At 32.2% G+C, this 143,217-nt stretch overlaps 12 protein-coding genes and 2 non-coding genes across 21 annotated transcripts; 7 read left to right on the top strand and 7 right to left on the bottom strand.

Annotated features, from left to right (window-relative positions):
• Window positions 1-1,832: 1,832 nt before the first annotated feature.
• On the bottom strand, window positions 1,833-10,424 carry LOC129916920 (uncharacterized). Its single transcript, XM_055997132.1, has 4 exons — window positions 9,954-10,424; window positions 9,648-9,891; window positions 9,543-9,575; window positions 1,833-2,658 (listed from the first exon to the last, which is right to left on the bottom strand). Exons 2-4 carry the CDS (start codon window positions 9,869-9,871, stop codon window positions 2,220-2,222), a joined length of 696 nt encoding a protein of 231 aa, XP_055853107.1. The 5' UTR covers window positions 9,872-9,891; window positions 9,954-10,424; the 3' UTR covers window positions 1,833-2,219.
• A 2,282-nt stretch (window positions 10,425-12,706) lies between these two features.
• On the bottom strand, window positions 12,707-22,101 carry LOC129914623 (exocyst complex component 4). Its single transcript, XM_055993958.1, has 10 exons — window positions 21,988-22,101; window positions 21,374-21,711; window positions 17,294-18,044; window positions 17,100-17,224; window positions 15,015-15,266; window positions 14,554-14,955; window positions 14,071-14,494; window positions 13,786-13,956; window positions 13,321-13,527; window positions 12,707-13,264 (listed from the first exon to the last, which is right to left on the bottom strand). The coding sequence occupies exons 1-10, from the start codon at window positions 22,078-22,080 to the stop codon at window positions 13,088-13,090; spliced, it is 2,940 nt and encodes a 979-aa protein (XP_055849933.1). The 5' UTR covers window positions 22,081-22,101; the 3' UTR covers window positions 12,707-13,087.
• A 1,504-nt stretch (window positions 22,102-23,605) lies between these two features.
• Window positions 23,606-25,354, bottom strand: LOC129914855 (tubulin alpha-4A chain-like). The gene is made up of 4 exons (XM_055994274.1): window positions 25,222-25,354; window positions 24,931-25,159; window positions 24,444-24,864; window positions 23,606-24,382 (listed from the first exon to the last, which is right to left on the bottom strand). Exons 1-4 carry the CDS (start codon window positions 25,222-25,224, stop codon window positions 23,677-23,679), a joined length of 1,359 nt encoding a protein of 452 aa, XP_055850249.1. The 5' UTR covers window positions 25,225-25,354; the 3' UTR covers window positions 23,606-23,676.
• Window positions 25,355-27,360: 2,006 nt separating this feature from the next.
• LOC129914678 (glutamate dehydrogenase, mitochondrial) lies at window positions 27,361-29,621 on the top strand. The gene is made up of 5 exons (XM_055994013.1): window positions 27,361-27,805; window positions 27,863-28,455; window positions 28,515-28,785; window positions 29,123-29,256; window positions 29,327-29,621. The coding sequence occupies exons 1-5, from the start codon at window positions 27,436-27,438 to the stop codon at window positions 29,543-29,545; spliced, it is 1,587 nt and encodes a 528-aa protein (XP_055849988.1). The 5' UTR covers window positions 27,361-27,435; the 3' UTR covers window positions 29,546-29,621.
• Window positions 29,622-30,562: 941 nt separating this feature from the next.
• LOC129914482 (uncharacterized protein ZK1073.1) lies at window positions 30,563-49,288 on the bottom strand. Of its 4 annotated transcripts, none has more exons than XM_055993755.1 (10): window positions 49,088-49,288; window positions 45,551-45,654; window positions 36,654-36,704; window positions 35,939-36,002; window positions 33,986-34,103; window positions 33,712-33,922; window positions 33,575-33,646; window positions 31,946-32,058; window positions 31,712-31,874; window positions 30,563-31,645 (listed from the first exon to the last, which is right to left on the bottom strand). In XM_055993755.1, exons 2-10 carry the CDS (start codon window positions 45,638-45,640, stop codon window positions 31,406-31,408), a joined length of 1,122 nt encoding a protein of 373 aa, XP_055849730.1. In that variant the 5' UTR covers window positions 45,641-45,654; window positions 49,088-49,288; the 3' UTR covers window positions 30,563-31,405. The 4 variants fall into 4 exon arrangements, with proteins under 4 accessions (XP_055849730.1, XP_055849732.1, XP_055849731.1 ...); XM_055993757.1 differs by having other exon boundaries at window positions 30,564-31,645; window positions 45,578-45,654; window positions 49,088-49,285; XM_055993756.1 differs by lacking the exons at window positions 45,551-45,654; window positions 49,088-49,288 and adding an exon at window positions 44,132-44,437 and having other exon boundaries at window positions 30,564-31,645.
• Window positions 49,289-54,087: 4,799 nt separating this feature from the next.
• Window positions 54,088-54,161, top strand: Trnan-guu (transfer RNA asparagine (anticodon GUU)). Its single transcript has one exon. It is a non-coding gene; the product is annotated as a tRNA-Asn (tRNA).
• Window positions 54,162-54,302: 141 nt separating this feature from the next.
• Window positions 54,303-55,400, top strand: LOC129914484 (uncharacterized). Its single transcript, XM_055993762.1, has 2 exons — window positions 54,303-55,046; window positions 55,174-55,400. The coding sequence occupies exons 1-2, from the start codon at window positions 54,447-54,449 to the stop codon at window positions 55,360-55,362; spliced, it is 789 nt and encodes a 262-aa protein (XP_055849737.1). The 5' UTR covers window positions 54,303-54,446; the 3' UTR covers window positions 55,363-55,400.
• A 360-nt stretch (window positions 55,401-55,760) lies between these two features.
• Trnar-ucg (transfer RNA arginine (anticodon UCG)) lies at window positions 55,761-55,833 on the bottom strand. Its single transcript has one exon. It is a non-coding gene; the product is annotated as a tRNA-Arg (tRNA).
• A 2,697-nt stretch (window positions 55,834-58,530) lies between these two features.
• Window positions 58,531-64,734, top strand: LOC129915487 (protein jagunal). The gene is made up of 3 exons (XM_055995036.1): window positions 58,531-58,805; window positions 59,203-59,575; window positions 64,371-64,734. Exons 1-3 carry the CDS (start codon window positions 58,717-58,719, stop codon window positions 64,500-64,502), a joined length of 594 nt encoding a protein of 197 aa, XP_055851011.1. The 5' UTR covers window positions 58,531-58,716; the 3' UTR covers window positions 64,503-64,734.
• A 4,163-nt stretch (window positions 64,735-68,897) lies between these two features.
• On the bottom strand, window positions 68,898-81,451 carry LOC129916207 (katanin p60 ATPase-containing subunit A-like 1). Of its 2 annotated transcripts, none has more exons than XM_055996039.1 (4): window positions 81,154-81,451; window positions 70,428-70,666; window positions 69,301-70,356; window positions 68,898-69,233 (listed from the first exon to the last, which is right to left on the bottom strand). In XM_055996039.1, exons 1-4 carry the CDS (start codon window positions 81,264-81,266, stop codon window positions 68,908-68,910), a joined length of 1,734 nt encoding a protein of 577 aa, XP_055852014.1. In that variant the 5' UTR covers window positions 81,267-81,451; the 3' UTR covers window positions 68,898-68,907. The 2 variants fall into 2 exon arrangements, with proteins under 2 accessions (XP_055852014.1, XP_055852012.1); XM_055996037.1 differs by having other exon boundaries at window positions 69,301-70,359; window positions 81,154-81,450.
• A 3,337-nt stretch (window positions 81,452-84,788) lies between these two features.
• LOC129916101 (uncharacterized) lies at window positions 84,789-85,922 on the top strand. Of its 4 annotated transcripts, none has more exons than XM_055995884.1 (4): window positions 84,789-84,934; window positions 85,026-85,341; window positions 85,479-85,625; window positions 85,681-85,922. In XM_055995884.1, the coding sequence occupies exons 2-4, from the start codon at window positions 85,278-85,280 to the stop codon at window positions 85,824-85,826; spliced, it is 357 nt and encodes a 118-aa protein (XP_055851859.1). In that variant the 5' UTR covers window positions 84,789-84,934; window positions 85,026-85,277; the 3' UTR covers window positions 85,827-85,922. The 4 variants fall into 4 exon arrangements, 3 of the variants coding, with proteins under 3 accessions (XP_055851859.1, XP_055851860.1, XP_055851858.1); XM_055995885.1 differs by lacking the exon at window positions 84,789-84,934 and having other exon boundaries at window positions 84,979-85,172; window positions 85,263-85,341; XR_008772407.1 differs by lacking the exon at window positions 85,026-85,341.
• Window positions 85,923-87,068: 1,146 nt separating this feature from the next.
• LOC129915907 (histone acetyltransferase type B catalytic subunit) lies at window positions 87,069-92,912 on the bottom strand. Its single transcript, XM_055995610.1, has 4 exons — window positions 92,638-92,912; window positions 92,067-92,568; window positions 87,526-87,883; window positions 87,069-87,453 (listed from the first exon to the last, which is right to left on the bottom strand). Exons 1-4 carry the CDS (start codon window positions 92,726-92,728, stop codon window positions 87,166-87,168), a joined length of 1,239 nt encoding a protein of 412 aa, XP_055851585.1. The 5' UTR covers window positions 92,729-92,912; the 3' UTR covers window positions 87,069-87,165.
• Window positions 92,913-95,904: 2,992 nt separating this feature from the next.
• LOC129914613 (uncharacterized) lies at window positions 95,905-96,856 on the top strand. Its single transcript, XM_055993946.1, has 3 exons — window positions 95,905-96,102; window positions 96,166-96,575; window positions 96,636-96,856. The coding sequence occupies exons 1-3, from the start codon at window positions 95,999-96,001 to the stop codon at window positions 96,812-96,814; spliced, it is 693 nt and encodes a 230-aa protein (XP_055849921.1). The 5' UTR covers window positions 95,905-95,998; the 3' UTR covers window positions 96,815-96,856.
• Window positions 96,857-99,349: 2,493 nt separating this feature from the next.
• LOC129914342 (another transcription unit protein) lies at window positions 99,350-110,442 on the top strand. Its single transcript, XM_055993540.1, has 4 exons — window positions 99,350-99,436; window positions 99,490-99,580; window positions 99,644-100,349; window positions 109,143-110,442. Exons 1-4 carry the CDS (start codon window positions 99,412-99,414, stop codon window positions 110,418-110,420), a joined length of 2,100 nt encoding a protein of 699 aa, XP_055849515.1. The 5' UTR covers window positions 99,350-99,411; the 3' UTR covers window positions 110,421-110,442.
• Window positions 110,443-143,217: the final 32,775 nt, after the last annotated feature.

Below are 143,217 nucleotides of genomic sequence, written 5' to 3'. Positions count from 1 at the left end.
CGAAAACTGTTCGCTGTGGACTGAAAATTGTCTTCCCAAAATTCTCACCAAACCGTATTTCGTAGCGAATTGATCGATAATTTTGAGTAATGCAACAAGATTGTGAAAATAAATACTTACCTACACTGGCACTGGATTGAAAAACAAATTCATACATAGCAGCGTAATTTTTAATTTTTGTTTTTAATTATTTTTCAATTTCTTAAATAAATAAAAAAATTAAATAAAAATATAATTAAAAATTGTATTTTATTTTAAATTTTGTTTTTACGTTTATCTTTATTTTGTTAGCATCTGTTCCAAACTCAATACCTACTATCGTGCAACTTTGAAATTTTTTTGTGTAGGTTTCTACAGGGTTAAAGAAAATTGATCTACTCCTTAACAATAAAACTCAACTCTTCTGATTAATAAATTATTGTCTTAAGGAAACAGCAAACTGCGATGAGATGCCAAGCAGATGTTTGTTCGATCAATTTTATATCGCCATCATGAGGCGTGCCTAATGCAATATGTTTGCTTGATTAGAAGCTACATCTACATAAACCATTAAAAAAAAAAACTTTAGGTATACCCACGACTAATCTTCCACATTTTTCGTTCGCAAAAAAAGAACAACTCTTTCCCGGCAATCCTAATTATAGAATAAGAATAGGAAAATCTGCCGCTCGATTGCATTTTAAATGCAAAGGTGAAATAGTTTTGTTGTCAGGTTTATTTTAAGATAGGGAACATTTTACATTCCAATTGGGAGTTTGTATTTTTGATTTTGTTTACCAATTGCGTAGGTACTTCCTGAAATGTACAAAGTTTTTGCTATGAATAGGAAAAATAATAATAATATTCTGTATCTTTTGTTTAAACTTTAATTCAAAGTGTTTTGTCATAGAGACAAAATAAACTTCATCCCACTAATTTGATAAATCCTATAGATTAAAAAATAAAAGCATAATAGTTAGGTAAATGCTCGTCTAAAATGTAAATGCCAATTTAGACATTGAATTTTAAAAAGCACTATAAAGTTCAAACTCGATTTGGCAACGAGATCAATGAACATCATTGCATTCAACAATTTCTTTAAAGAGCAAAAATTTTAGTTTATTTATATTATCTAAGTACATATTACGCTAACTTTGGCGCCAAATACTGATAACGTTTTTTTTTGGAGCGGTTCAATACAATAATTTTTTATGATGGAATCGGTTACAATTTTCTTACAAAATGATAAATAAAAAAAAAATATTTAGAAACAACGGCAATACTTACAGTTATGAATGATACCTTTTTCAAAATCTATCGATAGTGGAGTAACTAAAGATCAAAAATTTGCAATATTAGGGAACCCGGCCGAACAGCTAAGATTTTGATGATCTTTTTTTTCAAACGTCGGTAATTAAAAATACTTTAAAGTCTATAGATTAAAAATTGCCGGTGTTGCCGTTTTGATTTTTTAAATTTAATTGAAGATTTTTGTGAACAAAAACAAATTTTTTTCAAAAATTTTTCTTAAATTTCATAAATTAATTGATGCCAAAAGATTGCAAAATTCCCTAAACCAATTCTTCGGACTTCTCCATCTTTGTTATGTTGGCTTTGATTAAAACCTCGAAATTTTTTCTACACGAAACCATACTTGCCCTGGAGCAAGTAAAAATCTGCGCAAACCCCGATTTGCGTAATTTTTTTGTGTCGTTAATGGCCGAATAAAAAGAAAAATTTTAGATCAATTAAAAAACAAATATGGTAATATTTTGAAATAAGACACATTCTTTTATTCAGACTGTAAACATGAGCTTTCGAAAATCTTGCATTAATTTTTTTTTGCAAAAACACAAAAATATAGGTATAATTATAAACTATATTATTATTCAAAGAAAACTTAAAAAAACAAACATTAAACACTTCTATTAAGTCAATACTTTTTTGCAAAATACATCCATACTATACAAGAAATCAATGCAATATACAATATGAAACCACTTTTGTCATTTTTATATAATTAAATATATGCTCAATTAATATTTTCAGTATGTATATTAATCGCAGAAATATTTCATTACCAGTTGATGTCCGCATGTATTTTGCTTAAAAGATTATGCTTACTTATTAAAAGTACATACATTTGAGTTAATTAATACATACAAATTGTTTGACAGAGAAAATAAGAATTAATGACGACTAAAAATAACTTAAAACTAGCCTTTTTTTGTTTTTAATTTTCATTCTATTACCACGTCATCGGTATGTCCATTACAATCAACAACTTTCGCTGGGCCTTTATCCTGTTCCTGGTTGGGCTTATCATTATCAGTATTTTTGGCCAAATAGGCCTGCACTAATTCCGAAGTAAACTGATCTACCAAGACTAAAGCTTCTTTTTCTGGCAACTCTATAAGTGATGATGTTAAAAATTGTCCAAATGCATAAAACTTGTCACTTCCCGGCAAGCGTTCAACTGGTGTAGGAAGCTTTCTTTGGTAAAGCGGTGGCGCATGTCTAGATTGATATACTTGCCGGGGTATGCGTGGAAGCCGGGGAAGTGTTGGAAGGGGTGCATTGCGTGGAGGTACTGACGAACTATTTGTAATTTTATAATTTTTCAATTGCACGAAACTGCCATAAGTTCGAGAAGGTTGTGCTGGATCTTTTCGAGCGCTTCTGTAAGATTAGATTAATAAACAAATAATTAAATATGTTTCCCTAATATTTTCTATGAACTTTTATCCTAATTCTAATGATAACATAAATATACATAGTAAGTTAGTCAAAGCGGCTTTTCTATTACTACTATGAGAATGAAATAAGCTATTGAACCAATTAAAAGGCTTGGATTAGTGTTATAAACTTGCGTGCCGAGGATTGGAAAACTAGTTCTCGAATACTAAAGTAATACCATACTCTCAACCCTAGTTATTCGAAACCCATAGGTCCAAACAAATAGTGGTCCCACTATCGCTTTATAACCAACGATATAGCAGAAACTAACATAGCAGCAAAAATGGATCCGGAAGGACAAGAACGAAGGAAAAATGAGATTCTCAAAGGAATTCAATGATCCTTACATTCTAAAGGTTCTTTATTGAATTATGGGAATTTACAAGTGATTTCTTCAAATAGTATGGGCACTTCCATTGTAAAGCACGTTACATTCACAAAAATTTCCAATACATAAATAGATTATTTTTTGTCAAAATGTAATATAAATTGATACGAAAATACTGTCCATTAATTAAGCATAACTATTACTTTCATAATTAAGTACCTAATACATTTTTCTTTATTTCAAGCATTTGCTTGGGAAAAATAAAAGTCTGTTGGTAACTCACGTTACAAAAATCGGACACGAGTTTTAAGAGCCCGACAGTATGAAGTATTTCTGTGATATTTAGAATCTTAATTTGTTTTCAATAAAGAAAACCAAACATTTTTTCAATATTTCGATGAAATATTTTAAATTATTTAGGTAACTCACATTACATTAATTTGGTAACTCATGTTACCTGCGATTTATTGTTGCAAGAATAAAAAATAAATGCATTTTCGTTAAAGTAATTTTAAAATCAGAAATTATTTCACAAAGCTTTCTTAAATGGTTATTTATTTTAGCAATGAGAAGGGGATATTATCATCGTAACTATTAGATTTATCCATGCGCGTAGGAAGGGGGGGTCCTGGGTGGGCCAGGCCCACCCTAGAAAATCAATGGCCCACCTTAGAAAAACCGACAGTTCTACGGAACTTTTAGTCTGGTATTAGCTCCCACTAACATTTTTTTTAATATCGCTTGCTGAGAATTATAGGGCTGTATGTATGTTTAATAATTTAATTAATTTTTTAATTAAATTTAATTTTTTACAAAATTAAGATTTTTGGACGTCAAATATCTTTTAAACGGTTAGATAAACGAAAGTGGTGTCCAAGGCCTTATTTGTAGAGCGTTCAATTTCCTACAAGAATATGTAAAGAAACCAGCTAAAAAGCCGATTTATAAAAACATGATTTTTTTTACTAGAAGGATAATATAAAAAATGGAAAATTGCGAAGCGAAGGACCTTTCCATTAATACAAAGATTTCATATTTGGTGAGTATATTCTAGAGATGTCTGGCAATCTATCGGAGTATAAAATCTGAATTGCGTTAAATAGTTGACAGCATGTAAAATTTTTGACACTATTGAGGTTACTAAAAAATTTTCAGCTGTTAAAAATTTTATTGGGCTCTGGCACCTGGTTAAATTTGAGTTAAATTTTTTTTGCAGATGCTTTTGTTTTTTTTTTTTTTTTATTAAAAAGGAGTATCATGGCAGAAAAAAGGCAGACAAAATTCTAAACAATAATCCATACAGCTGAAATTTTTTTTCTTAACCTCAATAGTGTCAAAATTTTACACGGTGTTAACTATTTAACGCAATTCACACACGGCCTTAGACCGTGTGTGAATCGGGTTAAATACTAAGCCTAGAATATATTTTTGACACTTTTGAGGTGAAAGGATAATTTCAGTTGTCAAAAATTTATCCTGCTCTAGGAGCCGGTTAAATTTTTATTTTCAGAGAATAAATTTTTTGCAGAATTTTCTGTGTATTTTTTTCAATAACTAATCAAAAACTGAAAATAAAGAAAGAAAATTGAAAAAAGTAGTACAACATTATGAGTGATTATTATTAGGAAAAATTTATATTTTTCAATATATTTCATTTTATTGATGATGAAAAAATTTGTTAGCTACCCATTACTGGCAACACAAAAATAAAATTCACATGACAACGCGTGTTGGAAGTTTGTAAATTGTTAATATTTTTACTTTTTTTTTTAAATCATTAATTCTTTCGATTTGCAGAAAAATAAATTGCACGACTGGGGTCGCACGTACTTGCTCTTATGCTTAAAGTAACTATAATGTTAAAGCTTTTTATTCAAGAAATTTAAAATTTGATATTTTGAAGAAATTTCATAAGTAGTATAAAAAAATTAAATCTGTTTTTATAATTAATTAAACTCCGTTGTAAATTATCTTAAAAAAAAAAAAACAAATATGCCATTTTATTTCTTGTATAAAAAGGTATTTTTAGAAAAAAATTTTCGAAAATTGTAGGAGCCGTTTTTTAAAAAAATAATTTTTTATGTATAAAAATTTTTTAACATTTTTCAAAAAAAAAGTTGGTATGCCATTTTGAAGAAATAATTAATTTACACATAAAAACTAAATTTCAAAATTTTTCATTGATTCGTTTTCAAAAAATTGATTTTTCAAAAAAAAATTTTGAAATATTTTTTAAAAATCCAAAAATGAGATTTTTGAAAATTTTCTAAATTTTTAATATTATCTTTATTTACACACGTTTGTATAAAAATTTTCATTTAAATCGGGTTAATGTTGTACGAGATATTCAGAAACGAAAAAACCGTTCTATGACAGGTACCGTTAATAACGGTACAAAAAATATTTTTTTTATTTAAAAAGTTGGCTCTTATGTGTAGTACTACACACAAAAATTTTAATCAAAATCGTTAGAGCCGTTTTTGAAAAAAATTAACTTTTCTATTTCCATTATATGGCAGGTACCGTTAGTTTTGGTCATAAAAAAAAAATTTCAATTTCCCCTCTAGGGAATCACCAAAAACTGCTAACTACCAAGTTTGAAGAAAATCACTTCACTCGTTTAGGCTCCAGCTCCAGATAGAGACAGACAGACAGACAGAATTGCCGGACCCACTTTTTTGGCATTCTCCATCATCGTAATGTCATGGAAAATTGTTATCTCGAGTTCGATTTTTTTTACGAATCCTAAACTTGCCCTATAGTACCTATATCGCAAGTAAAAATATTTATCTACGTTAAAAATGTATTCAAATTCACACAGATAAATTAAGCCAAAGATAATTTTTTATTCACCAGACATTCAAATGTCAAAAATGTATCCTCTGCAAAATATTTAACATACGGCCCTAGAGTCACATAGTCACCCGCATACAACAACTTTTATTTACAATTTTTTATTTTTATATGTACCTACACTTCTGGCTTAAGTTTCAAGAGAACCTTAAACAAAAAAAATAAAGCAAATAAAATTGAAAACTTGGTAGGGTCAGTTTTTAAATCCAATCGCTGTCATAAATTGCGACTGAATTCAACTTTTGTGTCCCTCAAAATAAAAGTGATGTAACTCCATCCAATTGCATTTCCATATAACAAGCTTTTAAAAAATGGAATACCATATTACACTATAAAGTATAAAAAGAAAAACCAGTACCTAACTATCAAAAATATATTGCGTATTTGGAGTTGATTTCTTTTTATATTAAAAGATATTAACAAAATACGATACCATTGAGCAAAAAACACACATTTTTCAAAAAAAATTAGTTACACCAATATTATTTAAAACAACACATTTACCGATCGAATATATTATTAAAAATAAACTTTTGGCAAATTTTAAGTTATTAAAAACAACAGAGAGTGGCGAATTATTTGCCAATTAAAGGAGCAAGTAAATAAAATGCACGACTGTGTCACGTAGTTGCTGTAAACTAACACTTATGTTAGTTTACAGATTTTAAGGGCTTCCTTTATATAAATTTCAAAGAAATTTTGTTGATGTTGGGGAAGAGCGGACATTCAGGGCAAAGTTTTGTTAAATAATTTTTTTTGTTATTAGACTTTTTTGAGAAAAACTAAAAATGCAGTTTTAAGCCTGCAAAGTTTAATCAAAATCGTTAGAGCCGTCTTCCAGTTATTTGGTATAACTTGAAGAATTTGTATGGGGGTACACTTTCTAATTAAGGTAGAAAAAGAACAAAAAAAAAAAAAAATTTTAAGAATTCTATAAAAATCATCTGTACCAAATTTGAAGAAAATCAGTCCACTGGTTTATGGCTATGGAAATGTGTACAGATGGACGGAAATGTGTACACGGACAGAATTCCTAGTTGGTTTTGATTAACACCTCAAATTTTTTTTCGACACGAAACCAATACTTGCCTTATATAGACCTAGTAAAAAAAAATTGCGCACTCGTGGTTATGGCTTCAGGTCGATGATAACATATGGCCCACCCTAGATAAAATCTCTAGCTACGCCCATGGATTTATCTCGTTCTCTGTGGGATCTTTTTTCCGTCACATGCATGTGAAATTCTTCTGTAGTTGACAAGCTTATGCTTTAAAAACGCTTTAAGATTATTTATACTCCTTGAATTTAATTTCTAGCCTTAAGGGAATATAACAAAGAATCTATTCTTCCAACTTTCATAATGAGTTGCCGTTTGTAAATAGTAATTTGCTATTTGAAAAAGTAAAAAAGTCTGCATAATTTGTTCAAAATTCGTGTCCACTTTTTCATGGAATTATCCGTATGAAAAACTTTTTAGCAGGTTACGTTGTAACCATATAAAATGTTTTTATTGACCTGGAGCTCACTAAAAGGTTCTTTATGAGCTCTTGCTCGTCCCACCGTTGTGGGATTTGTTCAAATAATATTTTTAATTTTGAGCAAAATGTATATTTCTTTTAAGAACTGAGCTAAATTTGCTGTGCAGATACGTGGTTCAGGCAGAAACGGGACGATATGTAGGTTCTGTAGGGCAAGTTTAGGATTCGTAAAAAAAATCGAACTGAAGATAAAGCTGGCCCTAAACGACGAACATGCTCGCCGAACTTGGTCGTGCTCGCTTTATATTCGTCGTGTAGGGGCTTGTTCACGAACGGCTCGCTGTTGGCGAAAAATTTCGATTTTCTTGTGTTCGTTGGCTTCCATGTTCGGCATGTAGGGCCATGTTCGCGAGCAAATTTCATTTTTGCTGTGAACTTCGTTGAGTGCACATGACAAAATTTGAACAAATCATGAGCGTAACGACTTGCGCTTCTTTATCACACATGATGTTTATTCTTTGGAGAATCGGAAAGAAATGATGTTCGCAGAATATGTTCGCCGTGTAGGGGCAAACGTAATCGAACAAAATGCATCATGGAAATTTTTCGTTTGCAATTTTAAGCAAACAAAATGGTTATATGGGGTATCAGCAGAAACATAATGAACAGTGGCCTGATTATGAAATACGAAGTCGATCGTTTAAGATTCAATATTTCCTTTGGACTCGCGTCGAATATCTTAATTATAGAATTCGAAAGCGAATATTTCCAATTTTCCAGCCAAATGACGGCCGATTTCATTAGATTTGGTCTGTGGAAACACGAAAAAAAATATTTTTATTTTGTGTCTTTAATTTGTAAAAAATATAACTGTTTATTATTAATTTACGATGTTAATATACATATGTTTAGAAAAATAAAAAACTGAAAGTGTATTTAATAAAATAAGTATTTCATTAAAAATACCAGCAAAAATATCTTTCGTCGGTCGAAACAAAAAATCCGTCAAGAAAACGGTGTCGTAAATCCATGGGAAGGTAAAACGTAACGGTCGAAAGCGAAAACAATAATACAAAACTTCAAATTCGCCTCCCAAATCGATCGACATCGTATTCTATAATAAGGCCACAGGTGATTTTCGTCTCCAAATTTCGAATGCAAATCGTTTCATTGAAAATATTCGAATTTCTTTGTGGTCTAATCTATCAGTTTTTGTTTCAATGATTTACTCTAACCTCAAATGTCTACCTGCAATAGTTAATTTCACTGACAGGGCTTTCCACTGATAGAAATTTTTCAAAGATAGCTATAACTGACTTGCCAAAAACCACTCCAATAATTTGTTTCAATTATGAATTTTAATGATAGCTATAACTGCCCCCTTAATCTAATTGTATTTAAACTGTAAATACGAAAATGGGTCGTGAAAAATCTTTAAGCTGGAAAATAAAAGAAACTTGTGAATTAGGTTGAAACCACCGATGAATCGGGAAAAAAAAGTAAACAAAAGTTAAAATTTAGTAAGCAGTTATCTGGGCAATATCAAAAGTATAGAAACAACTAGTGTCCGACCGAAGCTTCGGCTTCGGCCATCTGTTTCGGCCGGATTCGGCCAAAAAAACAACATTCGGCCAAAAAAACAACATTCGGCCAAACCTTCGGCTTCGGCCATTTTAGGCCGAAGTTTTGGCCGAAGCCGAAGAATCTGTTTATTATATGGAGCATCGTACTAGGCGCCGGAAAATGATCAGAACAGCATGACTTCAAAGAAATTTTTACGTGTCGCAAGGACACTTCGAAGCATGATTCGTTTGAAATCGGAGAATTTTCCGTTCCGAAGGATACCTTGCTAGGGCCGAATAATAACAAATAAACTGAAGTAACCCGGCGAATCTCACAGACAGATCTCTAGTGCCAAGTAGATCATAACATAACGCAATGAGGAAGAAAATAAATCCTTGCAGGGAAATCTGGTATAATTGAAAAGGTACTTTAACGGAAAAAACGTATTGCAGCCCGTTTTTAAAGTTGGTATTTACAAACTAACCGCGTCTGCATAGTATAGCAGTTTACAGAAAACTATTTGTTAAAAAAAAAAAATGATTCGACAGTTAACTATTCCACAAAAAAAAAGGATTCTTAATATAAAAGTAAGAGTGCTAACATACCTGTATGCAAATTCTCCTTCCCGGTCAGCATCTCTAAACCAAAAAAAAAAGAAAAGATATTCATAAGTAAAATGAGCAATTATTTTACAAGTATTTTTTTCTTACGATCCATCTGTATCTGCTTCGCTTTTCATCACATACTCACTCTCGCTGTACTTTCGCCTGCAGCGCATTGTTCGAAATGAACGTCTTATTGGAATGTGTTCCGATAGAAAAGCCAATTGTTCATATAAGGGCCATTTGGATTCGGTAAAAGCTTTTGGATTATCAATTTTAAGATTTTCCAATCTCTTCTTTTCGACATGGTATTTATTTCGAATTTGAACCATTCGATCTTTGACAATGCTTACTTTAAATAGAGATGATTTAAATCAAACATTTGTTGTCTATTAGAAGGGTCAATTGACTTACCATCGTATCCCAAACAGTGTGACAATTCCTCCCACAATTCATCATGATATGCTTTATCCTTGAAATTGGGTGCATTTCGATCGTAGAGATCAGGACGTTTTTCAAATTCTTGAATTAGATGTATATCAAAATCATCTGTCAATTCCACACGACGTGGACGTCCTCGTTTTCTTTTTATGGTCGCCAGATTGAAAAGTTTTCAATGTCACTGAAAATTCGGGTAGAGGAAGTGAAATTTATGGAATTTGTCCTTGCTTCCAAATTGTTGGAAAGTGGGTAGCTTGTGAATGGAATTAATAGTCTGATGGTGAGATTGTTTCAAATATTTGCTTTTGTTTACTTTCTAAAAAGTTATATGTTTATGGAATCATGCAAAAAGTTTAATAGTTTATTTATTTATTTCTCACAAAACGACGCTTTGTCTTTTTCTTTAAAATTTTCTGTTTGCATTTGATGTCATTTTGACAGTTGAATCTAGGATTGCCATCTTAACTCAATTTAAATTGAATCCAATTGGAAACAATTTTTTCAATCACAATGTTCTTAAAGATTTAGCTATTTCTTTTAAATATTGAAGTACAATTTTCTTAAGAAAAAAAATAAAAATGAACTTATTTCAACCCAAATAGTCACTATGTTTTGTTAGTTAAAACTTTCGTGATTGAAAACCATGGTATAAAAAGAGAAGGTATGATCATTAGAAAGAACTCAGTATCGAGAACTGTCAAAACTTATGGCTACTTAAGGTTTTGACAGCCCAGCCCATTGAAATTGTTGTTGTAAACAAATTTATCTTGGAAATTGTTGTTGCTTTTGACTTTGCCAAATGCCAAACGTCAAAACCTTACTACCCCATTTTGTAAGATGGCGGCTCTAATGATCATACCTTGTCTTTTTATACCATGATTGAAAACATACCTAATAAATTTCTAAAAAAAATTATTGGTTCGAACTGAATAAAAGTTATACATACGGCAACACTTCCTACTGATAGCTGTCACATTTGAGCAATTTAAAAAAATTGTACTAGATCAAGGTAATGCGTTCCCAGTTTGAGCAAAAATTTAAGACATGTTTCGACTAATGAGGTTATTTTCATAAAAAAAAAACCTTGAATATGAGGCGTTCAGAATAAATTATTATTATTAATAATAAATAATTATTATTAATAAATAAATTATTAGAATAATAATGGGTCAAGTCAATTTGAAATTTGTGAATTATCCAGAACTTTAAGAAACTCTTTCTCAGGAACTAAAGAAAGTTTCGAAAAAATGTTTGAGCAATAAATATGTAGCTCTATATTAGCCCTGTTCCATTGGAGGTGGTAGTACTATCATCTACTCATGCTCTTCTTCCCGAATAGATACGATTTGTGTTGAATTCGTTGAAAGTGCGTTCCATTGAAAATCGATAGTAAACTACTACTAGTACTTTGCCACCTCCCAATGGAACAGGGCTATTATTTCTTGAATTTGGTTCTTCCATTCTTTTGATAAAAAAAAAAACAAACACCTAATTTTTTAAGACCTTAAACTTATAGAGAATTGGACTTGACCAAGTTCTTTCTAGCGCTATTTGTTTATAAAAAAAACTACAAAAATTGTTTTTTTTATACAAAAAAATAAGCTTTCATTATTTCTGAATTTTGTGGTCGAAAAAACTGAGTTTGAAAAATTTCACTTTTATAGCCTGGTTATAGCCTGGTACGCAGATCGAGGTAAATTTTAGTTCCCATACAAATTATCGAAAAATTTTAGCCGAGCTAGAATGAGTCCCATACAAATTATCGATAACTTGTATGGGAATTTTATCTCGGCTAAAATTTAGCTCAAACTGTGTACCAGGCTTATACATTGGAGGTAGGAACAAGCACGCAACTTAGCGAAACACCAACTTTCAAAATTTTTTTTTAAGTTTAGAAGTTTGCCGCTTATTTGTCGTTAATTTAATGTGGCAATATCAATTTATTTCTCTGTTTTCGATAACATCTTTGATGTTTTTTTTTTATTAAAACACCAGTTTACAAAGATTCGCTTGAAAAAAGTGGCTTAGAATTAACGTCTGGCTTAGGTATACGTAAATTTGCCGCTCGGGACCCGATTTCATACGAATCGAAGAGTTTTTACTTGTCGTACTTGATTCGGAGAATGTGTTGCCAGAATATATTTGTTCTTACTTTTTTATTTTTTAGTGATTTTATCGTAAAAATTTATTTTATTATTCTCATGGGCTTTTCTGGTAAATTGCCTTCTCAAACCAAAGTAGCAGAGTTTGGCAAATGGCAAAAGTAATTCTCATTTTGATTTCAGCGCTGGTTTTGTAGTCTTATAGCGATGCATTGATAGACGAAGTCCTTTACTGCCTCGAAGTTATGGCTGTCCATGATGACGTTTTGCCCATTACGTCGGTGTTGAGTGTCCTTTTTGACAACAGCATATACTTGGTTTTGCACTCATTGAACTATAAACCTATAAACTAACAAAAGCCCTACTGATATCAAGCTGCGTTCTTCCAATTATGTCAATATCGTCATGAAAACAGACTTTTTATTTTTAAATGGATAGTCAAAATTAAACATAGTCTTTATAGCAATAGCAATATTTAATGTATTTTCTATTAATTTCGCAACTGCGTTTATATAATTTTTATAAATATACATAAATATTTTTTTATTTGTTATAATTATAACAACTTACAATACATATACTTTAATTGGAGCCAAAACACACACACAATACTTTTTTTAGGTGTTGTTTTTTTTTTTAATAATACGAATATCGTCAACAATTTCATAATATTATATAGACATACCGTGAAATATTATATGCGTTAAGCGCTTAGCGTGAGTCTTAATTTAACTACCCAAAATACATACATACATTTTCTATAGTAATCAAATAATAATTATTATATTATAATTCTTATATTTATTTGTAACAAAGCTTTAAAAAAATAGACTAACTAAAGACATACCAATTGATGACAGAAGTTTTGCTATACCACTGATAAGACTCCGGAAGGCCAGAGCTCTAGACTGATAAGCCATAAGAATACTTAACAATTTGAATGGGAATAAACTGTTATAATTGCTACAAATAGGCATGTCTCTAGTTACAAACTTAAAAAATATATTATACAACTACGCCAGTTGGCGGTTTAGCACCTAAAATGTCGGAGAGTTTTTGCTGGAAACCAGCAAGCGTGTTCGAGTCTGCAATACCACGTGCTTTGCACGACAATTGAAGGGCGTTCAAGTATTGCATTTCACTAAATTGAGCTCCTTTTTCAATTATACTGGTTAATATGTCCTGTTGAAAAATAAAATTTTATAAAAACAGTTTTTATGGTTTAAGAGTTTACATACATCTGGTTCCATGCAGAGGAGATCATAAAAGTTCTTGGCCTGATCAAGAGCTACTTCTCTGGATGCAGTAATGTTGCTCAAAGTTTGCTGTAGAGCTAGTGAGTTCCTGCACATTTGTTGAATGATAATTTGATCGATACTTTCTAAATAATTGGAAGCTTGAATAAGAATTTTTGCGGCTAAATGTGCTAGTCCTTCAAAGATATACTGAAATAAAACAAAAAAAAAAATAAATGTTATTGAAGCAAATATGGTAACTGTTACGTTAATTATATTATATATGTATATATTAAGTAAATGGTGTTGATATTTTATTTATAATTTATACAATCAAGTTTTTTGTTAACGTCATGTTTGACTGTTTTCAGATCACAACTTCAATTGTTTATCTTTAAGAAGACATTACTTAACTTACAAGTAAGTATATTAACTTACAAGTAAGTATATTAAAACAAAAAAACTTACTCTTGTTTTCCTAGGGTGCAATGTTGAACTAAAAGCCTCATCCATTTCGGTTAGAATTTTTGTAAGTTTTTGAACTTGTCTATCTGGTTCGAGAACATCATCTTTTGATGTAGCATAGTCTGGTTTGACGGTTGGCTTTGATCTCAAATAATGAAAACATTGAACACGAACCTAGAATAAAATTTCATAAATCAAAATCTAGTTCACGATTTCTGTAAACCTTATTCAAATATTCGATTTCAAAGTCTAAAAAATCGACCATTGGTATAAAGTTGAATTTCTTACTTCTAAATGGAGAACTAAAAGACAAGTATTAGCCAATTCATCAAATTCTAGTGCTAAATTAGTCAAGACTTTAATAGTGCCTTCTTTTATTGTTACTGATGAACATTCAGTTGTTGGGTTAAGACCATTCATAATAGGACGTCTTAGTTCGTTTGCAAATTCAGATACTCGACACGAAAACCATTCCATACTCTCTTGCATTATTGCGAGCTCTTTAAGAACTCCAATGTCGGAAAGAATTTCTTGTTGAGTTATACCACCTTCTCCTAGATTGCTTGTTAGCATTTCAGCCTCACGCACATTACGTTGTTGAACTTGAATAGGACTTTCCTCTTCAGATGGCTCAAATTGTCCTCGATGTAGTTTTTTAGCGTGCTTAGCACGATTACTTGAAGTCTTTAAATCAGTCCAATTAGGAAGTGTTCTATAAAAAAAATTTGAAAATTTATAGCTCAATAAAACACTTAAAAATCAAGATATTACTTTAAAAATCGACTTATGTCCTCATCTTTCAACCAGGCAACACTGTAGATTCGCTTTTCTTCTGAATCGGGTTGAACAATACTACGATAGGCAGCTTGACATGTTTCTCGATATGTCTTCAACAATGAACACACCATTTTCAAAAGATCCTCGGAGAAGCATGGCAAATCTTGAATAAGGTTTTTGGTTTCTGTTAATCTCCGTTCTACCATCACTGTAGATTGAAGCAAGGGACGAGGGATATTAAGTGATTTAACTTCTTCGGGCATCACAATTGCACGCCAAGCATCTTGATTTTTGGACAGCGATTCTATGGTTAAGTGTAAATTTTTAAAGTGACCCTTAGCAAGGAATGTTTCTTTAATGTAATTAGCAATGAAATCATGTAGGCTACAAGGTTCCCTATAAAAATAAAACAAATTTATGGTTAACAAATCAGATCGAATCTTTACATTACTCACCCAAGTTTACATTTCATATAAACTTCAATTTGTTGAATGTATCCCATAAGTGGGAGGTAAACTTTAGTGATGACAGTTTGATCTGGTTCACAGATGAGAACCTTTTCTCTTTTTTCTGCTCCATTAAAGGCTCCTAGATTCTCATCGTTCGATGTATTGGATGGATTTCTTCTGTGTCCTTTAAACGAACCAGATTGTTGGTTTTGTGCAATGTGAGATGATTTGTCAAATTTAAAGAGAATTCTTTTGTTGCTGTTAAAAAATAAAGGAAACAAAAATTAATAAGTATTAAATGTAAACAAATTTGGTAATTTTGTTTTATTGGGAGAAGACAAAGGTAGCGTTTTTTTTCTAAATTAAGGCCGTGTGTCAATTGCGTTAAAATTAGGGTTAAAATTTCACCTTGGCTAAAATTTTAGCCTGCTCTACAGCAGGATAGTTTTTAACCTTTTTTATTCACCATGCAAGTGTCAAAATTTAATCAAGGTGCACATTTTAACCCAATTTGAAGGCAACTGAAACACACGATCTAAGGTATTAAGGTACAAACTACATTTCCGTACTGACCCTCGATTACAAGTTTGCCTGGTCCACACATAGTTACGTAAATAATAAAACATAAAATATTAGTTTATCTTTGTAAACAATGATAATATTTTTATTAATTATTCAAAAAACCAAAAAGAGGAAAAAAATTCAAATTTGATCACAAATTCCACATGGTGGCATAATGGTCATATTACTGATAATTATAAGTTTCAAAGCTAGTATGATTTCAACCGTAGTAGTTAAAAGATAGAATTTTTAGATACCATCAGAAACTGGTAAGTTTTTTCCTTTAAATAGGTACATTGTTATTAATTAAATTTAATTAACTTTTCGGTACAATGCAATACAATTTTTGACTATGTGTTTTTTCTGTACCTTTGAGGTTTTTTTTTTATCAACTAATTGGCCTTAAAACCAATCTCAATTTCTAATAAATTGGACTCATTATACAGATCAACCGCTAATATTATGTAGAGATCCTTTCGTGCAATCGTTAATGTGCAACGCGTTGAAGTGCAAATAAATTATCACCTTAAAGCAGAACTAGTCTCAGTCACAATTTCGAAAATTGTTAGGTTTATTCCTAAGCAATTTTATGTCTTGCAATTAAAACTGTGAACGATCAACTGCCGTGCAGAATTCAATTGGCTTTCTTCCATAAATAGATAAAACGAAAATTTGTATTTTTGGACTTAGGCTATTTGTGCATTTAATTATTTAAAAAAAAAATCATATAAAAGGCAGAGCACCAGAGGCCCTGATTAAACATTCGAGGCCAGTCTTCATGGCTCCATGAAGAACATGAAGACATTATACCCTAATATCAAAAAGTTGCATGGCATATGGATCCGTCTCTTTCCGCTCTTGCTCGAGTTTTTTTTTTTAATGAAAAATTACCATTTGTCCTTGTACCATTGACCCTTGTAGAAGTTTATGTATTTTTCAAAATCGTATTCCGTTCGATAACGACCATGCCTTTCGTTTCATTCAAGTAACGAAATGCCAAGTCTATTAGCCCTATCATCGACGCAAATAACATAATTTTCAGATTTATTAACAGCTTCAAGGAGTTTACCATGATATATGAAAATTTTGTTTTTCACAACTCAAATACTTTTCCCAGCGAATTAAAAAAAATGATACAGACAAAAATTCCTCACCGCTTTCGAAATTCCCTATTATCCCTGAAGCCTGAACCCTGACTTTTCCTGATTTTCCAGTTTATCGGACATGATGAATCTATACCACACTGCTAACAGGCTCAGGTGGAACGTGAGGATGAGTCACACTTTTCCATGCATTCAGCTAGTGTTCATCGATTTGTAAGACTATTTAACTATTCCTTTCCTTTAACTATTCATTTCGAAATAATGAAAATTTATCTTTGGTTCATATTCAGTCGAAATTTTAAGCAAAAAAAAATATAATTTTGACTTTATTCTACGATTTTAACACCTGACGGTCATGACTTCTTGTATACCTTTTTTCTAATCAAATTAATTCATAAATATAAAAAAAAACATAATATTAACTTACCTTTGAGTTTTTCTCCTTACAAAATATGAATTCACATTAACTGCTGGTTCATTAAAGTTTGCCTGCGATGCTTCATCTGCAGATTCATTTTGAATATCCAAATAATCGGTCAAAAGCAATTGCAACTAAAATAAGTATCAATTATTAAAAAAATACTTCTTAAAAATATTTATTTAATATCTAAATATACTTACAACAGATTGTGCCTGAGCCCAAAAATCACTTAAATCATATGGGCTAGCCGATACCGAGTATTTCTGTATGACACTTAGATAGTTCTTTAAAAGTAATGCATGAGTTTTGGCAATGGCCTTGAACTGCTTGAATAAAACTTCCAACAAAGCTAATAAAGGATGTCGATCGGTGGGCACCAGATTCAAGGCAATCATTTGATTTGTTGTATTACGCACAACATCCAGCAAATGTGATTGAATTTGAACACGTATTTTCTCAATGGAATCCGGAACACGATTTAACATCCCAAAACACTCAACTGTTATGGAAATGAAATATGTCACACTGAGGTCAGCATCTATCAAATGAGTGTCATCTATAGTTTCTGATTTTTCAAAGTCAAAGCCCTGCGCCATATCGATCAAAGCCTTTCGAACGCGAGCATTCGCTTCCATTCGATCAGTGGAGCGTCTAGCGAAATTTCTTGTAAAATTGGATGCACTATTGCGAGCGGAATTTTGCCTTTGGAAATTTGTAAGCACTTCACCGGACGAATGTTTGTATAATTGTTGGACAATTTCCTCGTGCAGTTTTAGATAGAGCTGATTCTTGCGTGTAACCAAGTCATTTCGAAAGTCGGAGAGGCCTTCGACGTCCTTCAAAGGTCCGTCACAAGTAGCAGAAGCATCGCAAAGGGCTTTAGCGGCATGTAGATATTGTCTCTTGGAGGAATATGCTGTAGCTTTGTGAGGCACTTTACGAAGTTCAGTTCTAATTGAAATAAAAAATTAAATTAAAATGTTTTAAAGATATCATTTCATGCGTGGGAACCGGGCCGTTCCGGAATAATGTATTTATTTTTTAGCTTAAATTTCGCTATTTGTTAGTTTTGAAAAACATGATAAGGATAACTCATTCATTCAAATGTTTATCAAAACATTAAAAAAAAAAAAACTTTTGAAATCCTCAAACTAAATATTTTTTCAGGGGTAATATCACTTGCGAGGAAGAGTATCAATCAGTAAGGACTTCTCGTCATAGACGTTCGGACATCGGACTCGACAACAAATTGTAGGTTGTTAAAATGTTGTAAATTTGCAAGAACGTTAAAACACGTAACTGAAAAATTGTTAAAAATTTGTAAATTGTATTTGTTAAAAAGTTCAACGAACTAATAAACTTTATTATTATTATTATTATAGGTTTTTAATTCTACAAAAACATTTTTAAAAGGTTGTAAATTCAATCTTCATTTGCAAAGCAACATAAACCTGCTGAATGTCTTTGCACAAATCAGATGTATTAAGCACAGATCATTCATCACATAATGATAATAACAGATCATTGAACTGTGATTGATAAGAGCCTCAATTGAAAGTGTAAGTTTAAATAAATTGAATTAAATTATGCTTTTCGTTATAAATTCGGAAAGAATTCTTGGACTTAAGTAATTATGAATTATTGGGCAATTTTCATAAACAGTATTTATGAGAACTCTGGTGCATTTTTGTTAATTTACTGATATCAGTACCATGAGTTTTGTTCGGATAGTCAATTGCTGATTCATTCAATGTTATATGTTGGCATTTCTTTTTTTTACTAGGATCTAAGAATAAAGACTAATTCTTTTGCTCTATTTAGTCGTGTTATCTTGAATTGCTTTGAAATCTACATATATCTTACGCATATTATATCTTTGGCGCCGGGTACAAAGAATTAAGTTACAAAATTTAACTTTAACATACATTTGGAGATAGTCTTTCCCATAGAAATAAATGCATCAATGCTTATCGATTTTCATACAATACTTAAACTTCGAGGATTTTTTGTGCAGAACAATCACTTCTGACCCGGCGCCAAAGATATATGACTAATATGTGCAAAATTTACGCCACTTCTGATTCGTATATTAGTTTATTTATGCGCAATATCAACAAATATATTTTGTCTTTGCAAGATGCAAAATTAAGAAAACAAAAAAATAAAAATAAGATAAATAAGCATGCAGAAGCACTTGTTAGATTTGTAAAAAAAAGAAGTCTAGTTTAAGATCTCTTTTAATAAGTCATCTTTAGGTTCCAGACGACTATAAAGTACCATTCAAAAGGTTTTTTGTGTGATTTTGCTATAAGTGCACTCAAATATATTACAAAACTTTTATTAACATTCCTAAGCACTCTTGTAATCGGTTGATTTCTGCCATAAACTGTGAAGAGCAACCTTACGACGTTTTTCTAGAGATTGTAAGTTAGTGATCCACAACCGTTCTTTATACAGAGGCCAAACCTGGCTAGAATGTTCAAGTAAAGGATTTACAAACGTGTTATAAAATGATTTCGTAACGTAAGACCAGCTCTTTCCGAAATTTAAAGCAAAACTAGCCCTGGATACTTTATTAACATAGTGGTGATGTAAATTTAACTATCACAATTAACACCCAAATACTTAATAATAGTTGCTCTTGAAACAATTCATTCAGTGATATACTTGTACCGCGGTGGCGGACACAAACGTTTACAGGAATATGTATGCTTGGCATTTTTCAACTTGATGTTTAAAATATTTTTCTGATACCAAACCGATTTGCAAAAGTAGGTCGTCGTTTGACAAAGAAATTATTCTAAAGATTTTCATGTCATCAGCCTGCGTAAAAACTTAAGAGTGCTGAACCACTGATTCTACATCAATGGTTGTCAGAATAAAAATATTAGGGCTTAAATGACGCCCGACTTGGCAATGAAAGGGTCTGATATTAAAGATAGATCGTATAGGTACGACTTCATCCATTGAATGAAATCAGGAGGAAATTCAAAAGCATTAAGTTTAAACGATTCTATTGAGTTCAAAGTATACGATATATTATTATATTAGTGGTCGTTGTTTTGCCTTTCAGGAAGCCGTGTTGTCTGGCTGAAAACAATAGTCCTTAGTAATAGACCCGAATTTAGTAAAAACTAGATTTGAACAAAAAATAAAACATACATCTCACTTACAAATTAAAAAAGTGCTATGATTTTAAAACCGACTTAGTTATAGGTGAACTCCTTCTAAGCCAATTCTAGACGTCAGATGTATGATTTATTACTATTATTTTTTTTTTTTGTTCAAATCGAGTTTTGCTAAATTCGAGTCTGTTACTAGGGGCCAATGATTTACAATGAAAGTAAACAGGGTCGACGATAATACTTTCGAAAAATTTTGGGATGCACGATAATTGGCAATTATTCTGTAGTTGGCAATATCTCCTTTACATTCCTTTTTGTGAATAAGGATGATGAATGCATACTTCTACATTGATGTTAAAAACCTTGAATTAAGGATTTTTGAAACAGAGTGGCAATAGGTAAGGCTAAATTAAATTGGCTAAACAATTTTGTAATACAATCGCGGGCAAACCATCTAGATTCAATAATAAATAATTTTTAAGTTTATAAATCTTTTGTATCAAGTCTTCAACATTAATGTTAATTGATACAAAAGATGTTTGGTTACAATTATTCATGCAGGCGAAGTAGTTCTTATAAGATACAAAGTTGCTATCGGAAAAGGCAAGACTAAAAAAAATTGGCAAGTAAATTTTCCACTAGACTTTCTTTAGATTTAATAAATTGTCAAAAAGATTTTGGATTTGAAAGTTTTGAAAGACCCGGAACTTCATTGTTTACATGCCTATATAGAAAAAAATCCGTATCAAATCTAGATCTTAAACATTTCCTCCATCGAAGGTTTGAGTTGCGAAAAGTAAGAGGCTACCTTGAATACCATGGAGCTGATGATGACATATTTTCTGTTGTGTATAGTATTATGTTTATTTACTGAATCGTTTCAAAATCAAGCAATATGAATCAATAAATTCTTGAAAGTATTATAAGATCTTTAGGTTTCGAGCTTTAATATTTATCAACTAAATGGCGATACATCTTTAAAAAAAAGAACAAAGATCGTGTTTAGGTAGGTATCTATAGAAATTGCTAAGAAGCAATTAGGGAACAAGAAAATGTTATTTCTCTTAAAACTACTTCTAAAGAACTTATTCCTAGAAATACACGGTAGTGTTAATAAAGACATAGTAATTGTCTTATAGGTATGTAAATACTTACATTTGGTCCAACATTTCCAAAACAAATTTATGCTGAACTGCATCCGTCCATAGTTTCTTGAGTTCATCGCGACGACACTGCAAAAGTTGTTTGCACGCAATAAGGTTTTCCTTAACCGAGTGTATTTTCTCGCGGCTTGTAGTTATTTCATTTGAAACCTGACTAAAAAGAGGCAGTACCCGGGTTAAGTTTTTGTCATGTTTCGAGACAAGTTCGTTCAGACGTTGGTCTGACTTTTTGAACTCCTTTTCGATGCGTTGTTTTTCTTTTTGTCTTTCTTCGTTGGTCTCGCTGAAACCAAGCGACTTGATGACGTTAACAAGGAAACCGCAACCAGCCTAAATGGAAAAAAATTGATAAATGGGTTTTTAAGATATTTATTTATTATTTTTTATTTAATAAGGTAAGAACGCCTCTTTTCCAAAAGAAAGATGTTAATGAGGAAGATATTTTCACTTGTCAAATTCTATGATGGTTTTTGGGATTCATTTGCAGGGAATAGATTTTTTTCGATGAAATATTTAAACATGCATACAAATTATTTATATTTTTTAAAGAACAATAGTTTAAGGAAGCAATGAATGCGATTTTTTTGTAAGAAATTGATGAATTACCTCATCTTTTCCATATTTAACACCGCGCGGAGGTTTCGTTGGAGGTGGTGGCGTAGCCATCTTTGTGCAAACTGAAATGAATTGACATTTCATTTGATGGCAAATGAAATGTCAAAAAATCTTATTTCAGTGCTGCCAAGTTTATTTTATATAAGAATGGGTGAGGTTACAATAATTGTATTGTATAAAGTAAAAAAAAAAATCAAAAATCAAAACAGCAAATTTAAAAAAAAGAATACCTAATTCGTTTCGTTTTTTATATACAGGCTGATTCAGGAGGAATGGTTGGGTCGAGACAAGAAAATAATCGAATGCGAGGGGGGGCCTTTACAGCTAGAATCCTTCGGCGGGGGAGCCCCCAAACTTACATTTCAGCTTCGTTAAAGGTGTTACAGAAGTTACATTTCAGCTTATTTTTAACTTTAGTAAGGTCGTTGGGCATGGAAAAAAAAACGTTATACAAGTTTAACCCTTTATAAGAATGTACTTGTAAGGTCTATAAGAAGCTTGAACGAAGCTTTACCGAAGCTCAGATAAGAACTTTTTTTTGGTTTTTACATTTTTTGAGAATATTTCAAAAACCTGACGTGATACGGCAAAATAGATTCGGTTTCGGTTTTAGCACCCCCAGATAAGAACTTTTGTTTTTTTGATTTTAACATATTCGCACATCCAGATCAGAGAAAACGGCAAAACGGACTCGGGTTCAGCGACCCAAAAACTATATGAAAATCATAGTCGCAACACCAGGTCAGAACTTTTTTTTTGTGTGGCTGTGTAATTTATCTCGATTTGCGTGCTAGGCTTTAATCTGAAATTATACAGGGTCGATTCAGGAGGAATGTGCCAAAAAGCTAGAGTATGTAGGTTGAGTCGAGACAAGATAAAAATCGTATGGAAGGGGGATCTATTCCCCTTCGTTTGGCGGGGAGGGGCACTTTAAAAAAAGATTGACTTAATATTTAAAAAAATTATAAAAAACAACGGCAAAGCCAAGAACCTTATCTTTTATACAAATTTTAAATAAAGCCATTTTATGGCATATTTTTTGAAAAATTAATTTTCAAAATCAAAATTTTGAAAAAAAAAATTGTAAAAATAACTTTTAAACTAATTTTTTTCAAAATTTTATGTATTTAAGTACTAATTCAGTTATTAAAATTCGATGCTCTTATTTGTTTGTAAACAAAAAAAAAAACCAGATCCAAAAATATTTTGTCATTTTTGAGAAACTAACAAAAAACCAACACTACTTTTTTCTAAGAAACCTTTTTATTTTTTGGATTTTTTGATAAATCAATTTGTGAAACATTAACCATTCCTCTATTATTTTTTAAACATTCAGATTTAAATGAGCATACAACAAACACAAAGTGACGCAGTATTGGATTAACCCTGAATTGATCAACTTTTTTCATTGATATAACACCTGAAAACTCACTTCACTCAAAAATTCTAACTGTAAGGGATTAATTACTCCAAACCAGGGCCAATTTTTAAGATAGCTTAAAAAAATGAGTTTTGGTTTGGATAAACACAAAATCTACAATTTGTTTCCCAACTTTGATCGTACACATCGTAAACGCCTATTTGCTTATAGAATTAAAAACGCTAACAATTTTTGCACAACTTTAATTTATTAGGACTAAAATGCTTATTTCAACTAGAATGGTTTTTAACTTTTTAATTTTAAAAGTCTTCTTCAGAAATCACACCATCAGATACAATATCACCTTCAACTTCTTTAAAATCAGTTTCCAATGTTGCCAAGTTCTCTCTAGCTTCGACAAACTCATCCGATTCCATGCCTTCAGCCATATACCAATGTACAAATGCTTTTTTAGCAAACATCAAATCAAATTTCTGATCAAGTCTACCAAATGCTTCAGCGATAGACGTTGTTGATGCTAACATAGAAGCTCCTCGCGTTACTGCAGCTAAATCACCATTTGGTACTACAGACGGTGGTTTGTAGTTAATACCAACCTTGAAACCTGTTGGACACCAATCTACAAATCGAACTTTGTTTTTGGCCTTCACTGTTGCGATGGCACTATTGACATCTTTTGGTACTACATCTCCACGGTACAGGATACAACAAGCCATATATTTGCCTTGATTTGGATCACATATTACCATTTGGTTGTCATTTTCAAATAAATCCGACGTTAGTTCGGCTACACTTAGGCCTTCATGATTTGATTTTTCAACTGGTAAAACGGGTGCATATGAGGCCAAGGGAAAATGAATTCTAGGATATGGGACAAGATTGGTTTGAAATTCGGACATATCAACATTCAGGGCGCCATTAAATCGCAAGGAGGCGGTTATGCTGGATACAACTTGACTTATAATACGATTCAAACTGGGGTAACTTGGACGTGGGATATTTAATCTGGAAACATACCAAATTAAAACAGAAAAAGAACTTTTTAAATTCATAGCCGAGTTCATACTTGTTTTTACAGATCTCAAAAATTGCTTGATTATCAACCATAAATGCACAGTCAGTTGTATCTAAAGTGCAGTGAGTAGTTAGCACGGAATTATAAGGTTCAACTACAGCTGTGGCAATTGCGGGTGCTGGATAGACTACAAACTCAAGTTTGCATTTTTTTGAAAAGTTTTCACCGAGTCTTTCCATAAGTAACGCCGAGAATCCCGAACCAGTACCACCACCAAAAGAATGAAACAGGAAGAATCCCTGTAAACTATTTGCTTGCTCTGCCATTTTTCGTATTCTGTCAGCAATTGGCTCTATCATTTCCCTTCCAATAGTATTAAATCCGCGGGCAAAATTATTCGCTGCATCTTCTTTGCCAGTAATTAGTTGATCGGGATGAAAAAGATCCTTAAACTGACCATTACGAACCTCATCTTAAAAAAAGAAAGCTCTTGTTTACTATTTCAAGACCATTTTTCGGAACACATTAGTTTAATTACCAATTACTGTTGGTTCCATGTCAATGAAAATTGATCGTGGAACGACCTTACCACCTTGGGTTTCATTGAAGAAGGCTGTGTAACAGGCATCTGAATCACCATGTGGATGTGTTAATGATCCATCTGGAGATATATCATGCTCTAGGCAGTAAAGCTCCCATGTTGCATTTCCAATTTGAACCCCTGCCTGGCCGATATGTACAGAAATAGTTTCGCGATTTGAAAAAGACTTTAAAAAAAATAAAAAAATAAACTTAAAACTGAAATTATATAAAATTTTATCTATTTTACCATTATTAAGAATCTATCCAAAAAAATAAACTTCTAGATTTTGAATATAAACTATAAAATTTGGACGAATACGTTCGATTCAATTTTCGTAAAAATACTAATTTGTGTTTTTCATATTATTTTGTTTTATTATTGCTGTGAGCTACTGATATAAGCTAAATAAAGTATTTGAATGAAAAGTTTTTTTTTCTAACACAAAGCTATTAACAATTTTAGTGGTAAAGGTCACTTTACAAGCAGTAATAAAGAATTTACACTGGTCAACAAGGTTTTTGCCACAAGGCCCAAAATACACTTTTCTGAAGTTTTTTGGGGTGTTGCACTCGAATCCAAAATCAGAAAAATTCTTTTTGCCTCCGTTCTTGAAATATTACAGTTAGAAAATGCAAAATAAAGTTTTTTTTAAATAACGGTTTATATTTTAAAAACGGAGACTAATAGAATATTAATAATTTCGGATTCGAGTTCACTAACCCTCAGACCTTCAGAAAAAAATATATTTCGGTTCTTGTGGCAAAAATCGTGTTGGCCAGTGAGCAGTGACATAAGCTTTAAATTAAGTTAAGTTTGTTTTTGGCTTATTAACTTAAACTTAAGATATCTCGGGCAATAATAAAGATATCGGAAAGATTTAAACAGTTTTTGAAAGAAGAAAATAAGTTCAGATGCACGAAACTGCATTTTGTTAAATAACTTGATGGCAGTTACTTTCAAAAGAAAAACATAAATGAATTACTTGTAGACTTTTTCATATGAGTATAGTATAGATGAGAAGCTAAACTCGCTATATCCATAATCCTTCATTTTGAGAAACCCTCTTATTTTGATATTAATCTTGAATTTTGTAGGGATTTGACATTTGAATGATTTTTTCTGTTCAATGATGCATACTCTATAAATGTGCATCAAAATATAATTTTTCGAAAAAATGCGTTTTGCTTTAAAGTTTATTAGAAACTATATCTATTCAGCAGAAGGCAAAATAATCATATCATTACTCTTAAGAAAACAAATACATATTATGAAAGAGCAATAATATGTCTTTATCTATGTACATATCTATCTATTCCATAGAGAAAATAAATGGTTTTGATTGTTCCAAGATCGTTATTAAAAATGTATACGTTTAGAAAGAAAGATTTTCTGAAAACCAAAACAAACGAATACTTTAGCTATCTTTAGCAATTATTTTTGTTTTTGTTTACCGTGCAAAATTTTTACTGGGGTAAGTAGATACTGAGTTTCAACCAAAACACGATTATTATATAGTAATCAATCTGTTCGCAAAGAGAACTTGAAAGCTGAAAATAAACAATCTTAGTTTTCGGGGTCAGCTTATTGTTTATACATTTTTTTTAGAGTTTCTTTGATACTCTAATAACCAAAGTATGGTTGAAAGTAATGTTCCACTTTAATACTGGACTCCTAGACTCTTAAAGATTTGTATTCGTTCAATCCATGAATCCCATAACAAATCGATAAATTAAAAAAAAAAAATGTTACACATACGCCACATTGAATCACTTCTATAAAATAGTTTAAATGAAAAGTGTTACTTTTGGAACTCTATTTCGATTTTTAGATCTGAGGATTCAAATGAAAGCAATAAATTAGTATTTTAAACTCTACATTCTTTTATTATTAATTAATAATATAGGTACCTTTATAATTAAAGAAAATTAAAATTAAACTCATCACCGATACTCATAAAAACTTCAATCCCAACACACTAATTGATACAAGACTGCGGTCAGTGACGAGTTTATCTGCAATAAAAAAAAATGAAATTGCTTATGTAATGAATAGCTCATCTTTTACAAAGTTGATTTAAAATAGTGATTTTATGCAAGGATGGGACAAAGTCCACATTTTATATAAGAATTTTTATATTAAATTTGATTGGAAGCTGTAAGGTACCTACCTATTGCTGAATTTTAATAACACAATTTTAAGAACAATGTTTTAGGCTATAATTTCGGTGAAAGCGATTTTAAGTCACGCAAGTAGACATAACAATAAGCTAAGCATATTAATAAGCTCTAACTGAAAATAATTTGAATAAATTATCAAAATGCTTGGTTCTTACTGACCACTTACCTTAAAAACAAAGTAAAGATATTATTGAAAATCACTATCAGAAATGTTCTGATTTCAATGTCAATTTAGAATTTTCTTAATATATTTATAAAACAACATTATTTAACCTATACAAAAATGTTGCGCACTATTTCAATGTTGAAATCCTTGAAGCCCTGCTTAAACTTGTGTCGATTTGCTCATGTGATACCCGAACATTTAAAAGGTATCGCTGAATCAAAAAATCCCGAATTTTCTGCTATGATTCAATACTATTTCCACAATGCTGCACAAATTATGGAAAAGGATATGATTGAATACCTGGGAAAATATCCTCAGATGAAGCCAGAAGAAAAAGAAAACCGTGTTGCAGTTATTCTAAATATGATTGGAAATACAAGTTGTTGTTTGGAAATAAACTTTCCCATAACGAAGAACGACGGAAAATATGAAATTATAACTGGGTATCGAGCACATCATACTTATCACCGATTACCTTTGAAAGGAGGTTTGGTTTAAATACATGTCAATGTTAAGACAACAAACAAAAATAATATTTTGATAGGTATTAGGTACGCAATGGACGTAGATTTGGATGAAGTCAAAGCCTTGTCCTATTTGATGACATTCAAAACAGCTTGTGTCAATGTACCTTTTGGAGGTGCTAAAGGAGGTGTACGAATCGACCCAAAAACATACTCTGCTCGTGATCTCCAAAGAATTACACGACGTTACACTACAGAACTGCTCAAGCGTCATATGATCGGTCCAGGTATAGATGTACCGGCTCCAGATTATGGTACATCGGCAAGGGAAATGTCTTGGTTGGCAGATCAATACCAGAAAACATTCGGTTATATGGACATAAATGCATTAGCTATAGTAACAGGTAAACCGATTCATAATGGTGGCATTCGTGGTCGAGAGGCAGCCACAGGAAAAGGGGTATGGAAAGCAACGGATATGTTCTTGAACGATGAAGATTGGATGAAACTGGTTGGTTTAAAAACAGGATGGAAGAACAAAACAGCTATCGTACAGGGTTTTGGTAATGTTGGAAGTAATACTGCAAAGTTTGTTCATGAATCTGGATGCAAGGTAATTGGTATTAAGGAAATGGATTGTTCGTTGTTTGATCAGAAAGGAATTGATATACCGGTAAGACTAAAAAATAATCTTTTTTTCATCTTTTTTTTTCAAAAATTAAGTACACGTAGGCTTTGATTGAATATAAGAACCTTAAAAACACAATTAAAGGATTTCCGAAATCCAAAGAAACTACGAATGATCTTTTGATTGAAAAATGTGATATTTTATTTCCCTGTGCGACTCATAAAATATTAAACGCTGATAATGCTAATAAAGTTCAAGCCAAGATTATTTCTGAAGGTGCTAATGGTCCAACAACGCCTGCAGCTGATAAAATTCTTAAAGAGAAGAATGTCCTTATGATACCAGATCTCTTTTGCAATGCTGGTGGTGTGACAGGTATAACAAATGTTTTTAAATTTTTAGTTTTTTTCCCGCACTGAAAAGAACACAGTCAATGTTCTCATAAAACAGGTTGTTAGGGACGTTAGGGACTACCCAAATATTTAGTCAAAATCCGTTCTCTGATTGTTCAACTGTCAAAAAGAATCCTTCTAGTTCGGCCAATTTTATTGACTGGAAACCTATGCAAGCTCACCATTTACTCATCTACCTAAATTTCCGTTTAGAAAATGAACATAACAAAATGTCTAGTCCCTAGTAGTATTTTTCGAAAGTGCCCAATAAGTCTTAAATGCCTCTTTTTTTATTTGAATTGATTTTCTTTCCCGTTTAGCATCTTACTTTGAATACTTGAAGAATATAAATCATGTATCATTTGGAAAACTCAGCAGTAAACGCGACCAAAGGATGATTGATGAATTACTTAACTCAATAACAGAATCCCTTCAAGAAGGTGGAAAGTGTCTTGTAAATATTTTTGAAAAGACAGAATAATTTTATCGATTGGTCTTCTATAAAATATTTTTTTGGTTTTCAGAAAATGCGCCCTAATGAAGCTCTACAAGAACTACGAGATTGTAATACAGAAGCTGAAATTGTAGATTATGCTCTGCAGTTTGTTATGGAAACATCAGCTATTGGTATAATGGAGACGGCAAATAAATATGAACTTTGTAATGACTTGCGAACTGCTGCTTACATTTGGGCTATTTGGAAGATCTTTATGACAATAGAAAGTTCGGGTCTATCTATGTAAAACATTTTCTTAGGGAATATATCATCTTTTCTTTATACAAATAATTATTTTTATGTGAAATAAATAAAAACCATTCGGGCTCATACTCATTATTGTATAAATTTATTGTTTTTTTTTTAGCTCTAAAACCTATCTTCCTTCTTGGCCCTGGATTCCTCACCATGATCTGTCCGAAAAAGGATCTTTTCTCTCCAAGATGTACTTCAGGTAGTGCTTAGTTTCCAATATCAGAACCAGAAGCAGAAGTTCCCTCCTGGTAACGCCATAGTTTCCGTCTTGTTTCGAGAGACCTTTTCTTCCCCATCTTGGACTTTTGATAAAACCAGCACCAATTCTTACATTAGTTGCATATATGCCTCGATGAGGAATGTTTTCTCTATAGAGTTGGAAAGGTGAGCACAGGATCTTCACATTGGTGCAGCTTCAGTTCTTAAAAGCTTTTCTCACACTTACTTGATTATTTGAATAATTAACCCTTCCCCCCAAGCTGGTGCAAGCTTTCAGTAAATATAATACGTTGCCAAACCTAGAAAACTTTGGCGGCGTTGATTGTTCTCCAGAGGTTTTAGTCAATTTTCACATTTGCAACTATTTCAGAATCGGTCTTTACTTCTTTGAATGAAAAGCGCGGATTATACTTTAGATATGTGCTGCTCGAAGGCTCTGTAAAACATCATTCGGTATTCGACCGAATGTGGTGAACTATTTCACCGAAAAGCGAAAACCAAAAAAAAAAAAAAAAAAAAGCCGAATACTTGCGGCATCTCTACAATTAATGTCCCCGGCAATTATTTGTCGAAACTTCGCCAATTAAACTGGTATATGTAATTTTAAGTTTTGCTGGTTAAACAACGTACTTCAGACAGAAGGAAAAGCAAAAAGAAATTTTTCGTTTCCGATAAATTTCCTATTTAAATGGATTTTATCAATTACCAGTTTTACAAAAAAAAACTCAAGTAATTTTATAAGTGCACTTTTATTGAGTCACACTACAGAAATAAAATACTAAGGTTTATTTTTTTTGAAACAAAATATAACTGTATTAGGTATGTAACTATTTTAATAATGTTTGTTTTTGTATGAACTTCTTTATTAAGTTTTCATACTCTTACAACTAATTCATTATAACATTGTATAATCTATATCTAAGGTACTCTTCAAAATAAAATTTTAACAAGTGTTATAATAATAAATATTATACCGTGTATAACTAAATGAAAAACTAGGATTTAAGTAAATAACAATAATAAAGTAAATCTCCAATAGGAAACTATCACCCGTATTGCGATTGTCAACTATCAAGTGATTTTTGATAAATACTAAAATTTGGTATTTTAAAACCTTATTTATGAGAAAATTGTCCAACTTTTCAATTATTTTCAATTAAGAACGGTTTGCATCATTCTCTTTTTTTCAAAAATTTTGTTAATTTAGTAATAAGATATCAAAATTTAACTTTAATCAACTATCAATTGACAATTGTAAGCCGCAGTAGGGTGAATATTTATGCTTAATAAATTACAATGATATATATAAGGACATGCAATTTGTGCATTTCAGTTTTGCATATCTCTGTAACTCCGACTCGTAACTTTTTTCTGTATATAATAAATTAATAAACATTTGTAAAATTTTTGTATACCTGTTTTAAAATTTTGAACTCGAAAAATATAATATTATTTTTTTTAATAATCTTCAGCATTTTGTAGATTTTACAATATGAAATGAGGTACATTCATAAATCGGAGGTATTGATATTTTAATGTATGTAGTTGTTAATTTTTTGGTACAATTTTTTTCATGATTTTTTTTTTTGGCAACAATTGATGTTCAAATTATGTACATTCATTAAGATTTATCTTACTTTCTAATCGGAGGAAGATCATTATTGACAGTTACACTTAAGCGACGAATGTTTGGTTTGTCATATTCTTCCATTGAAATACCACGAGAAAGCTTACGATTGCCATTTGTGCCTTCAGTGGATCCTCCAGAGCTAGTTGAAAATGCCCTTGATCGATCCACACCAGGCATAATGACAGATGTAAGTAAACCAACTCCTTTGCAAAAAAGCAGTATTGACTGAGCCACTTTTGCAGGCTAAAAATTAATAAAATAAATTAGTCAAGTAAGAATTACATATTTGTGAAAAAAATCATATCATACCGCATCAGCAAGAACATCTCCAGCTCGTTCAATTTTCAGCATTGTTGCTTTTTCTTTTTCAACGTCACGATGTAGTTTCTCTACCATTTGTGCATATGGGCTGAGCATACCGGTAATAAGTATAAGATCAACTCTGCAGTCTCTTAAAGACAAATCCTTTCGACTTGGAAGTAAAACAAAAACAATTAGGTATGTTAAAAAAAATGAAAATACTTAATAATGATGGAAACATACTTCATAAATGCTTTAACATATTGTCCAATATTTTTGCTGTTAAGTGAACTCCTTAATCTCTTTTGATACTCAGCAACAATTTTATCCTTGTCTGGATTATCTCCAACAAATTGCTATTTTATTATAAAAGAAATGTATATTATCTAATGCAATGAAAACTCTGGTTAAAACTAAATTGAGTAAGTTAGATACAATAAATAAAAAAGACATGCGATTTATTCTATATATTCTTATTTTCTAAGATTTTATAAGTTCTACAATCTATACCTAACTGTCCCATCTTATTTAATTAAAAATAAAGGATAAAATGAACAAAATGTATCATTCAATATTTTAATAATTTTATATTATTTTTGTTATTTTTTTTTTCTTCGTTATCAAAATGTATCATGTTGGAAAAGATTTTTAAAGCATGTTTCCCTTTTAAAAATAATAATAAGAACAAAGTATTGTTTAAGATTTTTTTTTGCATTTTATTAAAAAAAACCAATGGAAATTCTCCAAAAATTTTGAAATTCTCACCGAAATCGAGTGATTTGTGACTAAAAATTAAAAGTTTAGTAAAATTATTTTCTGGGTTATATTTTTTGATCTATTTTATATTTTGAATTTTTTGTTCGAAATCACTTTATAGTCAAGACCGTGCGTCAAAACTGGTAGTTCTGAATTTAGGCACAGTTGTTTATAGATATGACCCAGTAAATACACATGTCTACATTTTCAAGAATTCCCTTTAAAAATTATGTGGAAGTGCAATTTGTGGAAGTAGCCATTTTGTTGGAAATTTTGACCTTTAAAGTGAATTCGTTCTTATTTTTACATGTTGTTTGGAATTGAATTTTACTAAAAAAGCAACTTTTTAACATCGAACGTTGATCTAACATTTTTTTTAATTTTAAATTTGTTTTAATAAATTGTCCCTCGCGCCTAAATGCGGAGGAGATAGACCTACATTCTTTATTAAAATAGGTACTTGTACTGAAGACCTCTACAAAAAACCGTTATCAATTCTTGTCTCCAAAGTTATCGTACTCGTGGCTTCGTCCACGTACACTGTAGCGTATACGTGTTCTAATTTGTATTGTTTTGTGTTCCATTTGTCTACAAACATAAAACCCGATCAAAAGCGGAGCAACAATATGAAATATTATAAAAGTAATGGAGATTATTTGAAGATGCCTTTATCTCTGTAATAAAGACTCCAGTACAAAGCTGGTGGAATTATTTTTAAATGATTTTTTTAGGTTCAATCTAAAATTACAAACAAGCAAATGAAAGAGATAGATGTATAAGTAAAGAAGTATATATCCAAATTTTGATTGTAAATTAAAATTATTTATTAAATTAAAGTAAGCAGAAAACTATCCTATGATTTAAAATTTTTTATTTTGAACTATTTACATATGAAAGTGAACTTTTTAATGAACTTTTTAAATTTAAAGCTCCGTTGAGATAAAAAAGTAATTAATATCCTTTTATTTAACTCTTATACATACGGAAAAATGCATATCGTTCTCCTTCATGGAAAACATACAATTCAAAGTTATGGTATTTATCACTCTTCCAAGACACAAAACAACGAGCAAACAAGTATATTAATTTAAAACATGTTTCATTTTAAAAACTTACGTGTCCAAATTTATGGTACATCAAAAAGCTCTCAGCAGATTGGGCAACTTCATCATTATTCCACGTAATAAACTTTAAAAAAAGGAAAGAAAAATTAATTAAGAGTAACTAATATCAAAATTCCCAAAAAAACTCACTCTTGTTTTGAAAGACTGCAAAACCGAAGCGGCACTTCCAGTGCAGTTTATTAAAATCAGACCCAATAATCGCGATGGATGGGCTAATCCAAATCGAGCCAAAATATTTGCTCCAGCACCTTCACCCAAACCAATTACATATTTTACGTGCAAGAAATCCAATACTGTTACTAGATCCTCGCCCAAAGTTTGCAATGATGGAAACTGAAATCTATACCCACAACCATATGTATGTTTTTTTTTTATACATAAGAATCATCCAATCTTAACTTACGATTCTGGTAATGTTTCAGCTCCGTCAGCATGTCCTGGTACGTCAATATGAATAAAACATGATCTTTCCTTGATTTCTGTCATACATGGACTGTTAACGAATTCCTGAAAGGAATTATCTGGAAATAGATTGACACAGGTTGTTTTGTTTGTGATTATATTAGATTAGACATATAGAAACATATATGAGATCTGTATTCGGTCCAACCTCCAAAATTTTGTCATGGTAAAATTAGATTGATAAATTGAAAGGCTGAAAGTTGTACTGGACCAAGTCACAAAAAGTGTACCCAGACATATTATAAAGATTTAAAGTAAATACCTTTCCTTTGATAACTTTAACTTTTTATGTGGCTTGTTCATTGACTTCAAAAGTTGAAACTACAATGGCCACTTTTTGCAAAATTACAAAGTGGAAATGAGTAAGTACACAAATTGTTTTTGAAACCTATGGTTTCAAACTTTTTATGTGGCTTGTTCATTGACTTCAAAAGTTGAAACTACAATGGCCACTTTTTGCAAAATTACAAAGTGGCAGGGACGTACACTCCCTTGGGGCAAGCGGGGCGGCGCCCCGGGGCCCCCGACTGACCCTAGGGCCCCTACTCGAGACATTGCAGAGAAGTAAACTGTTAGCATAAACTGAGTTTCGAAATAAATTAAAATGTATTTGAATCACTTCGGATACAAGGGGAAAAAATTATGTCATTCAGTGTAATGTATAATGCATTGGTAGCCACACAATATATATTCATTTAATAAAAAGGCTACCTCAGGGGCCCCAAAAAAATAAACTGCTTTTTTAAAAGAAAAATTATAATTTTATCTTAGGGCCCACAAAAATATTACTTGAAAAATAATTGCAACCACAAATAATACATTAGGGGCCCCAAAAAATCGCCAGGGGCCCCAAAAGCCTTTACTTCAGGGCGTCAACAAAAATTTAATTAAAAAAAATTGTTTTTTAAATTAAATTACATTTGTTGATGGATTACTAAATATTTCCTTAGGAACCCCAAAAAATATGACTTCGGGGCTCCAAAAGTATTATATGAAGGGTTCCAAAAAATAAGTTTTCAGGAACCCCGTTAGTTTAGAGGCAATCAAATATTAATTTGGGGGCCCCAAAATCTATTACTAAGGAGCCCAAAAATATTCATCAAATTTTCAGATGACATGACAAATATTATTTGAGGATCCTCAAAAGCTATTACTTCAGTGGTTCCAAACAATCAAATGGAAAATTAAATATCAATTCAGGGGCCCCAACATAAATATATCAGGGCCCAAAATAAAACTATTACGTTATTGGTGGCATTCCGAATATTACTTCAGAACAGAGGCCCCAATACCTATTAATTCTTGGCTCCAAAAATATTATATTATATTTTAGGGGCCTCAAGGCCCCAAAAATAATTTTTCACTGGCCCCGAAAGAAATAAACTATGTTTGATGATGGAAAATCAAATGTGTACATATGTATTACTTTAGAACAGAGGCCCCAAGAACTATCAATTCTAAGCTAAAAAAAATTTATTTTAGGGGTCTCTAAATATTTAATTTAGGGGACCCTAGTACAAGTATTTACTTCTTTTATGATAGAAATTTTAAGTAAGTGGGTATATCAATGTGCATTACGAACTTATTAAAACATTAAAATAAACCTAAAAATAAATAAGCCAACAAAAAAAATGTATGGCGTATACGTATTTTTTTTTTTTTTGTACCTAAGGGGCCCCAAATATCAAAGGGGCCCCAAAATTTAGTCTTGCCCCGAGGCCCCGGTGACTCAACGTACGCCACTGCAAAGTGGAAATGAGTAAGTACACAAATTGTTTTTGAAACCTATGGTTTTAAAATAAGTTTTAAAATTTTCACTTTGACATATAATTTTGAGCCACTGTTAATGTAAAAAAAAAGTTTAAGGATACTTATGAATAGTAATGGTACTTACGATTGCATCCTAGATCATGAACTGTAATAAATACTGCTCTCTTTTCTTGTTGTGTTAAATCACCCTGCAAATATTTTTATCATAAATATCAATTAATTTCTATTACTCTAATATCTAATTAATAGCGGATTGACTTGAGACCTGAGACTCCACTAATTTCGATTGATAACAATTGGGTATTAGGAATGGGATTAAAGGCCCAATTATAATAGGCATGAGCTCGCATGGGCTTAATGTCGAAATATAACGAACTGTTTCTTCATAATTTCTGACAACATGAGGAGTAGCCATCATAATAAACATGCCCACACAGCTTTCTGTCACAATTTACGTTTACGGACGACTATTTTGCATACAACGTTTTTCAACGTCTCTAAAATCCATTTTCTTCCATAAATAAAGCAAAAATTCTTTCAAAATCAGAATTTATGAATTAAGAAATTATGATAGAACAAAATTTCTTATAATAAGAAATTAAAGAAATGATGTAGGTACATATGTTAGCAAAAAAAAAAACAATATTGGGACTTAACACCAGACCTCTGGTGTAAAAGACAAATCGTTCAACGATCTGCTGACCCTACTATGGATATCTAAAGTTGGAGTTGGCTTTATATGAAAAGTAAAAAAACCATTGCTTTCATTGTTCTCGGCTCAAGTGAATCCGCTTTTTCAATTCTTGTAGTACCTATCAATCCTGGTATAAATAACTTACCTGAACTGTAACAGTTAACTCCCCACTTTTATCTGTATTTACTATATATTTCTGCAAATAGAAAATCAAAAAAGATTAAATTCAGGCTTAAAATGATAACAAACTGACAAACAAAATAAGAAACACTGCTTTGGGAATTCAAAAGCATTCAAGATTGTATGAAATGACCAAAGTTATGTGCGTTACTGCTATGAATTTTGCTAATACTAGGGGTTGGAAACAAACATAAGACAAGAGTGGTATTGATTCAAGCAAATGGGCATGAAGGAATATCTACGAGTATCTACCAAGGGATTTTTTTGTATTTAGCTTAGCAAAATCCTCTTTAATCTTATACGCTCGAACCATCATTCATTTCAAGAAGCTATAAAAGTGTTCCTTGGTCATAAAATTGTCTTTAAAAAATTGATGTAGGTAACGATCAAAGAAAATAATAGTTTATAAAAACAATTAAAGGTGATTTATTATCGTTGATGATGTCGTCCAAGGATATCTTTTTATTATAAAAATGTTTTATACATATATTTTTTATAAAAATTTTTCACTAAAAAAATAATAAATAATTGGTAGCAACATTCGGTTTAATTTTTCATAACGTGCCTGCAAATCAGACAATTTTTTGTATTTATCTATTACATAGTTTGTTATATCGAGGTCTTCAAGTGAAGAAATGAACAAGGCTTTCCATTTTATACCATTCCGATCTAGATTTATCCGAACTCCATTAAAGTTCTAATGAAATTCAGTGAATAAATGATTACGCAAGCCTTTCGATTTGAATAGATACACGTATAATATACGTTGTGTCATGTGCATCAGGGAAGGTGAACTTTGTGTATAAAATTATTTGGATTTTAAATTGATGGCAATTGGTTCATTCAAGTGAAACCAACCAGAAGTCTTATTTAATTTACTATAGATACAATGCTGCATGTTTAATAATGTTGTCAAAAATATCTAATGAGAAAATGGTAAAAAGTTTCCTTTTGCAATAAGGATGAAGGATCAAAAAGGTCTATAAAAAAAATATTGGGTGTGAAGGATTTTTTTCGCGGAAAAGAGATAAATGTTTTTTTTTATTTAAGAGTTGAGTTATCGTAAGAAATAAATTTCCTTTAACTTGGTGAAAAAGCTTCTTTTTTTTATTACAAGAACCAAGAGTCTAAAGAGTGAAAAAGTCTATAAAATCTTGAGTGAAGATACCTTAAAATCTGTGGCAAAATGATACCCCATTGAGTATTGGTAAAAATGTTTCATATATTTACTATGACAGAAACCAAGAATCTAAGCAGTCTAAACTCTGAGGTGGGTTTATTTTAAAAAACTAAGTATGTAATAGTAATGGTATCCTATTAAAATATGACCATTATGTTACATTTGAGATATAATTTGTAAAAGGGTGTTTTTTTTATTGGAAAAAAATTGATGTGTCACCCTTATGAAATATTAGGTTGGAATGTGACATTTGCAATAGAAAGCCAGAACAAAGAGATTTCATTAAATAATTTGGTGTTATTTTTCGAGGATGGAGTAAATTCTGTAATAAAAATACTTCCTTATTCCGTGACCTTTCTTTTTTAAATAAAGTTAATCTTCTTCGTTGGCTATAGGTATAGAAGATAAGATAGAATCAAAACAAGACCTATAGCCAACGAAGAAGATTAACTTTATGTAAATTCTGTAAAGCCAATGATTCTTTTATAACGCCTTAGGACTTAAGTATAAACGTTCAATTTATCATCGAAACTAAAAATAAAATTAATTTTTAAAGGTTTTGTTTTGGGTGAAGGGAAAATGGTTATTTATCATTTAAAAAAAACAGAAGTTTTCGCAGTTGCTTTTTATAAATTCGTCAAATTTGCACACAGTTATAAAACCCAAATTTTAAGCGAAGAATTTTAAACAGAACAGAAGAATTTTTGACAGACGACTTTTGCCATGTCATTTAAAAATTGCATAGGTACACATATTGAATTTAAATACTAAATATTGAATTTAAATAAAATTTAGTGCCGGTTTGTTCACAGTCGATTATCTTTTAATCATGGATTATTCCATACAAAAATCCTTGATTAAAAGATAATCGAGTGTCAACAAACCGGCCCTTAACCTAATTTAATGTTAATCATCAAAAAAAAGTTTTGAAAGTGGTACCTGATTGAAAACCAGTTATAATAGCTGTGTTTTATTTTCCTCAAGATCCAGATCAGATCATTGTTTTTATTATCTTTACAACAAAAGCAGGATTTTGTTTTGTTATTGTTTAGCAAATAAATACAATGATCTTATGTGGATCACGTGGATAATAAAACACAGCTAATGTTTCACTAGGATTTGAGTAAATTATCTATTGATACAATTAATTTGATAAAAAGGGTGTTTTTCGAGCGATTGAAATGTAGACTTGGACAGAAATTTCATTTGGAGGTATTTTAGTTTTCAACACTTAAAAAACACCCCTTTACACAAAAGCTAATTTTATTTTTGTTCCCGCCTTGCATTGTTAAGTTCTTTACGAATCATTGACTTTTTGGGACTTATAACAGAATTTACTCCCTCTTTGAAAAAAGCACCCTTTCACCTAAAATTATTTTGGTCTTTTATATCTGCATCTTCTCCATTTCCACAAACTCTTTGAATACCCTACCTATGTCGATCATCTCTTCATCATCTAAAATTCACCTTTGTTGAGTGCCGGGTACCAATACTAAACATGTAGTCCTACTGTTCAAAATGAAATTTATATGTTTTCATTGAGAACACAAGAAATTGGTTAAGCTGTTTAAAAAAAAAACAACATTTGTTTTAAAATAACGTATACATTCGTGACTTTAAAGAATATGTACGTCAAATACTCTGAGATTCAAGTAATATTAATTCTAAGATCTAAAAACATCAAATAAATTTTAATAGGTACATATTTGTTAAAATTTTAGGGCTGTATCCAAATTAAGAAAATAAAAAAAAAAAAAGAATAACAATAAGAATTTCTTGAAATCTCTTTAATACGATAGAGATAGATACGCAATAATTATATTTTAAACGAGACCTAATTAAGTCAATAGATTATGATCTTATTGTCCTCATACAATATCTAACTCCCAATGAAAACAAACATGTTTGTGGTAGATTTAATGTATCATCTTCATCACTTATTTTGATGATGATATGGTTTACTCATATCTATTCAGTACGTTCATACGTATGATCTAGTTATATCAGAACTTCATTAAAAGTTCAATAGGAAACAGGCTGCACGATATTTAGTAAACAATAAATTGTTACACAAGCCTTCCATTTGTATCGGTATAGGGTATCTACCTTATAAGGAAGGTGAACTTATTTGAAGTTAAATTGATAGCAATTGGTTCGTTCAAGTGAAACAGCTTACAATCGTAAATCTTCATTATTGTTAACTGAAGATGCAATACTAAAACATTAAACGGCAAACAACGAGTCTCTTTCGAGAAAATTAAATTTTGAAGTCGAAGGTGGCTATTAAAATTAAAAAGAACGACTCATTCCGTACGTATTATTGAGCTACCCAGAGCTATAGAGCTTTCCATCAAACAAATATATTACATCATTTTATTAGTTTATAAAAATTGAAGATAATATGGATAGTAATAAATTGTAATTAAGGTCAACATCGGTTTTTTAACTGGACATTGAATTTTTTTTTTAATTTTCACAATTTTTATTTTTTTTTGCAATTTTATTCACATTGAATCTTTCTATTACTACAGTAAGGCTGTTCTTTTTGTACAAATCACTCATGCAACATTTCAATTTACCGAAATTAAGTTCAATTCAGTTCATTCAATTGAAAGTCAAAGATTTCTTTCTTTCCACGTGATTATTTTCAATATTTTATCCTTGTTACTATTTGTTACTATTAGAATTGAATGCAAGTCACTTGTTCGTTTGTAGTAAAAATTATTCATTCAAAACCTTTACTTTTTAAAAAGATATCTACATATAAATAGCTACAATTTTTGCTCGTTAAGAGTTTTTTTTTTAACCAAGCATTTTTGTTGCAAGAATGTATTTTTATTTTTATTTACATTGAAATTTGGAGTGGATTTCCTTTCATTTCTCTTTAAGACTTTGAATAGAAGGCTAATGATCAAACTTCTTATCTCAGAAAACGGAAACATTAGGATAAGTTTTACAATGTCACACTTTTAAATAGGATTTAAAGGTCAATTAAACTTATTGAACATAAATTGAAGAACTTTTATTGGACAGTTCCCATATATCTCTAGTAAAAATGAAATCATTTTGTTCCCAAATCAACTTCTAAGGATACTTTTCGTTATGTATGTACATATTTTTTTTATTAGTACAGTGCAAGTATAATTACCTACAGATTGCATTATATAGGGAGATATATTAATAGTTCAATTGTTTAATTATGAAAAAAGTAATTTGTTTTTACTTTTTAGTTCCTATAACAAAAAAAAAAAATACAGCAAAACCTCCTTGATAATGAAATTTAAAAAAGTATTTGAATAGACTAACGTAATGGTGTTCTGGGTCATTTCCATTCAAAATGAACTTGCCATTATTATTTAGACGATATAGCTCTAAGAATAACTAGAGAATATTAACACAAGGAGGGTGGAAGTTCATGTTTTCATCATGTAAGAAGTCCGATATTTGTTCTTCACAAAAGATTGCCAACTATAAATGACTTGCAGATTTGTCGTCATTCGCATTTCATTAGAAATAAAATGAAATGCATGACTGGGTCTCAAGTACTTGCTCTTGCAGTGGGTCAAGGGTTTAATATTAAAGTTAAATATGACATTTTTCTTAAATTGTTTAAAATTTTAACCCAATTTACAGCATTTTCTAAGATTCAAAAGGTTAAAGAATAAAAAAATTATTTTTGAAAACTTCTATTTCAAGTGCAGTTATAGCCAGATACGCCATTGCCAGCCTAAAAAACAAATTTTTAACATTTTTGAGAATCCAATTTTTTTTCTTAAAATAGAATGGGTAGCTTCGAGAAAAGCCATTGGTTTCTTTCGCAAGCCACTGTAAGTGGCACGAATGAGGATTCAAAATTTATTGAACAACTATGGCTTAAAACTGTAATGTTTTATGTCTGTCCCGTAAGGTTTACCACTAAGAACATACGAAAATTATATTTTTAATTAGCGATATCTTTCTGAAGCCCTTCTAAAAGCTTATTCATGTAAATAAAACCTCAAGAATTGTGTCAGGTATTTAAAACCAATTCTAATTTAAATACAAAGCGAACCTTCCATCTGGCAAGTAGAAATAAACGCCTTCACATTTTTTAAACATCTTTTTTCTTGTAATTAACAATGCAAACAAGTGTTTTTTTTTTTTCTAATTCATATTCACACAAACACAAGAGAAAAGGAGCACTTAATTGCTTGATATTATCGATACAATAATATTGTAATATTATATCAGCTGATGAATACAAACCAAACCCTTAAGGAAAATCGGCTATCCCAATGGGTTATAATTTGATGGTAATTATATTCGACTGACCTTGAATATTTTCTTGTGCTTTAATGTTTTATATTGGAGAACAGAAATTTAAATAACTAAGCAATAAAAATGGCAAAATATTTCTACAGGTTATTATTAAAGATTTTCAATAAATAGTTCTTTGAAAAGTGGCAGAATGTTTGTACATTTAATACTGCACCAAGCGATACACGTTGAATACTTATCCTTCTGTATCAAAAAGAAAAAAGAATTGTGTTACGAAATCCTCCCACTTAGGATGCACTTGGAATTTCATCCATGTAAACAAAGATATATTAATTAAAAATGGGTTTTTAGCCAAGAAGACTTTAGTAAATTGATATAAAATAATCGATAATTTTTAATAAGCAGAAACATCTTTAAATATTCTTTAATAAATACACAATTAAATAACTCTATAGAGCTTTTAAAGAGCTATTTATGTATAATATATATAATATATAAGTGGTGGCAAAATAATTAGAAACATTCTCCTTTGTTTACAAAATTTTATTTTTTTCTTACTATAAATACAAAATATTTAACAAATTTTAAGCAAACACGAGTAATGATATAATCGTTGTAACATTTTAAGAACAAAATTTTAGAATTTACCCAACAAAAGAAAAATATTGCAAAAAATCTAAAATATAGTCCAACTTTGTGTGGAACTATAATTAGAAACACTGAGGAAAAATTTTATTAATATAAGGAATATCCAATTTTTGATTTTTAGCATTTGAATTTGTCAAACTTGGTCAATTAATTAAACGTACAATTAACAGAAAGGACTAACACTAACTAATTTCCATAAGTAGGTTTATGTGGTTGCAGTCCTCGAAAAATGCCACTTGTTCCAAAAAAATAAAATAAAACGCTCTTAACAATTCCTGACAGACCAACCCCTTATAATTTAGGAAAAGAAGGTGCAATAAAGAGGATATCCTTAATAAAACATCGATATCTTCAAATGTCACTGTTAAAAAATATTTCTAATATTTTTTAAATATATTAAGAACATATGTACATACATTTTGAAAAGAAAGATTATTATTTTTCCACCACTGTATATATTATATAAGGCATCAAGATTATACTTATACGGATGCGGTATTGTATACAATATAAATTTTTCTTCAACTGGTTTTTTTTTACAATTAGCTAGCAAAATAATTTGCAGTAGGTATTATAATAGGGTACCTACCCCTATTATGATTAAGCAAGGAACGATGTGAACTTTACGATTTTTGATGAATTTTCTAAAATATATTTCTCTTCTGTCGGAATTGAAAATAAATGTTTTTAGGTTAAATAACAAAAATTTCTTTTTAAAACTTAAGCCTACTACCTTTTTACTTTATAAGCTACTCTAATCGAAATATATATTTATTTGTTTATATAAAAATGAACCCCACAACATTACCGGCATTTTTGCCTAAATATTACAAATCCACGTACATTTATATTTTATAGATAGTACTATAAAACAGAAATAGTCTATTCAGTATAGTATTTGTACAGATGTTTGTTAAAATTGAATTTATGTGATAATGACACTTTATTAAACTATATTGTATAGAGATTCATTTAGACGTTAAAATATTTGGTTTTGATGGTTTAATAGCTCTGAGCAAAAAAAAAAAACTTCTAAGATTTTTTAGAATCCTGGAGGTCTCGAAACAATAAGTTAATTCATGATTTCTTTTAATAAGTAAAAAAAAGCATTAAAATTAAAAAATCATATAACTGCACTCTAAAATTTCAAAATTCACGAATGTGAATACAGCTACCTTCACTATTTAGTTACGTTCTAGAGTTTAGACCCAATAAGATATTCTTAGGTTTAAATATGTTCAAATCGAAATGATAAACTAAAATGCCGGCTAAATTAAATACTTTGTAAACTTTTAGCTCAGAATTATGAAAATAACATAGATTAGTAAAACTTTATTAATAATTTAAAAATAACTTACACTGACTTTATCGTTGGATATATGCTGATGGTGCGTAAGGTGATGATGCCTATCTACAGACAACATTCTTAAAAGGTTAAATTAAATCCTTGACAGACAAAACAACAACAAAAAGAACACAAATGTCAGAAGTTCACGCTAATAAGGGTATTAATTGAATTAAATACTATTATATAAGTCGAATTAGATAATACAATTAATCTGCATAAAGCAAATACAAGAAATATACGAGTGAATTCAAAATATCAAACGAAGGAGCAGTTAGGTTGTGAGCGGCTTTGATACTTTCTTTAAACTAACCGCTAAGTTATAAATAATTGACTATGATACTGGTATTTAATTTATAACGTGTATCATAGAAGAAGCATCTATGTTCAAATTGGAATTTTAAGCTTTTTCGGAGTGATGCCTTTCGAACTGCGAACCTTTCAACTGATTTTTAAACTTTTATCGATACAGTATAGAATGAAAAGCTTGAAAAAAGCTATATATGGGGAAATGTGTTAAGATACATTTAGTTGTGGTTGCAAAATGCGTTTCTTCTTCTAAACATTTTTAATAGTGTTGCCGCTGAGCAAGAAAAGATCATGACAAAAACAAAATAAATTCGTCTTATTTATTTTATTGTTTAATCTAGGTCAAAGAGAGCCTTAACTAGTTTACTCGGAACCCGTCGACTCAGGGCCAATTTATATTTTCACAGGTAGTTTTCAGGCGATTTTAATGAAAAAAAGGATTAATTCAGGGTCATTACAATACTGTGTCACTTTAGACCTCTTCCTTTGGGAGGTGGCAAAGTACTACTAGTAGTTTACTAGCTATTTTCAATGGAACGCACCTTCAACGAATTCAATACAAATCGTACCTACTCGGGAAGAAGAGCATGAGTAGATGATGGTATAAGATTAACCAGAACATCTACTATTAGTAGACTACCACCTCCAATGGAACAGGGCTTTTATTGTATCTTCACTATAATAAATAAAAATTGAAAAAAAAAAATAGTTCGGAATTGTTTTTTATTTGAAAAATTTTGATTTTAAAAAATAATTTTTAAAAAACAATTTCATAAGTTACTTTATTTGAAAACGCAATAAAAGAGAGATTTTACTTTACAATGTTTTAGAAAATGGAGACGAATAGACATCCTCCCTCCACATCCCATACGATTTATTCAATCTACACGCTCTAGAGTTTTGGTCATTCTTCCTTAATCAAACAGTGTGGTTGAAAATTGTGAATTATTTAAAAAATAACTTACGAGTTCATTGGACTCAATAGTTACCACTTAACGCATTTATACCAAGCTAAAATGGTGGAAAAAAATGGTGGATGAGTTCGACTATAGGATTTCTTGAGGTAAAACTAAAAATCAAAAAGTACGTCACACAAAAACTCTTAAAATTGGTCATCCGATACCTCGTATATTGTGTTCATTGTTCTCACCCTTTCCACAAGGCTTTCTGCTCTTCTAGCAAAGGATTTTCTTCGTTCTTGAACGGTTGACATTCTTCACAGGCCACCTAAAAAAGAAAATGAATTAAATAAATAAGAAAGTATGACATGAGAATGATGTTAAAAAAAAAAATAGGTACCCTCACTACTCTATCTCAAATAAATTTTTAGGTAAGTGTTTATAGTAAATAAACTTAATTACTGCTACATAGTATTAGTATAAGGGAAAGCAGTTAAAAAGAAAATAATAAATATTAATTGAAGGATGCATGAAATAAAGCATAGTTGCTACATATAATGAACAAACTAACGAGATTAGCCTAAGTTCAGCATTTATAATACAAAAATGTATGCAGATTGTACTTAAATCAAAAGCGATTTAATTTTTAAGTTGATTGAAATCTAGTGTTTTCATGTAGGTACATTAAATAAAAATCTAAATGAAAATATTTAAAAAAGTACGTATACGCCATAGTGTACATTTTTCCTTTTCTATGTTTATACTTGTTAAATTATATAGTGCATAAAGCTATTTAAAAATATTGTTGGCATCTTTTAAAAAATAAACAATAATGTAGATATTTACGTATGTTATCATTGGAATCATTTTTGAGAACGTTAATGTTTATTTTTTAACGTTTAAAAATAAATGTGACTAAGTTGATGAATCTCACGATTGTAAAACTCATTTATATGTGTGGTACTAAGCATCACGGCTGCTTTTTTACTGACTTCGAAAAAGGAGGAGGTATTCAATTCGTCTGTATTTTTTTTTTTTTTATGTTTGTTACCTCATAACTTTGGACCTATTTTGATTATTCTTTTTGTATTAAAAAGCTGGGGCCTGCAATGTGGTCCCATTTCAATTTATTCCAGTTATTGCCATAGAAACTATGAGAAAAACCATAAAACCCAGTTTTGATCCATGGAAGTCGGTTTTGTTTTTTTTTTTTTTTTTTTTTTGATAAAAATGATTATTTGTATTAGAGGTGTTAATTTCTGAATGAAAAAACATGTGACTTATGTGAAAAACTAATTTTTTCGACACCGAGAGTCGTCCTCGATCCCACATCAAAAGGAGCATATCCTTAAAATTTATGGCAAAGCGTAAAGAGCATAAAATAAATTGATTGAGATTTTTTCATTTCGGTCATATGGCGAGTATCGTTAGCTTTGGTCCAGAAAATGTTCGAATCACCTTTAATTACGAAGCTTGAAGCAAATCTCTATAGAGCAGCTAGAGAGCGAGACCCACATAAAAACAAACCCATAATTCTCTATCATCATATGGCATGCCTGATTGTTATCTCGAGTTCAATTTTTTTTTAAATTGTAAATTGATACATAGGGTCAATGTGGGTAAATGTAAACAATTTCATGTCTTTTTTTTCTTTTGACTTTAGATTTTAATATGTTTTCACGGAACAACTTGAATGGTATCTTCAAATGCAAATATGAAATGATTGCAGTTCTTCTTTATAAATATAAACAAATATTTCCCCAATTGTTTAAATTACTGTCAAATATGACATGTTTACAAATACCCCACCGTATTATGTTTTTTTTACAAATTCGGGGTAAATGTAAACGGTGATTTAAAATTTAGGATTTTCTCTTTATCATATGGATAACGACTTGAAAAACGTTCAAGAAGGTATTTGACAAAAACTTTTTCAAAGTCCAGTAAAATTTTTTGTTTTCTTCCTTTGATTCTTTATATAGGCACCCAATATGCATCCTGAGCAGCTCTGAACGTAATATTTTTTCTTTTTACGTCAAAGACCGATTTTGCAACATCATCCACTGAAAATGATGGTGTTGGCTACTTTAAAATGTGACTCCGTGGCACTTTAGCAATAGTAATTGACTATAAATATTTTTTTTTTATTAAAACCAATAATTTCAGCAAAAATATATGTTTTATTTACCCCCAGAATACGTTGTTTACATTTACCCATTATGAAAAATATTCTGGGGTAAATGTAAACACATGCAAATCGACATAAATGTCCTGTATTTTAAAATTTGTTTGTTTCACATAGAATCTACATTAAAATTCAAAACTAAAAAGTATTTGCAAATTATACTGACTTAATTGAATCTGCAAAAATATTTAATTTTTCTGAAAGACTAACGACTTGTTTGGCACTTTAAAAAATTATCTTTCACGGAAAATACGCTCGTCGCATGAATTCTCTGTTGACAGCAATGAGCTTGACGTATAAGTTAAAGGATACATGCGTCCGCGATTTGTACTTATGTATGCATCAAAGAGATTTAACTGAAGCTTGTTATGAGCCATGTTTTCATTTACCCCTGTTTACATTTACCCACATTGACCCTACATCGCAAGTAAAAAATTAAAGTATTAATTTAATTGTTTTTCTTTAATCAGCAATTTCATTCGATATGGAATAATGAAAACATTAAAATTTATAAACATATTTTGAATCGTTTGCCAAAATTCATTAAAAAGTATTTTACCCATTAAATACAAGGAATTTATTATTATCTAAAAATGCTTTTTCTTTTGTTTACTCAATCATTCAGTTTGTTATTATTCTCACTCATTAAACATGCTTCAATTCTCATAACCACTTCACATTCACATCGTCTCTTTAGTCTAAAATTCAATATGTATAAATAAATAAACAAAAAATTACGTGCATTATTTATAAACAAATAAACACCCAAAGTCTTTTCTTTTTATTTCTTTTAAATTCCTACTTTGTAAACAAATACAAAATTAAATTAAAACACCCCATAAATGAGACTAGGTATTCATAATTTCTAAGGAAGTTTAACATCATAATAAGCTTTTTGAACACACTAGCCAACTGACGACGATTTCTTAGCACATATTTATTGTAGGGACACCTTCTATATCATTTCTTGCGTTTTAGGTTTGAATTTGGACTTTTTAAAGTCTTGCTGTGTACCATTCACCTTTCGCCTTTTGCATAATTTGTCACTATCTAATATACAAAAAAGCATAAATATGATACGTATACAAATATAATAAAATAATCATACATTGAAGCCTATTAACGTTGCGATTCAAAATACGGAATATTAGGAGTTTTTTAAGGTTGATATTAAGAGTATTTTTGTGTGAAATGATGCGTTTTCTTTTTTAATTTACCACAAGATACAATGTTATTAAACTTATTTATTAAAAAGAATAATTTTCATTGAAAAAATAGACAGAAACAACCCAATGTTAAGATGTCATATTCGAAGGTTAAGTATTTTTGACTTATTATTTAAAAGCGGTATTATAAGACGCATTTCAAATTTAAAAATAAACATGTTTTCTATTAATGCGTTTATATTTTTTATTTTTATTTATTGTTTTATTTTTAAAGCAATAACTTTTTGATGTTTTTCAATAAAAAACACTAAAGTGGATTTTTTTTAATACCACTAATCATTTTTAGAAAAATATTTTTCTTTGGATAAAAAACAACAGAATTACATTTTTCTTTTTTTTTTATCACATACCTTTCGATTTAAAATTAAAATGCGATTAAAAATAAATTAAGAATCCGATGTTAATTGTTTTTTTGTTTTTGTATAAACTACAAGAAACAAACAAGTCCAAAAGTTCAAAAATACAATAATATTATGTTTTTGTAAATATATTTTTTAGACAACGGATATTTCGATAAGAACGAACAAGACAATTCAAAATTCAAGACGGTACTGAAACCTAAAGCTCATTGTTGTTTGGTCTTACGCTGCTATGACGTTCTACGTATTAAGCAAAGTTTAAAGCGATTTGTGAGAATTTTTTTTATCATTTCCGATATAAGAGCTACATACATAAGGGTAAGATTACTGCATTCATTAATAAAACCAATCTCGAAATTCTCATGTAAATAAGATTCTAAGAAAAACATCTTGACTATTTGAAGACTCTACTGGGTTTTTGAAATTAATTTTTTTGGATCAAAAATAACGATTCAAATGTTAATTTTTAGGCAAGGTCTATCTTTTATTGAAAACATTTTATATTAACTATAACAACTGCCATAGAACCGTTTATTTTTATAAATCATAATTTCTCCGAAACTACTAACTATTTCGGTTTCAACGAAATGTGTTAAATAAAATTACATAATTTTAAAATTAAAAAAAAATTAAATTTTGAAAAACTTGATTTTTTGATTTTTAAAAAAACTTTGCCTTTTTTTTGAAAATCAAATTTTCGAAAACGTGACATTGATTTTTTTTAAAAAGCACTAGATTTTTTTTTTGGAAACAAACATATAAAATTTTGTCTTTTCCAGTATAAGCCGTGTTTTCGAAAGAATTTTGTATAATAAATCATATTTTTTCACGAAAACGATTCAAAGCCAAGTTTAAAGATCTTTTTGTATGGATTGATGCCTAACTCATTTTTAAATGGAAGAAAAAAGGTGAAATAATTCCCAGTAAGTTTTTGTAAGTAAGTAAGTAAGTAAGTTTTTGTTGATGCACTCCTTGTTAGATTTTTGCTTACCGGATTTCTAAGTTTCACGAAAACACGACTATCGATATATTAAAAGAAAAATGTTTCGAGATGGTGCAAGGTAATCGAAAGTTATACTTAAAAAAAACTATTTTTATACAAACTATACACAAACAAGTTCGTAAGACCTAAATGTACACTTTATATTGTTATTCTATGTAGTATCGATAAATTCATTAAATAAAAATGGTGAGACTGTGCATTGTTTATTTGTGAGGCATAATGAACATAGTGACGGATTATTTTTAACTTTCAATTTCATTGAGTTTTTTTTGCTGAAGAGAAGGATTTGCATAGAGAATTAAATTCTATGCGAATATTTGAGATACAAACAAACCTCAATGTACTCAATTTCCACATTCAGCACTAAAGAGAATACTTTAAAAGCTAATTAAAAGTATTTAAATGTTTTGTTGCTATTGCATTTGCATAGCTATGAATGAAATACTATAATTAATAGCAGTTCAGAGATCAATCGTTTAGTTCTTAGAGCTTAATTTTTTTGGAATTTATCATTGCATCTTCATGATACAAAGAAAGTAGAATTGGTAAACAAATTTCGGGAGCGAAGCTGAAAATTTACGGGCCTATAATGTCAAGAAATTCAAATCGTTTTTTAAGAAATTTTGAATTTAAAAAATAAAATGAATGGAAATGTCTTTTAAAACGTGAAAAAGATTTATCGATATATATTCAGTAACATTTAAAAAAATGTGAAGTCTCATTTTTTGACCTTAAGTATATTTCTTCAAGTTAAAGTCTGTACATCAGAACAGAACAAACAAAAAACACACTTTTTTCGTAAAAAAAAACAAGGTTTGGTCTAAAAAAGCATGTGTTTTATGTCATAAGCGAAAAAATTATCTATAGGTACTCTTGAAAAATTGTTCCCAAAAAAATTCTTTATTTTACATTGAAAATTAATATTTATCGGTGAATATCTCATTAATAAAAGAATTTTAAATGAATAAAAACAATATAAATGTAGTAAAAAAGAATAGGCAGACAATTTCCAAAAAGTACCCAAACGCGACTTTAGTTATTTTGCCGTGAAAAAACGCCGAATTTGCAAATTAATTCACTTGACGAAAGCGAAATAACGCTGATTTTCCATATGTGGCCATATTGCACTTTATCAAAGTGAAATCAGACCGAATAAATGCAGGCACAGAGAAATAACCAAGCCAGGAAATGAAAACTTTTTTTTTTTAAGGAATAAGGTCCAAATTCACTAATGAACACAAAATTAAATAAGGCACTTTAATATTAAACTGACTGCACCGGATATCCCATCCAAGAGGGAGATGGTATATCATGCAACTTAAATTTTTGTGAATTAGTTTAGGTCCCACTTTATCAACACTCCACCAAATTTAAAGCCACCATTTAAAACGAGAAATTTTAAAATTTGTGATTTTCAATTTTAACGGCGACTTTTAATATAATGCTAAGTGAATAAATTGGGGCAAACAGAGCTTGATAAAAAAAAACCCTATTTACTAACTAACTTAAGCCTAGTAGGTACATACTTGGTGAAGTAAGTCGTGAAGTAAATCCATACATTTTTTTTTTTTTGGTCACCCGTGAACGTTCCTGTGAAATTTCGTGGTGAAAAAAAAAATAGGGGAAACGTGCAAAATGTACGGGAGTATCTTTTACTCACAATCTTAATTTGGAAATTAAAAACAAACAAAAATTGTATGAATTCACTTCACGACTTGCTTCACAAGTACTATGTACTAGGCTTTAGGATGACCAGCGCCAGCGCTTCTCCAGCCAGCTCTATCCTCAACGAAAGAGTTTTCATCCACCGATTCACACATTGGTGTTGAGGTCAATTGTACTTTTAAATTGAATTATACATATATAGTAGGATGTCCTGTATTTCCCAAAGTGATGTTTTCGGGACACCCCCTAGAGCGAATGTTTAGGGCCTAAATAAGGGGAATTAAGCAAAAAAAAAATTTAAGGAGGTCATTAAACCGTGCCTCTAAGGTCATACTTTCCCCATACAAATTTGTTTGGGAAATTTTTAACTCATACATAAATTTTTTTTTCTCTCGAGTTAAATCATCTATTTTTAAAATGTTTGATAATTCTGGTTGGAAAACTGGTACTTTAAAAGATCACATTCAAAATTTCCCGTTAAAAATTTTTTTATATTTTATTTCGGTTTTTGAAATTATTAGCTGTTTTCGTAGTTTTTGCTTGTACGTTTTATTTTATTCTACTTAAAGTAAGCAACCTATCACACAATTTTAAATGCAGTTTTATTGGTTTTTAAGTGTTTTCAAATATTGCATTCAAAAATGTGTGTAAAAATCAAAAATTTTATTTTTTTTTTAATTTTTATTTGAAATATTCGCCGTTTTTATACGTTTCAATTTATTTTTCTCGAACTACAAAAGACATGTTTACAATATTTTTATTGAATTTTGTTTAACAATTATCCACAGTTTAATGACCTCCAAATAATTTTTTTTGCTTAATTCCCCTTATTTAGGCCCTAAACTTTCAATCTAGGGGGTGTTTCCCCCAAAAACATTACTTTGGGAAATAACGGACACCCTAATGTATATATTTAATTTATTTTTCCGAATCCAAAAGGTTTCTGATTCTGATAAACATAAAACAATACAATTTTAGAAAAAAAAATCATCAAAATCGAAGTCGACTTAACCGACTTAAAAAAATGAAAAATGTATTCTAAAGCTGGAGCTTGCAGTGTGGCCCAATTTTAATTTCAAACAGTTTTGACATTATAATCCATGAGAAAACTGAAAATCCAAGTTTCGATCCATAGAAGTCGGTTTTTTTGTTTTTGATAAAAATGATTATATCTGCAACTAATGAGTAATAATGCGCGAACCTAGAACATTAACTTTGACACTACACCCTTATTTACAGGAAACAACTCAGGTCATTTTCGACCCCCCTCTAACTTTTATACCAAATATAACAGAAGTTTCCAAACTTATTATAGTCAAAAACAAACTCCTCAAAAAATGTCAGCTACTTAGAATGAGCAGTTTCTGAGATATAGAGCTTCAAAATCGCAAAAGCCTTAGCTGACTCACAGATCATCAAAATTTGAGATTTCCAATTTCGGATTAACCTAAAATCTTGAAACTTGGTAGAATGGTAGAGCTGGTAGTTTATACAAAGGAAAATATTTTTGATTTGAGAAATTTAGCCAATTTTCGCTGAATTTTCATCAAACATTATTGAACACTTCTGATACAATCCTATTGGTAGAATCTTATGCAAAAGAATTGATAAAAAGTCAATAAAACACCTTATAGTCTTGTTTAATTATTATTAAACAATTAAACAAGACTATAAGTTTAATTGACTTTTTATCAATTTAGTAACAGTCTTGTTGGCCGAACTTCTTTAATTTAATTATGCAAAAGAAGCATTTTTAAAAAAGACATTCTCTTATCAGAGGGTGGGTCCCCACCATTAGACATTCGAACACAATTGTCTTAAAAGTATTTGGAAATATGGAAAGCTTGATTTTTTTTTAAGGAAAAGCGCTAGAATAACCAAATAAAATAGATTTTAAATTTTACATCAATACCTTGCAAAAAGGAATGAAATCACAACAAAAACATAAATGTTAAAAAAGTCAAGTTCCCCTATATTAAAATTATACTGGCACAAAAAGTATTGTACCAAATTCTAAAGTTTGGTTTCAAATTTGTATTAATTAAATTTTCATTGTTTAGGTACCTACTTGACAATTTTTCTTTTAATTATCGATTTTTAGGGTTATTTATAGCTTATAGATAGGAGAACTTGGCTCTTTTTTTAAAAGTTTATGTTTCTGTTGTGATATTGTGAGAATTATCTTAATTTTAAAGGTTTCAACTTCGATATCATTGCAGTTCCATTAAATTCCAGATACTTTGAAATTATATACATACAAAAGTAGATTATACAAAATAACCCAAAACAATCAAATTAAAGTCTATGACAGGGCCCACCATTCGCCTCCGTGGCGCAATTGGCTAGCGCGTTCGGCTGTTAACCGAAAGGTTGGTGGTTCGAGCCCACCCGGGGGCGTAAAGTTTTTTTTTTAATTCAACCAAATCACTTTATTGTTGAGCTTTGAAACAAATCTTTTTTCTATCTCGCCTTGAGAGATAATTTTTAATGAAGGTATCTATTAGCTTTTCTGAGCTTTGTATTTTGTATACAAATAAAAACAGTTCCATCTTAACTATTATTGAAAGTAGTGCATTTGTTAGCAAGCAAACCGCTTCTTAATAATTTAGATAAACTTAATTTAATCATTGTGTTTTAAATTAATTTTATTCAAAACATTAATTGCAATCTTAAGTACGCATTATGTCTTGGTGTGGTCGCGACTTTAAACCACGAATTTTTAAGAAATACTCACCCATAATTTGCTATGAAAAATCATCATATTCGTGTGTGTCTAAAACAGATTATGACGATAAGCGACATAATGCTTTGATGGGTGAAAAAGTCCAAACACTTGTTGTTCCAAAACGATCTGCTCGAACTTGGAACCTTCAAATGGGTGATTTGTGTCGTATCACCGTCTCCGAAGGATCTCAAGTTGGAGACATGAATTTTTGGAACTCAGACAATACCAAGGAGAGATTTTACTCTGGAAAAACTAGGCAGTTCCATAGCACCCACTTAAAAGTATACGACCAGCTGTGGAGTTGTATGCCGTATTTGCGTCCAATGGCTACATTTGTGTTTGATTCACTTGCGAAGTATGGTATTGATGAAGATGGTGGTTCGCTTCATGACGTCATTGGAACTAGATGTGACGATTATACTTACAAACTGATCACAGGGAAAGAGCGTTTTGGAAGTTGTCATAGCTATTTGACGGAGGCGGTTAAAAAGATAGGTTTAACTGAAGAGGATGTACATGATGTATGGAACATTTTTATGTGTACTGGCTTTACAAAGGTACATTGAACCAATATAGATAAACTGTATTGAAAACTACTAAACTTGGTACCCCTGTAGTAAAATGCCCTCCTCTCACCTAATATTAGTAATGATTACTTTAATTTAAAAATTTCATATCTTTTAGGATACACAACAATACTTTTGCAAACCAAGTCCTGCTCAAAAAGGAGATTATATTGAATTTATTGCTGACATGAATTTGTTGGTTGCGTTAAGTGCTTGTCCACAGGGCGATGTATCGATTCCCGTTGGACAAGAAGTTCCAGATGATTTATGCCATCCGCTTTTAGTTGAAGTTTTTAGAAAATCTTAATTTTAATTAAAACTTAATAAAATAATAGATTGCTTTCACTTGTTTTGGTATTTTTTGCTTATTTCAGATAAGAAAGCAATTTTAAAATTAGTCCGGATGTCCCGCTGTTTTTTTTTTTTTTTTGAAGTGTTATAAAATTCAATTTATTTCAAATTTAGAATTTATTTAGAAATTATGATTTGTATCGAAATTTACTTTTATGGGATAAAATGTATTGATTCAAAAATGTTTAATGGCCCAGTGATAAAGTTACAGAACAGGTGTAAAAGCGTTCAATTAAGTGATAACTACACACACACAGTAACTACAAAAAAAAATATTGTAAGACTACTCCTCTTTATAGCACATAAAATAGGATTTATTCTTAATTCTAAATTCATAAAAAAAGTGTTTCTTGTCGACCGTGACAGGACTCGAACCTGCAATCTTCGGATTCGAAGTCCGACGCCTTATCCATTAGGCCACACGGTCGCATGTCCTGTATCCTTCGAAAACAGCACTTCAAATAAAAAATCTGTATGTCCTTACAAAAACAAAAATCAATACGTATCACAGATAAAAAATTCAGATATACCTACTGTAGTCAATGTTTTTTTACTCCCAATGGTACACTATGGTGTATGCGTACTTTTTTGTTTACATAAATGTTTGAGCAAATTTTCCAAATGTTTATAAGAAAATAATAAGGTATGTACTTAATAAATAAAAAAGACAAAAATATAATCTCAAACCATGCACCGCTCATGCAAAAGTTTAAAGATTCTAGCAGTCTCATCTAGACGTTTGTCGAGGGTTATGTGTGAAAAACCAAAATTAAAAGAAAAAAAAAATATATTCGTGTTTTTTGTACAACATACTGAAATGCATCTCTATTTTTTTTCATTACATTAAAGACAGCAGGAGGTTGAACTTTATTAATTTTTTTTTTTGCATGCAATTGATTTTTGCAAGCTAATATAATAATTGAATTGCATTTTTAGGCCTTTGCTTTGATTGATGGCAAGGAAAATAGTCATCTTACTTGTTAGCTGTGGTTAGTTTATGAACATAATCATAAAACAATGGAAAGAATTTTGATTTTTTTTTTTTTGTATGCAAAACCGTAAACTAGTCTTATGGGAATAAAACATATTAAGTATAATTATAGGAATTTTGTAGTGACCTCTTGACCTGGAGCCTGCATCAAAGTTTTTCATATATATCATATTAAGTATATTTAGTTTATGCAAAAATTACATTCATTTATTATAAGTAGAAACTTAATATGTTATTTGCTGTCTACACGATCTTCATTATTGTAAAGTCATACGTATGGGAAATTCTTTTTCAAACCGAAAACTTTTTGACCTAAACATTTTTGATTTAGCTATAAATTTTGTAGGTGTTAAATAAGTATACTCGTAAACAATTTTTTGTTTGATAAATAGAAAGGATTGCAAATTTGAGAATTTGATGATTTTGGGCTTAAGACTATTAAAAAAAATCATAGTTCCTGGGGCAAAATTCCACAAGAGTGAATTCCTCCTTGTACACGAAAAAACGTGCAAATTGCCTTAAGAAAAAGAGCAGAGAAAAATTCACACAGAAAAAATCACTCTTGCGGGATTGGGCTCCTGAGCTAGAGACTTTTTCTTCATCTCATTTAAAGAACTAAAGAACAGAAGAAATAGGCTTTCATAAAAAAAATACCTAGAAAATCCTACAATTTCAAATTGTTATTATAGACCGAGAGCCGGGAGCAGATTTCTGCGTGAGAGGTAACCGATTCATATGAATGTCAGAGGTAGTCTGGGTCATGGTGATGACGAATACCTTAGTCTGCCTGCATTTATTTGGGGCGTTGTCGAGAAAAAGCGCATCAAAAGTACCATTTTTCTGAAAATCGATTTAGCAGCTCGCGCTAAATTTAAGCTCCCATACAAATTATAGAAAAATTTTATCTGAGCTAAAATGGATCCCATACAAATTATCGATAACTTGTATGGGAATTTTATCTCGGCTAAAATTTAGCGCGAGCAGCGTACCAGGCTTTACCCTAAATAAATCAGTTTTCAGAAAAACTGCATTTTCGGGAGCGTGTGCCAGGGGTTTGGCACCACTCAAAATGTCTGCCATGTATGTTTTTGTTATCAGGGAGTCCACCGCTACAGGATGCGACTAATTGCAAGTGGTTTTTTTTCGATTTGCAGTTCAATGTAGTTTCCATAAGAAAAAAACAAAAAAGACCTCGAAAGATATTTATTTTACGAATTAATTTTATATGAACGAGTATCAATTTTATGATTGTAAAATGATAATAATATGTGTTTATATCTAAATCAGGTTTAAAATATATCAAAAAGAATAATAATTCCTATTTAATTTGTCTCTAAAAATGGAAGCAAATCGCAGGAAAACAACAATAAATACTACAAAAAATATAGAAACTATTTTGGTTTAATTTTCTTTCAAAATTGTTGAAAATAAAAAAAAATGCTTACCTACTATTATTTGTGAAAAAGCAAAACAAATAAAAGAATCATTTAATAATTTCTATATTTTCTATAATATTTTTTGTTGTTTTCAGGCGATTCGCTTGCACTTTTTAAATACAAATTACACAGGTATTATTATACTTTTTGATATATTTTAAACCTGATTTAGATATAAACACATATCATTTAACAATCATAACATTGATACTAGTACATATAAAATTAATTCGTAAAATAAATGTTTTTGAGGTCTTTTTTATTTTTTTCTTATGGAAATTACATTGAGCAGCAAATCGGAAAATAATCTATATAACTTTCAGGTTTTCCTCGCTATCCACCAGGTGCGGTGATGCCAAGTGTCAATAGGAATTTCCTATCTCCTCGAGTAGAAGATCATTTGTTAATTGTAGTACTAGATCTATTCATGAGTAAACTATCACCCCCTATGGAACGGGGCCAATTTAGCTCGATATGCGTTCTAGACGACTAGATCTCAACTGATATAGTTTCGCAAATTATCTCTTTTCGAATAATTTCACATTCGAAGTGTGTATAATTTCGATAACTTCGATAACATACCAAAAAAAATCATCTAAAAAATTAAAATACTACACCTCTCACCTCAATATCATCCCTGCACATTCAAAATACCAACTCGATGACAACTGAAACTGACAGCTAATTTTTGTCCCAAAAAATTTTCCCTTTTTTCCAACGACGGTGGGTGATTACCGTGGCACCTCTCCGAATCAAGTTTTTTATTTTTCTCTTTTTTTTATACCATCAAAGTGAAATGTTAATTCGATAGTTTTTCATAATATTTTTCAAATTCAGTAGAAAACATTTATTACAAAAAACAATAATACGCTTAAATTAAAAAATGGCAACGCGTGGCGGACCAATGATCACAGGAACTGATGGCACAGACTTTGAATACCGACAACGAGTTGCAGCTCCACATCAAATTAGGTTAAAAATACAATATAAATATAAAATAATAATTTGAAAAATTGCATTCAATTCCACCAACCCAAAAAACACTATTATAACACACTTAAAGACTAGGCTAACATCGAACTATTTTCATAAATCTTTGTGACTAGCAAAAGTTACTTGTAGTTACTTAGCATTTGGCCCACACAATTATCATTATCTAGTAGACACAAATTTATTCATAAAAATGCTCTGGGACGTACAACTGGCTATTTGCCAGGTCTTGTTTACATTTTTATGTACACCACATTGAAATATACTCGGAAACACTCTCGACTCGACACACGTCAATACAATGACATTGGAGTTGGTCTTGGGCTTAGTTCTTCTTCTCTTTGTTGTCCTAAAAGTAATGATATCTTTTTCGTTGCAGCTTGTTGAATAAATCCCGTCTGAAGCATTGCATCTTCTTCCATGCGTTGCTCTTCTTTGTTATGCTGGCCAAACTCATTTCGGACATTCTCGATCGATTAGATATTTTTGTTTTGGAAATTGAAGAGTTGGAGGTGCCGCCTCCGCTATGGTGGGAATATGTTTGGTGTCTGTCATTGCTGACGTCGTTCATTGGTTTGTCGGCTGCACGTAGCAACAAGATTCGAGAAATGCAAAAGTATGTTATGGCAATTGGATTGCTTGGAGTGATGCCATTGTTGTATTGTTTCCTTTATTACTTTGGCGATGTATGGGCTTACATGACGCTGGAAGAGGGAGTGGACCCTGAAGAGACGGATATCTTTTTGTGGAGGGTAAGTGTGTTTTTTTTTGTTTTAAAAATTTTTCTAATTTCATAGTTTTACTCCAGTCAAAGCGTCGGAAAAAAAGGCCTAACCTTGCGCACAGATGCACTGTCAGTTTTTATTTCATGGATCGATAGGGGTATATTTAAAAGGCTTAAACCCAATTTCTCACTACCTGATCATTCATTTTAGCAGAGTTATTCACAAAAATGCAGTTTTTGGGATATTTTGCTTCTAAGCTAATATCTTTGCTCCAGATTGTCGTAGACCAAAAAATAAACATACATTCTCTTTCTCATAATATTTTCTACCGTTGTATGTAATTTCATTGTATTTGAGTGATTAAATACAAAATGACAGCCATTTAAAGTCAAATTCTTGTTGTTAAAAAACTCGTGTGGGTGGTAGAGAGCAAATTTTTTTTTAAATTGTAGATAATTTAAGGGACTACAAAAGTATTTTATTTTGTTAGCCAATACTTGCACCGTTTACAAAATAATAAGGCAAGAGTTTGCTAAACAAAAAAAGGTCTCTGACTTAAGGGGTAATAACACCTTGTAAACCATGAAATCGAGCGTCATATTCGTCAGCGTATAAAACAAAGAAGAAATATTATTTTCTTTTTGTGTTTGTTTAGTTTAATTAAGTATATTAATAGGTAACAGAATAGGCTAATGTTAAATTTTTTAATGATGTGAAATTTTTTAAATGACGGTGTAGTTCAGGATGATAGTAAAATCCTGTGCTCTCATCGGGCGACCAACTAACTCCTACAGTTTTTAACCGATTGGGCTGAAATTTTGTGTGGAGCTTTAAAATACTATTCTCTAGTGAAGTACGTAGGATTTTTGAAATATTAATATTATGGTCTTTTTTTCAACGAATTTTGTGTTTGGAATGAAATAATTTTTTCAAACTAATGCCATTTCTTTAAAAATTAATATTTCAAAAAAATCCTACGTACTTCACTAGAGAATAGTATTTTTAAGCTCTCCACAAAATTTCAGCCCAATCGGTTAAAAACTGTAGGAGTTAGTTGGTCGCCCGATGGGAGCACAGGATTTTACTATCATCCTGAACTACACCGCCATTTAAAAAATTTCACATCATTAAAAAATTTAACATTAGATAATTCTCTTACCTATTAATATACTTAATTAAACTAAACAAACACCAAAAGAAAATAATATTTCTTCTTTGTTTTATACGCTGATGAAAATGACGCTCGATTTTGTGGTTTACAAGGTGTTATTACCCCTTAATATTACTTATTTTTTATTTGTTTCAACAAAAATAATGTGCATCAAATCGATAGAAAATATTGTAACGAACAATCAATAGCTTTATTTTTTGTCGTAGGACATTCTGAAGCCAAGTTATTCTCAAAAAACGATATTTTTGGTTGTTTTCGCACTGGTTTCGCAAGGAAAAGAATGTATGTTTATTTTTTGGTCTACGACAATCTGGAGCAAAGATATTAGCTTAGAAGTAAAATATCCCAAAAACTGCATTTTTGTGAATAACTCCGCTAAAAAGAATGATCAGGTGGTGAGAAATTGTTTTTAAGCCTTTTAAATATACCCCTATCGATCAATGAAATAAAAACTGACAGTGCCTCTGTGCTCAAGGTCAAATGACGCTTTGACTGGAGTATTTTCATTCATTCATTTTCATTATAAGAGTATAGTGACTTAGCACTATTTTATTTATACTTGATGCATTGATATTCTTTGTGAACCAAAATGCACGCGATGGATTCTATGGGTTAAGCCTTTTACAATAAACTATTCTTTTTCGACTTTGCTCATAACGCCCATTTAACTCTTTCCATTATAAACAATTGAAAACGAATTTAAAAATTTAATTTTTCATACAACTTAGTACTAAAGGCACGTCACTAAATCATTTTCTTAGCAGGGCTTTGATTTGTTTTCTAAAAGTAAGAATATATATAGTGCTCAGTAAATACTTCAAGACCTAATCATTAGTTTGATTTTGACAAAAAGTGGACATGCGCCGTTTTTCCTCTGGACCCTTCAATTAATTCGTTATTTCTGTGGTAGCTATAGTATTTCTTCTTACTTTAGAAAAATTGCTTAAGAACAGCTGGAATGCCGTATTTCTATTATTTTTTTTTTTAGAAAAAATTTAACGCAGTTTTAAAAGAATCACTTTAAGTTTTTAGTACGCCAAATTTAATCGACACCGTAAGAAAACTTCGACGGAACTGACGCAACGGATTCTATGGGTTGGGCCCTTAAGAGTCGGTTCCGAGAAAACTGCAATGCCTCGAAAATGTTAAAAGACACTCATACTTATTCCTCAGTTTGATATTACCAAAATAGTGGATCTTAAATTTCTGTCTGTTGCTTGAATGTACATTAGTGTGGTTCTTATCCAGGACATGAAGTTGGATAGTCCGCCAACCTCACAAGTCACAAGAACCTCACAGAATGAGCTGAATTTGGTTTTGTGAGGTTTTGTATCAAAAAAACTTTCGAATTTGTAATCTGCTCTGATGCCTGATTTACAATATTGCGAGACGACGAGACGAGAGCGTTGCGTTTTTTCTGAACGTTTTCGATTTAAAAAAATCGTTTGGAATTTCACAGTACTGCGATTTTTTATTCTACAAAGTTAACAAAAATAAAAAAAAAATAAACAGTATTTTTTGAGAATCGAACTCCGGACTGAGATTACGAGGCAATCACCTTTTTTAAATTTTTATCACCTAGGCTAACTCGAATTTAGAAATTAAACTGTCTAAAATACTTTAGGTAATATTAAAATTTCATTTTCGAAAAATCGTCGTCTCGTGCGTCCTTTTTCAAAATTTTCAGAATTTCAACGCAACGAGCATCGGAATATTGTATATTGTTTCATATATTTTCATTATTTGGAAATTTTTGAAATCGTCAAGGAAAATCTCGTCTCGCTCTAGTCTCGTCGTCTCGCAATATTGTGAATCAGGCATGAAGCAGGTCAACACTCACAAGTTTGACATTTGTAAGTACGAAGTTTGTGATAAATAAATCCTTACAAAATCGAGTTATTAGGTCTGTTTAATGAAGAAAAACAAAAACAGATCAGGACAGCACAAATTCATGAAAACTGCCAGAACAAAAAAAAAATCAGTCAGTTGTTGCTTAAATCTTCTCACTAATTTGCTCCACCTCAAAAGTATAGCAGAAAAACTTGAACTAAACTGTGCTGGACGACTTCATGGAACACAAAATGACAGTTTGTAGAACAGTTTAGGGCAAAGGTTTTCCTTCATGGAACACACAAACCTGTACTTTTAGGATCTTTTCTGTTCTTCATTCATTAAACAGACCTATTTTCACAAGGTTCCTGCGACTTGCGATGTTTGCCAGAATAGGGATGTTAGTGTGACTTCGGATCTTGTGAACCAAGTGCCAAGTCTGTATATCGTCACTTTAGGAAAATGCAGGCTGACCTGAAAAAATCTCACAGAATGTTTCAAAACGTATATTTAATGCTGTCCATTTCAGAAATCTTTTGTATGGAAAGAAAACACTGCACGTTTGCTCCAGAAATATTTTTTTTATGTAAATTCGGATGGCGTTAAATTAGTCTGAGTTTGGTTATTGTAGCTTTTCAGAAATCCAAAACCCCAATTGTGAAATAAAAAGATGAAAGAAACTTTAATTGATGTAGACAGTTGTGATTGTCGCTCAAAATTGCCTGTAATATTTCATCGCGTGCTATTAATTCGCAATACCCTGGGGTAGGCAATACTAAAAACACGTTTGTTATTGATGAAATCTGCAGCACGCAAACACCAGTGTGCTTCTCGAACCTCATTAGCATCTGGTTCTCATTTATTCAGCCCTATTCTGAATGAAAACTCCTGGGGTAAGGACTCCCAATTAAAAAGCTAAAGTAAATTTCGCTGCTTTTTCCTTTTTGATTGACCAGTGTTGTTTTTGAGCCAAAGACCAACTAAATCTTAAGATATCTCGGCTGATAAAAAAGATACCGAAAACATTAAAAGAGCTTTTGGAAAAATTAAACCAGTTCGTACTGTAATTAATTACCTCACATAACAACATAACCTCGTTTTTTGCTATTTTATAACGGTAATATCTCAAGAACGGAGCCCAATCAAACTTTTCTGACTTTGGATTTGAGTTCAGCACCTCAAAAACCTTCAGAAAAGTATATTTTGGTTCTTTTGGCAAAAACTTTGTTGACCAGTTTATGTTTTCAATATACATACTAATTTTTGCAGTAGGGTATAAGTATAACAGAAAAAAAAAATCAAATTGTAAAACCCAATCAATCTTTTTTATTAAATTGCAAATCAGTCGACTCCTTCTAAGTCGAACTTTCACGGAATTCTAAAATCGGTTCGGGTTAGAGGGAAATTCGAGTTAGAGGAATTTATTTAATATTTTTTCTTCAAAATTGTTCATTAAAAGTGGTGAAAAAGTTCGACTTAGAGGGAGAGTTCGGCTGTATTTGAGGTGTGAGAATGTTTGTAAAGATATTCCATATAAGAGGTATTAGTGAAAGATTTTAAATATTTGGTTGTATGCCACAATAGAAGGTGTTGTTAACAGTTGTTCTTTACTAGAATATAAACAACTTGTATGAAAAATTTACTTGAGTCAAGGAAACCTAAGCAAACAGATAACACTTTTTTCATTTAAATTCTTAAAAAAAAAAAATGCTCCGCATCTAATCAGGTGAGTTGTTTAGTATTAGATTGTTTACATTTAATTTTAGGTTTATAGTGAATATTTATGTAGTTATTTAATTAAAATAATTTTCTCTTTTTTAGGGAATGCCATATGGACTTTTGTGGTATGCTTTCTGTTTTGTTGGATTCCAAATTCATGGATTTACGTTATACTTTGCATGGAATCTCATCCAAGCTTGGAAAGCAAGGACAGCAGCCAGAAAATACCAATAAATAACCACAAAAAAAAAACATAAATCACTGTCACCAATATTCTATCACCACCACCTGATACGTCTACAAACATCATAAAACTGTTGACGCAAAAATGATGAATTCCTATCCCAACCGACAAAAAAAAAATTACGAAACTATACTCAAATGTAGAAAAAAAGTCAATAAGTATATTTTCTATTAAATGTTTTAAATGTTGAAAAAAAAAAATAATAAAAATAAAAAGAATTAATTGATCGTTAACTATATAAATGTTATTGTAAATAATATTTTTCTGAAAACAAATTAGCTTAAAAAAAAAACTAGAAGGAGTGATAGAATTCACAAAAAAAAAACATAAATAATTAAACAACAGAAGAACTCGCACACAATACACATTTAAAGACATTTTTTAATTTAATTAAATAAATGTGCTAGAAGTTATTAAATAATAACATTAACTTAATTATTTACTTAAGAATTTTTATTTATTAGTTTGTTTAATGGAAAAAAAAGGAAAAATAATTGTTTAATAAATAATAATCTCTAGCGTGTTATAGGAATTTTAACCGAAGGATTGCAAAAGTGTTTTCCTTATTTTTCTACTCACTATTATTTTTAAATAATATAAATGTGCCTACCAACTATAAATGTTGTATTTGTTCAATAACGAAATCGAAAAACAAACCAATTGCCTGTTAAATTTATTATTTTTTTTTTTTTCTTTTTCATTGATCTTTTTTGTTTACATGTTGCTGCAATGTTATCAAAAGGATTTTAAAATAAATAAAATGTGTTCTGAGTGGGTAAATTTTGTTTAATTATTTAAATTAAATATTAAGTATCTGCATTGTTAGTAGCAGTGGTAAACACAATTTGTATCTCTGGTTTTCAAGTATTTTTTGCTGGTCTGTTTTACAGCTAGAATGTTTGTGAAATTTTGAGGAGTGAGTTAAGCATAGTGATGATCACTGATCATAAATGTTCCGTATTTTGCTCAACCGTCCCGCATTTTTCATAACTGTCCCACATCATAAATTTATTCATTGCGATAGATCGCTGGCGAGCCTGTCGACCACTTTCAAATGGTGCCTTGTGAGCGCTCTCATCCCTTTGCTTCCCAGAGGTTACAGTAAGAAACCAATTTGTTCTTTTTTGTTATTTTCTCTTCCAATAATCAAAGCTTTAAAAAATAGTGTATGAGCTTTGCTCAGTTGATTCTCCAACCAACAAAAAATTGAATATATTAATATAATGAATATTTAGCTAATAGACCCGAAGACCCACAGCAAATTTTGGGAGTGGAGGTGTAAACAAAATGTACACAAGTAGGTGGGCAGTTTTATAGCTACATGCGTCCTAATATCGCATTCGAAAGTGGCAGTTTGAATTTGCAGTCTTATATGCGTTTTGGTGAGTTGAACTACGCGATTTTTTCAATTGATGTGAGCAGGCTAAACTCATATACTATAATTTCACATTCTGAATAATAAGGACTGTTTCATATACAAAATTGACACACACACACAAGTTATCCATTCTCATTAGTGTTCCATCACTCCTGAAAAAAAAGGTAAATATGGAGTATACTCTTTGAAATGGAAAACGGCTCAATAGATCATATAGGAGTTTGAATATTCAAAGCACACTAACCGGTATAGGGTCCTAACTTTAATTTACCTCATTATAGTTCCACCACCAAAAAAGTTCTGCTAGGCTTACATGTATAATTTCTTTCTTAGGTAGACTTAACGATAGTAGGTAACATTTTGATGGAAGATGGAATTTATTTTACCAAAATGTATTTTTCAAGTCTTGAATAAAGTAATTTTTTTCAAAGAGACTAGGCATCGATGAATTATGATGGATGGATATGGATATGGATGGACAGGACCAATCAATCAAAAGTTTTCTTACTTCCTCAAATTAAGCACCTCTGGCCAATCAGAAAATTCGTAACCTTTTAATTTCGGGCGCTTTCATAAATGCATGGTTGCGCAAGTCTGACGAATGCAAAGCTTTCATTATTGCAAATGTCAGGTGTTCATAAATGTAAAACGCAAATATTTGCAGCGCAAATGTGCAAATGAAAAAATTCTCATGCGCAATGAATTTAAACTTAAAGAAAGAAGGAACATGACGTAAAAGATGATACAGCTTTTCTTTGTTTCTCAATTGTGTCAAAATATTAATTGGAAATTCAAAGTTCAAGTCAAAATAACAAAAATAGCAGCGAATTTCTTGAATATAATAAATTTGTAAATATTGACAGAAATGTTTAACAAAAAGTTTTTTTTTTCTTAAAGGATGGAATAAAGATAATATATTGTTATTTTGGAGAAGAGGCTGAATTGCAACTTAAAAAATTTGATCAATAACGCAAATCAGAAAAAGTGTTCATAAATTCAAAGTAAAATACATGCGCAAATAGTTTTTCTGATATTAGTCTGATCGCAAATGACCGCATGTAAACAAAGCAACCATGCAATTATGAAAGCACCCTTCATACTTATAAGCTAATACAATAGAATCAGTAAAAAGATGGAAATTAATATCAACAAATGCCTGTTAGCCCGGGCCGCCACTGCAGAAACCCTTTAATAACAGAGCTAAAGAAAATTTCAAATCGGAAGTGAAAGATGACTATTAGTAGTCATCTTTCATCGTGCATCTTGCACGATTGGCAAGGTAAACTGCATTGTGCATCTCATCGATCTACAAGACGATATTGCTGTCAAATTAAAGGTAATAACATCTTCTTTTCAAATTCAGAGGTTTTCCATCAGGAGGCTGTTTCTCGACAAGCTACATCAACTGCATCAGCTACATTTACTACATCGACGATCCTAAAAACCAAAAGTAAAGCTCCATTTAATATTGGGAAATATTGTTTGTGGTCGGAATAATTCAAAAATACTAAAATTTTATCCGTGAGGCCCCATGGGAGATATTGAAGTCGTTGATGTAGCTGGTGTAGTTGATGTAGCTCATTGAGAAAAAGGCTCCAGGCCTTTGATTAGAGAACCGATCATAAATCCTATTGAGTCTATTCTCTATTATAATTTGCAATAATTTTCGAAAGAACCGACTCACTCAAGAAGGTAGAAGAGTCAGAAAACTGAGAAGCTCATGCGGAGAACAGTCAAGGAAGATTCAGGGCAACTTGGGATGACCTAGAATATCTTCAGAAACCACATACTAGCAGGTGAAGTTGGGTCTCTATGTTCCTCAAGGATCACGGTCTTAAAAGGTTTTAGGTCCTAAGTATGTACGTAAGTAGCTTAACATAAAATTTGAATAAAAGATGTGTAAGATGGAAACAAACGCAGATTTTGAAAATTTCAGTTAGCACCTTCATCCTCTAAGTGCTTTATATTTTGTCACAGCATTCATTTATATGACTTGTGGGCTTGTGGCCTATCATTGGCGACTCACAGAGAGAAGGCTATTATTCCAGAAAAATCATTTCAATTCCCCATCTGTGGTTATGAACAAATTTCGATAGTAGGTACTAAAGAAAAATTATGATCCCAAGTGGGCTCTAGGTCTGTCTATTGATTTAATATTTCATCGACGTTTCAGGCGTGTAACCACGCCATGTCTTTCACAAGACAGACCTAGAGCCCACTAAGGTTCATAATTTTGATTAAAAACGGTCACAAAAATAGGATAAATTGATAGTACGTATTCGCTAATTGAAAAATCAGTTCCTTTATGTATGTATGTATATAAAAGGTTTATTTCAAAAATCTATGATTGCTACCACATGCATATTATATAATGAACGGTTCTTACTTAAATTTCATATATTTTTTATAAATATTTTGTGCTTAATATATATAAATAACTAAACTTTGAATTCAAAAAACAGCAGAGAGGAATAATATAAGTGCACATATTTCTTGGAAATAAAATATAACAAAATGATTCAATTTCATACGATTGATTTTGTTTTTAAGCTCTATAGGTAAATAAAAATGCATTAGACCAGATAATATGGAAGCCAATACATTATAACTTTTTTTTTTCTTAAACTTCAAATGAGCATTTCCGATACAAATTAAATCGTATACTTTTAATTTTAAAAAATAATTGAAGCAACGATTTTGATATTTGATTAAGAGCCCCCGCACACTACAGACTTTCTATCGGTCGATAGTTTAGTCGGGTTGGGCTCCTAGTGTGCGCACAGGCAGCCAACTAAACAGTCGGGTCGCTAGGAAACATTTTAGTTTGAAGGCAATTGTGTAGCAAAACAAACTTTTTTTTCGATCAAACAAACTTTTTCATCGGCCGATACTTAATCGTTGTAGTGTGCGCACTCTCATATATTTTCATTCTGATTAAGAGACCGACTAAACTGTTGGCCGATAGAAAATTTGTAGTGTGCGGGGGCTCTAATAAATTTATAATTTTGAAACGATCTCTAACATGATCCATAGTCTTGCATCCATTTTTCAAAACGAGATACATCATCTGCAGATACAGACTTTTTAGTTCGCCTCATAGCATCCTCGAAATCTTGAAGTGTAATGGGAAGATCAACATCCTCTCTTCGTATTTGCTTGATTTCTGATGGAGTTCTTCCGATTATTCGACGACGCATCGACATCATTGCTGCATCCCGACAAACATTGCTGATGTCAGATCCTGAGTAACCTTCGAGCTGATCTCCAATGTATTTTGTATCGAGCTCTGGATATAAGTTAACGTCCTTTAAGCAGAGATCAAGCAAAGCCGACCGAGTTTCTTCTGCAAATTAATATTAAGAAAAAAGTATTTTAATACAAAATGTAGAGTTTTTTTATTTTTAAATTACCGTTGGGCAAAGAAATATAGATTCTCTTTTCGAATCTTCGTCGGAACGCTTCGTCAATATCCCAAGGATGATTTGTTGCTGCCAAAACCATTATAACCTTGTCATCTTGCATTGCCGCATTCAAACCATCCATTTGAATAAGCAATTCCGCTTTAAATCTTCGACTTGCCTCATGTTCAGTTTCACTACCACGTGAGGCGCACAATGCATCGATTTCATCAATAAAAATTGTGCTTGGTGCATAAAACCTTGCCATTTCAAATAGCAATCGTACTAGTTTTTCACTTTCTCCTCTATATTTTGAAGTCAAGGTAGAAGAAGACACATTAAAAAAAGTCGTTCCACACTCTGTGGCAACAGCCTTAGCCATCATTGTTTTTCCAGTACCTGGGGGACCAACCATTAAGACACCACGCCATGGCCGTCGAATGCCTTTAAAAAAATCAGGCATTATTATCGGAAGAACAACAGCTTCCTGTAAAATAGCTTTGGCCTCATTTAGACCAGCCACATCCACCCACTTCACGCTTGGATGCCTCTGAAGAATATCTTTTTCTAAAGCATCTACTAAATGTGGCTCAAACCCAATTGGTGAGAAGACTTTTGATATGGTTTTGGGTGATCCTTTGGGTGTGTTCTGTGATGTTGAGTTTTCGTCAAGTGATGTGGCTTCCTGATCATCAGAATTAGAATTATCTAAATCTACAGAGTTCTTCTTGACTTTATCTTTTAATTTAATCTGCGAAGTTAGTTTTCTAGCTCGAACTCTTTCGACAGACCGGCTTTTTCTTGAAGTTGTTGAAGCTTTATTGCTTCGTGAACGAAGTTTTTCAGCTGTACTTCCGAGTCCAACATTATTCGAACTACCATGATGGCTGAAATTAATTGATGGTAGAGTTGGTTGTAATTCGGGATCCCTACGACGAAGTGATGAAATCCATCTATTGTCTGTGGGATTTGGAAGAGAGCTCGCATTTTGGTTGCTAAGAGAGTTGTTGTTGTTCAGTGGTGGGGAATTATTTATTGTAAAACTTGTAGATCTTGGTTGAGGTGGAACTTCTAGAAGCAATCATTAGGACAATTAAGCATAAATTATTCAAATAAATATTACTTCAAAATTCATATACCTTGCGTAGGCAAACGGTTTTTTTGTGAACTCAATCGTATACCAGACACTGGACCGAGATTAGAAGATGAAGCCAAGCCACCCATAGTGGTTGTTGTAGCAGTTTTCTTAACAGTGCCAGTTCTTGTTGGTCGATGAGTTGTTGTTATTTTTGTGAATGTAAATGGTGGATACTGGTCAAGTATCAAAGAATCCATCATCCTGGCCATTTGTGACAGCCCAGTAGGTGTTGAGGAAGAGCTAGAAAAGTAAAAAGTTTATGTAAAATAAATATTGGGAAATTTTTATTTCTGTTTATTTTATGTGCGGGGAGAGGATCTAGCAAACAAAATAATGTAATTCTAGGCTCACAATGGAAAGTTGCAAAAGTTATAAAGTTCTTGAAATAGGATCACCGACTTTATTGAGAAAGCTCTTGATGAAAAGAAAATTTATTCGGCAGGCTTTCTAGACCTGTTTTCAAGTTTTAGGCCTTTTACAAAGTATGGCACGAAGACCTTAACACAAGTCTTGTCTAAAGGACTCTATAGTCTATACAATTCTTAGAGAATATCTAGACAACAGAATTGTCCGAGTTAGAACCGGAAACGGTTATTCAGACTTTAGGAAAACAGTAGACACAAGGTAGTGTTCTAGGTCCAAATTTGTAAGTTTTTTTATTACGTGATATACCTCAAACAGAAAACACGATTGTAGAACACGATATCGCCATAATTGCAGCAGGCAAAATTATACTACAATACTTTAACTTCACTACGATAAAGATAAATTGCTAGATAGTGCATCTGAACTTAGTTTTTCGAAGTTGAACTTGAGCATTTTTATCTTCAACTTCCGAATTTGTTTGTAATCACCCAAATCACCCACATTCGGTTTTCAACTCGGAAGTTGATCAACTTTCGGTTTTCTCAACTCCTTGAAAAGTAAAAGCTCGGCAAGTAAACTTTAGAAAAGAGAAAGAAGAAAACTTTAGGAAGAATTATTTGTGGAAAATTACGCTGAAGCAAAGTTAAACAAATTGATCCTAGAAGATTTGACAAAGATCCAAAGTGCATTTTAAAACTGCATTTCTACTTTCGTTCATAATTAATGTTGCATTTTAATTCCATACAATTTTAATTCAACAAATCAATCTTACACATTTACCGCCGATTGCTTTTATATTACTTCTAAAAAAATGTTATAAAAAGCAGACACACAATTTCAAATAAATTGACTTCCTAAGAAAATATTTTTATCAAAAATCATAATTATTCATGACAAAGAGAGAGTTGAGAATCAAATAGTGAAGAACACAATACACAAATTTTCAAATTTTGTTTCAACTCTCTAGTTGAAGTGAACCTCAAGTTCACCAACTCTAGGGTTTGCTTCAAGTCGAGCAAAAGTGATCGAAATGGCCCTAACTGTTTTATTTTTCGAAAGCTTTATGGAAGCAAAATTATTGGTTTAGAGAGTCCTTCACTTCTTTGAACATGTGTTTTCTAGTCCTGATAGCGTCTTTTGAAGATTTCAAGACCAACCCACGGATATACAAAATATACAAACATAAATATTTTGCATATTATAAAAAAAGTACGTATACGCCCCAGTAACATGAACTGCTAATTGTATTCAGAGGATAAAATGATGAGAAATATTTGAAACATATAAACCATATTTTGTTCATAATAAACCGTACACTGACTTATGACTTATTTTTAAATGAAACCTGTTTCATATTTTGTTTAAAAAGTTCAAAAATATTTTGTTTTAATCCTACATCTTATCTATTGAGATACAATAAAAATAATAAATTTAAAGTAAATTCCATATAAACCAAAACTATCAATTCCTTTTTAAAAACTCAAACGTATACATAAGTTAAATTTTCGAAAAGCCTGTTTGAAAGCCTGAACCCTGCTGCAATATGCGTACATACTAAGGTTAAACTATTAATTTATATGTACCAGGTTCTTATATTACCAATCACATAAATACATTGATGTCTACAGCAGATGGCGACAAGTTTCCAACTTCACAAATTCCATTCAAATTTTGTTTGAAAAAAAAAAATAATTTTAATATGCTAATAAAGACGAGTAGGAAAGGAATAAATTTAAATGAGTAATTATAACCATTTTCTTACATGAAATTGAATTGCTATTGTTGTAGAATTTGACTATGAACTTCATGTTGATCACTATCTATGGCTATTAAGCACGAATAAAGTTCAATAACCTATGGAAATGTGACTATGCGTCAATTATGTATAACTATCGTCACGACATCATTTATATTCAAATATACACAAAAAAAAAAACTAATGTGTAGTGTGTGTGTTGAAAATTCCTCAATCATTTTCATCGTTCCAATTAATATAAAAACTTCGTCTTAATTTCAATGCGTTTTTCTATTAAAAAATATACATACGAGTATGATAACTGCTTTTAAAAGCCTAGCAAAAAAATATAACCAGTCCCTAAAACAAACGAAAAAAAACCCTTTAAAAAAATGTGTAGGTATAATGTTACTAAAAAAAACTTGACGGGTATTGTCTTGCGGTAACGATTTCTATAGGTATACGATTTGTATAATATCTAATGGGATATTGGTAGGGGTTTATAATGGTTATAATAATAAAGTTTGAGTTTCAACATTTTGTTCGTATCTTTTACTTTGTGATTGCACTTATGTATGTTGAGATACACTTAAATTTAGTAGGAGTTAAGTCATTCACTTGTTAAATTGTTTATAGTATAACTAACGGTGTTTTCTCCAGCCACTTTTCATGGTTTCTTAGCTTCTCGTGCTAGACTGCCATTAATATTTCTGTTTATCCTAAATAAGATTCTTAAATAACCCTAATGCAAACAATGACCTTATTTCCAAAACATATTTTCATACTTAATTCAATAATAATCAACATCTTTATAAGGACAAAGAGATTATATTACACAGGTCGGAAAAAATAAAATAAAAGTCGGGGGCAAGAACTTTGTTATGTGTGAAGTTTTTGAGTTTAACTCACCAATTTTGTTCGTTATGAAGTCTCATTATTATCAATGAAATTTGTTTTTATATTATATTCGAAATTATATGTTTTTCCGCAATGTGTTGCTTTTTTTTAATCCAAATCAAAAGTCACAAATTGGAATTTGCTTAAAAAAAAAAAAAAAAAAAAAACAAACGTTGGTTATGTTAACCACTAAGAAATTTCTGCTTCGAGTACCTTTGAGGAAAAAACGAATGCAAAAAAAACATATTAAATGTTGAGGCTTTTATAGAGAAAAAAATGTTACTCATACACCACGGTGATCCTCAAATCTTTGTCAAGCTATTTCGAACTAAACACGTAAAATGGATCTTTACGGTCCTGTTTGGTCTTCTTGCATTCAAAATACAAATCCTGTTCGTTTCCTTGTATATGATTCAATATATGTAGTTGCCAAACCCGAAATGGGATTTTGTTCTGATCTAATACCAACTTTTTCTAACGATTTTCAAAAAGGAAGAATTCTTAATAATTAATCATCACTTAAAAACAATGGCCCTTAGTATAATAGACCCGAATTAAGCTAAACTCGATTTTAACAAATTGTTAATCTTCAGCCCCATCGGTTCAAAACTGTAGGAATTAGTTGGTCGCCTGATTTTGCGATCATCCTGAACTACGCTGCCATTTAAAAAATTTCACATCATTCAAAAATTTCACATTAGCCTATTCCCAACTAACATTTCAGCTTCGGTTAAGGTATTACAAAAGCTAAATTTCAGCTTCTTTTAAACTTTAGTAAGGTTGTTGGGCATGGAAATAGGAGAACGTTATACAAGTTTGACTCTCTATAAGGATCTTAAACGAAGCTCTACCGAAGCTTTGAGATTTGACAGATAGCTTCGGAACAGCTTGTATAGCTCTTTAATACATGTCTTATCGAAATTAAAAAAAAAAACAACTACAAAAACAAAAAAGAATTCTTTTTTAGCAGGTTCTAAATCATGAATTTTATCTTTTGACCTGATATTATATAACATTGCATTAGTATTTAGTATATCTATTAATAATAATTTGAAAAGAATATAATTTTTTTACCACACCCAGGAATTGAACTTCGTATCCTAGTATATTCCATTCTAGTATATTCATTAATGAAATCAAAAACTTAATCAGTTCAAATAGCAGAAATGTCAAAGAAAAAAATGTCCGAGCTAAATTATTCAATGTCAAAACCAAAAAGTGTCCGAGCTAGATTATTCAATATCAAAACCAAAAATCAAATAAAAGCTTGGTAATTTCTGTAAAGCCTCTATAAATTCACTAAGCAAGCTTATCCGAAAAACAAGCTTTCTTCGTTTAAGTTTCTTTAACAGTATTTAAGCAACTTATTAGAAGTTATAAAACAAGTCCGAGCTTCTATAAGCGATTAAATTCTGAAGCAAAGCTCAATAAAAGCTGTATACAAAGCAGAGCCTGCGAGATCTCAATTTATAGAAGCTGTTGTGCTTTGGGTTCTGTTACCTATTGATACCTATACCTATAAACAAACTAAACAAACTCCAAAAGAAAACAATGTTTCTCTTTTGTAGTATACGTTGATGAAAATGGTGAAACGATTTCGTGTATACAAAGTTTTATTACCCCTTTAGGTTATAAATTCGCTTTTGAATAAAAATGTTCGTTGAAATCGCTTGAATCGCTAACGATGAAGACACAAATCACGAAAATTAGTCTTTACAAATACCATTAATAACGGTACAAAAAATATTTTCTTTTACTTTGAAAGTACGCCCTTATTTGTCACAGTTTTCACACACAAAAAAATTAATCTAAATTATTAGAGCCGTTTTTGAGAAAGTTAGTTAGTTTTTTTCATTTTGGTTATAAAATTTCAATTTCGCCCCTAGGGAATGTTACAAAAAGCATAACTACCAAGTTGGAAAAAAAGTCGTTTACGTAGATTGAGCTGTAGTTCAAGGGACAAGCATACTGAATGACAGACATTCATAAATGTGGGGCCAACTTTTCTCGCATTCTATTTCATCTTAAATCATTTCCGATTGCTTGTTTTTTTAAACACACTGGACATTCGTTCCTGAAGGGATCCTTAGGGTACGGCCACGCAGTGTGAGCCTTAGCGAATTGGATGGCGGCATATTCCTGAGCGTCAATTTCGAGAGGGGCTTTTAAAAACTAAACTAAGTTTGTTTCTCTAGTTAAATGAAGCAAACCGTTGGCCATACAGAATTTCACCTCAGGTTTGGTCGATTTTTTTCGGCCAATAACCGTTTTTTTGGTTTTGAACTAAACATATCAAATGTTTTAAGCTTTTCTTATCAGTTTGTATTTGTAACAGTTAAGTTTCTTGGATTTCTGCATACATACAGAGTAAAGTGGCTGAGCTTATAAAAGAATATCTACAACGAAACGATGCCAAGTGCAGCAGTTTCATTAAATACCGCGATTGTAAGATTTTGTTCAAAAATGTTTTTTAAACTTATCCAAGCCTATCCAAACCTATCCTTTCCCCTATAGAAAAATTTTGACATTCAAAATGCTAAGTAAAATTTTATCTAAATAAAGCCAATTATGTATTTTGTTTTGAAAATTTCATTTAACAGAGTTTTTAAACTGGTAATGAGATGTAGTTTTATAGTAGATATGCCAATTGCTAAAAACTCGAAATAAAATCTATTAGTATCTTCTTATACGAATAACAATTCCTTTTTTAGTTCCAATTACCGGCACTCAAACATTCCTTCCAGAATCATTGATTTCAATTTCATAATGTCTAATCAATTCAATTACTTAAAAAAGCACTGATTTTTTCACTTTTACTTTGATTAAATGGTTCATAAAATTTTTCCGGCACTATTTGCATTTGAAGGAGTGCCCTTAAAATAAACATAACTTTAATATTTAATATCTATTGAACAGATACATGTTGCTAGCAACAAAGTTCATTGAACTGGTTAATGATTATAGATTTATTTTTGTTCGAAATTATAATGAATTATTAACAGAAAAACAACACGATTAGGGTTTTTCCGGCTTTAAGAAAATCAAAGCAAGGTTTTCATTTTGGACTATTTTACGCTGTTGCTAATATTGTTTATCTTTGCTAAACTTAAATAAATTAAAATTTAATATCAATTACCACTGATGCAAGTCCCATAACGAATGATATGGTGTATGTCGATATGATGGCACAATTGGAACAGCCACTTCATACTCCACATGTACATCTGATTGTCGATCTAGTCCTGGGTTAGAATTAGAAACGCTGCGTTTTCTTAAAAATGGATGATGTGGGACTACATTACCATTTGTAATCTGACTCTCATATGGGTTACAGTTTTCACTACTCATCCCTATCCAATTTTGTGCACTTGCACCAAACATTGCGTTTGTTACGTTTTGAGGGTTAGTAATCCTCATTGATTGATTTTGTTTTATTATTTTTTCACAATTTTCATTCAATGCAGAAAAACAGAAATGGACACGTCCACGTAACCCGGGGGTTGATTACAAACTGACCAAAGGTGTTATGACCACAGAGTAAATTTGTCGAAAAGTTTTTCTTCAACGAAGGGTAATGAAAACGCCATCGACTTTTCTATAATGATGGTTGTACATCAGGAAAGGAAACAATGCCATTGCTATTGAGAGCAAAAAAAAAAAATGAGGTTGCCCCCTAAGGGGTTCTTGTAAAATTGAGGGTAAGGTGGATTTGGAATTTTTCTTTTAAGCGGTGTATAGTGGTCAACGCACGCAAACGAATCGATATGTTTCCATTTTGGCTGGACGACGCCGACGACCACAACGGTTCACTATGCCAAGGGAAGGAGTTATTGTGGCTGGGTAACTCCTGTCGGTGTATTTTGCATGGTCAAAGGACAATTTGCTATCGAACAAAAATTTGTAAAAGCTTTATGGCGAAAACAGAATTAAGACGATTTTACGGAAAAAAGAAGTACCATTCCCAGGACTTATAAGACAAGACCTGATCCTGAATGCTCAGCAAAAGGCACTCCGGTCTATTTGCATAAAAATATAAGTTATACGGAGTGTTTTTGGAATGATTGGAAAAGTTCAGCAGTAAAATGCAAATCATTGAATTCAAGTTTTTAAATTAGGTACATTTAAACCCCTCTAAAAATTCAAAACTATTTCAGGATCAGGATAAAGCTTACTCTTTTTTACAGTAAATTCCTAAATTTACTTTGACTTCAAATAGACCTAGGACGATTGTAAACCAACGGTTCAACATTCTTTCCAAACATTACTTTTCAGTTTGTATAGCTTAAGAAGTAGAAATGAGTTATATGCTATTATATGCTGTTTCAAAGTAGCCGACTATAAAAATTGGTAAAAACAGGCAACAAATTGTGATTAAGGCCAAAGTGTATATATAACACTGTGGCGCGGAAACAACGGGTACCTTCTTTGAATTAACATTTTGTTGCGTGTTTTATATGGGAATTTGTCGAGGTTTGTTAAATGTAATCGGAAAGATTGTATTTACTGAAATATTATGTGCAGAAACTTAAGGAAGAAAGAAAAATTGCAAAATTGAATAGTTGTTTTTTTACTTTCAATTGCTTACTCAATTTTAATGTATATGATAGTTCATACCTAAAAAGCTTATTGCTTTGTATTATATAGTAGTATTTGTAGTACAGAAGAAATATAAAAAACAAAAAACGTTTAGTTTTATTGAAAAAAGTTTAAATTTTGGTAAATAAGCTAACATTGTTGACCGAAACTTCTTTCTGTAGTTAAAAAAGTATCGACTTGCTTTAGTGGTTAAGGTGCACAAAATTAATCAAATTGTTAAATGTTTGCAAACAAAATAACTTAAAATTTTAATGGTAAGAAAAAATAAAACCTTTTCAGGAGGTTTTAAGCATGCTGATGCTGAACTCGAACCCAAAGTCAGAAATATTTGATTGACCTCGGTTTTGTAAATGTTTCTGTCATAAATGCAAAAAAAAAACGTTATTTGACTGCTATTTGAGGTTATGCTTTAAAAGGTGTATTCAACTTTATTTCTAACGGTGTCTATAACACTGCGTTTCTTCTTCCAAAAACTATTGAAATCTTTTCTATGTCTATGTTATGTATCTTTTATAGTGTGAAATAAAATCTACCAGAGTACAATCATCAATCATCAATAAACCATTAATGTTGAGTTATAACTGTAATACCTCTATTATAAAAGTCGAGCCATTTTCCTTTGGAGTATAGTAAAAAAAAGGGTTAGATTGAAAGAAAAAGGTTTTTCCTATTTTTTTACAACAACACTAAAAAATATAAATTAAAAGCATAATACCGGGAATATTTCTGCAATTTTAACACAAATAGTGCAATGCCCTACAAGCTATAAATCAATTTTGTGGCTTTTAAATCAATTTTTGTAGAAAATTGATTCCCATCCCACCTAAATGATTATCATATTTTCATGTTTTGGCATCAAAACGCATCCGTTATCCTTTTTAATCTATTTCTTATGCAAAATTCATACTTATGTTTGTTAACCATATAGAGGTGGACTGCTCTTTTAAGTTCCTTAGCTTTGGCTTTGAAAAATCGCATAATCTTCAAATTATAAATTGTGTAACTATCATGGGGACTGAGGAAAATTCCGAAAATCAAAAAAAAAAAATTAAAAATAAAATGACATAACCTCAGAAATATTAGCCTACCAGAAAAAACAGTGTCCCGAAAACTAGGACTTTTCGATTACCTATATTTGGTTCCACAAAAAAGTTTATCGTTCCTATACTACAAGGCTGAAGAAATATTTTTCGATGTTTTATTCTTATTTGAAAGGATTTGGTTTTTCTGTTTACTTATGTCGTTTTCGATTGGCTCTCCGGAAGCGTCCGGAATCATTCAGAAGACTTCTGAATCCGTTTTATTGGCATGAAAATGACAGCCAGAACGCTTCTCAGAAGAGAAATTCTCTTCTTGATTTCAAATCAGAATCAAATCAAGAAGCACTAATACATGAATACTCACATGTCAAATATACACTCAATCATTGTTTATTATTATTTTTCATTCAAATTTTTTACGTTTTCTGAAATTAATTTGTTTATTTATTTTCAAACAAATAAATTAAGCTTTTAAAATATTTTGCAAAACGAATTCCCGATTAATTTGTTGAATATTAGGTACTATTTTCTTCACATATTAATTATTCTTCAAGTCTTATGCCATATTTGACATTTTAAATTTCACAGAAAAACAAACACAAACACAAAAAAAATAGAATTGAGTGGAAGCAATTCAAACTGTTTTATTGGATTTCAGAATGAGTGAATCCTTGAGTGATTCCAATCGAAAACGACATTATTATAAACTGACGAGAAGAAGATGAACATTTTGTTCTTTTATTGATTGCAAGTGTTTATTTAATTTTGATTAGGATGTGTAAGCATCTAGACCAAAATTAAAAGTTGTCCACGTGCACTGTGGCGTATAACGTGCTATTTTTTTATTTTGGCTTTTTTTTAAACCGCAAATGAATGAGTTGGGGAGGAGAGGACGGTTGTTCAAGCTAGAACATTTTAAAGTAAAGTAATTCATAATGTTGAATGGATTGAGACTCGAAACGACCACTCAAAAAAGTTAAAAATTATTTTTATGAAAAAATGTAACTACGCACCAGGGTTATACATATTTATATTCGTCTTGATATCGAATACAAAACTCTGGATTCCGAAAGCTTTTATTATCAGCTTGGTTTTCGGTGCCTGAAAAAACGCGAGTTTTCCAATTATTATGATTAGACTTAACTCACACTATTTCATATTCAATACTCGAACTGACGCCCTGTTTTTTTTTCGTAACCCTGAAGACCTCAATCTTGAATTAATTGATGAAATCAATAGAACTCTAGATATAAGCTGTTTAAGCAGCAGCTTTGTTTTAGAGACTCTCTCTGTTTAATTTTTTGTTAATTTGATAGAATTCAAAAATAGACCGATACAAAATATTATTTGTTGCATCGCTGAGATTGAGATCTTCAGGCTTAAAGAAAATAACATAGAATCAGTAATTATATTGAGAATGTCATATAATGTGAATTTACTCACACCCAAAACTTGCTGTGGGCTTTGATCTTTAAATAAGAGCTCAACAAGGAAATATTGTCGTTTTTTGGCGGTAGAATATTTTAGTGGCAAACAAAATAATTTTGCATACTTTTTCGTTTGACTATGCAAAGTATGTATAATATGGTAATGTTACTCACTCCCAATGCTTTATAAGCCAATTTGTATGCCTTATTCTCAATAACTATTCTATGATGGGTAATCCCAATGCACTAATTTATTTGTTTGCGTACATTCTAACATAACTTTTCTTTCCTAAGAACTTATCAGAACTTCATCATTAGTTGATGAAGAACACTTCAATTAAATGTGTAAATTGGTTTCATAGTTTTATGGAAAAAAAAATGTAGGTAAGTGGTAAAAAAAAACGAATAAAACAATAAAACCTTAACTTCATTTTTAGATTATCAATTTTTTCAATACCCGCTAAAAAGACATCACTGAAAACGGCGAAACCATTGAAATATTAATTTGAGTGCGAGCGAATCAAGTATTTGTTTACATAATGAAAAGGAAAGGTTTTTCTCACAACTGAAAGGATTAAAACCACATCCAAAATCGATTAAGTCATACTCCTTAAATAACATCAGCACATTTTTCGTTCCCTTCACTCCCATAATACCCATACCCACCCTTGAATAGTTGGTAGAAAAGATGTTGTTGAGTCCAATGTTCTTATTGTCGTATTTCCGCGAACAACTAATTTTTCCCGAGTAATTCGGCGATAAGTTTCTTCCCCGCGCATTTTAATTCCTTTTTCCTTCTTTATTTTAATTCGAATTAAATTTAATTTTATTAATTTTTCTTTTCATTACGGTTTTTGCAGAGAAAGTTCTGAAAAATTGTCACAAATATAAGATACTCCGCAACAAAAGGAAAATATTTTTTGCATCCTTAATGATGCTGTGTCTGAATGTACCAATTGCGCAGGATCTGAACTTTAGGTTCATAACACAATGTTTCTTTAAAAAATATATGAAATATGTTAAACCGATGAATAAAAGTAAGAACAAATATTGCAATGACGTCAATTTTGAGCCCGTTTATTTAACATTTAGCCAATGGTCACTGTGGTCACTGCAACTGATTTCAAGGTACTAGTTCTTGTGGTTGATTTTAATTTTATAAAACCCCTATTTAAGGTTAGCATAGATTATTGCATTGTAGTGGTTGAATTCTATTTTATTGCAAAACATGTTAGCGAGTCTATTTATAGAAGGATTCATAGTATTCATTGGACTAATCGTTATCTAATTTGCTTCAAAAATAAAATACACATCATGAATTTGGTTCTTAGGATTCAAGGCCATTTTTGCTTAAACGAGACTTAAATATTTAAGTGGAACTAAACTCCATATTTCTCTCTATTTTTTCCTCTGAGTATACTGTCATATAAGGTTTTAAATTCTTAAGTTTCGTTTGAGCAAAGGACACTCAGTGTTAATAACGCTTTTATTAATTTTATTTGATGTTCATGGTTAATTAGCGTCATTCCTTTGGGGACATTTATTTACTGTTTAGTACTTAAATAGTTGCTTTCAACTGGTCTATTAAAAATGTAGTTTAAAGTAGCTTCAAGAACTAAGCAGAAGATATGTCCCCAAAGAAAAAAGCAATTATAAAAGTTGACAAAGTTAAAGCATAAATAAAATTAAACATAAAACAGGCACAGTTAAGGCCTCGCCACCGAGCGAGCGTTTATGACACCGCATTTAGATTCTCTTACTTTTCGGTACTATAATTTTCAAGTGAAGGACGTTTGAAATGTCACCTTTGAAAGCTTAGGCTAGCCGCACACATGCGATTTTAGTCGCGCGATTATTCAGTCGCAAAAATGGATCACAAGGATTTCAATGTCTGTGAACACACATGCTTCCCGCGATTAAAAATTTGAAAATTGTGTCTACAGTCATTGAAATTCTTGTCATCTAATTTGAGACTAAGTATAATCGCGCGATCAAAATCGCATGTGTGCGCCTAGCCTTAAACCGCCCATTTTCGCTGAATTTTCATCAAATATTACAGAGTTTCAATCATCGTAAAATTTTGGAAGTTGGGACAATGATAGAACTCGTAGCTTGTACAAATGAAAAAAAATGAAAAATTTTTCACCCAGTAGCTTAATATCGTAGAATCTTGAAGCTTGGTAGAGCTGAAAAGGAAAAAATAAAAAAAATAGAGATTTTCTACTAGCCTTGTGAGTTGTAAACAAAACATCCACGTTGACACATCAACAATTTCATGAGGGTTCAACTCATATTATGGAGGTGAGTTGAAATATTTACGAATCGTAACTTTTTTACACTTTAAGGCTTTGCCACACCGAAGGGTACATGCGGTAGCGGTACGGGTACTTGTATGAAAAAAATTCCAAACTGACACATCAACGTTCAGATGTGGAATTTTTTTCATACAATTACCCGTACCGCTATCGCATGTACCCTTCGGTGTGGCCAAGCCTTTATAATTCAAAACGATTTTAGGAACGATGTTCAGCTGTCAAAAAGATACGAATCGCAACTATTTTGTATTTAAGGAACAACAAAAGTTAACAATAGTTAACTAGGTACTGTTAGAAAAAGAACGCACCTCTGTCCGGTAACTGTGGTGTATACGTAATATTTATATACATTTTTTTTAATTGTTTTTTAATGTTCAATACTACTCTATTTCTCTAATTACTCAAATTTTGTAAAACTCAAAATAAATATTTTTTTTTTATTTTTTCACTTTGAATCAAAATTAATTTATGATTTGAAATTAATTTTTTGTTTTTGAAAAAAAAAAAATATTTTTTTTCCATTTTTTCTCCTCAAAATGAACAAAATTAAATATTTTCAGCCTGGGGTGGAATCGGCTAAAGTGACTGTTGACAGTCATATTTGTGAAAATCAAATTTGATCAAATAAAATTTTCCGTCTGCGTAAGATGATCAAAAAAAGTTTTTAAAACGCTGGCATCACTTTGAATGATAAGTAGCATTGCCATCTTTATATAGCATCCAAACACTTGTTATGTCAAAAAGAATACGTTTTGAAAGTTAAATATAGAGCCTATAATGTCAAATTGCATATAAAAAAAATGCAGTTGAGGTTTTTATTTTTCGTTTTGCCGGCAAAAGTTTTTTTTTTTATAAGTTTACTGCAACTGAGTGAAAAGATGTAAGTAAACATTTTTGTGAATTTGGTATAGTTACAAAATTATAATAATTGTCATTAATAAAAACAAAACGAAAACGAAATTGATGACGGAGTTCATGGAGTAGAATCCGGACTTGGTCAAATCCTTTTCTGCTACTAGCATACATTCACGGGAATCCCAGCGAATGTTATGGGAAAGGCTTACGTTAAAATTAAACATAAATGGGCTACCCACAAAAACCAAAGCAGAGTGGAGAGTCGGTGTGTTAATAAAGGATTTGCCCTCATCCTTTATCATTTCAGATTTGGACAACTAGAAAATATAGTGCAAAAAAAAATTAATTGAAAATAAAAAGTCTATTGCGCAGACAGGTGGAGGTCCCTATACAGAACTGCCTTTAGATAGGAATAAGAAAGCTATTATTCAAGTTTGTGGGATCGAAGCAGCAATGTTATGTGTCTACTTACTTTGAGTTTGGTAATTCAAATTTAAATATTTCTTCGATTTTTCCTCAAGAGTCGGACGTTATATTTACAAAACATTAATTTTTCTAGACAATTAAAGAAAATATGAAACGCTTTTACGTGAAAATGACAACAAAATAGCTGTCACACGAAAAAATCAAAAAAGTTTGACTATCAAATTTGACAATCACCTTACGCAGACCAATCTTTTGTAAAATGACTGTCAACAATCAAAAATCATCTTAGCCGATTCCACCCCTGAATTCCATTTGCGACTAGTATAAGGTCAGAAAATATCATTGAAAGAACCTTTAAAGACCTACTATTTCCAATGAAAGAGAAAACTTTAAAAGACTGCCAGATCATTAGATTTTATATATGCTCAAAATTCAAGATAATGTAGAAATCGGTTACAGAAAATATTAAAGTTGAAATGAAACAATTTGCATACAAAAAATTACGTGATTTTTTTTTTTTCTTTTTGGGTAATTGAAAAGGTCAAAAACTTATATATTATGTAACTTTAAGCCCTTTTTTTCAAACAAGTTTTTTTAAATTGCTCTAAAACCAATAAATAAACTGCTTCACAATAAAACTATCTACAGAAGTAGGTACGTAACCATTTATGGATTTAGTGCCAACAATTTACTGTAGAATTGTACGTCAAAATGTGAATACTTTTATAAACTGGTGTCATTTCTTTAAAAATCAATGGATAAAAAACCATCTTTCATAAGCACTGAAAAACAAAAATAACTTCGATAAACTTGAATTCGTGGTATTTATCATATAGAAATTGGGTTTCCAGGTATTGTTATTGTCATTGCATTTGATTTATTGATAACAACATTCAACAAAGTTCGTTTTACATATGTTTAACCAATTTAATTGAAGCAAAGTTGATATTGTACACATTTGTGTTAAGTGGCATAGTAAACAAATCCTATCAATAAAAGCCATATCCTCTGTGATATGGATATTTTCTTATCATCACTCAAATAAAGCGTTTTATGAACATCTGACAACTGATATAACTAACTGTCTTGGTTAAGTACCTACCTTATTTACAGTTTGTATATTTAAGTCCTTTCATTGCATTGTAAGGTTGAATATGTAAATCCTTTTTAAATGTTTAGTTTGACGTCATTTAAATGATTGAATCCACGAGCGCATGTTTCTATTGCACTTTGATAAGCCAGGAGCAATCTAGAGAAGGTAATAAAAGGTTTGAAATTTATTTCAACAGTTAGTTACCGTCTTTTCGGTGGTGTACCTCTACTTAAAAAGTCAAATTTATTATTATTTAAAGAGGTCTTAAATACAAATAATGAAAAAACAAGTTGTTTTATTAGGTTTAATTTGTTTGCGTCTCGGATGTGTCGGAACACATCCGATGGAAAAAGAAATGTCTGCTAAATTCTTAAATGCATTAAAAAATGAAATTAGTGAATTGGATATGATTGGCAAATTGTTAACTCTTGAAAAAGAACTCGAAAGTGGTGAGTATAAAAACTGAAAAACAAAAACTATTTTCATCATGAATTTTCACTTTAGTTTATGATTTCGATGATGAAAATGATATGTCGGGAGAAAGAGTACCGTGTATAAATTTGGGTAATGATGGATGTCTAAACGGGTACATCGTTGGATCAGGTGGAAATAAAGGATTTCTATTAGGTGGTGCTAGTCCAGGAAAATGATTTTCATCAGTGTTAATTTTTTTTTTCAAATGCCTACCTAAATAAAAGCATGTAACTACTTCAAGTGGATAAACAAAATTATTTTCTATTTGAATATTATGTCTACAGAAACTAAATCCATGTTTTCATATACACAATACCTACAAAATCGTTAAAATATCATACTAGTCGGGTTTCCGTAAAACTTCGAAGCTCGGTCAGTAAAAAATTAATACAAAGCTGATACAAGTCAAGTTTCTAATGATCCTAATTTGGCGGAGCCTTGAGGCAAAATTCAATTTAAACAACTTATTGAAATCAGTATTCCTATTCAATGCAAAAGTCCACTTTTAATTAGACTTTTATGATTTGTCTCCTAAGGAAAACAAATTTCAGAATTAATTTTTTTTGTAAAAGGATTTGAAAATATGTATGTTAGATCTATAAAACCACTGATAGAACAACAAAATTCATTAAATTGTTGTTTTTCATTTAATAAATTGATATTGATAAGCTTTTTTTGAAAATCCGAATTCATTTTTGTTGAATCGAATTCCATATTTGGACCCCAGTGCCAGTACCTACTCTTTTGTGTCGTGAAAAAAACATTAAATGTTCAAAACGAATATTTTAAAAACTCAAGCTGATAACGATAAAAGCTAATACAAATTCAAATTAGATAGATATCATCTGAAACATTTTGCATATAGAAAAAAAATTTAAAATTATGATCCTAAGTGGGCTGTAGGTCTGTCTTGGTAATTTTAATATTTCGTCAAATTTTGATTTTTTTATCAAATGTGAAATTTAGATTTCATTATTTTGAAATTTAATTAATTGAAACGTCTTTTTCAAGGCTTCAATTTTTGAATTTTGAAATATTTGCAAAAATATAAGAAATAAAAACGAGATACCAGAAAATTTACCAAAACAAATTTTAAGAAATATCTTAAAATTTATTATTTTATATAGTATTGTAAGTATAGATTTTAATTTAGATTTTTTTAGTATTTTTAGAATAAAATTTTTAATTTAGAGTCCTGAAGAAGGGTGTAATCACGCCCGAAACGTCGACGAAATATTAAAATTACCAAGACAGACCTACAGCCCACTTAGGATCATAATTTTGATTGAAAAAAGGTCACGAAAATAGGATAAATTGAAAAAAAATTTATTATTCAATATTCTCTGCAAACTCAATTACGTTTTAAAAAAACAAACAAGATCATAACGTGTCTCAAGTTTTTTATACCAAACAAAAGGTTTATTTATTTTTTAAATAATTTTCGTACAATATTATTTATTAATTATGTACACAACTTAGACAAGAAACTTAAATAACAAAATGGCCTTGATTAAACTAAGCCTTAAGCTTTTCAACAACATGTTTATAACCATTTTCAACAATTGTGTACTCCTGATGCAGCTGGACAAGTCTCTCTTCCATTGTTGGCAATGTAGCTCGCATCCATTGCGTATCAATGTTGACTTTTTCCATTTTTTTTATATCACTCAATTGCTTGTGATAGACAGCATTCAAACGTTTCTTCACATCCAGGCGATATACTTTGTACTCATCGACATCGTATACATTGGTGTAGTATAAGCGCAATATTTCATACACTTTTCGACATTGTTTTGGGTTAATCTATATGACAAAAAAAGAAAACAAAAATATTTAAAAAAAAAAGAATACAACGAAATAAATTGCTTTAATGACCTTAAGTCTTTCTCTTGCTTCCTTAATCATGTCCTTGGAAAATCCTTTTTTAACGAGATCCTTTTTAAAGCTGTCCAATTCCAAGCACAATTGTGAATCTACGAAATTTCTCAATCTTTGGAAATCCTCCGATGGATCTTCAACTGTGATGTCAATTACACTTTTTTGGCCTTGATAGTATTTGTAGATGGTCTCAATGAACTTGGTACCAATGCGCATTTTTTGGAACGGAGGTAGAACCAACATTTGACTTATACGAGGGCGAATATTTTGAGGATATGCATAGTATTCGTAAACAGTAGTGTAGCCAGTTGCAGCATATTGAAAGACGCCATCGTGATTTTTATACTTCTCATAGCTAAATAAATTCAAGGTAAAAAAATGCAATGCAAAGAATATACAGTACCTTGCCATATTATTAGACCCAAGCGAAAAAATACATCTTTTTGGTTCATATTGTTCAATTAAAAAAATAAAAAATTGGGATGATGACCTTAAGGCTAGGCGCACACATGCGATTTTGAGTCGCAAATTAGATGACAAGAATTTTAATGACTGTAGACACAATTTTCAAATTTTTAATCGCGGGAAGCATGTGTGTTCACAGGCATTGAAATCCTTGTGATCCATTGAACGCGACTGAAAAATCGCGCGACTTAAATCACATGTGTGCGCCTAGCCTAACTGGTAGACCAGAATGATGTAGCTGTGGCTTGTGTCTTGTGTCGCTGTCAGAGTTAAAAAGTATGAAATTAGTATATTGGTGCCAGAATACGTAGCTGTGGCAAGGAAATTCGCTGTGGTACAAGTCGAGTCGACTTTTACTTCAAGCTACAAGCGCAATGACTTTTGACGTTTCTATTGGGGTTGCTCAGTTAAAATTATTTTTTTTTTCAAAGCGATTGACATTTTAGTGCGCCACATAATTCTGTTGATCTTTTCTACATTTTGAGCGATTTTATTTTATACCACCGCGTTTTTCTTTGCTACAAGCGAATTTTCATTCTGTTCAACCAGTAAAAGAATATTTAATAGGAAATTGTTTATTCCGGTGTAACTCAAAAGTCGTGTCCCGAATTGCAGTAAAACTATACGATCTTAACTTTAAAATTGAACTATACGATATTTTTCAAAGAGTACCAACAGCAACTACCTGTTGCAGTGCATGCTTCTGTTCGTAAAAGCTGTTTTTGGGGATTTAGGGCTAGTTTTACACAGTTTACGTTCTTTAACATAGAAATTTAAACTTACATTAGTCGCTAAGTGTAACTTACACGACTGTGAAACTTGCAAACATCGGATAGAATAATGTTCGATTTAAAGGGAAGCAGAAGCAGCGTTGATTCTTCCGATCGTCTCTTATTGTTTATTATCTCTGTCATTTAAGCATACAATAAATAAAAAAAACCACTCTGCACAACTGAAATCATTATTTCTAGGCACATATTTTAATGATAAAATACGATAAATAGTTCATTTTCTTTTCAACTCACAATCTGAAAATTATTAAGACTGATCTATGCTATGTTCTGTTTTCTTTCTTACTTTAACTAAGTTTTAAAAACGTTAGCACTTGTATTCTGTCCAAAAACCAAACTTTTATATCATTTGTGGCTATTAGCAATCAATATTACTGAAGAAAGAAAAAACAAACATTTAAATTTGGTATGCGTCACACGTATTACAAGGAAATTTTTTACCTTAGACTGTTAATAATGGGTATTTCGGTACCGAATTTTTGTATGATAAAATTGCGAAACGAAAAAAAGTAAAAAATGGCGCTGATCTAATTGGTCTAAAAAAAACAAAAAAAAAAATGAGTTCTTTGAAATTTGTTGTTTGCAAGTAAAAAACCGTTATTTGAAAACATTCAACTCGTTTTTTTCATTTTAAGTGGATTTTATTAGTGATGGGAACTATCGAATAAAAACTATCAAGCTATCGATACTTGTAAAATATTCATTCATTCGATAGTTTAAAATCATTCATTCGAATAGTTTTTTCGTTCGATAGTTTTTTATTCGATAGTTTTTTCATTCGAATAGTTTTTTCGTTCGATAGTTTTTTATTCGATAGTTTTTTTCATTCGAATAGTTTTTTCAAACGATAGTTTTTTCATTTGAATAGTTTTCTCAAACGATAGTTTTTTCATTTGAATAGTTTTTTTTATTCGATAGTTTTTTCATTGGAATAGTTTTTTCAAACGATAGTTTTTTCATTTGAATTTTTTTATATTCAGTTACTGTTTTCTTTCAGTCTATTAGATTATTTTTTTTATTCAGTCATAATTTTATTTCTCTACTATTTTCTTTTTTCTCTTGATTTCACAATTTAATTGTAAATGATTTTATCTGCATTTTAAGGAAGGACTGAAAAGGAAGATGAATGATGATACACATATTGTGTGATCTTCTAAATGATATCTTGAAAGTTTTTCGGGACTGAATTTATGTGTTTTATGTTGGAGTGCCCATATTTTCAAAACAAAGGCGGTAAAGAAGAAAAAGAAAGGCGACACGGTGCATGAAAAGAATAGAAGTTATCTGTCGGTCAGTGCGGTGTCATAAAAAAGTGACAAGAGAGAACAAAATAACTCTTTGACCTGGAAAGCAGAACATGTTCATTGTTTAGCCAGTGTATAGTTTATGATCCTAATTAGTGGGAAAACCCATCCTTTCAATCACTTGACGAGACATGGCGGCGGAAGAAGCAAAACATTCGCGCACGCTCAAAAAGCAGGTATATGTGTCAACAAGTGGATTTTGTAAAGGGTTGTTAATGGGTTAGACAAAAATATGATGCAACTGTATGGTTGGTTTGGATTATTGTATATACTTTTGATATTTGCAATTTTGCATGTGGACGAGCAAAAATAGAAAGTGTAAGAAAAGGAAACAAATCCTTTCCAGTGGTCATTTCTCGACTATTTTTTTTTTTCCTTTTTTTTTACTGAATATTTGATAGTATATATTCGATAGTTTATTCGATAGTTTTTATTCGATAGTTTATTCGATATTTTTTATTCGATAGTTTATTCGATAGTTTATTCGATAGTTTTTATTCGATAGTTTTTATTCGATAGTTTTTATTCGAATGAATGAATGAATGAACTATTCGATAGTTCAAATCATTCAGTTACTAACTATCGATAGTTCAAATCATTCGATAGTTCCCATCACTAGATTTTATGTATATGCTGTCGTCAAAAAAGGACACTCAACACCGACGCATTGGACAAAACGTCACCATCGACAGCCATAACTTCGAGAGCTAAAGTGCAGCGCCTGAGATGGCTAGCTAACGTTGAGCGCATGGACAACAATGCTCCGGCCCGGAAATTTTTCGACTCCTACCCAGAGGGACGGCGCAGTAGAGGAAGACCTCGTCTGAGGTGGCGCAACCAAGAAGAAGGGGACCTCAATCAACTTGGCGTGCGAAACTGGAAGCAGCGAGCTAAAAATAGAGCTGGCTGGCGAAAGTTGTTGGTTGAGACCCAAATTCACAGCGGATTGTAGCCGCCTTATGGCGCTGGTCACCCTAAGTAAGTAAATTTTACATGGGACGATTTTTCAAATTGGTTTAACGCGACAATAATTTTCTGCTCGTTTGCCATTCAAGTTATGTTTTTTTATAAAGTTCTCTTGTAGATGCATACTATTTTAAAATATTTTTTAAAATTAAAAACCCAAAATTTGAAATAGAACAATTCCTATACAAGTACGTTTTTTTCCTTAAATAAAAAGTGGACTTAGAACAAAATATGATGGGACTTAAAACAATCAAGAATACTCGGGCTCATTTTCAAAAGGCTACTTCCCTGTTTTTATAGTTCTATGTCTCATATTTAATGAGAATTTTATACTATCTGCGGAATGAAATTTTTTGACAAAAACGGTTTTCAAATTCGGAAAGAGCACCCTCAAATTAGTAAAACTGCATCATTAACTCAATTTCGGTAAAAAGTGGATTTAGAACAATTTTGCTTTACGCCGACGATATGTAATAACAATTTATTAGAAAATACCATTCTTGGATACATCACTCATTTAACTAGCGAAATGTTCACAGTCGATACGTTAAAACAAACTTAGTAAACGAATATCTGTATAGAGAAAAAGTAGCCTTTTTTCGAATACTTGATTTTCGATTGTGTTTTTTATGTAGCCAGTAAATGTTTTGACCTCAATTTTATATAAAAAATTATAGCTAATCCATTTATCTATCCAATGAGTTGACTTTTTAAATTAATTCCAGCTAAAATAGCCTTCTAGTCCACAGTGAAGTCTGGTTATTCTACGGCGATGAATTCTTAAGAAAACTTCTTTTAGAGCTTATCCCGTTTGGTACGTTATTTTTTTTATCAAAATGTATGATTTTGTAACTTTTTTTTAAGTCAATCTGTATTAACATGATAAGTAAGTAAACTAAACAATAAAAAAATGTAAGATACTTCGACAAAAGCTTTAAAGATTGAACAACATGATTTTTGTTCTCTTGTCCCTAATAATATGGCAAAGTACTATAATACAAACCACACTTACCACACAAAATAGCTCCATTGAGGATCATCGACATCGATATAGGATGCAGCATCAACAAACCAAAGTACAAAAGTCTCCAGCCTAACGAAAAATTTCAAGAAAGACGGTGTCTTGTAGTCACAATGATAGATTTCAAAGCATCGCTCATTGCCTTCACTATCTACAGTCTTGTGTTCGGATAGTTTTTCACCAAAAGGTTGAAATTTATCTGCTTTATCCAAGGTTTTTAGAAATTCATCCAAATTGACAAAGTAACAGCCTTCGGGCAGTTTGGATGCAATTGTGCCAGCAATATCGTCGGCTTTAATATCGCCATTTGATATGTCCTCGACTTTTTTGTCATATTTAATGCCAATGTATATTTGTAAAGGTCCTGCTGTGTAGAGAACCTTTACTTTGAGATTCTCGTAGCCAAAGATGCTTTCGCTTTCACCAAATATTTGATGTGCCATAAGAGGGCTGAATTTGAGGGAATCATCTTCGACGTCTTCTTTGAAGCGGACTTAATTGTTAAAATTGGTTAATTTATTTTTTGACTACGAATTAGAATTTTTGTTAAAGCAAAACCTACTTAATTTAAATTCAACAACTTCCAATGCATCGAGAACAAAATTTTGCAAATTCTGAATTTGTGTCGAGTCGACTGGTTTGTTTTCAGACATTTTATATTTTTTTGGTGAATTTAAATATTTTGGGAAGGTAGCTTTGTTTTTTTAAGAAATAATTAATAGAAATTGTAGGAAACAGAAAACAATTTTTTAATTAAAAATACACAAAATTGAATATTCTGATCTGAAACAGTTAAAAACGTAAAACAAGCAAGCAGTTTTGCCGCAAAAATTTTGGTTTGCAGTTTGCATGGAGAAATTTGACAGTGACAGTGATGTTTTTTTGTTTTTTGCTAAAAATGAGCAACTTAAGGTCGACTGCACACTGTTTGAAAAAGAATTTTTGCTGAAAATACTGGTTAAATTACTTGGAGGTATTAAACTATTTATGAGTATTTGATGTAGCATATTGGGTGTGTTTTTTTATTACAACCGGTCTTAACTGGACAAAGAAAACCCAGTCGGGGTTAAGCAATTTACTTGTTAAATGCAACAAAACATTAGGCCCTTGTTTAGCACCGAGATATCTATGGGCTTAACTTTTTGAACAGTTTTAAATCTGTGCTTCAAACATTTTTTTCATTAATTGTTTGGAATTCGTTTAAAAACGTGAAAACTGACGTATTTAACTATAGTTTTGCTAGCATACATTTTTGTATCTCTTTGTAAAACATACATGAAAAACACAAGAAAAACCCGAAAAAAAAACAATTTTTGTAGTTTTTTCAAAAAAAAAAAAAAAAAAAAAAAATTGCACTGCAAAAAATTGTGAAATTTAATTGTGTTTTCGTTTGGTAAAAAATTCAATTTAATCTAAATCTGTCAAAAAACTGTTGTTGCGACTACTTAATTGTAGTTGAACAGATCAAAAATTGTTTTTTTTTTTGACAGATTTAGATCAAAAAATAAATTGATTTTTTTACCAAACGAAAACACCATAAATTGTAAATATTAACCGTTTTTTATTATTCCACTTGATCTATATAGATCATTAATTAGCACGTATTACAACAACTACACGAGATCTTGCTTTTTATCAGGATCACTATTCGTGTTCCTGATGAAAAGCAAGATCACGATTCGTGATCCTGATGAAAAGCAAGATCTCATGTAGTTGTTGTAATACGTGCTAATTAATGATCTATATGGATCAAGTGGGATAATAAAAAACGGTTATTGAATTCGTTGAAAGTGCGTTCCATTGAAAATCGCTTGTAAACTACTAGTAGTACTTTGCCACCCCAACTAACATTTCAGCTTCGGTTAAGGTATTACAAAAGCTACATTTCAGCTTCTTTTAAACTTTAGTAAGGTTGTTGGGCATGAAAAAAGGAGAACGTTATACAAGTTTGACCCTCCATAAGAAATTTAAACGAAGCTTAACCGAAACCCTTCCGAAGCTTTGAGATTTGACAGATAGCTTCGGAAGAGCTTGTATAGCTGTTTAATACATGTCTTATCGAAATTAAAAAAAAAAAACAACTACAAAAACAAAAAAGAATTCTTTTCTAACTGGTTTTTATTTGATTTTAAATCATGAATTTTATCTTTTGATCTGAAATTATATTAGGTATATATCTTTTGTTAATAATTTTAAAAGTATATAATTTGTTTACCACACCCAGGAATCGAACTTCGTATCTGCTTGGTGGCAGTCCGCCACTCTACCCACTCGGCCATTCTAGTATATAATGAAGTCAAAAACTTCATCAGTTCAAATAGCAAAAATGTCAAAACAAAAAATGTCCGAGGTAAATTATTCAATGTCAAAACCAAAAAGTGTCCCAGCTAGATTATTCAATATCAAAACCAAAAATCAAATACAAAACTTAGTAATTTCTGTAAAGCTTCTATAAATTCATTAAACAGGCTTATCCGAAAAACAAGCTTTCTTCGTTTAAGTCTCTTTAACAGTATTTAAACAACTTATTAGAAGTTGTTAAACAAGTCCAAACTTCTATAAGCAATTAAATTCTGAAGCAAGCTCAATACAAGCTGTATACAAAGTAGAACCTGCGAGATTTCAATTTACAGAAGCTGTTGTGCTAGTTGGGACGTCCTAATGCCGACTTTTCACGAGTCGATTTTAGCCGCATGATATGTCGGTCGACTAGAATTTTTCTATGGCGAATGTCACTTTAGTAGCTTGCGACTTACGTTCACACGAGTCGAAAAGCTTCTCCGCACGGCAAAAATCGACTCGTGAAAAGTCCCCATAATGGAACAGGGCTATTGAAAAATAAATGGATTCATAGTGCCTGGCTACACGGTGATTTTTCAATCGCCTAAGCAGTGATTTTGCTGCCAAGAGGGATGAGGAATGAAGGGGGAAGATGCTCACGAATGGAACTGAATTTTCTGAGGGTATTGCTAAATTGTTCCTCTTTTTGACGTTTGTTCCTAGAAAATGTAAAAGTGGAACGTGATTGGGCACAACAGTGTGTAGCCACCTCATGTGATTTTTCAATCGATTGAAAAATCACTGTGTAGCCAGGCACATAGACATTTAAAAAAAAATCTACAGATTGGTTTAAAAACTGACGACATGTTTGGCTATAGTGTAAATGAAAAATTCATCCGACCATGTTAGGTCTATCCGTCAGAGCCGACAGTGTGAACAAAGTTCACATGTGTACACAGGGGAGGATTTGCCCGTGGTGGTAATCCAAAGGCGTTAAGAATTATGTGACGCCCCAGTAGCAGGTTTCACATTAGGCGTTTTTCAATTTTAGCAGGACAGCTCAGGACCCTGCTCAGACAGGGTCCTCAGGTGTCAAAAAAAAACCCGTTTTTCTTTTTTAGCTCAGACATATCTGAGCGCTCATTTTTTGTTTGTTTTTTTTCGATCAGATTCAGACCTTGATTAGAGCATGATCTAAGAACTGAAAAATTGATGGAGTAGATGAATTAAAAAGCTGAGCGCTTCCAATTTCATTTATTTTGTTCATGTCATGAGTGAAATGACACGAGGAATAATTTGAAATGGTTGTGATTACAATCACATATAAAAGTTATAAATCAGAATACAATTTTACCAAAACATGGCAATAACCAATATTCAAATCACTGCATTCCTCAAATTAGGTATGTATTTTTACTTGCAATTTCCAAAATTAAGCGAAAAAGGGGTGAATGCTATTGGCGCCCTTCCTTCCTTGTCATTTCAGAATGAGCCGCACCTGTTGTAATAAAAAAATGAATAATTTATTTGTCAAAATGAAAAGTCATCCTCCGTTTAGTCATTCATTGTGCATAAATTCATTTCCACAGTAAACTCAACTCAAAAAACACTACTTTTCAAATTAAAAAGAATTTTGTTTCAAGATGTCTTGTTTATTTACACATTTTGGAGAAATTAATGAACCATCTTCCCGAGCCTTTTGGGGTGATTTTGATGATGAAGCCGAAGACTCCATAGACCAAACAAAGTATAAACTTGAATTAACTTTTGTATCCCTCAAAACTAGATTTATTTTACATTATTTCAACAGGTTAGAATGGGACTCATTTTCTGCTCCAATGCCGGTAGATCTTCTAGTTCTAATGGAAGGATTTAATATTTCTGAATTCGGGGAACAAATATTTTTAAAAGATTCCCAGGAACTATGTAGAATTAAAAACAAAGGCATTTCTTTGCATAAATTCAATGATAAAAGCACAATCATTGGTTTGCTTGAAGAGAATCTTGTAAACAGTGGAGAAGTTGCAAATTTGTTGTTGCCTTTTTGCAATTTAGCAAAGAATGTTGTCACACTAACTATTCAGCCGAAAGTTGAATATAAAAGTGAGGACATTTCTAGATTTAAAGATGAAATAACAATTGTGCTTGCTGTCAAGTCTGATTTGAAAACTATTGAGAAATTGGAAGCACCTAATTTTATTGTGGGTGCTACAGCTGGAAGTAAGTTACTTGAAATCTTCCAGAGATTCGGCAAATTAATAATATTTTTTTTTGTTCAAGTCTTTTCATACAGGGATATCAAAAACTTGCCTGTAGATTCGTATATAGCTTACACAGATAAATCAGATTTGGACACATTATCTACTGCACCAATATTGAAGCTATTACGACAAATTGGTATTAAATGTCCGGAAAACTATATTCCCAAACGAAGAGACCAATCTCATTTGTACATGTAAATATTTGTGGGGTTTGTGGTGATCATTTAATAAATTGGTGGAAAAAGGTTCAATTTACTACTTTTTATTTGGTAGCGAAAAGATTAGATTGCAAAGACTTTATGTGATTGATTCAATTGTCCAACCTCAATTTGTGGTGATGGTCCACTTAATCGAATAACTTTAACTGAGGTGCAAACAAAACATGAAACTAGTTCCTAGTAACTAGGTACTCACAATTAAAAAAAATTTAATTAATTTGTATTTATGTGACCTAAGAGAAGTCATAGCCACATTAATGGATGATATATTAAAACATGTTCAGTCCAATTTTGAATACAAACTCCAGGAGAAAGGGTCCTAATCAAAGAGCTTTCAAAAAGTTTGCTCTCATTTCGCTTTATCATCATTACTAATGGACAAACACGGACGACTCAATTGGTATTGCCCTGTTCAAATGAGAACCTGAGAACTCCATCAAAAAGGCATTATCATAAAAAGTTCTAATATAACCGCGAAGTAAGAAGAAAGATAAGTTTAAAAACTCCTTACCCGAGAGTTTTCATTCAGAATTAAGCTGATAAAGTTTTGGTTAAAATCTTTTTTTTTTTGCTGGCCGTCAATACAAAACTACCTTTTCCTTTTGCTTTTGTTTAAAAAAAGAAACCAATACATAATACATAAATCAACATAATGGCCGTATGCATAAAAAATAGTAAATTCTAGCAATATGAAATTAATAAGTATAAACAAGGTTAGATATGCACAAAATGTGGACAAAAAACGTTCATACTTTACAATTTTTCAAGTAAAAGCATTTACTATTTTGTATGCATATGAGCCAATAAGTCAACATAATAGTGAAGTTAACTTTAAAATCGGAAGTTGATCCTACTTTTTTTGGCGAGTTAAGCCTAAAGCCAGAACCATAATTGGCGGATGGAGTCGGAAGCTACTGTCAATTGTTGTTGTTTTCTTTGTATTTTCCACAAGTTTTCATCCGTCGAGTGCGGTTGCGAGCGCTGTTCCCCTCCGTTTGCATCCGACGATCCGACAATTATAGTTCTGCCTTAACGACTCGCGTACACAAAATCCGTCATCGGCCGAGGTATGCTCGGGCGATGTCGGCCGAACTCGGCCGATAGAACTAAGCACAAAGAAAAAAAGTGCGTACACCACTGAAAACCAGGGCTACCTTTGCGCCTCTAAAGAGGCGTTTTTCCTCTTTTTTTCACCCAATCCACTTTCCCTCCACTTTTTCAAATTGTCAAAAAATCCCTCTTTTTGATATTTTGATTCCTCTTTTTCCTCTTTTTTAAATTATGTACGTTTGATTAAAAAGATAGGCATTTTTGTGAAAATCATGGAAAATTTGGCTCTTACACTTTCAATTATAACGACTCAATTGTAAAAAAAATATAGGTACGTTACTGTTTGATTTTCATGAGATTATTTTTGATAAATTTTGTGTTGTTCTTGAAGAAATTATGCACAAGTAATATTTGTATACGATTATTATTTTCAATTTTAATTTTAAGAAAAAATGTGTTAAAAGGTTTATAAACATATATGTTGCGGTTCGGGAAAGGCGCAAATGAGGTATTTCGTGTGACTGTCGTACTTATTCTATTTTCACATTTTTTTATTAGGGCCTCTTTTTTTTTTATCAAAATCCTCTTTTTTTGGCCTCTTTTTGAAAATCTACGAAGGTAGCCCTGCTGAAAGCTACTTCGTCCGTTGACGTACGATGACGCCCGATAACAACCGATCAACCGGCATGATCCGAACTAATTTGGATTTTTCGTCCGTTGTCGGGTTGATTTATACAGAAATATTGCTTTGCAAAAATTGGCGGTATGAACTTTCAAAAATATAAATTTCTTCAAAATATTACATTTAAACAATTATTATATGCACTTCAAGTTTCACAAAGTCAGACAACAGACCGGCAGCGCCGTCGTAGATCGGAAGCAGTGTATGCAAAGGATCGTCCGAGTAGTTCCGACCCGATGTCGGCCGATAATTCGGTTTTAGTGTACGCGAACGGTAATACCTACGCTGCTGAAGTGAAACGAAAAATTTTGAAGTCTCCAAAGTCAGCGAACATTTTTTTTAGCATTTTATAACGGTAATATCTCAAAAACGGAGGCCAATCAAATTTTTCTGACTTCAGATTCGAGTTCAGCACATCAAAAATCTCCAGAAAAGTATATCTTAGTTCTTGTGGCAAATAAAAGTTCAATTTTGTTGACCAGTGTAATTTGTATGGGATCCATTTTAGCTCAGATAAAATTTTTCGATAATTTGTATGGGAGCTAAAATTTAGCGCGAACAGCGTACCAGGTTTAAGACTTTCATGCTCATTCTTGTCCAGACAAATTCTCTAACATTGAATCCTAACATTAATGTCACGCCTCCATAAGATATTCATGTTCAGACTAGTCGACAGGACACAAATTATGTCCAATGGAAAAGACACTCACATAAAACTAGTATCGATTTTTAAAGTTATCGACCTATTTGCACATCACTATTTCGAAATTGGCATCTTGTCTGATTTGACAAGTATTTAACCATTTTTATTTATTTGTCAACATTTTTTCTTTATTAATATAAAAATGGCTGCAGATAATTCAGATAGTGGTAAAAAAATAATTTTAAATATAAATTATTTATTAATAATAAATTCTCTATAGGTTCAGATTCAAGTTCAAGTAGCAGAAGCCCATCGCCATCGCCGAAAACAGCTCGCACACCAGGAAGAATCGACGACACGCAAGCTCCAGGGTTAACACAAAACAACACATAAATAATCCAAACAAATAATTTTTTACATTTTCTGCCTTCTAGGTCACCAGACAGTCATAAGTCTGGAAGTGGTAGTGATCGTTCACGTTCCAATACACCACAAAGCAGAAAGTCTCGTTCTGGGACACCGCAAAGCAAAAAATCACGTTCCGGTACACCAAACAGTCGTCGGTCCGGATCTAGAGAAAGTCGTCATTCAAATAGTTCCAATGGTTCGGATAGTCCACCAGGATCTCCACATACACCCCAATCCGATGGCAATCGTAGCCGTCGTTCGCCCAGTCGTCATAGCAGACGTTCGGTGCGTGCCAACGCCGAGGAAGACAGCCGGTCGCAATCACCTAACCTAGAAATCGATGATAGGCGACGATCAACATCGCGTTCTCGTTCCAGGTCTAAATCTCGCAGCCGTAGTCACACACCGGAAGTTAGGACATCTCGTTCTCGATCACATTCGCCATCGGGTTCACCCAAAGCGAGATCTAGGTCTAAAACTCCAGAGACGAAAAAATCGAAGTCTCGTAGTCGTTCAGCATCGAAATCGAAATCGAGGTCTAGGTCTAGGTCAGGTACTCCACATTCAAGAAAGAGTCGCAGTGGTTCAGAGTCGGGAAGTGATGTTGGTGAGAAAGAATCGGCAAAGAAACGAAAAGTCGTTTCCAGTGACTCGGACGATGATGATGTTAAAAAAGATGCTCCGACAAAAATTAAAAAGGCTAAAATAATTGACACCGATAGTGAAGATGAGGTAAGAGTACTTGAATGCAAAATTTTGTTTAAATTTTTGTTGCTTCTACTTTTTTAATTGGAAAATCAAGAAGGTATGACAGGGTTATTAATTAAATAACACTCCCAAAGCCTCCATTGAGGTATCGATGTTTTTCAGTATACCAATAGCAAAATTGTTAAAAGCAATAGGTTTGATAAAGGGAAAATTGCCTTACATAATTTGATACGAATTATCCTTTAATCACAGAGAGTAAACCCAAGTTGCATTTTTAGAAATAGGAGACGCAATCGCAACAGTGTTGGAGAATCTCTAAGCAAATTGGTCACTTATTGATTTGAACAATAGTATCCTTAAAAGCAAGAATATTCAATATTCAGAAGGTCACTCACTAGAGCTACGCCACTCAAGGATGTCCTGTCCACCACTGCTATGAAATATGGTAGTCAAAGGACTACTAATAAAACTGGAAGCAGAAAGATTCAAAGTGACTGCATAGGGCGGCGACATTACATAGTCATATTGAACTTGTTCGGATTAAAACAAAGTCACCCAACTACACGAATCCATGAAGTTTCCTATTCAAATCACCATTTTTATAGATTCAGCATCGGAGTTTTCTAGAAGGTTTGCCAACTTGTATGATGAGCTCTTAATAGCATTAAATTATCTTAGGAAGATAGTTACATGTTATATACTTTCAAGAAAACAAGTCTTTATTCAACAAGCTAACAATTTAATTTAATTTTCATTTTCATATTGTTCTATTACATTATAGCAAAAGCTACTTGATTGATTTCAATATAAATAGTTAAAGTACAATATTGACAAGTGTTTTTCTATAATGCTAACACCTCCCCCTTTTTATTTAAAATATGTTAAAATCTTTAAACCAGGCTGGAGTACGAACGACTCTTTCACTTCGTCTAACTTCGTTTTCTGGAACTCTAGGAACTCTAGATTCAGCAATTGGACTGGAACTTGTAGTTGGTTGATTTTGTTGTTGTGAAGATTCTTCTATTATTTCATTAGGCTCAATAGGTATTGGTATAGATTCTAGTTCTTCAACGGAAGGTGGATTTACGTCATTTGACACAGATGGTATCATATTTAATTCATAAAGAATGTCATTTAAGTTGTTTGAAAACTTCTTTTTGATAGAATTGGTGTTATCAGGAGTATCAGGAGCATAGCGAGTTTTTAGCTGGTTTGCGTGTGAACGGATAAGTCTGGAACGATTTGGAAATTCTGTTAATACATTATAATTGACATTACCTATTCTTTCAATGATGGTCCCAGGAATCCAATGGTTCTTATTTCTTTTGTAGAACTTAGCATATACAAGATCGCCTGGACTATACTCTCGTTTCTTACAACCATGTTTGGAATTGAAGTATTGATTTTGTTTGTTTGGTACGGTTGATAAATAATCTTGATGTTTATGCGTCATCAGATCTAAAGCAGTTTTTATCTTCCTACCAAGAAATAGTTCTGCCGGTGATTTGTTGTTTATAACTTTGTTTGGAGTTGATCTATATGTTTGAAGAAATGTTTCCAGGTTCTCTTTACTCGTCCCTTCGTGATGAAGCTTTTTCAATTCTCTTTTTAAAGTATCAACAAAACGCTCTGCTTGTCCATTTGATTGTGGATGGTATGGAGCTGTACGCGCATGATGAATACCTCTTGATTGAAGAAACTTTTGAAATTCTGAGCTCGTAAACTGTGTTCCATTGTCAGACACAATTTGTTTACAATCTCCAAATTGGGAAAACATTTTATTGAGCTTTTGTATGATTGTTGATGATGAAATGCTTCGAACTTGGAAAATTTCAGGCCATTTAGAAAATGCATCTACTATGATAAAATAGTATTTGTCATCGCATGGACCTGCTATGTCTATGTGTATGCGTTCCATTGGTGCTAAGGGTCTTGGCCATGATGATAAAGTTGTCTTGATCGGCGATTTTGCAGCAGTTGCACAACTTTGACATTGTCGGACATATCCTGTAATTTCATCATCAATGTTGGGCCAATACACGTAACTTCTGGCGATTGATTTCATCCTTTCGATTCCTGGATGGCCACGATGAAGCTGTTTCAAAACACGTTTATGGAAACATGATGGGATTATAATTCTGTCATTGAAAAGTAGACAATCGTCTACTACTGAAAGTGCATCTCTTCGGTCGAAATATGATTTAACCTGTGCTGAAATTGATTTCTTGTCTGGCCATTTAGATCTCATGAAGTTGATGACTGTCTGGAGAACTTTATGTTTTGAGGTTGCTTTCTGAATCATTTTGTATGTTAATGGCAAGTTTTGTAATTGTTCATTCAAATTTTGTGATATTTCGTTTTCAAAAACTGTACATGCGACTACATATTCTTCATCAGGTTTTGACTGGGACTCGATAAGACGGGATAGGACATCTACACACCCAAATTCTTTTGTTGATACGTAAAGAATTTTAAAATCGTACATCATCAGTGTTAGAGCCCATCTCTGTAGTCTATTTGCGGTATAAACGGGTATACCTTTCTTACTTCCAAAAATTGCCAAAAGAGGTTTATGATCGGTATGCAAATTAAATCTGCGTCCATAAATCATTCTATGGAACTTGGTCACTGCAAAAATGAGACCTAGAGCTTCTTTTTCGATTTGACTGTACTTCTTTTCAGATGGAGTCAAGGCTCTTGCTGCATGCATTACTACTTTTTCTGTTCCATCTGGGAAAATGTGGGCAATAAATGCTCCTATGCCTTCACCTGAGGCATCAGCTGCGACTTTAATTGGCAATTCTGGGTTGTAATGGGTAAGAAGTAAGTCTGATGAAAGTATTTCCTTGAATTTGTCAAATGATTGCTGGCATGACTTGGACCATTTGAATTCTACTTCGGCTTGTAAAAGCTTATCTAAAGGCGAACGGATTTGACGCATTTCCTTGACAAACTTACCATAGTAGTTGACAGCTCCAAGGAACGATCGAAGTTGCGTTAAATTCTGCGGTGCTGGCATGTTCTGAATTTTATTGATTTTCGCTTGATCTGGTTGTAATCCATTCTTATCAATTATATGTCCAAGGTACTTGATTTTTGATGCGAAAAATGAACATTTTTGAATTTTTACTCGAAATCCATAATCAAAAAGGCGCTTCAGTACCTCGTGAAGACTTTGGAGATGTTCTTCCCAGGAGGAGCCACTTATGATTATATCATCCAAGTAAGCTGCAACACCTTTCAACCCTGCCAGTAGAGTATCCATAAGTTGCTGGAAGGCTCCTGGTGCTGACTTCACTCCGGGTGCTAAGCGATTGACATTGTACAAACCTTTGTGAGTGTTGATAGTCAGAAATTTTCGTGACTCAGTAGAAACTGGTATCTGGAAATAAGCGTCAGTTAGATCGATATGACTGAAAATATTCTTGTTGCTGAGTGTTGCGAATATGTCATCAGGAATTGGAAGTGGATACTGATGTGGTTCTAGAGCATCGTTGAGGCCTGAAGAATAATCTCCACAAATTCTGATGTTACCATTCTGTTTTCTTACTGCTACAATTGGTGCCGCCCATTCGGAAAAGTCCACTGGGGTTATGATACCAAGATCTTCCAGGCGTTTCAGTTCTTTTTCAATTAATGGTATTACAGAATATGCCACTGGTCTCTTTGCTCTGAATACAGGAATAGCTCCTGGCTTGAGGTGAAGCTGAACGTCGACCTTAACACATGCTGGTTCATCGCTGAATAAACCCTTGTATTCTTGACGAATACTTGCAATGGCTGCATCACGATTGTGTGGAGTGTGACTGATTTGGCAACATACATTGCTAAGAGGTTTATCCCAAAGATTGAAACTGTGACATAAGTCAATCCCGAATAAATTCAGGTTTATGTCAGTTACGAAAAACTTTCCCTGACTTACCTCTCCAGAACGGAGACGAATGCTGCAGGTGAAATTAGCAATTAGTTTGATGTTATGACTGGTTGCACTTTTTGCTTTTTCACTTAGACGTGACCCTGGTCTGCCTAACTTATTCCACACTGATTGACTTATGATGCTGATGTCGGACGCTGTGTCTATTTGAAGCTTAATAGGTGTGTCCTTAATGTGTTTAGCATTATGTACATCACTGATCTGAACTGTGATGAATTTTCGCTTGCTTGAATGTTCAATACAATTCACAGTTGTTTGAATTGCATTGCTCTGAAAAGATCGTTTCTTGAAAAAATGTTTTTTATTACCTTTAAAATTCTTCTTTTGCTGAACACCTTCTTGATTTGATGATGAATTTGATTTGTTGTAACAGGAGCAGTAACCCTCTTTTAGTCCTATCTTTTTGCATTGAGAACATTTGTGTTGTGAATATGTACAGTCCCGAGAGAAGTGCATAGCTCCACATTGCCAACAAGGTGTTCTTGGTGTCTTGGTTGTATCAGATCTTTGTTGGAATGACCCATTGATGAAACTTGATGAAACTGCATTGACAATTGAAGACGGCTGTGGTGTATGTTCAATCATTGCAGTATCTGTTTTGAGATTGATGTATCGATGAGCTTCAGAAATTAATTTGTCGAGTGTGATGGTTTTTGCTTTTTCTTCATCTTCAAGTGACGCTAATAATCTTGTTCGGATTTCCGAGTCTTCTGGGGCTTGTAGTCCAGTCACAAATAACAGACATTTGAATTGATCGATGGAAAGGTCACTCAATTTGAATTCTTCGCAATTTTTGTTCACCAATGATGCGTAGGTAACCAAATCGTCTGTCTTTCGTTTGATTGTTTGAAGACAGCTGAAACGAACATTGAATAGAGTACCTTTACGACCAAACATACCTTTGAGTTTTTTTATTGTCTCCTCAAAACTTATATCCTTGACTTTTTTTGGTAAAATCAAGTTGGCATATTTCTCATGAGCGATAGAGTTCACTTTTCTCATGAGAAGACGAACCTTTGCTGCATCATCAAGAGACGCCCCATCGACAATGAAAACGTCTTCGAAACGTTTGTACCAAGATTCAAAAGTCAATCCATTTGCAGGATCATAGACAAATTCTTGAATGTTGTTTGCCAATGTATCCATTGTGAATTCCTGACCTCGGCGTTCATCCTTTTCCTCGATAATTGATTGCAAAAGTTTGCTTTGTAGTTCGAGAAGTTCCAGAATCTTCGGATCAGTCGCCATTTTATTTAAGATGAATGTTGGTTTAATAATTACGAATTGAGTTCTTAAATAATCCTCGTCGCCAAATTGTTATATACTTTCAAGAAAACAAGTCTTTATTCAACAAGCTAACAATTTAATTTAATTTTCATTTTCATATTGTTCTATTACATTATAGCAAAAGCTACTTGATTGATTTCAATATAAATAGTTAAAGTACAATATTGACAAGTGTTTTTCTATAATGCTAACATTACAGATGACTGTCAAAGCAACCGAGATTGATGACCCAATTAGCGCAAAGTGCGCCGTTTTGATACCAAAACTTATGAAACCTATGAGTGATAAGAGGATTTATTTAAAAATAAAATTTAAATTGTTTCTGAAAGGAAAAACTAGTGTTTAGCCAGATCTAAATCCGCTTTGTTGCATTGAAGAACGAGATCAAGTCTTTGATCTTTAATTCTGAGATGTTATCTATGTCGTTCGTTGAAAAATTTCACTCCCCAGAGAGAGAGCGCTCTATTCCTGGAGAGGAGCAGGACATTGGCATAGGAAAAGGGGGATTTTAATTTACCTCACAGCCCTTTGAAGATATTTCTTTCCAAAAAGCTTCTTTAGATTCATTAAGTCACAAAATTATTATTTTCAAACTGACTAGGGTTTATCCTATGTGATTTGAATAGGATGAACTCCAGTTTTTCTTAGAAGCAGTTTAGACAGTGTCTATGAATTATGACAATCTATTCCACTTTTTGTGAAAAATGAGTTAGAAACTCAGTTTATCTCAATTTTTTAACCTCTTTCTTTGAGTGTGGTTGAACACTTTCAAAGCCAACTTGTTCCAGAGTTATACATTATAGAAATATTATGGTTTGCACCAAAACGAATGTATTCCATATTCTTTGAGAATCAAAACCACACTATTCCTGATATAAAGCAAAATAATTTTATTGCTAAGTTTCAAAACTAAACTATTCCTATGCATGACTTTCAAAACAACTCTATTCCAAAATGAATTGTTAAATATTTTTATAATGCGTTGGGTCTTGGGTGACAAAGGAAAGCATAGGCAGTTTAAAATCAAAAATACATGTTTAATTCGATTTAGAAGTTGTTTTTTTTTTTTTTTTAAAGAATAGCATAGATTGTTTTTGAATCTAGGGGACACAAATATTATATTATCTATAAGAATCGTCTTGAGGTGAATGACCTCTACTTGAGCAGAAACCCGATATAAAACTGTGACGTTATTCACTTCAATGTTCTTGGAATATCTAAAAATCTGAAGTTATTCACTTCAATTTTTTTGGTACCTGATTTAGGTTGAAACAAATTTTGAATTTTTTTCAAAAATTCTTTTTCGTTGTTATTATTTAAATTGAGGAACACTAGCCCAATCGGTATCCCAATTCTATGTATGTATGTAAATATAAAGTATGTACAAAAACATTCTCTCAAAACTATCTGATTTTTGCAAGCCTTGGAAAATTTCTTTTTTAAGGTCAAACAAAAATCCAAAATTAAAAGAAAAGTACCCTACTCTACGGCATTAATTTGAATCAAAATAATCTCTACTGAGGTACTGTTATGGTTTGTAGAAATTTATATTCATGTTTTTTCGATAAAAAAAAACTTCTTAATTAAAAAAGGCACAAAAAAGTAACAAAATAAGCAAAAAAATCGAAAAGGCACTGATGAGTAAAAAAGGCACTGACGGGTAAAAAAGGCAAACTTAAAAAATAGTTAATTAAGAGAAAAATGTAAAGAGAACAATAAAAAATTAACTGGTACAAATATAAAACTTTAGAACTTTTTACACTTTTACACCTCAGTACTTTTTGTCCCAGCATAATTTTAACATTGGAGAATTTGGCTCTTTTTTAAAAGTTATGTTTTTATATTGATAATTTTAATGTTTGGTGTGGGAGAAATGATTTATCTCTTACCCAGAAAAATGTCATTAGAAAATGAAATCCAAGTGCTTTTGACTATTGCATCTTGAAACACAACCTCTGTCGTGTTTTTATTTTAGTTCTAACAAAGCAATCTCTATGCTTTGATCTATTAAGCGCTATGCAAAGGAATTTAATGCTCTAAAGATTACTTTTTCTTTATATAATTGTTACGCACGAGCCTATCTCTAAATCCAAAAATATCTAAATTTAAAAGAAATCTATGAGCGGAATTCATAGTAGTTGCTCGAGTTAAGATTTTTCTCAACTCCAGTAAGTTCATAATTATTTCAAGCAATCGCTGTGTGTTAGCAGACGTTCACTTGAGAAAAATTTCGACTCCCAGTGATGACTATGAATAAATTCGCTTGAGTGAATGCTTAAGATGTTTCTCAACTTGAGCCATACTATAAATTCCGCTCTATATTTGGAAGAAGTCCGGAATAAAGAATATTTTACATATTTGTTGTGTGAATGAAAATAAACTCCTAAAAATGGTAAATACAGGCATTAAAAGCGTAGATTGCAGAAAAATAAGGATCTCCTTGCCTAGGGTTAGCTATATCATTTTCTGCTTTCTAAAAATTCACCAGTACGATATTAAAATTTTTGAGGAATCACTTTGCTATTCTCTGGACTGCATCGATTAGAGTTGGGCACTTTAGTTCATTTGAGTGATCGATCACTTTAGTTCAAATCACGCTACTGAACTAGTTCTGAACTAGTTCATTTTAGTTCAATTTATTTTAATCACTCTGGTTTTGTTAGAATTAAAAACCAAAATTAGTTTGTACAAACTGTATCCAAATTTATGTAAAATTGACGCATTCTACATAATAAAACAAATACAACCTAAAAATATTCTTAATTTCGTTCATATACTTGTCGAGCTTTCTGGTTCCTGACGAAAGTCTAGAAGAAGTACGTTTTGCTTTCATTAAATCGAAATCATAGTAATGCAAGGACCAAGATGCTACTTGTTTTTTTGTTCTTGCTCAGAAATAAGAGTAAGTGGTGCTTGAAGAAGAAACGCAGATAGATACTGGCGCAAGCGACCTTTTGTTTTACCGACATCTAAATCTTGAGGAAGAGCAGAAGAACTGATTTCGCTCAACAAAGAATTGGATGCAATTTAATATGCCTTTTGGTTTCTGCACCCCTTCTTTAAACGTCTGTCGGGTTAAAAGGGGCTGTCGTCGTATAAGAGAAGGAGACAAGGACCAAATTTGAAAATTCCCTTTACAGATGGGACTTCCTTTCACCCAAAAAATATATAAAAAAAAAGGTTAATGTAAGATGAGCGCAAGCTGTTTGTTATGTCATATTACGACTGCTTTAGGTTGCTGTTTAGTTTGTTGAAACAAATCTTTTTCGCTATTCGCGAACTAAATTGAACTAAGTAAGTGAACTAAGTTCACTAGTTCACCTAGATGAACTAGTTCATTGAACTAGTTCGTTCGCGAACTACACAAGCCTAGCATCGATAGTATATTAACCAGCATATCCCCATTTGTCTTCAAACAGTCGTATTCATTTCTATAGATTTCCAATATTCACTCAATATTGCCTTGGTTTCATAATGAAGTTTAAATCTTAGTAATGAATTTTCTGAGTGATAAAAAACATTGAGATTTAATTGTTATCGTCTATAATTACTATTTTCTTTTTACTAAAAAAATAAATTAATAACTCTCATTGCAGCCGCAAACTCAGCCTACTGCTGGAGATGTAAACGAGCTTTTTGGTGATGCCGATGACATTAGTGTTTCCGATGAGGATGAACAAAAATCAGACGCCGAGGGGAACGAAAATGAGCCTAGAAAAAGTCGTTCTCGATCCAAATCCCAAACGAGATCTCGTTCTAGTTCCGCCCACTCGGCTGCTAGATCGCGTTCACGTTCAAGATCTAGATCTCGATCTCGTGACGCTAGAAGCAAATCAAAAGAACCAGAAAAGGAAGATGAACCTGAACCAATACCTGAAACTCGAATCGATGTTGAAATTCCCAGAATTGTTACCGACCTTGGCAAAGAAATTCATTTTATCAAATTGCCAAATTTCTTGTCTGTTGACACACGTCCTTTTGATCCAGAGACATACGAAGATGAAATTGACGAAGAAGAAACAATGGACGAAGAAGGTCGACAAAGAATCAAGTTGAAGGTGAGCAATACCATTCGCTGGCGAGAGTACATGGATAACCATGGGGAAATGAAGAGAGAATCCAATGCACGTTTTGTTCGGTGGTCAGATGGAAGTATGACGTTGCATCTAGGTAATGAAACCTTCGATGTATACAAACAGCCATTGCACGGGGATCACAATCACATGTTTATTCGTCAAGGTACTGGTCTGCAGGGTCAAGCTGTTTTCCGTACCAAACTGACATTCAGACCGCACTCAACTGAATCGTTTACTCACAAGAAGATGACAATGTCTTTGGCTGATCGTTCTACCAAAACAAGTGGTATTAAAATTCTTACACAAGTTGGTAAGGATCCGACAACAGATCGACTGTATAATTTGAAAAAGGAGGAAGAGAAACTTCGTCAAGCTATGCGCAATCAAAATAAACCGAAACCCAAGAAAGCTGGACGTGCAGGTGCTGCCGGTCACGATACGCATGGAGGAGCAAATACCTCCTACCACCAAGACGAAGGAAGTGACGATGAAAATGCTATCTCACTTAGTGCGATTAAAAATAAATACAAGAAAGGATCAGCAGCTGCAACAGCAGACACTAACAAGGGCTCAGCCATTTACTCGTCGGATGAAGATGAGGGATCTGATTTTGAGGGAAGACGGAATAAGAAGATCGATAAAAATAAAGTGTCGAAGGCTCTGCGAGATTCAGATGATGATTCTGAACATTCCGAGGCTGAAGAAAGTATTAAAAAAAAAGGCGATGATGGCGACGATGCAGATGATGGCAGCCATCATAGTGCAACAGGTGGCAGTGATGCTAGTGACGATGATTGAATTATTCTGACATTATGTTTCTTTTTGCTAAATTTAAAAAGAAGAAAAATATTTAAAATAAGGAATTAACAAATAAATAAGTTCCACAAAATAAAATATACATTACAGATTTAAAAACAAAATGGTAAGTAGTTTTTTTTTCATAAAAATTTTAAAGAACAAAAGGAGAATGCCAAAAATAAAACCCACCACGCACAAAAATGAGACCTTAAATCCAAATATAGAAAAAATACATTTTTGAGCTCTGCTATTCACTTCCTTTCGCATAACATACACTCCGGACTAAAAAAACGGCTGTATCTTAGCAAATTTGCGTTATTTTGGGGTCAAACTTAGCAAAATTTCGACCTCCATAAAATCAAAACTACTCATCCAAAACTTATAAAAAAATACATTTTTGAGCTCTGCTATTCACTCCCTTTCGCATAAGATACAATTTGGACCAAAAAAGACTCCCCTGAAAAAAATCACATTTGTTTTCACAAAAACGGCTGTACCTCAGCCAATTTACGTTATTTTGGGGTCAAACTTTGCAAAATTCCGACCTCCATAAAATCAAAACTACTCATCCAAAACTTATAAAAAATACATTTTTGAGCTCTGCTATTCACTCCCTTTCGCATAAGATACAATTTGGACCAAAAAAGTCTCCCCGGAAAAAAATCACATTTGTTTTCACAAAAACGGCTGTATCTCAGCCAATTTACGTTATTTTGGGGTCAAACTTTGCAAAATTCCGACCTCCATAAAATCAAAACTACTCATCCAAAACTTATAAAAAATACATTTTTGAGCTCTGCTATTCACTCCCTTTCGCATTAGATACAATTTGGACCAAAAAAGACTCCCCTGAAAAAAATCACATTTGTTTTCACAAAAACGGCTGTATCTCAGCCAATTTACGTTATTTTGGGGTCAAACTTTGCAAAATTCCGACCCCCATAAAATCAAAACTACTCATCGAAAACTTATAAAAAATACATTTTTGAGCTCTGCTATTCACTCCCTTTCGCATAAGATACAATTTGGACCAAAAAAGACTCCCCTGAAAAAAATCACATTTGTTTTCACAAAAACGGCTGTATCTCAGCCAATTTACGTTATTTTGGGGTCAAACTTTGCAAAATTCCAACCTCCATAAAATCAAAACTACTCATCGAAAACTTATAAAAAATACATTTTTGAGCTCTGCTATTCACTCCCTTTCGCATAAGATACAATTTGGACCAGAAAAGACTCCCCTGAAAAAAATCACATTTGTTTTCACAAAAACGGCTGTATCTCAGCCAATTTACGTTATTTTGGTGTCAAACTTTGCAAAATTCCGACCTCCATAAAATCAAAACTACTCATCCAAAACTTATAAAAAAATACATTTTTGAGCTCTGCTATTCACTCCCTTTCGCATAAGATACAATTTGGACCAAAAAAGACTCCCCTGAAAAAAATCACATTTGTTTTCACAAAAACGGCTGTACCTCAGCCAATTTACGTTATTTTGGGGTCAAACTTTGCAAAACTCCGACCTCCATAAAATAAAAACTACTCATCCAAAACTTATAAAAAATATATTATTGAGCTCTGCTATTCACTCCCTTTCGCGTAAGATACAATTTGGACCTAAAAAGTCTCCCCGGAAAAAAATCACATTTGTTTTCACAAAAACGGCTGTATCTCAGCCAATTTACGTTATTTTGGGGTCAAACTTTGCAAAATTCCGACCTCCATAAAATCAAAACTACTCATCCAAAACTTATAAAAAATACATTTTTGAGCTCTGCTATTCACTCCCTTTCGCATAAGATACAATTTGGACCTAAAAAGTCTCCCGGGAAAAAAATCACATTTGTTTTCACAAAAACGGCTGTATCTCAGCCAATTTACGTTATTTTGGGGTCAAACTTTGCAAAATTCCGACCTCCATAAAATCAAAACTACTCATCCAAAACTTATAAAAAAATACATTTTTGAGCTCTGCTATTCACTCCCTTTCGCATAAGATACAATTTGGACCTAAAAAGTCTCCCGGAAAAAAATCACATTTGTTTTCACAAAAACATCTGTATCTCAGCCAATTTACGTTATTTTGGGGTCAAACTTTGCAAAATTCCGACCTCCATAAAATCAAAACTACTCATCCAAAACTTATAAAAAATACATTTTTGAGCTCTGCTATTCACTCCCTTTCGCATAAGATACAATTTGGACCTAAAAAGTCTCCCCGGAAAAAAATCACATTTGTTTTCACAAAAACGGCTGTATCTCAGCCAATTTACGTTATTTTGGGGTCAAACTTTGCAAAATTCCGACCTCCATAAAATCAAAACCACTCATCCAAAACTTATAAAAAATACATTTTTGAGCTCTGCTATTCACTCCCTTTCGCATAACATACAATTTGGACCAAAAAAGACTCCCCTGAAAAAAATCACATTTGTTTTCACAAAAACGGCTGTATCTCAGCCAATTTACGTTATTTTGGGGTCAAACTTTGCAAAATTCCGACCTCCATAAAATCAAAACTACTCATCCAAAACTTATAAAAAATACATTTTTGAGCTCTGCTATTCACTCCCTTTCGCATAACATACAATTTGGACCTAAAAAAACTCCCCGGAAAAAAATCACATTTGTTTTCACAAAAACGGCAAAATTCCGACCTCCATAAAATCAAAACTACTCATCCAAAACTTATAAAAAATACATTTTTGAGCTCTGCTATTCACTCCCTTTCGCATAAGATACAATTTGGACCAAAAAAGACTCCCTTAAAAAAAATTACATTTGTTTTCACAAAAACGGCTGTATCTCAACCAATTTACGTTACTTTGGGGTCAAACTTTGCAAAATTCCGACCTCCATAAAATCAAAACTACTCATCTAAAACTTATAAAAAATGCATTTTTGAGCTCTGCTATTCACTCCCTTTCGCATAAGATACAATTTGGACCAAAAAAGACTCCCCTGAAAAAAATCACATTTGTTTTCACAAAAACGGCTGTATCTCAGCCAATTTACGTTATTTTGGGGTCAAACTTTGCAAAATTCCGACCTCCATAAAATCAAAACTACTCATCTAAAACTTATAAAAAATGCATTTTTGAGCTCTGCTATTCACTCCCTTTCGCATAAGATACAATTTGGACCAAAAAAGACTCCCCTGAAAAAAATCACATTTGTTTTCACAAAAACGGCTGTATCTCAGCCAATTTACGTTATTTTGGGGTCAAACTTTGCAAAATTCCGACCTCCATAAAATCAAAACTACTCATCCAAAACTTATAAAAAATACATTTTTGACCTAAAAAAACTTCCCGGAAAAAAATCACATTTGTTTTCACAAAAACGGCTGTATCTCAGCCAATTTACGTTATTTTGGGGTCAAACTTTGCAAAATTCCGACCTCCATAAAATCAAAACTACTCATCCAAAACTTATAAAAAATACATTTTTGAGCTCTGCTATTCACTCCCTTTCGCATAAGATACAATTTGGACCTTAAAAGTCTCCCCTGAAAAAAATCACATTTGTTTTCACAAAAACGGCTGTATCTCAGCCAATTTACGTTATTTTGGGGTCAAACTTTGCAAAATTCCGACCTCCATAAAATCAAAACTACTCATCCAAAACTTATAAAAAATACATTTTTGAGCTCTGCTATTCACTCCCTTTCGCATAAGATACAATTTGGACCTAAAAAGTCTCCCCGGAAAAAAATCACATTTGTTTTCACAAAAACGGCTGTATCTCAGCCAATTTACATTATTTTGGGGTCAAACTTTGCAAAATTCCGACCTCCATAAAATCAAAACTACTCATCCAAAACTTATAAAAAATACATTTTTGAGCTCTGCTATTCACTCCCTTTCGCATAAGATACAATTTGGACCTAAAAAAAACTCCCCGGAAAAAAATCACATTTGTTTTCACAAAAACGGCTGTATCTCAGCCAATTTACGTTATTTTGGGGTCAAACTTTGCAAAATTCCGACCTCCATAAAATCAAAACTACTCATCCAAAACTTAAAAAAATACATTTTTGAGCTCTGCTATTCACTCCCTTTCGCATAACATACAATTTGGACCTAAAAAAACTCCCCGGAAAAAAATCACATTTGTTTTCACAAAAACGGCTGTATCTCAGCCAATTTACGTTATTTTGGGGTCAAACTTTGCGAAATTCCGACCTCCATAAAATCAAAACTACTCATCCAAAACTTATAAAAAATACATTTTTGAGCTCTGCTATTCACTCCCTTTCGCATAACATACAATTTGGACCTAAAAAAACTCCCCGGAAAAAAATCACATTTGTTTTCACAAAAACGGCTGTATCTCAGCCAATTTACGTTATTTTGGAGTCAAACTCTGCGAAATTCCGACCTCCATAAAATCAAAACTACTCATCCAAAACTTATAAAAAATACATTTTTGAGCTCTGCTATTCACTCCCTTTCGCATAAGATACAATTTGGACCAAAAACGACTCCCCTGAAAAAAATCACATTTGTTTTCACAAAAACCGCTGTATCTCAGCCAATTTACGTTATTTTGGGGTCAAACTTTGCTAAATTCCGACCTCCATAAAATCAAAACTACTCATCCAAAACTTATAAAAAATACATTTTTGAGCTCTGCTATTCACTCCCTTTCGCATAATATACAATTTGGACCAAAAAAGACTCCCCTGAAAAAAATCACATTTGTATTCACAAAAACGGCTGTATCTCAGCCAATTTACGTTATTTTGGGGTCAAACTTTGCAAAATTCCGACCTCCATAAAATCAAAACTACTCATCGAAAACTTATAAAAAATACATTTTTGAGCTCTGCTATTCACTCCCTTTCGCATAAGATACAATTTGGACCAAAAGAGACTCCCCTGAAAAAAATCACATTTGTTTTCACAAAAACGGCTGTATCTCAGCCAATTAACGTTATTTTGGGGTCAAACTTTGCAAAATTCCGACCTGCATAAAATCTAAGCTACTCATCCAAAACTTATCAAAAATACATTTTTGAGCTCTGCTATTCACTCCCTTTCGCATAAGATACAATTTGGACCAAAAAAGACTCCCCTGAAAAAAATCACATTTGTGTTCACAAAAACGGCTGTATCTCAGCCAATTTACGTTATTTTGGGGTCAAACCTCCATAAAATCAAAACTACTCATCCAAAACTTATAAAAAATACATTTTTGAGCTCTGCTATTCACTCCCTTTCGCATAAGATACAATTTGGACCAAAAAAGACTCCTCTGAAAAAAATCACATTTGTTTTCACAAAAACGACTGTATCTCAGCCAATGTACGTTATTTTGGGGTCAAACTTTGCAAAATTCCGACTTCCATAAAATCAAAACTACTCATCGAAAACTTATAAAAAATACATTTTTGAGCTTTTCTATTCACTCCCTTTCGCATAAGATACAATTTGGACCAAAAACGACTCCCCTGAAAAAAATCACATTTGTTTTCACAAAAACCGCTGTATCTCAGCCAATTTACGTTATTTTGGGGTCAAACTTTGCTAAATTCCGACCTCCATAAAATCAAAACTACTCATCCAAAACTTATAAAAAATACATTTTTGAGCTCTGCTATTCACTCCCTTTCGCATAATATACAATTTGGACCAAAAAAGACTCCCCTGAAAAAAATCACATTTGTATTCACAAAAACGGCTGTATCTCAGCCAATTTACGTTATTTTGGGGTCAAACTTTGCAAAATTCCGACCTCCATAAAATCAAAACTACTCATCGAAAACTTATAAAAAATACATTTTTGAGCTCTGCTATTCACTCCCTTTCGCATAAGATACAATTTGGACCAAAAGAGACTCCCCTGAAAAAAATCACATTTGTTTTCACAAAAACGGCTGTATCTCAGCCAATTAACGTTATTTTGGGGTCAAACTTTGCAAAATTCCGACCTGCATAAAATCTAAGCTATTCATCCAAAACTTATCAAAAATACATTTTTGAGCTCTGCTATTCACTCCCTTTCGCATAAGATACAATTTGGACCTAAAAAGTCTCCCGGAAAAAAATCACATTTGTTTTCACAAAAACATCTGTATCTCAGCCAATTTACGTTATTTTGGGGTCAAACTTTGCAAAATTCCGACCTCCATAAAATCAAAACTACTCATCCAAAACTTATAAAAAATACATTTTTGAGCTCTGCTATTCACTCCCTTTCGCATAACATACAATTTGGACCTAAAAAAACTCCCCGGAAAAAAATCACATTTGTTTTCACAAAAACGGCAAAATTCCGACCTCCATAAAATCAAAACTACTCATCCAAAACTTATAAAAAATACATTTTTGAGCTCTGCTATTCACTCCCTTTCGCATAAGATACAATTTGGACCAAAAAAGACTCCCTTAAAAAAAATTACATTTGTTTTCACAAAAACGGCTGTATCTCAACCAATTTACGTTACTTTGGGGTCAAACTTTGCAAAATTCCGACCTCCATAAAATCAAAACTACTCATCTAAAACTTATAAAAAATGCATTTTTGAGCTCTGCTATTCACTCCCTTTCGCATAAGATACAATTTGGACCAAAAAAGACTCCCCTGAAAAAAATCACATTTGTTTTCACAAAAACGGCTGTATCTCAGCCAATTTACGTTATTTTGGGGTCAAACTTTGCAAAATTCCGACCTCCATAAAATCAAAACTACTCATCTAAAACTTATAAAAAATGCATTTTTGAGCTCTGCTATTCACTCCCTTTCGCATAAGATACAATTTGGACCAAAAAAGACTCCCCTGAAAAAAAATCACATTTGTTTTCACAAAAACGGCTGTATCTCAGCCAATTTACGTTATTTTGGGGTCAAACTTTGCAAAATTCCGACCTCCATAAAATCAAAACTACTCATCCAAAACTTATAAAAAATACATTTTTGACCTAAAAAAACTTCCCGGAAAAAAATCACATTTGTTTTCACAAAAACGGCTGTATCTCAGCCAATTTACGTTATTTTGGGGTCAAACTTTGCAAAATTCCGACCTCCATAAAATCAAAACTACTCATCCAAAACTTATAAAAAATACATTTTTGAGCTCTGCTATTCACTCCCTTTCGCATAAGATACAATTTGGACCTTAAAAGTCTCCCCTGAAAAAAATCACATTTGTTTTCACAAAAACGGCTGTATCTCAGCCAATTTACGTTATTTTGGGGTCAAACTTTGCAAAATTCCGACCTCCATAAAATCAAAACTACTCATCCAAAACTTATAAAAAATACATTTTTGAGCTCTGCTATTCACTCCCTTTCGCATAAGATACAATTTGGACCTAAAAAGTCTCCCCGGAAAAAAATCACATTTGTTTTCACAAAAACGGCTGTATCTCAGCCAATTTACATTATTTTGGGGTCAAACTTTGCAAAATTCCGACCTCCATAAAATCAAAACTACTCATCCAAAACTTATAAAAAATACATTTTTGAGCTCTGCTATTCACTCCCTTTCGCATAAGATACAATTTGGACCTAAAAAAAACTCCCCGGAAAAAAATCACATTTGTTTTCACAAAAACGGCTGTATCTCAGCCAATTTACGTTATTTTGGGGTCAAACTTTGCAAAATTCCGACCTCCATAAAATCAAAACTACTCATCCAAAACTTATAAAAAATACATTTTTGAGCTCTGCTATTCACTCCCTTTCGCATAACATACAATTTGGACCTAAAAAAACTCCCCGGAAAAAAATCACATTTGTTTTCACAAAAACGGCTGTATCTCAGCCAATTTACGTTATTTTGGGGTCAAACTTTGCGAAATTCCGACCTCCATAAAATCAAAACTACTCATCCAAAACTTATAAAAAATACATTTTTGAGCTCTGCTATTCACTCCCTTTCGCATAACATACAATTTGGACCTAAAAAAACTCCCCGGAAAAAAATCACATTTGTTTTCACAAAAACGGCTGTATCTCAGCCAATTTACGTTATTTTGGGGTCAAACTTTGCAAAATTCCGACCTCCATAAAATCAAAACTACTCATCCAAAACTTATAAAAAATACATTTTTGAGCTCTGCTATTCACTCCCTTTCGCATAAGATACAATTTGGACCAAAAAAGACTCCCTTAAAAAAAATCACATTTGTTTTCACAAAAACGGCTGTATCTCAGCCAATTTACGTTATTTTGGGGTCAAACTTTGCAAAATTCCGACCTCCATAAAATCAAAACTACTCATCCAAAACTTATAAAAAATACATTTTTGAGCTCTGCTATTCACTCCCTTTCGCATAAGATACAATTTGGACCAAAAAAGACTCCCCTGAAAAAAATCACATTTGTTTTCACAAAAACGGCTGTATCTCAGCCAATTTACGTTATTTTGGGGTCAAACTTTGCAAAATTCCGACCTCCATAAAATCAAAACTACTCATCCAAAACTTATAAAAAATACATTTTTGAGCTCTGCTATTCACTCCCTTTCGCATAACATACAATTTGGACCTAAAAAAACTCCCCGGAAAAAAATCACATTTGTTTTCACAAAAACGGCTGTATCTCAGCCAATTTACGTTATTTTGGGGTCAAACTCTGCGAAATTCCGACCTCCATAAAATCAAAACTACTCATCCAAAACTTATAAAAAATACATTTTTGAGCTCTGCTATTCACTCCCTTTCGCATAAGATACAATTTGGACCAAAAACGACTCCCCTGAAAAAAAATCACATTTGTTTTCACAAAAACCGCTGTATCTCAGCCAATTTACGTTATTTTGGGGTCAAACTTTGCTAAATTCCGACCTCCATAAAATCAAAACTACTCATCCAAAACTTATAAAAAATACATTTTTGAGCTCTGCTATTCACTCCCTTTCGCATAATATACAATTTGGACCAAAAAAGACTCCCCTGAAAAAAATCACATTTGTATTCACAAAAACGGCTGTATCTCAGCCAATTTACGTTATTTTGGGGTCAAACTTTGCAAAATTCCGACCTCCATAGAATCAAAACTACTCATCGAAAACTTATAAAAAATACATTTTTGAGCTCTGCTATTCACTCCCTTTCGCATAAGATACAATTTGGACCAAAAGAGACTCCCCTGAAAAAAATCACATTTGTTTTCACAAAAACGGCTGTATCTCAGCCAATTAACGTTATTTTGGGGTCAAACTTTGCAAAATTCCGACCTGCATAAAATCTAAGCTACTCATCCAAAACTTATCAAAAATACATTTTTGAGCTCTGCTATTCACTCCCTTTCGCATAAGATACAATTTGGACCAAAAAAGACTCCCCTGAAAAAAATCACATTTGTGTTCACAAAAACGGCTGTATCTCAGCCAATTTACGTTATTTTGGGGTCAAACCTCCATAAAATCAAAACTACTCATCCAAAACTTATAAAAAATACATTTTTGAGCTCTGCTATTCACTCCCTTTCGCATAAGATACAATTTGGACCAAAAAAGACTCCTCTGAAAAAAATCACATTTGTTTTCACAAAAACGACTGTATCTCAGCCAATGTACGTTATTTTGGGGTCAAACTTTGCAAAATTCCGACTTCCATAAAATCAAAACTACTCATCGAAAACTTATAAAAAATACATTTTTGAGCTTTTCTATTCACTCCCTTTCGCATAAGATACAATTTGGACCAAAAACGACTCCCCTGAAAAAAATCACATTTGTTTTCACAAAAACCGCTGTATCTCAGCCAATTTACGTTATTTTGGGGTCAAACTTTGCTAAATTCCGACCTCCATAAAATCAAAACTACTCATCCAAAACTTATAAAAAATACATTTTTGAGCTCTGCTATTCACTCCCTTTCGCATAATATACAATTTGGACCAAAAAAGACTCCCCTGAAAAAAATCACATTTGTATTCACAAAAACGGCTGTATCTCAGCCAATTTACGTTATTTTGGGGTCAAACTTTGCAAAATTCCGACCTCCATAAAATCAAAACTACTCATCGAAAACTTATAAAAAATACATTTTTGAGCTCTGCTATTCACTCCCTTTCGCATAAGATACAATTTGGACCAAAAGAGACTCCCCTGAAAAAAATCACATTTGTTTTCACAAAAACGGCTGTATCTCAGCCAATTAACGTTATTTTGGGGTCAAACTTTGCAAAATTCCGACCTGCATAAAATCTAAGCTACTCATCCAAAACTTATCAAAAATACATTTTTGAGCTCTGCTATTCACTCCCTTTCGCATAAGATACAATTTGGACCAAAAACGACTCCCCTGAAAAAAATCACATTTGTTTTCACAAAAACCGCTGTATCTCAGCCAATTTACGTTATTTTGGGGTCAAACTTTGCTAAATTCCGACCTCCATAAAATCAAAACTACTCATCCAAAACTTATAAAAAATACATTTTTGAGCTCTGCTATTCACTCCCTTTCGCATAATATACAATTTGGACCAAAAAAGACTCCCCTGAAAAAAATCACATTTGTTTTCACAAAAACGGCTGTATCTCAGCCAATTAACGTTATTTTGGGGTCAAACCTCCATAAAATCAAAACTACTCATCCAAAACTTATAAAAAATACATTTTTGAGCTCTGCTATTCACTCCCTTTCGCATAAGATACAATTTGGACCAAAAGAGACTCCCCTGAAAAAAATCACATTTGTTTTCACAAAAACGGCTGTATCTCAGCCAATTAACGTTATTTTGGGGTCAAACTTTGCAAAATTCCGACCTGCATAAAATCTAAGCTACTCATCCAAAACTTATCAAAAATACATTTTTGAGCTCTGCTATTCACTCCCTTTCGCATAAGATACAATTTGGACCAAAAAAGACTCCCCTGAAAAAAATCACATTTGTGTTCACAAAAACGGCTGTATCTCAGCCAATTTACGTTATTTTGGGGTCAAACCTCCATAAAATCAAAACTACTCATCCAAAACTTATAAAAAATACATTTTTGAGCTCTGCTATTCACTCCCTTTCGCATAAGATACAATTTGGACCAAAAAAGACTCCCCTGAAAAAAATCACATTTGTTTTCACAAAAACGGCTGTATGTCAGCCAATTAACGTTATTTTGGGGTCAAACTTTGCAAAATTCCGACCTCCATAAAATCAAAACTACTCATCCAAAACTTATAAAAAATACATTTTTGAGCTCTTCTATTCACTCCCTTTCGCATAATATACAATTTGGACCAAAAAAGACTCCCCTGAAAAAAATCACATTTGTGTTCACAAAAACGGCTGTATCTCAGCCAATTTACGTTATTTTGGGGTCAAACTTTGCAAAATTCCGACCTGCATAAAATCTAAGCTACTCATCCAAAACTTATAAAAAATACATTTTTGAGCTCTGCTATTCACTCCCTTTCGCATAAGATACAATTTGGACCAAAAAAGACTCCCCTGAAAAAAATCACATTTGTTTTCACAAAAACGGCTGTATCTCAGCCAATTTACGTTATTTTGGGGTCAAACTTTGCAAAATTCCGACCTCCATAAAATTAAAACTACTCATCCAAAACTTATAAAAAATACATTTTTGAGCTCTGCTTATCACTCCCTTTCGCATAACATACAATTTGGACCAAAAAAGACTCCCCTGAAAAAAATCACATTTGTTTTCACAAAAACGGCTGTATCTCAGCCAATTTACGTTATTTTGGGGTCAAACTTTGCAAAATTCCGGCCTCCATAAAATCAAAACTACTCATCGAAAACTTATAAAAAATACATTTTTGAGCTCTGCTATTCACTCCCTTTCGCATAAGATACAATTTGGACCAAAAAAAGACTCCCCTGAAAAAAATCACATTTGTTTTCACAAAAACGGCTGTATCTCAGCCAATTGACGTTATTTTGGGGTCAAACTTTGCAAAATTCCGACCTCCATAAAATCAAAACTACTCATCCAAAACTTATAAAAAATACATTTTTGATCTCTGCTATTCACTCTCTTTCGCAAAAGATACAATTTGGACCAAAAAAGACTCCCCTGAAAAAAATCACATTTGTTTTCACAAAAACGGCTGTATCTCAGCCAATTTACGTTGTTTTGGGGTCAAACTTTGCAAAATTCCGACCTCCATAAAATCAAAACTACTCATCGAAAACTTATAAAAAATACATTTTTGAGCTCTGCTATTCACTCCCTTTCGCATAAGATACAATTTGGACCAAAAAAGACTCCCCTGAAAAAAAAATCACATTTGTTTTTACAAAAACGGCTGTATCTCAGCCAATTTACGTTATTTTGGGGTCAAACTTTGCAAAATTCCGACCTCCATAAAATCAAAACTACTCACCGAAAACTTATAAAAAATACATTTTTGAGCTCTGCTATTTACTCCCTTTCGCATAAGATACAATTTGAACCAAAAAAGACTCCCCTGAAAAAAATCACATTTGTTTTCACAAAAACGGCTGTATCTCAGCCAATTTACGTTATTTTGGGGTCAAACTTTGCAAAATTCCGACCTCCATAAAATCAAAACTACTCATCGAAAACTTATAAAAAATACATTTTTGAGCTCTGCTATTCACTCCCTTTCGCATAAGATACAATTTGGACCAAAAAAGACTCCCCTGAAAAAAATCACATTTGTTTTCACAAAAACGGCTGTATCTCAGCCAATTTACGTTATTTTGGGGTCAAACTTTGCAAAATTCCGACCTCCATAAAATCATGACTACTCATCGAAAACTTATAAAAAATACATTTTTGAGCTCTGCTATTCACTCCCTTTCGCATAAGATACAATTTGGACCAAAAAAGACTCCCCTGAAAAAAATCACATTTGTTTTCACAAAAACGGCTGTATCTCAGCCAATTTACGTTATTTTGGGGTCAAACTTTGCAAAATTCCGACCTCCATAAAATCAAAACTACTCATCCAAAACTTATAAAAAATACATTTTTGAGCTCTGCTATTCACTCCCTTTCGCATAAGATACAATTTGGACCAAAAAAGACTCCCCTGAAAAAAATCACATTTGTTTTCACAAAAACGGCTGTATCTCAGCCAATTTACGTTATTTTGGGGTCAAACTTTGCAAAATTCCGACCTCCATAAAATCAAAACTACTCATCGAAAACTTATAAAAAATACATTTTTGAGCTCTGCTTATCACTCCCTTTCGCATAACATACCAAAAAAGACTCCCCTGAAAAAAATCACATTTGTTTTCACAAAAACGGCTGTATCTCAGCCAATTTACGTTATTTTGGGGTCAAACTTTGCAAAATTCCGACCTCCATAAAATCAAAACTACTCATCGAAAACTTATAAAAAACACATTTTTGAGCTCTGCTATTCACTTCCTTTCGCATAAGATACAATTTGGACCAAAAAAAACCCCCCTGAAAAAATCACATTTGTTTTCACAAAAACGGCTGTATCTCAGCCAATTTACGTTATTTTGGGGTCAAACTTTGCAAAATTCCGACCTCCATAAAATCAAAACTACTCATCGAAAACTTATAAAAAATACATTTTTGAGCTCTGCTATTCACTCCCTTTCGCATAAGGTACAATTTGGACCAAAAACGACTCCCCTGAAAAAATTCACATTTGTTTTCACAAAAACGGCTGTATCTCAGCCAATTTACGTTATTTTGGGGTCAAACTTTGCAAAATTCCGACCTCCATAAAATCAAAACTACTCATCGAAAACTTATAAAAAATACATTTTTGAGCTCTGCCTATCACTCCCTTTCGCATAACATACAATTTGGACCAAAAAAGACTCCCCTGAAAAAAATCACATTTGTTTTCACATTGGGGTCAAACTTTGCAAAATTCCGACCTCCATAAAATCAAAACTACTCATCGAAAACTTATAAAAAATACATATTTGAGCTCTGCTATTCACTCCCTTTCGCATAAGATACAATTTGGACCAAAAAAAACTCCCCTGAAAAAAATCACATTTGTTTTCACAAAAACGGCTGTATCTCAGCCAATTTACGTTATTTTGCTGTCAAACTTTGCAAAATTCCGACCTCCATAAAATCAAAACTACTCATCCAAAACTTATAAAAAATACATTTTTGAGCTCTGCTATTCACTCCCTTTCGCATAAGATACAATTTGGACCAAAAACGACTCCCCTGAAAAAAATCACATTTGTTTTCACATTGGGGTCAAACTTTGCAAAATTCCGACCTCCATAAAATCAAAACTACTCATCCAAAACTTATAAAAAATACATTTTTGAGCTCTGCTATTCACTCCCTTTCGCATAAGATACCATTTGGACCAAAAAAGAGTCCCCTGAAAAAAATCACATTTGTTTTCACAAAAACGGCTGTATCTCAGCCAATTTACGTTATTTTGGGGTCAAACTTTGCAAAATTCCGACCTCCATAAAATCACAACTACTCATCCAAAACTTATAAAAAATACATTTTTGAGCTCTGCTTATCACTCCCTTTCGCATAACATACAATTTGGACCAAAAAAGACTCCCCTGAAAAAAATCACATTTGTTTTCACAAAAACGGCTGTATCTCAGCCAATTTACGTTATTTTGTGGTCAAACTTTGCAAAATTCCGACCTCCATAAAATCAAAACTACTCATCGAAAACTTATAAAAAATACATTTTTGAGCTCTGCTTATCACTCCCTTTCGCATAACATACAATTTGGACCAAAAAAGACTCCCCTGAAAAAAATCACATTTGTTTTCACAAAAACGGCTGTATCTCAGCCAATTTACGTTATTTTGGGGTCAAACTTTGCAAAATTCCGACCTCCATAAAATCAAAACTACTCATCGAAAACTTATAAAAAATACATTTTTGAGCTCTGCTATTCACTCCCTTTCGCATAAGATACAATTTGGACCAAAAACGACTCCCCTGAAAAAAATCACATTTGTTTTCACATTGGGGTCAAACTTTGCAAAATTCCGACCTCCATAAAATCAAAACTACTCATCCAAAACTTATAAAAAATACATTTTTGAGCTCTGCTATTCACTCCCTTTCGCATAAGATACAATTTGGACCAAAAAAGACTCCCCTGAAAAAAATCACATTTGTTTTCACAAAAACGGCTGTATCTCAGCCAATTTACGTTATTTTGGGGTCAAACTTTGCAAAATTCCGACCTCCATAAAATCAAAACTACTCATCGAAAACTTATAAAAAATACATTTTTGAGCTCTGCTATTCACTCACATTCGCAAAAGATACAATTTGGACCAAAAACGACTCCCCTGAAAAAAATCACATGTGTTTTCACAAAAACGACTGTATCTCAGCCAATTTACGTTATTTTGGGGTCAAACTTTGCAAAATTAAGACCTCCATAAAATCAAAACTACTCATCCAAAACTTATAAAAAATACATTTTTGAGCTCTGCTATTCACTCCCTTTCGCATAAGATACAATTTGGACCAAAAAAGACTCCCCTGAAAAAAATTAAAAATACATTTTTGAGCTCTGCTTATCACTCCCTTTCGCATAAGATACAATTTGGACCAAAAAAGACTCCCCTGAAAAAAAATCACATTTGTTTTCACAAAAACGGCTGTATCTCAGCCAATTTACGTTATTTTGGGGTCAAACTTTGCAAAATTCCGACCTCCAAAAAATCAAAACTACTCATCGAAAACTTATAAAAAATACATTTTTGAGCTCTGCTATTCACTCCCTTTCGCATAAGATACAATTTGGACCAAAAAAGACTCCCCTGAAAAAAATCACATTTGTTTTCACAAAAACGGCTGTATCTCAGCCAATTTACGTTATTTTGGGGTCAAACTTTGCAAAATTCCGACCTCCAAAAAATCAAAACTACTCATCGAAAACTTATAAAAAATACATTTTTGAGCTCTGCTATTCACTCCCTTTCGCATAAGATACAATTTGGACCCAAAAAGACTCCCCTGAAAAAAATCACATTTGTGTTCACAAAAACGGCTGTATCTCAGCCAATTTACGTTATTTTGGGGTCAAACTTTGCAAAATTCCGACCTCCATAAAATCAAAACTACTCATCGAAAACTTATAAAAAATACATTTTTGAGCTCTGCTATTCACTCCCTTTCGCATAAGATACAATTTGGACCAAAAAAGACTCCCCTGAAAAAAATCACATTTGTGTTCACAAAAACGGCTGTATCTCAGCCAATTTACGTTATTTTGGGGTCAAACTTGGCAAAATTCCGCCCTCCATAAAATCAAAACTACTCATCCAAAACTTATAAAAAATACATTTTTGAGCTCTGCTATTCACTCCCTTTCGCATAAGATACAATTTGGACCAAAAAAGACTCCACTGAAAAAAATCACATTTGTTTTCACAAAAACGGCTGTATCTCAGCCAATTTACGTTATTTTGGGGTCAAACTTTGCAAAATTCCGACCTCCATAAAATCAAAACTACTCATCCAAAACTTATAAAAAATACATTTTTGAGCTCTGCTATTCACTCACTTTCGCAAAAGATACAATTTGGACAAAAAACGACTCCCCTGAAAAAAATCACATTTGTTTTCACAAAAACGACTGTATCTCAGCCAATTTACGTTATTTTGGGGTCAAACTTTGCAAAATTAAGACCTCCATAAAATCAAAACTACTCATCGAAAACTTATAAAAAAATACATTTTTGAGCTCTGCTATTCACTCCCTTTCGCATAAGATACAATTTGGACCAAAAACGACTCCCCTGAAAAATTTACATTTGTTTTCACAAAAACGGCTGTATCTCAGCCAATTTACGTTATTTTGGGGTCAAACTTTGCAAAATTCCGACCTCCATAAAATCAAAACTACTCATCCAAAACTTATAAAAAATACATTTTTGAGCTCTGCTTATCACTCCCTTTCGCATAACATACAATTTGGACCAAAAAAGACTCCCCTGAAAAAAATCACATTTGTTTTCACAAAAACGGCTGTATCTCAGCCAATTTACGTTATTTTGGGGTCAAACTTTGCAAAATTCCGACCTCCATAAAATCAAAACTACTCATCGAAAACTTATAAAAAATACATTTTTGAGCTCTGCTTATCACTCCCTTTCGCATAACATACAATTTGGACCAAAAAAGACTCCCCTGAAAAAAATCACATTTGTTTTCACAAAAACGGCTGTATCTCAGCCAATTTACGTTATTTTGGGGTCAAACTTTGCAAAATTAAGACCTCCATAAAATCAAAACTACTCATCCAAAACTTATAAAAAATACATTTTTGAGCTCTGCTTATCACTCCCTTTCGCATAACATACAATTTGGACCAAAAAAGACACCCCTGAAAAAAATCACATTTGTTTTCACAAAAACGGCTGTATCTCAGCCAATTTACGTTATTTTGGGGTCAAACTTTGCAAAATTCCGCCCTCCATAAAATCAAAACTACTCATCCAAAACTTATAAAAAATACATTTTTGAGCTCTGCTATTCACTCACTTTCGCAAAAGATACAATTTGGACCAAAAACGACTCCCCTGAAAAAAATCACATTTGTTTTCACAAAAACGACTGTATCTCAGCCAATTTACGTTATTTTGGGGTCAAACTTTGCAAAATTAAGACCTCCATAAAATCAAAACTACTCATCCAAAACTTATAAAAAATACATTTTTGAGCTCTGCTATTCACTCCCTTTCGCATAAGATACAATTTGGACCCAAAAAGACTCCCCTGAAAAAAATCACATTTGTGTTCACAAAAACGGCTGTATCTCAGCCAATTTACGTTATTTTGGGGTCAAACTTTGCAAAATTCCGACCTCCATAAAATCAAAACTACTCATCGAAAACTTATAAAAAATACATTTTTGAGCTCTGCTATTCACTCCCTTTCGCATAAGATACAATTTGGACCAAAAAAGACTCCCCTGAAAAAAATCACATTTGTGTTCACAAAAACGGCTGTATCTCAGCCAATTTACGTTATTTTGGGGTCAAACTTGGCAAAATTCCGCCCTCCATAAAATCAAAACTACTCATCGAAAACTTATAAAAAATACATTTTTGAGCTCTGCTATTCACTCCCTTTCGCATAAGATACAATTTGGACCAAAAAAGACTCCACTGAAAAAAATCACATTTGTTTTCACAAAAACGGCTGTATCTCAGCCAATTTACGTTATTTTGGGGTCAAACTTTGCAAAATTCCGACCTCCATAAAATCAAAACTACTCATCCAAAACTTATAAAAAAATACATTTTTGAGCTCTGCTATTCACTCCCTTTCGCATAAGATACAATTTGGACCAAAAACGACTCCCCTGAAAAAATTCACATTTGTTTTCACAAAAACGGCTGTATCTCAGCCAATTTACGTTATTTTGGGGTCAAACTTTGCAAAATTCCGACCTCCATAAAATCAAAACTACTCATCGAAAACTTATAAAAAATACATTTTTGAGCTCTGCTATTCACTCCCTTTCGCATAAGATACAATTTGGACCAAAAAAGACTCTCCTGAAAAAAATCACATTTGTTTTCACAAAAACGGCTGTATCTCAGCCAATTTACGTTATTTTGGGGTCAAACTTTGCAAAATTCCGACCTCCATAAAATCAAAACTACTCATCGAAAACTTATAAAAAATACATTTTTGAGCTCTGCTATTCACTCCCTTTCGCATAAGATACAATTTGGACCCAAAAAGACTCCCCTGAAAAAAATCACATTTGTGTTCACAAAAACGGCTGTATCTCAGCCAATTTACGTTATTTTGGGGTCAAACTTTGCAAAATTCCGACCTCCATAAAATCAAAACTACTCATCGAAAACTTATAAAAAATACATTTTTGAGCTCTGCTATTCACTCCCTTTCGCATAAGATACAATTTGGACCAAAAAAGACTCCCCTGAAAAAAATCACATTTGTGTTCACAAAAACGGCTGTATCTCAGCCAATTTACGTTATTTTGGGGTCAAACTTGGCAAAATTCAGCCCTCCATAAAATCAAAACTACTCATCCAAAACTTATAAAAAATACATTTTTGAGCTCTGCTATTCACTCCCTTTCGCATAAGATACAATTTGGACCAAAAAAGACTCCACTGAAAAAAATCACATTTGTTTTCACAAAAACGGCTGTATCTCAGCCAATTTACGTTATTTTGGGGTCAAACTTTGCAAAATTCCGACCTCCATAAAATCAAAACTACTCATCCAAAACTTATAAAAAAATACATTTTTGAGCTCTGCTATTCACTCCCTTTCGCATAAGATACAATTTGGACCAAAAAAGACTCCCCTGAAAAAAATCACATTTGTGTTCACAAAAACGGCTGTATCTCAGCCAATTTACGTTATTTTGGGGTCAAACTTGGCAAAATTCCGCCCTCCATAAAATCAAAACTACTCATCCAAAACTTATAAAAAATACATTTTTGAGCTCTGCTATTCACTCCCTTTCGCATAAGATACAATTTGGACCAAAAAAGACTCCACTGAAAAAAATCACATTTGTTTTCACAAAAACGGCTGTATCTCAGCCAATTTACGTTATTTTGGGGTCAAACTTTGCAAAATTCCGACCTCCATAAAATCAAAACTACTCATCGAAAACTTATAAAAAATACATTTTTGAGCTCTGCTATTCACTCCCTTTCGCATAAGATACAATTTGGACCAAAAAAGACTCCCCTGAAAAAATCACATTTGTGTTCACAAAAACGGCTGTATCTCAGCCAATTTACGTTATTTTGGGGTCAAACTTGGCAAAATTCCGCCCTCCATAAAATCAAAACTACTCATCCAAAACTTATAAAAAATACATTTTTGAGCTCTGCTATTCACTCCCTTTCGCATAAGATACAATTTGGACCAAAAAAGACTCCCCTGAAAAAAATCACATTTGTGTTCACAAAAACGGCTGTATCTCAGCCAATTTACGTTATTTTGGGGTCAAACTTGGCAAAATTCCGCCCTCCATAAAATCAAAACTACTCATCCAAAACTTATAAAAAATACATTTTTGAGCTCTGCTATTCACTCCCTTTCGCATAAGATACAATTTGGACCAAAAAAGACTCCACTGAAAAAAATCACATTTGTTTTCACAAAAACGGCTGTATCTCAGCCAATTTACGTTATTTTGGGGCCAAACTTTGCAAAATTCCGACCTCCATAAAATCAAAACTACTCATCGAAAACTTATAAAAAATACATTTTTGAGCTCTGCTATTCACTCCCTTTCGCATAAGATACAATTTGGACCAAAAAAGACTCCACTGAAAAAAATCACATTTGTTTTCACAAAAACGGCTGTATCTCAGCCAATTTACGTTATTTTGGGGTCAAACTTTGCAAAATTCCGACCTCCATACAATCAAAACTACTCATCCAAAACTTATAAAAAATACATTTTTGAGCTCTGCTATTCACTCACTTTCGCAAAAGATACAATTTGGACAAAAAACGACTCCCCTGAAAAAAATCACATTTGTTTTCACAAAAACGACTGTATCTCAGCCAATTTACGTTATTTTGGGGTCAAACTTTGCAAAATTAAGACCTCCATAAAATCAAAACTACTCATCGAAAACTTATAAAAAATACATTTTTGAGCTCTGCTATTCACTCCCTTTCGCATAAGATACAATTTGGACCAAAAACGACTCCCCTGAAAAAAATCACATTTGTTTTCACATTGGGGTCAAACTTTGCAAAATTCCGACCTCCATAAAATCAAAACTACTCATCCAAAACTTATAAAAAATACATTTTTGAGCTCTGCTATTCACTCCCTTTCGCATAAGATACAATTTGGACCAAAAAAGACTCCCCTGAAAAAAATCACATTTGTTTTCACAAAAACGGCTGTATCTCAGCCAATTTACGTTATTTTGGGGTCAAACTTTGCAAAATTCCGACCTCCATAAAATCAAAACTACTCATCGAAAACTTATAAAAAATACATTTTTGAGCTCTGCTATTCACTCACATTCGCAAAAGATACAATTTGGACCAAAAACGACTCCCCTGAAAAAAATCACATGTGTTTTCACAAAAACGACTGTATCTCAGCCAATTTACGTTATTTTGGGGTCAAACTTTGCAAAATTAAGACCTCCATAAAATCAAAACTACTCATCCAAAACTTATAAAAAATACATTTTTGAGCTCTGCTATTCACTCCCTTTCGCATAAGATACAATTTGGACCAAAAAAGACTCCCCTGAAAAAAATTAAAAATACATTTTTGAGCTCTGCTTATCACTCCCTTTCGCATAAGATACAATTTGGACCAAAAAAGACTCCCCTGAAAAAAAATCACATTTGTTTTCACAAAAACGGCTGTATCTCAGCCAATTTACGTTATTTTGGGGTCAAACTTTGCAAAATTCCGACCTCCAAAAAATCAAAACTACTCATCGAAAACTTATAAAAAATACATTTTTGAGCTCTGCTATTCACTCCCTTTCGCATAAGATACAATTTGGACCCAAAAAGACTCCCCTGAAAAAAATCACATTTGTTTTCACAAAAACGGCTGTATCTCAGCCAATTTACGTTATTTTGGGGTCAAACTTTGCAAAATTCCGACCTCCATAAAATCAAAACTACTCATCGAAAACTTATAAAAAATACATTTTTGAGCTCTGCTATTCACTCCCTTTCGCATAAGATACAATTTGGACCCAAAAAGACTCCCCTGAAAAAAATCACATTTGTGTTCACAAAAACGGCTGTATCTCAGCCAATTTACGTTATTTTGGGGTCAAACTTTGCAAAATTCCGACCTCCATAAAATCAAAACTACTCATCGAAAACTTATAAAAAATACATTTTTGAGCTCTGCTATTCACTCCCTTTCGCATAAGATACAATTTGGACCAAAAAAGACTCCCCTGAAAAAAATCACATTTGTGTTCACAAAAACGGCTGTATCTCAGCCAATTTACGTTATTTTGGGGTCAAACTTGGCAAAATTCCGCCCTCCATAAAATCAAAACTACTCATCCAAAACTTATAAAAAATACATTTTTGAGCTCTGCTATTCACTCCCTTTCGCATAAGATACAATTTGGACCAAAAAAGACTCCACTGAAAAAAATCACATTTGTTTTCACAAAAACGGCTGTATCTCAGCCAATTTACGTTATTTTGGGGTCAAACTTTGCAAAATTCCGACCTCCATAAAATCAAAACTACTCATCCAAAACTTATAAAAAATACATTTTTGAGCTCTGCTTATCACTCCCTTTCGCATAACATACAATTTGGACCAAAAAAGACTCCCCTGAAAAAAATCACATTTGTTTTCACAAAAACGGCTGTATCTCAGCCAATTTACGTTATTTTGGGGTCAAACTTTGCAAAATTCCGACCTCCATAAAATCAAAACTACTCATCGAAAACTTATAAAAAATACATTTTTGAGCTCTGCTTATCACTCCCTTTCGCATAACATACAATTTGGACCAAAAAAGACTCCCCTGAAAAAAATCACATTTGTTTTCACAAAAACGGCTGTATCTCAGCCAATTTACGTTATTTTGGGGTCAAACTTTGCAAAATTAAGACCTCCATAAAATCAAAACTACTCATCCAAAACTTATAAAAAATACATTTTTGAGCTCTGCTTATCACTCCCTTTCGCATAACATACAATTTGGACCAAAAAAGACTCCCCTGAAAAAAATCACATTTGTTTTCACAAAAACGGCTGTATCTCAGCCAATTTACGTTATTTTGGGGTCAAACTTTGCAAAATTCCGCCCTCCATAAAATCAAAACTACTCATCCAAAACTTATAAAAAATACATTTTTGAGCTCTGCTATTCACTCACTTTCGCAAAAGATACAATTTGGACCAAAAACGACTCCCCTGAAAAAAATCACATTTGTTTTCACAAAAACGACTGTATCTCAGCCAATTTACGTTATTTTGGGGTCAAACTTTGCAAAATTAAGACCTCCATAAAATCAAAACTACTCATCGAAAACTTATACAAAATACATTTTTGAGCTCTGCTATTCACTCCCTTTCGCATAAGATACAATTTGGACCCAAAAAGACTCCCCTGAAAAAAATCACATTTGTGTTCACAAAAACGGCTGTATCTCAGCCAATTTACGTTATTTTGGGGTCAAACTTTGCAAAATTCCGACCTCCATAAAATCAAAACTACTCATCGAAAACTTATAAAAAATACATTTTTGAGCTCTGCTATTCACTCCCTTTCGCATAAGATACAATTTGGACCAAAAAAGACTCCCCTGAAAAAAATCACATTTGTGTTCACAAAAACGGCTGTATCTCAGCCAATTTACGTTATTTTGGGGTCAAACTTGGCAAAATTCCGCCCTCCATAAAATCAAAACTACTCATCGAAAACTTATAAAAAATACATTTTTGAGCTCTGCTATTCACTCCCTTTCGCATAAGATACAATTTGGACCAAAAAAGACTCCACTGAAAAAAATCACATTTGTTTTCACAAAAACGGCTGTATCTCAGCCAATTTACGTTATTTTGGGGTCAAACTTTGCAAAATTCCGACCTCCATAAAATCAAAACTACTCATCCAAAACTTATAAAAAAATACATTTTTGAGCTCTGCTATTCACTCCCTTTCGCATAAGATACAATTTGGACCAAAAACGACTCCCCTGAAAAAATTCACATTTGTTTTCACAAAAACGGCTGTATCTCAGCCAATTTACGTTATTTTGGGGTCAAACTTTGCAAAATTCCGACCTCCATAAAATCAAAACTACTCATCGAAAACTTATAAAAAATACATTTTTGAGCTCTGCTATTCACTCCCTTTCGCATAAGATACAATTTGGACCAAAAAAGACTCCCCTGAAAAAAATCACATTTGTTTTCACAAAAACGGCTGTATCTCAGCCAATTTACGTTATTTTGGGGTCAAACTTTGCAAAATTCCGACCTCCATAAAATCAAAACTACTCATCGAAAACTTATAAAAAATACATTTTTGAGCTCTGCTATTCACTCCCTTTCGCATAAGATACAATTTGGACCCAAAAAGACTCCCCTGAAAAAAATCACATTTGTGTTCACAAAAACGGCTGTATCTCAGCCAATTTACGTTATTTTGGGGTCAAACTTTGCAAAATTCCGACCTCCATAAAATCAAAACTACTCATCGAAAACTTATAAAAAATACATTTTTGAGCTCTGCTATTCACTCCCTTTCGCATAAGATACAATTTGGACCAAAAAAGACTCCACTGAAAAAAATCACATTTGTTTTCACAAAAACGGCTGTATCTCAGCCAATTTACGTTATTTTGGGGTCAAACTTTGCAAAATTCCGACCTCCATAAAATCAAAACTACTCATCCAAAACTTATAAAAAAATACATTTTTGAGCTCTGCTATTCACTCCCTTTCGCATAAGATACAATTTGGACCAAAAAAGACTCCCCTGAAAAAAATCACATTTGTGTTCACAAAAACGGCTGTATCTCAGCCAATTTACGTTATTTTGGGGTCAAACTTGGCAAAATTCCGCCCTCCATAAAATCAAAACTACTCATCCAAAACTTATAAAAAATACATTTTTGAGCTCTGCTATTCACTCCCTTTCGCATAAGATACAATTTGGACTAAAAAAGACTCCACTGAAAAAAATCACATTTGTTTTCACAAAAACGGCTGTATCTCAGCCAATTTACGTTATTTTGGGGTCAAACTTTGCAAAATTCCGACCTCCATAAAATCAAAACTACTCATCCAAAACTTATAAAAAAATACATTTTTGAGCTCTGCTATTCACTCCCTTTCGCATAAGATACAATTTGGACCAAAAACGACTCCCCTGAAAAAATTCACATTTGTTTTCACAAAAACGGCTGTATCTCAGCCAATTTACGTTATTTTGGGGTCAAACTTTGCAAAATTCCGACCTCCATAAAATCAAAACTACTCATCGAAAACTTATAAAAAATACATTTTTGAGCTCTGCTTATCACTCCCTTTCGCATAACATACAATTTGGACCAAAAAAGACTCCCCTGAAAAAAATCACATTTGTTTTCACAAAAACGGCTGTATCTCAGCCAATTTACGTTATTTTGGGGTCAAACTTTGCAAAATTCCGACCTCCATAAAATCAAAACTACTCATCGAAAACTTATAAAAAATACATTTTTGAGCTCTGCTATTCACTCCCTTTCGCATAAGATACAATTTGGACCAAAAAAGACTCCCCTGAAAAAAATCACATTTGTTTTCACAAAAACGGCTGTATCTCAGCCAATTTACGTTATTTTGGGGTCAAACTTTGCAAAATTCCGACCTCCATAAAATCAAAACTACTCATCCAAAACTTATAAAAAATACATTTTTGAGCTCTGCTATTCACTCACTTTCGCAAAAGATACAATTTGGACCAAAAACGACTCCCCTGAAAAAATCACATTTGTTTTCACAAAAACGGCTGTATCTCAGCCAATTTACGTTATTTTGGGGTCAAACTTTGCAAAATTAAGACCTCCATAAAATCAAAACTACTCATCGAAAACTTATAAAAAATACATTTTTGAGCTCTGCTATTCACTCCCTTTCGCATTAGATACAATTTGGACCAAAAAAGACTCCCCTGAAAAAAATAAAAAATACATTTTTGAGCTCTGCTTATCACTCCCTTTCGCATAAGATACAATTTGGACCAAAAAAGACTCCCCTGAAAAAAATCACATTTGTTTTCACAAAAACGGCTGTATCTCAGCCAATTTACGTTATTTTGGGGTCAAACTTTGCAAAATTCCGACCTCCATAAAATCAAAACTACTCATCGAAAACTTATAAAAAATAGGGGAAGGTGGCCTAAAATGGCCCCCCTAAGGAAAATGTCCTATATCTCAAAAACAAGTAAAATTCAAACTTAAATGCTATATACTATTCAAAGTTTAATATATTACTCTAAAATTTTTTTCATTTGCGAGTTAAAAAAGTTTCATAAAGTATTTAAATTTTTTAATTTTCAAGACGTCTACAAATTTCACTGATCAAATTTACCCGGGTAAAATGGCACACTGTCAAAACATACGTGATTTTAAATGCAAAATTGAGTCAAAGGGCTCCTTTTCCATTTTCTTGGAACAAGTGGTGCTTAATCCCCCCAGATCTTTCTACGAGTCATTCAAAACCCAGTTCATGTTGGTTGCTCGACTCGTTTTTGTAGTTTTTACAACTTTGAATGTTTTGGATGCTTTTTTCCAGGTTTTTGACGGAACCAAGGGCTTTCCTCAGTCCAGGACTTACTCTCTGTGCATCGTTTATAATTAGCAAGAATTTTCACTTTAAAAAAATGAAAATGTGAAAGAAAATATAAAATGACATGTGAAATAGGTATGCCATTTTACCCGAGCACTAAGTAGGCCATTTTGCCCATTTTGAGTTTTTTCAATTTAATTTTTATATCAAAAAATTTAAAATCGTTTTAAACCAACTTATTTCAGTAAATTAATAAGAAATACTTCATGCATACATACATTACCTTCTCTTTCCGAAACACAATGTTTTTTATACTTTTTTTTTGCAAAAAAAATTTCACAAAGTTTTAACGAGTGTACTTTTTGAGGTGGATAGAGACAGTTTGACCTGTCAAATTTCAAATAATAACTTGAAGTTGCTGAAATTTCGTTTATGTTGGTTTTGCTAGATAAACTAAAGAATCGAGTTCATAAAACTTTCTAATTATTTTCGATTCTACGATTTCTAGCAAGGGGGCCATTTTACCTTGGGGTGCCATTTTAGGCCACTTTCCCCTACATTTTTGAGCTCTGCTATTCACTCCCTTTCGCATAAGATACAATTTGGACCAAAAAAGACTCCCCTGAAAAAAATCACATTTGTGTTCACAAAAACGGCTGTATCTCAGCCAAATTACGTTATTTTGGGGTCAAACTTGGCAAAATTCCGCCCTCCATAAAATCAAAACTACTCATCCAAAACTTATAAAAAATACATTTTTGAGCTCTGCTATTCACTCCCTTTCGCATAAGATACAATTTGGACCAAAAAAGACTCCACTGAAAAAAATCACATTTGTTTTCACAAAAACGGCTGTATCTCAGCCAATTTACGTTATTTTGGGGTCAAACTTTGCAAAATTCCGACCTCCATAAAATCAAAACTACTCATCCAAAACTTATAAAAAATACATTTTTGAGCTCTGCTATTCACTCACTTTCGCAAAAGATACAATTTGGACCAAAAACGACTCCCCTGAAAAAAATCACATTTGTTTTCACAAAAACGACTGTATCTCAGCCAATTTACGTTATTTTGGGGTCAAACTTTGCAAAATTAAGACCTCCATAAAATCAAAACTACTCATCGAAAACTTATAAAAAAATACATTTTTGAGCTCTGCTATTCACTCCCTTTCGCATAAGATACAATTTGGACCAAAAACGACTCCCCTGAAAAATTTACATTTGTTTTCACAAAAACGGCTGTATCTCAGCCAATTTACGTTATTTTGGGGTCAAACTTTGCAAAATTCCGACCTCCATAAAATCAAAACTACTCATCCAAAACTTATAAAAAATACATTTTTGAGCTCTGCTTATCACTCCCTTTCGCATAACATACAATTTGGACCAAAAAAGACTCCCCTGAAAAAAATCACATTTGTTTTCACAAAAACGGCTGTATCTCAGCCAATTTACGTTATTTTGGGGTCAAACTTTGCAAAATTCCGACCTCCATAAAATCAAAACTACTCATCGAAAACTTATAAAAAATACATTTTTGAGCTCTGCTTATCACTCCCTTTCGCATAACATACAATTTGGACCAAAAAAGACTCCCCTGAAAAAAATCACATTTGTTTTCACAAAAACGGCTGTATCTCAGCCAATTTACGTTATTTTGGGGTCAAACTTTGCAAAATTAAGACCTCCATAAAATCAAAACTACTCATCCAAAACTTATAAAAAATACATTTTTGAGCTCTGCTTATCACTCCCTTTCGCATAACATACAATTTGGACCAAAAAAGACTCCCCTGAAAAAAATCACATTTGTTTTCACAAAAACGGCTGTATCTCAGCCAATTTACGTTATTTTGGGGTCAAACTTTGCAAAATTCCGCCCTCCATAAAATCAAAACTACTCATCCAAAACTTATAAAAAATACATTTTTGAGCTCTGCTATTCACTCACTTTCGCAAAAGATACAATTTGGACCAAAAACGACTCCCCTGAAAAAAATCACATTTGTTTTCACAAAAACGACTGTATCTCAGCCAATTTACGTTATTTTGGGGTCAAACTTTGCAAAATTAAGACCTCCATAAAATCAAAACTACTCATCCAAAACTTATAAAAAATACATTTTTGAGCTCTGCTATTCACTCCCTTTCGCATAAGATACAATTTGGACCCAAAAAGACTCCCCTGAAAAAAATCACATTTGTGTTCACAAAAACGGCTGTATCTCAGCCAATTTACGTTATTTTGGGGTCAAACTTTGCAAAATTCCGACCTCCATAAAATCAAAACTACTCATCGAAAACTTATAAAAAATACATTTTTGAGCTCTGCTATTCACTCCCTTTCGCATAAGATACAATTTGGACCAAAAAAGACTCCCCTGAAAAAAATCACATTTGTGTTCACAAAAACGGCTGTATCTCAGCCAATTTACGTTATTTTGGGGTCAAACTTGGCAAAATTCCGCCCTCCATAAAATCAAAACTACTCATCGAAAACTTATAAAAAATACATTTTTGAGCTCTGCTATTCACTCCCTTTCGCATAAGATACAATTTGGACCAAAAAAGACTCCACTGAAAAAAATCACATTTGTTTTCACAAAAACGGCTGTATCTCAGCCAATTTACGTTATTTTGGGGTCAAACTTTGCAAAATTCCGACCTCCATAAAATCAAAACTACTCATCCAAAACTTATAAAAAAATACATTTTTGAGCTCTGCTATTCACTCCCTTTCGCATAAGATACAATTTGGACCAAAAACGACTCCCCTGAAAAAATTCACATTTGTTTTCACAAAAACGGCTGTATCTCAGCCAATTTACGTTATTTTGGGGTCAAACTTTGCAAAATTCCGACCTCCATAAAATCAAAACTACTCATCGAAAACTTATAAAAAATACATTTTTGAGCTCTGCTATTCACTCCCTTTCGCATAAGATACAATTTGGACCAAAAAAGACTCCCCTGAAAAAAAAATCACATTTGTTTTCACAAAAACGGCTGTATCTCAGCCAATTTACGTTATTTTGGGGTCAAACTTTGCAAAATTCCGACCTCCATAAAATCAAAACTACTCATCGAAAACTTATAAAAAATACATTTTTGAGCTCTGCTATTCACTCCCTTTCGCATAAGATACAATTTGGACCCAAAAAGACTCCCCTGAAAAAAATCACATTTGTGTTCACAAAAACGGCTGTATCTCAGCCAATTTACGTTATTTTGGGGTCAAACTTTGCAAAATTCCGACCTCCATAAAATCAAAACTACTCATCCAAAACTTATAAAAAAATACATTTTTGAGCTCTGCTATTCACTCCCTTTCGCATAAGATACAATTTGGACCAAAAACGACTCCCCTGAAAAAATTCACATTTGTTTTCACAAAAACGGCTGTATCTCAGCCAATTTACGTTATTTTGGGGTCAAACTTTGCAAAATTCCGACCTCCATAAAATCAAAACTACTCATCGAAAACTTATAAAAAATACATTTTTGAGCTCTGCTATTCACTCCCTTTCGCATAAGATACAATTTGGACCCAAAAAGACTCCCCTGAAAAAAATCACATTTGTGTTCACAAAAACGGCTGTATCTCAGCCAATTTACGTTATTTTGGGGTCAAACTTTGCAAAATTCCGACCTCCATAAAATCAAAACTACTCATCGAAAACTTATAAAAAATACATTTTTGAGCTCTGCTATTCACTCCCTTTCGCATAAGATACAATTTGGACCAAAAAAGACTCCCCTGAAAAAAATCACATTTGTTTTCACAAAAACGGCTGTATCTCAGCCAATTTACGTTATTTTGGGGTCAAACTTTGCAAAATTCCGACCTCCATAAAATCAAAACTACTCATCGAAAACTTATAAAAAATACATTTTTGAGCTCTGCTATTCACTCCCTTTCGCATAAGATACAATTTGGACCAAAAAAGACTCCCCTGAAAAAAATCACATTTGTGTTCACAAAAACGGCTGTATCTCAGCCAATTTACGTTATTTTGGGGTCAAACTTGGCAAAATTCCGCCCTCCATAAAATCAAAACTACTCATCCAAAACTTATAAAAAATACATTTTTGAGCTCTGCTATTCACTCCCTTTCGCATAAGATACAATTTGGACCAAAAAAGACTCCACTGAAAAAAATCACATTTGTTTTCACAAAAACGGCTGTATCTCAGCCAATTTACGTTATTTTGGGGTCAAACTTTGCAAAATTCCGACCTCCATAAAATCAAAACTACTCATCCAAAACTTATAAAAAAATACATTTTTGAGCTCTGCTATTCACTCCCTTTCGCATAAGATACAATTTGGACCAAAAAAGACTCCCCTGAAAAAAATAAAAAATACATTTTTGAGCTCTGCTTATCACTCCCTTTCGCATAAGATACAATTTGGACCAAAAAAGACTCCCCTGAAAAAAAATCACATTTGTTTTCACAAAAACGGCTGTATCTCAGCCAATTTACGTTATTTTGGGGTCAAACTTTGCAAAATTCCGACCTCCATAAAATCAAAACTACTCATCGAAAACTTATAAAAAATACATTTTTGAGCTCTGCTATTCACTCCCTTTCGCATAAGATACAATTTGGACCAAAAAAGACTCCCCTGAAAAAAATCACATTTGTTTTCACAAAAACGGCTGTATCTCAGCCAATTTACGTTATTTTGGGGTCAAACTTTGCAAAATTCCGACCTCCATAAAATCAAAACTACTCATCGAAAACTTATAAAAAATACATTTTTGAGCTCTGCTATTCACTCCCTTTCGCATAAGATACAATTTGGACCAAAAAAGACTCCCCTGAAAAAAATCACATTTGTGTTCACAAAAACGGCTGTATCTCAGCCAATTTACGTTATTTTGGGGTCAAACTTGGCAAAATTCCGCCCTCCATAAAATCAAAACTACTCATCCAAAACTTATAAAAAATACATTTTTGAGCTCTGCTATTCACTCCCTTTCGCATAAGATACAATTTGGACCAAAAAAGACTCCACTCACTCCCTTTCGCATAAGATACAATTTGGACCAAAAAAGACTCCACTGAAAAAAATCACATTTGTTTTCACAAAAACGGCTGTATCTCAGCCAATTTACGTTATTTTGGGGTCAAACTTTGCAAAATTCCGACCTCCATAAAATCAAAACTACTCATCCAAAACTTATAAAAAAATACATTTTTGAGCTCTGCTATTCACTCCCTTTCGCATAAGATACAATTTGGACCAAAAACGACTCCCCTGAAAAAATTCACATTTGTTTTCACAAAAACGGCTGTATCTCAGCCAATTTACGTTATTTTGGGGTCAAACTTTGCAAAATTCCGACCTCCATAAAATCAAAACTACTCATCCAAAACTTATAAAAAATACATTTTTGAGCTCTGCTTATCACTCCCTTTCGCATAACATACAATTTGGACCAAAAAAGACTCCCCTGAAAAAAATCACATTTGTTTTCACAAAAACGGCTGTATCTCAGCCAATTTACGTTATTTTGGGGTCAAACTTTGCAAAATTCCGACCTCCATAAAATCAAAACTACTCATCGAAAACTTATAAAAAATACATTTTTGAGCTCTGCTATTCACTCCCTTTCGCATAAGATACAATTTGGACCAAAAACGACTCCCCTGAAAAAATTCACATTTGTTTTCACAAAAACGGCTGTATCTCAGCCAATTTACGTTATTTTGGGGTCAAACTTTGCAAAATTCCGACCTCCATAAAATCAAAACTACTCATCCAAAACTTATAAAAAATACATTTTTGAGCTCTGCTTATCACTCCCTTTCGCATAACATACAATTTGGACCAAAAAAGACTCCCCTGAAAAAAATCACATTTGTTTTCACAAAAACGGCTGTATCTCAGCCAATTTACGTTATTTTGGGGTCAAACTTTGCAAAATTCCGACCTCCATAAAATCAAAACTACTCATCCAAAACTTATAAAAAATACATTTTTGAGCTCTGCTTATCACTCCCTTTCGCATAACATACAATTTGGACCAAAAAAGACTCCCCTGAAAAAAATCACATTTGTTTTCACAAAAACGGCTGTATCTCAGCCAATTTACGTTATTTTGGGGTCAAACTTTGCAAAATTCCGACCTCCATAAAATCAAAACTACTCATCCAAAACTTATAAAAAATACATTTTTGAGCTCTGCTATTCACTCACTTTCGCAAAAGATACAATTTGGACCAAAAACGACTCCCCTGAAAAAAATCACATTTGTTTTCACAAAAACGACTGTATCTCAGCCAATTTACGTTATTTTGGGGTCAAACTTTGCAAAATTAAGACCTCCATAAAATCAAAACTACTCATCCAAAACTTATAAAAAATACATTTTTGAGCTCTGCTATTCACTCCCTTTCGCATAAGATACAATTTGGACCAAAAAAGACTCCCCTGAAAAAAATCACATTTGTTTTCACAAAAACGGCTGTATCTCAGCCAATTTACGTTATTTTGGGGTCAAACTTTGCAAAATTCCGACCTCCATAAAATCAAAACTACTCATCCAAAACTTATAAAAAATACATTTTTGAGCTCTGCTATTCACTCACTTTCGCAAAAGATACAATTTGGACCAAAAA

Source organism: Episyrphus balteatus, chromosome 3 (assembly GCF_945859705.1).
Source record: "Episyrphus balteatus chromosome 3, idEpiBalt1.1, whole genome shotgun sequence".
Lineage (NCBI taxonomy): Eukaryota > Metazoa > Arthropoda > Insecta > Diptera > Syrphidae > Episyrphus > Episyrphus balteatus.
This window is presented reverse-complemented; position numbering and strand designations above follow the sequence as displayed.

What these genes read in the sequence shown, in the direction of transcription:
- LOC129916207 (XM_055996037.1), bottom strand. Translation starts at nt 81,266, where the DNA reads ATGCGCGGGGAAGAAACTTATCGCCGAATTACTCGGGAAAAATTAGTT. An exon ending in TTTCTACCAACTATTCAAGG is followed by an intron (nt 70,667 to 81,153) that starts GTGGGTATGGGT and finishes TTACTTTTCTAG; the next exon opens with CTCTTCCTCAACACCTACTG. An exon ending in CTATATTTCTTTGCCCAACG is followed by an intron (nt 69,234 to 69,300) that starts GTAATTTAAAAA and finishes ATTAATTTGCAG; the next exon opens with AAGAAACTCGGTCGGCTTTG.
- LOC129914855 (XM_055994274.1), bottom strand. An exon ending in CATGGAACCAACAGTAATTG is followed by an intron (nt 24,865 to 24,930) that starts GTAATTAAACTA and finishes TCTTTTTTTAAG; the next exon opens with ATGAGGTTCGTAATGGTCAG. An exon ending in TTTGAGATCTGTAAAAACAA is followed by an intron (nt 24,383 to 24,443) that starts GTATGAACTCGG and finishes GTATGTTTCCAG; the next exon opens with ATTAAATATCCCACGTCCAA.
- LOC129916101 (XM_055995884.1), top strand. Translation starts at nt 85,278, where the DNA reads ATGATTGAATCCACGAGCGCATGTTTCTATTGCACTTTGATAAGCCAG. An exon ending in CCAGGAGCAATCTAGAGAAG is followed by an intron (nt 85,342 to 85,478) that starts GTAATAAAAGGT and finishes TTGTTTTATTAG; the next exon opens with GTTTAATTTGTTTGCGTCTC. An exon ending in TGAAAAAGAACTCGAAAGTG is followed by an intron (nt 85,626 to 85,680) that starts GTGAGTATAAAA and finishes TTTTCACTTTAG; the next exon opens with TTTATGATTTCGATGATGAA.
- LOC129915487 (XM_055995036.1), top strand. Translation starts at nt 58,717, where the DNA reads ATGGCAACGCGTGGCGGACCAATGATCACAGGAACTGATGGCACAGAC. An exon ending in GCAGCTCCACATCAAATTAG is followed by an intron (nt 58,806 to 59,202) that starts GTTAAAAATACA and finishes TTTTCGTTGCAG; the next exon opens with CTTGTTGAATAAATCCCGTC. An exon ending in CGGATATCTTTTTGTGGAGG is followed by an intron (nt 59,576 to 64,370) that starts GTAAGTGTGTTT and finishes TCTCTTTTTTAG; the next exon opens with GGAATGCCATATGGACTTTT.
- LOC129914623 (XM_055993958.1), bottom strand. Translation starts at nt 22,080, where the DNA reads ATGAAATGTCAATTCATTTCAGTTTGCACAAAGATGGCTACGCCACCA. An exon ending in TTGGAAATGTTGGACCAAAT is followed by an intron (nt 18,045 to 21,373) that starts GTAAGTATTTAC and finishes TATTTCAATTAG; the next exon opens with AACTGAACTTCGTAAAGTGC. An exon ending in TATATGAAATGTAAACTTGG is followed by an intron (nt 14,956 to 15,014) that starts GTGAGTAATGTA and finishes TTATTTTTATAG; the next exon opens with GGAACCTTGTAGCCTACATG.
- LOC129914342 (XM_055993540.1), top strand. Translation starts at nt 99,412, where the DNA reads ATGGCTGCAGATAATTCAGATAGTG. An exon ending in GACGACACGCAAGCTCCAGG is followed by an intron (nt 99,581 to 99,643) that starts GTTAACACAAAA and finishes TCTGCCTTCTAG; the next exon opens with GTCACCAGACAGTCATAAGT. An exon ending in ACACCGATAGTGAAGATGAG is followed by an intron (nt 100,350 to 109,142) that starts GTAAGAGTACTT and finishes CTCTCATTGCAG; the next exon opens with CCGCAAACTCAGCCTACTGC.
- LOC129916920 (XM_055997132.1), bottom strand. Translation starts at nt 9,871, where the DNA reads ATGGTTCAAATTCGAAATAAATACCATGTCGAAAAGAAGAGATTGGAA. An exon ending in GAAGCAGATACAGATGGATC is followed by an intron (nt 9,576 to 9,647) that starts GTAAGAAAAAAA and finishes TTTTTGGTTTAG; the next exon opens with AGATGCTGACCGGGAAGGAG. An exon ending in GAAGGAGAATTTGCATACAG is followed by an intron (nt 2,659 to 9,542) that starts GTATGTTAGCAC and finishes CTAATCTTACAG; the next exon opens with AAGCGCTCGAAAAGATCCAG.
- LOC129915907 (XM_055995610.1), bottom strand. Translation starts at nt 92,728, where the DNA reads ATGTCTGAAAACAAACCAGTCGACTCGACACAAATTCAGAATTTGCAA. An exon ending in CAATGGAGCTATTTTGTGTG is followed by an intron (nt 87,884 to 92,066) that starts GTAAGTGTGGTT and finishes GAATTTATTTAG; the next exon opens with CTATGAGAAGTATAAAAATC. An exon ending in AAGCAAGAGAAAGACTTAAG is followed by an intron (nt 87,454 to 87,525) that starts GTCATTAAAGCA and finishes TTTGTCATATAG; the next exon opens with ATTAACCCAAAACAATGTCG.
- LOC129914613 (XM_055993946.1), top strand. Translation starts at nt 95,999, where the DNA reads ATGTCTTGTTTATTTACACATTTTGGAGAAATTAATGAACCATCTTCC. An exon ending in GACTCCATAGACCAAACAAA is followed by an intron (nt 96,103 to 96,165) that starts GTATAAACTTGA and finishes TTATTTCAACAG; the next exon opens with GTTAGAATGGGACTCATTTT. An exon ending in TGTGGGTGCTACAGCTGGAA is followed by an intron (nt 96,576 to 96,635) that starts GTAAGTTACTTG and finishes TTTTTGTTCAAG; the next exon opens with TCTTTTCATACAGGGATATC.
- LOC129914482 (XM_055993755.1), bottom strand. Translation starts at nt 45,640, where the DNA reads ATGTCAACCGTTCAAGAACGAAGAAAATCCTTTGCTAGAAGAGCAGAA. An exon ending in TCATGATCTAGGATGCAATC is followed by an intron (nt 34,104 to 35,938) that starts GTAAGTACCATT and finishes ATCTATTTCCAG; the next exon opens with ATAATTCCTTTCAGGAATTC. An exon ending in TGTACCATAAATTTGGACAC is followed by an intron (nt 32,059 to 33,574) that starts GTAAGTTTTTAA and finishes ATAATAAAATAG; the next exon opens with CAATTTGTTGGAGATAATCC.
- LOC129914484 (XM_055993762.1), top strand. Translation starts at nt 54,447, where the DNA reads ATGTCTTGGTGTGGTCGCGACTTTAAACCACGAATTTTTAAGAAATAC. An exon ending in TGTGTACTGGCTTTACAAAG is followed by an intron (nt 55,047 to 55,173) that starts GTACATTGAACC and finishes CATATCTTTTAG; the next exon opens with GATACACAACAATACTTTTG.
- LOC129914678 (XM_055994013.1), top strand. Translation starts at nt 27,436, where the DNA reads ATGTTGCGCACTATTTCAATGTTGAAATCCTTGAAGCCCTGCTTAAAC. An exon ending in CCGATTACCTTTGAAAGGAG is followed by an intron (nt 27,806 to 27,862) that starts GTTTGGTTTAAA and finishes ATATTTTGATAG; the next exon opens with GTATTAGGTACGCAATGGAC. An exon ending in AAGAAGGTGGAAAGTGTCTT is followed by an intron (nt 29,257 to 29,326) that starts GTAAATATTTTT and finishes TTTGGTTTTCAG; the next exon opens with AAAATGCGCCCTAATGAAGC.